We start from the raw sequence: 144,179 nt of genomic DNA on the forward strand, positions 1-144,179 counted from the left end.
GCTAATGATAGGAATTAACACCATCTCCTTGCTATACTCTATTTTTTCTAACTTGTCTCAATATGTAAACAATCATTTCATTACTTTTTTAGTGTAAAGTATGTTTTATTATATTTTTTATTTTATTTTATTTAAAAGAAAAATAATTAGGTTTTTATTATTTTTAAATAATTTCAAAACCACCTTTTTTTTTAACCATTTTCACTAAAGAGTAACTGAAAGGTTGAAACAATAACACATGTCAGAAAAAATGGAGTTATATGTATGAACGCTTCTTAACGCCTATGATAGGGCCAACGTGATTACAGAATATTTGAATTTGAAATTGCATTTCTTTTGGTCTGTACTAAATTAAACTAACATAAAGCTGTTCAAATGTTCATCATAATTCTCAGCGTGTAAATATCCCCAGTGCCGGGTATGCCACGCCGCTCTAATTTGGCTTGGCGGTCTTTAACGATTGCCCTTACATATTAATGTTGACAACAGACAGCTAAATGTTCTCTAAAAGCTTAGAGAACAACTTAGGTGGACGATGCTAATTAACAAAGTTTGGGCCTCAAACTGACCTATCTGACTTTACAAAAAATAACTGTTAAGTACCGGTTTCGGAGCGTTGCCGAATATCTGTTTGGTGTGGAGTATAAGGATTGGAGAAATTATAAATTACACCATACAGATTCTCCTGCATTTGGCGGAGTATAGCAAATTAAGCTTCATTTTCATAATTAGGGAATCGCAATCGCAGGTAGAAATTCTTACTCTTTCTAACTTGTGACGAAAACTAGGATAACCAATTATTAGATGGAAATAATTGTAGTTTAGATGGAAATAGCAGAAGCTATTCTGACGTAACTACATATAACAGAATCTAAGTACACCTGCAGTAGATTCGTTCGATTCGAAGAGTCGTTCCGTATTGGAATTACTCCTACTGGAAAATTAATAAAACATAATGGTTACGGAGTAAACGCAATCAATGTTACTTGGCTAAAGAAATACGAGGACACTAGTTGCGCGGGTTGCCATGATGTTTTGTTTTTTCTGTCTGTGTGTTTCACCGTATCAGCAACCGGTGCGTAAATCGCTTGCTACCAAGTTTGACAACACGCTAAACTCAGGTCCTGTAACAAGAGAAAGGTGTTTTTAAGTTTTATGAGTTTACTAGCTGATACCCGCGACTTCGTTCGCGTGGATTAAGGTGTTTAATTCCCGTGGGAACTCTCGTATTTCCTGGGATAAAAAGGTAGCCTATGTTCTTTTTCAAGTCAAAGGCTAAGGCATGCCAAATTTCATCCTCCATTCCGTTTTTGCGTGATTGAGTAAGAGACATCTAACTTCTACATTTGTAATATTAGTAGGATTAACTGGGTCTGCACTCGCATTAATGAAGTGTTGTTTACCCAATACAAGTTAGTGAAGGGTGTTAACGCAGTGCAAGATAGTTACGAGTTAACCTGTAAGGCGGTATCTATGGCCATTATGTTTCTACACATCGTACCAGAACGCCTAATCTTTTTGCGGTAAGACGTTGTCGGTAGCTTGGTAACTAGCCACGGCTGAAGCATCCTACCAGCAAACACAGAAATGATCCCAAATGCCCCCCCCCCCCCCCCGGGACATCCCACTTAAAACCACAGCACTTAACAATGCGCCAGTTTATGAAATATTGGCAAAAAAACGAAATGCCATTTTCTTTTCATCTTTATTTGTTTATAACTTTTGATTTTTCTAGGCGTCATTCCGGAACCAATGAGCTATCGCACATAATTTTAAGAGCAGTATTTCTATTTTGTACCGTTTTAAACTTGTCGTTAGACTAGTAAGGGCTTCACTTGAGATCAGCTTAGTGACGTTAGTTTTTTGCCGTTCGTAAAAGTCTGAATAAATTGTAAAAAAAACTATAAAACTAAAATATTTTTTTCTGTAGGACGTGGGGTTTTTGTAAGAACTCAAGGCCGTATAACAAATCTCTGGAACAGCGTTTAGTTAATATATTCACCCAACTAAAGTAGTAAAAATGTAATTTTTGTCCTATTGAGGCCTCCAAACTGCTAAATTTTGGAACATACCTCGGAGTTTCGCTATGGATCCGAGCAATATATTGTTGATTGACGATGGACCCCTGAAACAAACAATTGGACAATCCGAAAATTCACGATATCATTCATCAGATTAATTAATGACCTACTTTTCCTCCACTCCACATATACTCCACTATTTTTGTACTCTACTAGCGTCACGCCCCGGCTTCGCACGGGTGCAATTTGGGTCATATGTGATGTGGGTTAGATCGGTTAATGATTGATAATACACTTGCGTATTACATAGTAATTTTGATCTATCTCGGAATGTTTAGCTGGCGCTCGCAATGTAAAAATATGTTTGTTACGACATCACATTACTAATATTTAAATTTCTTAGCTATTCGTTTCTATAATATGCATATTAACTACATATAAACCTCCTCTGAACCAGATTGAGTTATCTATTGCTGTAAAATGCGTACAATCCCGTTGCGTATTTTAAAAGTTCAGAGATTACAAACAGAGGAACTTTGTTTGTATAATAATAATAATAATAAGCTTTATTTAAATCATACAAAGTGATTACAGATCATTAAATCAATAATGAAAATTTATAAAATTATTATGATTAGAGATAAAATAGTAACATGTACTATAATGGTCAATTGTTTTGGTTTATACTGCTAATAATTTTTATGCTATATAAATTTAAATGCTTGTAATTATTTTTATGTACAACATATATAGGAGCGCTTTTGCACTAAAATTTATCCGTATGCCGTCACATCAAAAGACATGACGCTCTCTTATGCCGTCATGGCCCCCTATACGCTACTCTATATTAACTTTTTTTGTAATTTTATTCTATAAAAGCTGTGTCCTGAGGTTTAATTCGCGAAAATTACGGTGTTATTGTTATTTTACTGGGGTGCTATCTTAGCGGGTTGTTGTATAACTGTGTTGTGTTACCGAGGTGTTGTGTTACCGGGATGTTGTGTTACCAGGGTACAGATGGTCCAACTCGTGCAGGTCTGGTCGGTCGGGGCGGTCGGGGTCCGGCGGCGGCGGTCGCACGTGGTCGTCCCCAGGCAGGCACGTCTCCACCATCGCCTCCAGGCAATTCACGAACAGTTCACTGCTCTCAGCTGTGCACTGATTCTGAAATTGTAATCATTGATTGATACCACATAGTCTAGAATAGAAAACTTCAAGGACGCGTCACGTTGGCACGGGCACATTTCGTTACATAAGCGAGAAAAAAATAAATTTACGTTAAGAAAAGGTGCAAGAGAACTATTAGTCTAGACTTGACTTGACTGACGTTGAAACGCACAAGATGACGTTCTATTTTCGAGCACACACGGACGATGCAAAAGAGATGAACAGATTGATAACTGACAGACTGTCAATACTGACAATCCATCTAATCTTCTTGGGTAAAGGTTGCGTTCAGTTCAACACGTACTTTAGTAAAGGGTCCAGCGAATCGCCATAGCCCCCCGAAGCCACAGCTCTGCATATAGTGCAGCTGTTGTTGGCTCGCGTCCTCGGACGCTATCATGTTCTGTGAACGACAATAATTTATTTTTATTTTATAGGTACTTATATTTAGGGACTACTATAATTTTATTAGACTAAGAGTTACATTATTAATTACTAGCTGTTGCCCGTGACTTCGTCTGCGTTTCATTTTGTTTTTTGATGTGACGTGTCGCTAAACCTTGAATGAGGGGTATGCTGCTGTCCGCTGAGGAGTTCTGTCCTCTATCTCCAACCACAGTTTGGGCAAAATTGAACACATAGTATAACCTCTATAGTACAAAAATATGAATTATTTAAATCGGTTATGATTTGTCGGAGTTATGGTGTAAAATCGTCAAACACTCATCTCCTCTCCCAAAGGAACCGAGCTTAATGTCGGGATAAAAAGTATCCTCTATTACTTCTAACACTTCCAAGAATATGTGTACAAAGTTTCATGAGGATCGGTTAAGTAGTTTTTGCGTGAAAGCGTAACAAACAAACTTACATTGACATTTATAATATTAGTAGGGATTATAATATTAAAATTAAACTTATTAACTATGCTCGGCCGATTTGTGGCACGAGCTCTCTGGCCTAGGTCTTACAATTAATTCCCATAGGCAGAGTGGTAAAAAAGGTATCGCATCGCGATTCAAAACTAGCCTCCAGAATTTTCTGCGCTGACTTTACTTGAATATGATGCGATACGGCGGCTTCTTGGTTAGCAGGCATACTATGGCTATCCTGTGGGTATGCCTACGTAACAAGATCCTTGTACACAAGAAAATAGAATATAATAATAGAAAATATTTTTATCTCTATATTATAAGTATTTTTGTGTATTATTCATTAAAAATAGTCATCAGTCATCTTAGTAGTACAAGCTACGCTTACTTTGGGGCTAGTGCGTATATCGTAGTATATTTATTTATTAATTACTGGCCCACTACCGGGCACGGGTCGCCTCCCACAATGAAACGGTTTAGGGCCGTAGTCCACAACGCTCAGTGCGGATTGGTAGACTTCAAATGCTTTTGAGAACATTATCGAGAACTCTCGGGCGTGTAGGTTTCGTAACGATGTCTTCCGTCACCGTTGAAGCAAGCGATATTTTAATTACTGAAAACGCACATAAATTACAAAAGTAAGAGGTTTCCTCTTACTTTTGTAATTGGCTGGCTATTCAAACTCGGCTATCCAAAAGTGAAGTCGAAATCCTAACCACTGGGGTTTCACCGCTTGACTTACTTATATAACAGTATAAACGTGTGAATAATTGTTTTGAAAACGGTGAGTGTTGAGACAGTCATAATGGCAGTCATTATTCAAAAATTGATTTAAATATATCTTTTGAATAAACTTTATAATCAAAAAAGAAAAGAAAAAATCAGCCCCAGGAGGGTATTCTCGGTTAGGGAAAAGAATTTGTCTCTCCTGGGTACCCTGGGTACAGAAGCAATCCGTAAGTGAAACATGCTAAAAACTAGGCCAAAGAGGTAAATATAAACTAAACACAAGTAAATGAGTGAATCTGAGGAGTTTACCTGAATAATACTCTGCACAGCGCTCAGTATGACTTGATCGTGGCAGTGCAGCAACACGTGATTTATTTTCATATCCAGTAGGCTGTGGCTGTAATATTTACATAATAAATGTAATATTTGCTTAATATTTACATAAATATATATTCTTTTATATTTTCGGTGATAGCGCAGTCCCAGTGACGTGCATAGAGGGTATAGACAGGGTATGCAGATGATACAAAATAAAGAAAATCTCCAGTACGAGTTATAAATACTAAAGGGTAGGCTTGTTATAAAAACTTAACTAAAATTTTTTATAACTCGTACTGGAGTTATAATATCTATTTTCGCATCTATGTAGCGATCAGGCCACCAAATTGTACTCTCTTGATATGTATTTATATCTCTGTAACTACTTTTTTTCTTTGGTGTACATTAAAAGTGTATTCATTCATTCATTCATTTATCTACATACCCAGTCTATACCCTCTTTGCACGCCATTGCGCTGTCCACATGGCAAATAAGCCCTATACATAACACCTTTTTGACCCTGTAATCAAAATCAAGAACTCTCCGTAGTAGAGTCTAACCGTTAACGTAACCCATATAACGAAGAACAAATACGTATACTCACATAACTGGGAACACTTTCGGAAACACCACTGAACCTTCAGCAAGATACTGGTAAAGTATCCTTATTTCGTCCTCATCTACAATTTAAAAAAAAATACTACTAAAATAAACATCCATACATATTATAAAACAAAGTCCCACTCCGCGTCTGTCTGGGCGTAAAAAACAAAAAAACTATAGAACGGATTTTTCTATTGTTTTTCTAATAGATAAGTAAATCAAGTGATTCTTGACGAAGGTTTTAGTCTATAATTTATTATGATTATCTGTTAATACGCTGAAATATGTTGGAATGGCTTGGAGCTTTGCTGGAGTGCGCCGCGTAAATTATCTATTATACATAAAAATAATGAAGTACATGTTTTTTTGTAGATAAACACCATTACCTACAAAAAAGTCCGCGAAGCTATACCTAGTCCGAATAATTGTTAAGACAACATCTCCTGAGGATGCTCCGGTTTTGGAGCGAAACGTGCATAGAGGGTACATTGCCGAAGATCTGTTTGGTGTGGAGTATAAAGATTGAAGAAATTATAAATTACACCATACAGATTCTCCTGCTTTTCGCGGACTAAAATGCAAATTAAGCATTAATTAATAAATATTCACGATACCCAAAAAAAGCCCCGGGAAATCAGACCGTGGTAATTCGGAATTACTGCGGACAACGTCGCGGGCAATAAGTAGTTTAAATGATGCACAAGCACTTAATTGTCTTTTTGACCTACTTCCAAAAGGTTAATAAATTCGAATTGATATTCTTTTTCAATGTTTGTTGGATATTTCATAAAATTGATTAGTTTTTTACGAACCTACTGTCCAAGCAATGTACTTTAAAGATCAACATTTTTTTTAACATGAGATTCAAGACTCTCAATGTTCAATTTATTATTGTCTTACCTGTCGTATATTTGACCAACGTAGCCAACACTGTCAACACGAGGGCCTGGGTTGTAAAGTCGACCAGAACTGATGGCTCCAAGAGAGAGTTGCATTCTGGACTGTTTGTTTCCTTGTCCGTTGAATTTTGCTAAAGCAAAAGAAAAACATTTCTGAATATCACCATCCTCATTATCATTTTCAACCCATTGCTGCCCACTAAAGGGTCTCCCTTCAGAAAGAGCAGGGTTCAGCAAGGCTAGCATGGGCAGGAGACCATTATCTCCCCGGGGAAAGGATAACAATTTATTTTCTCCCACAGGTTTATCCACTACAAGAGCATTGGCGCACAAGTGGAAATAATATCCAAATAATAAACGGGGGTAAACTTGTCCTATTCCATGTTACCGTTCTTTAGCAGGTGGACACGTTAATTATATCTTCTTTCGGGGAATATAATCGGGGGATATATTTTTTGTCACCAAACCACAATTATCTCCCCGGGGAAAGGATAAAAATTTGCCTTCTCCCACAGCTTTATTAACTCTCAGAGCACTGGCGCACACGCACAAGTGGAAATAATATCCAAATAATATATGTGTAATAATAAACGGGGGTAAACTTATCCTATTCCGTGTTCCAGTGATTTAACAAGTTGTACATGTTGGTTAATTATATCCCTTGTCAGGGGATATAATCGGGGGATATAATTTTTATGTCCCGCCCGTGCTAAGCCTGCTTCCTGTGCTAGCCCCACAGGTACACTACGCTGGCAAAGTGCGGATTCGTAGACTTCACACGCCCTTGATGACAATATCTCAGACATGCTGGTATTCCTACACCGTTAAAGCAAGTGATATTTTAATAGAGGTGCATGCCGGGGATTTAAGTAGTTCCTTCCGAAAGAAAGTCCAAAAACACTTGGCTATCATTATCATAACATTAGCGGCCCACTACAGGGTCTCTTCTCAGAATGAGTAGGGTGTAGGCCTTAGTCAACTACGCTAGCCAAATGCGGATTAACAAACTTTGAGAATGTTATGGAGAACTCTCAGGCATGCAGGTTTCCTCACGATGTTAACCGATAAAATGTTAAAATATAAATTTTGTTGTTACAATTCATCATCCTCATAATTATAAAAACCCCTAACAGGCCTACTATAAGGCGGGTCTCCTACCACAATAAGAAAGGGGTAAAGGCCGTTGTTACACTTACCTTTGTAGAATTATCAGGATAATCGACTAACTTTGAAGCTGGTCGTTCACTTTCGTCAACGCTGCCCGATGAAGCGTGGCCCTCGTCTTCTACGCTCTGAAGATAAAAAGGCCATTTACAAAAAAAAAAAAAAAAAAGAACAATTAACGGAATTAGATCGCATAAATAGAGATAGGTGGATACTAAGAGCCTTAGCCAAACACTCGACTTCATCCAAACTTATTCTGGACTGTCAAAATGCCCTACAAACCCTATCAAAATCAAACAAAGTGACCCTGAAATAAGTACGAGGTCAAAACGGAAACACAGAAAACTAACGTGGTTGGCAACATCACAGAATGTAGTAGTACCAGAACCGATCTTACCTATACCCTTCAAATAATGGGGCAATGAACCACGGTGTAATGTTTCGCAAGATTTTTTTTCTACTTTTTATTCATATGCACTTTTGTAATATTTACCAAACCAAATTTATATAACAAACATGTATGTTTGTTGTATAAATTCGACAAATCCAATCCTGCCCTTTAGTAATTAAAACCGTTTTAATAGCCTGCCTGTCTCATTGGTCTAGTGGTTAGTATGCTCAATTACGGATCACGACGTCCTGGGTTCGAATTCGGCTCGGGCAAAATTACATATGGTATTGTATATCTATATATTTAAAAGAAAGTTGTGTTAGTCACACCATTTATATCTCAAGGACGGCTGGACCAATTTCTATGATATTTGATTTTTTGGATTCCTCTTAGACCGGAATAGGATAATAAGTATTAAAATATAACATTCAACAAAAAAAAAAAGATCCGCGGTACGAAGTTCGCCGGGACAGCTAGTTTTTAGCGTCCAAACGTCACGTCTGGCTTCACGGAAGATCAGCGCTGTGTCTTAACAGGCACTGCAAACATGCTGAGTGAAGACCATTTTGGGATCACACCGTTCCTATAATTGTTGTGTAGACTATTAAGTTGTATTTTAATTCTAGTGTGTGTATATCCAAATAAAGTTTTTCTTTCTTTCTTTCTTTTCTATTCAAAGAATTTTCGGTTCGGTAAGTTTACCCGTAGTTTACCGTACCCGGATATATGTATATAGGAAGTTTGCGGTGTCAGCTCTGGTTATATTCGACGGTAAATTGGCGCAGTTCGCAGCGACCATGCTTTCCGAGACTAAGGTTCGATTTCCACAACGGAAGAGTGTTTGTGTGATGAGCATTAATGTTTTTCAATGTCTGGGTGTTTTTCTGTTTATCCCTACTAATATTATAAATGTGAATGTAAGTTTGTTTGTTACGCTTTAACGAGAAAACTACTAAACCGATCTTCATGAAACTTTTTATACATATTCTTGGAGGTATTAGAAATAATATAGTGTACTTTTTCAAAAAAAACAAAATAACGTAAGATACAAAAATGTTTGTGAAAAAATCTCATATATAATCTCATGTATAGACTATGGGGCTAGATGGCGATGTGTTACTGTCGTAGTATATTTATTATTTATTTATTTAGCACTTAACTGTGGTAAATAAAGCCCACCAACCCGCATTGGAGCAGGGAGTGGGTATATGCTCTACAACCGTCTTTCCTATGAGAGACAGGGTCTGTGGGAGTTAAAAGGCCGCGGATGATGACGGAATATTAGGCAGACCAAACAGGTAGTTACAGCTTTATTTTCACGTCACATTTATTCAGTAACTAGCTGTCGCGCGCGACTTCGTCTGCGTTTGATTTTTTTTTAATGTGGCATTAAATTTAGTTGTAGTTCTAAAAAAAATTAAAGCATTCGCCAAGCCTTAAATGAGGGGTTTGCTGCTGTCCGCTGAGGAGTTCTGTCCTCTATCTCCAACCACAGTTCGGGCAAAATTAAACACATATTATAACCTCTATATGTAGTACAAAAACAATTATTTAAATTGGTAATAATTTGTCGGAGTTATGGTCTAAAATCATCAAACACTTTCATCCCCTCTCCCAAAAGAACCGAGGATCGGTTAAGTAGTTTTTGCGTGAGAGCGTAACAAACAAACTTACATTGACATTTATAATATTAGTAGGGACGTAGGGACGTAGGGATATGTACTCCTTATTGTGTAAGTCTATTATATTGTACTCTTAACTTTTGTGATTTCCCGTCTCTCAGCTAATTTGTGATCCTTTAGTGCAGGTAGACTGGAAGTGATCACTCATATTGATAAGGTCACCTTTTGCTTGTGTTATTTTTAAGTTTTAGAATGTCAATCTTTTAGTCATAACGCAACGCAACGCAATAAAGTTATTTAATAATAATAAAAGGTAACGTTAAAAGTCTTTACTTACATCCAAAACGCTTTCCAAGTCTGAATCCCTCGCCGCGTCTCCCGCGGACCCGTGCTGAACGCTGTGTGCACGCCCTTCGATATCCTGCATTACATTTGGTACTAATTACCATTATGTATGTTTGAAACGTGACATTTACTTGTGGAAGCGTGAATCCAGAATTTACAAAGTGCTGCAGTAAATACTTACAGTGGTAACTTTAATTAGTTATGGAATATGATTACTTCGCACATGATCGATTAATTATATAACATGATTGAAAATTACTTTATGTATATTATATTCAATTTTTTTTCTTTTAAATTTGTGCCATAATACAAACTTTATATATATATATAATTAGTTTTTTTTAGACTATTATGTCGTAACGAGCACACCAATAGCCCTGCTAGACTAAAAGCCTCTCCCAATGGAATTGTTCGCCCATAATGACTAGGCAGGGCAGACGGGTTGGCCCGCTATCCGTTATACTCATAGTCGCCTCGTACAACACCCGCGGGAAGAGAAGGGGTGGTGACAACTTTACTCTAATCTGCCATAACCACACAATAAGACTTTAGTGTTAGTTTTTGAGTGAACAATGCGACATTGGCGTTAATCTGTCATTCTGTATTTATGAAAAACTTCACGGTTGTTGGCAGTATAACTTTACTCCTGTGCCACGTTTTTTTAACTTGAAATAGTCAAAGAAGAGTTGAGAGTCTAAAAAACGAGACAAATAAGACTGACATTAGTCTGTCATTCTGTGGATCAACGAATATCTTTGGTATGTGGTGAGCTGAGAAGCGAACCATAAAGAGCTATACTAAAAAGTTCTTCGTACTGTATTTTATTATTATTTTTATTTTTATTATTCATCCATGTCAAAACCTTCAACCTTTATTTAAGGTCTTTCTAAGCAAGTCTATATACACAGGGTCCCCCTAAATCCAGCGCCCCAGCTCACTGCGGCTTCGTGCTGAGTCGGAACCCTAGTTGTCCACATGCAGACTGTTCGTATTTTTGTTAGTTATATTTTTGTATACAATTGTAAGCAAGCATTTCTTTCTTTAAACTATACTCCATACAAAATTGACAAATTCACCTTTACCGCACTTTCGAATGAATAGATCAATTAACTTGACACAAAGAGCTCAGGGTCAGCTACATACAAGCAACACTAGACAAAATTTATTCTGGATACACACTTTAAAAAAGATACAAACATGGGATAACGCCAGCAAAGGGTGAAAAAACATTTTATATATTTCTTACGGTTTATTATATCGATAGCGGTAATCTTAAAAAAATACCACAGTGTTACTAAAGTGAGGGGGAAAAGCAGGTTTTTTCTTTTTAATTAACGATCAACCCATACATATCAGTGTCCATTGCTCCACCTGTCAGGGAACATGAGCGTTCCGGAAAAGGCATGCTTGCTAAGCGTCCGTTTGAGTTGTTATTAGCACTATTAAATTTAAGACATCAGTATTGTTACTATAAACGAATTAAGCTCTGATTTCCAAGGATAGCGGTTCTTTTACACAACGGTGAATTACGTGACTATTATTTTCTTAATGTTATCAAATTGGCTTGGATTCAGGGCGCGGTCATTGGCACCGTAACGTAACGATGAAAATAACTCAATTGAAAAAGAATTATTGTTGGCGTGAAATTAGAGAAATTCATTTGTTTTTCTCATGGATACGTTTTGATTGGCGTTCGTTAAAAAAATGTAGCGGACTCCGCATAACCAAACTAGATGGCGCCACAGAAATCCTGCATCGCGTTAACGAAGTGTTCACAAAAATTAACTATAAACACAGCTTCCCCCGGACCCCGGTCCCCGAGTACGATCACCCGTTCGGAGGAAAATCTTCCTATTAGTACGGTGGAGCGCATCACCATAGCTCCCGTACAAAGAAGATGACCGACGGTGCGTTAATACGGCCGTGAAACTTTCCACAATACTTTACTGTCTTCTCTTGTCCATATATTACAGCCGCTGTATGACGCCAGCGCTTTCCTAGGAAACCAGGGCTTTACCGGCTCACAACATAGCACGGGTCACAACTTGCCGTCGCCAACTAAAGACCCCTGTGTACAAACTGTAAAAACTCCAAACTAAAACTGAAAACACCGATGACTAATCCGGAAGTCACTGATATGTCTGAACAGGCACTAAATTAAGGCACAGGGTATTTTAGGTTACTTACCTTCTCAAACCAATACCACTCAGTGAAATTAAGCTAGCTTAAATTTTTTTTTGATTAATGACCATTAAATGATAACTGATTGTTTCGGACACGTTATATTGAAATGCGATTGTTGTATATAACGCTGTAAATTTATGTCGAAAAATCACATTCGATTATTCATAATCTTGATATTTTACCCTAGGCGGTCCAATGGTGTCCTTCGAAGTAGGCACTGAAAAAGATCTCTGAGTCTTAAAACGCATTCTTGCCGAGGTCTAGTATAAAGCAGTGCAAAGCGGTTTTAGACATGCACAAACCATTGATTATATGATTTTGTAGGCGAAGTGAGTACATATTCGTTTTTGATAATGTATTAATTCATTAAATTTATTGTAATCGGTTTTATTTATTATAAGATGTTGTTTATATCATGATTTATAAACCGATCGATTTGCATTTGCGTAATAAACATTACGTTATTACGTTAGGAATACGTCACAGGGGATACGAAACGAATACGTGTGGGTGTGTGAGAGAGACAAACATACGAACGCAACGTTTGCACAAGTCCATACAAGTTGCATGAAAGAACATGACAGAATGGTTAGTTACTGAAAATAGAAAGACAGTGGTTATAGATAGAAGTGATTTTTGGAAGATATTTCATTGGTTTCATATCATTTATGAAAACTTATTATATTTTTTTCTTCATTATAATCGTGCCACTAGAGGCCGCGGGTCTCCTAACAGAATGAAAAGGCCGTATTCGACCACCAAATTCAAAAATTTAAAATTTAAAAAAGAAATCAAAGCGCCGGGCAAAGTGCGGACTTCAATTGACTTTGAGAACGTTATGCAGATTTCTCCGACAGGTAAACGGGCTAGTAACAGGTTCTCGAGTCGATCGATGCTTAAGGCCGAATGTGGGAACCGGTTCTTAGCTAAGTGTCTGTTTTTTAATACGGGATTAATCAGGGGAAATTGTAGAAACAAAGAGATCTTCCATAAATCACATAGAATACAGATAAAATACCACAATATTGTTATATAGAACACTCGCTAACTATGATAATATACAAATATGTATAGCCAACCGTCACGTTGTTTCTACCATTTACGTGCTATTTCTATGAGAAAAATGGTTGGTCATAATTTTCATAGCGCGCATGTTAGCCCCAATAGACAACAGTTTAAGAATTGATTCATGATAATCAGTCTTAACAATACAAAGATTTACAGATTATTGGGGTAAGAATAAAGAGGATTCTGGGCAAAGAAAATAAGCCACGATTATATATTTACGTCTAAGCATCGAGGGAAGCTGGGAAAAATCTTTATTGTAGAGGGATAAGCTATTTCTTTGTACTTTTAATAATTATGATATTTTGTTTAAAAATGTTTCTGTAGAAGAACAATAACTCTGTTTTTACAGTAAGAATAAAATATACGTTAAGTATGAGGCAGGAATCAAAGTGTGATATATAGCTAAGAAGATAAACCATGATAATCTGTTGGAAGAGTATCCAGATTTTACAATAACACGATTAGGAATTTACTTATAAGTATGAGAACCGAATAAAATGATTCTGAGCTAAGAAAGTAAATGTCGATTATCGTTTTTAAGTGTACCACAAATACCCTGGTATTTTGGTGCATATTCCAATTCGATTTTTATTTTTTGGGCATACAAAATATAGAAAATATTATTATTAAAAAAAACGCTTGGCTATACATAAATAAATTATTATGCTTGACAATGATGAGAGTACATGATTCGAATTTACCAACACATAAGCTTTACTTTTTACTTATATACTTTTCAACATAAGGCCAATAATAACAAGCCAATTTTTGTTGCCAATTTTTCTTACGATGCGGAGGAAAGATAGGTAGAGCTAAGATAGTATCGGCTATTTTTTAAATTTCTATTTCTAAACTCGATATTTAGGTTTAGATTGTTCACAACTGTCACGATGAATATTTTGTGAACATAAGATAGTTCGGTAACCGTTTTATTGATGTGACATTTACAATAAAATCTGTTAAAGTTTGAATTATTGTTTGCCTATATTTTCTGAATTCTAAATTAAGTTTTTATCGGATATATTTTTCAAATATGTTTTTTTTTCATTCCACTACAAGTTAGCCTTTGACTGCAATCTTACCTAGTGGTAATTGATTATGCAGTCTAAGAAGGTAACGGGCTAACATGTCAGGGAGCCATACTCCTAATCTGATTCTACGCAACATCGTACCGAAACGCTAAATCGCTGTGCGGCGCCGTTTTTGTTTTACTAGTGTTAGGGCCGAAGCCTCCAACCACACAAAAATTCAATAATTTAAGTACATACATATAATATGTATCATTAAAAATGAGCAATATCTTCTTAACAAATAATTTTATATTGGTTATATATGTTTGGATATCCAATGCAAAATAATTCTTTCCAACGCATTTAATTAATGTTCGAAATCAAACTAAACACCAATCAATCGAATATTACCGACCACAAATATTACAATAAATATGACGATATTGCGAATATCGGTGTTACCTGGTGGGACATTAAGATGAGATGCGGACTGTGACTTCCGCTACTGGATTGTAGTGTGGGAGATTTACCTGCGAATTGACATCCGTTGTCTGCCATTAATTGTTTGGGAAAGCTTTAAGCCATATTGAAGCGAAACTTTTTTAGAATAGTTGTGATGTTAAACTCGATGGGCAGTGGCGTGCATAGAGGGTATGCAGATGATATAAGATGATGAAAATCTTCAGTACGAGTTTTAAGAACCTAAGGATAGGCAATTTAAGAGTTATAGAAAGCCTACCCTTGAGTATTTATAATTCGTACTGGATATTTTCTTCATTTTAAATAATCTGCATACCCTGTGCATACCCTTTATGCACACCACTGTCGATGAGGCGAAAATGCGTCACGATAAACATAGAAATACGTAAATGTATGGAAGAAAATGAGATAAAAAAAGAGAGTACATTACATATTTTGTTTCTACATGAGTTTAGTTTTTTAGTTACCCTGGAAACTTTATATAATTTTTATGCTTGGTAAAAAATAATAAATCTTAATTTATCCTTACACTTCTGATTCTCTTAATCTCTCATAGGCTTTCAGAAGTTTCACTTCTGCCATTTGTGAATTAATTGCACTGGGTTTTTCTTTTATATGACACAATTTTCAATCACGACTATATTTTCACAACAAACCGACATAATAACAAATATATTTATATATATATATATATAGCACAATTAAAGGGGAAAATATTATTTTGTCGAACGGAGTTGTTTTAAATTTTAACTTGAGTTTTTTAAAGTTACTCCAACGTTTTGAGGATTCTTAAACAGTCAAAAATTTGTTAACGGGCAGTAATTGGGCGAGAATAGTTTTCTTACCACCATGGAGCATGGAAGACAAGGCTGCTTGATCCAGGATGTCCCAGGATTTCTGTCTTCGGCCGTGACACGATGTATGGGAGGACTGTGGCTGGATAAGCATTGAGGACTGTGGAGGACAAGCAATAACGTAACCATTTTGGTGTAGCTTTCATTCGTTTGGAATTAATGAAGGAACACACTTTATTGCCCACCAAACACAAGAGTTTAGATATATAAGGAAAAAAACACAACACAGCGTATACAATTTGGCGACCTTGTCTCTTCCAGACCACCGATGGCGATTAAATCACAAGAATTTCTAAGAGTTCGTCTCATCATCAAACCATTCCCGACCTTCTACAGAGCACGGATCTCCAAGTGCGGATTGGTAAAGTTCACACGCCGTTCAGAACAGTTGTAAACTCTGAGGAACTCTCAGGTTTCCTCACGATGTTTTGCTTCACCGTAGGCAAGTGATATTCGAATTGCTAAAATTAGAAACGCACGTAACTCCGGACAGTTAGTTGTGCGTTGCGAATCGAAAGCCGAAGCCAATGTCACAGATATAATAATATGATTACAATGCAAAATCAGAAGAATAATATTATAACAGACATTTATTACAATATGACATTTTTTTTTAAATTTTACCTGATGATGTTCTATCGCGGGGCAGTAATGATCACAGTCGTCAGGCAGCCATTTCGGTAGAGAGTGCTTCACGTGGCAACGAGATCGGACCTCTTCGCTTACACATACGAGTGCTGTAAGTATGTCGCGTTAGTAAACTTTGAAATGATGAAGACATTTTATCCTTTGAGTGTTTTTATTATAAATATAAAAATTATAAATAATTAATATTTATTTAATAACTAGATATGCCCTACGGCTTCGCCCGCGTAAATTTCGGGATGCAGCGTACTGAAAAAGAAAAAAAGAAAAGAAAAGGGTTTCTTTTTTTGGATGCAGCGTACTGCTACATAGTCTACACCTATAGTCATACATAAGATTTGTGACAAACATTTTTTATGTTTCGTAAAAATAAATATATTTATACTTAATATAAAGTATCTTATGTTACTTCAGATACCTCCAAGAATACGTGTACAAAGTTTCATGATGATCGGTTAAGTAGTTTTCGCGCGAAAGCGTAACAAACAAACTTACATTTACTTAATCACGTTAATTATTATTTTTAAATATTATTTGTATTCAATTTTTATTTTGATTGCTTGAAACGCACATAACTTAGAAAAGTTCGAGGTGCGTGCCGGGATTCGAACTCGCCTCCCAGAAAGTGAATTGGAGTCCTACCCACTGGGCTATCACCCCAATAGAAAATAGAAAATATTTATTAGAAAAACTCAGTACAATAAATCTTTGGAATCCTGACCCCTAAACTAGATCAATCCTACTAGACAAATCCCGTATCTTAGGGGCCAATTGCCTTCCCAAACATTATTGATGCTGTGCGAAGTAAATATTCATAAGTGATTGTGGTATTACCAGTAAGGTAGGCAACAGTGCGCGTGGTGGGCTGGAACTTGTCCCGGTTGGGCCGCGCCGCGAGCGACAGCAGAGACGCGAGCACGCGGCACGTACGCGACACGGTTCCCGGAGCTGGGTGCCGGAAACCCTTCAACAAGTGACCAACCAGCGCGAAGTGGAAGTTTGACCGGAAACTGAATCAAGGTATACAGAATTATGGTTACACAAATAAATAACTCGCTTATGGATGAACAACAATAAGACAAAATCAACCAGTTATATAAGCCGGAGAAAACTATTATTTTAATTTAAAAACTACAACTACAATGGTGTGTGCGGACCAAGGTGAGGCTACTGCGACATTGGCATGGGGCAGTAGCAGCCAATCTATTTGAATAAATCCATGTGACGTCATCCGCTTGATAGTTAGGGATCCCATAGCATAAATAGATAAAGTATTTACAAGCATAGAGGAAATGAAAGAAAAATTAAATACAAAAAATGTCTATTTTCTACAACATTTTTAAGACCGAGTCAAGTAAAATTTCAGTTGTAGCTTTTGGTTATTGAACAAAGTTGATTTTACTTTTTTGGGTGCTCAGCTAAACCTTTTTTACCGATATCTATCGTTAACCTCCCCTTTTTTTTAAGTCGCTTTAAAATAGAATAATATTATACAAAAGCGGCCTTAGATAAAGTAAGACTCACCTCAATCCAACTGCATGATCCAGTTGTTTGAAATGCCATTCCAATGGTTCTCTAGTTTCCAACATCACTTGTTCAAATGGCTGAAAATAACAATGAATATAGTAATATTTATTTATATATTTTACAGATTTTAGTTCATATAACCCTTCCTGTTGAATAACTCTATCGATTGCCGAAAACTAAACAAGAGTGCGTTGCGTAGTTTTAAAGATCTAAGCGTACAAACAGCAAAAAATAATGTAAAGATTTACGTACGGTAAGTACGATTTGACAGCCGATTGGCGCAGTGGACAGCGACCCTGCTTTCTGAGTATTGACTCAAAAAGCAGGGTCGCTAATGGAACCCACGGCCATGAAATCGGCCATGGCCGTGGGTTCGACCCATAACACAAGCTAACGCTTACTTTGGGGCTAGACTGCGATGTGTGTACTGTCGTAGTATATTTATAATGTACTGACCTTGTCATCGAAAGCGCCCTGCGAGTCCAACGTATGCAAGTTCTGTTCCATCAAAGCGAGACCAGCCGCGTAGAGTATAGGTTCATCCAATTGCAATACAGATAATGCGACCCAGAATAAGGCTTTGTGGATTGGAGATTCCTATAAATAAAATAACTTTCTTAATAAAAAAAGTTGACATCTCTCTGTGGATTTCAACAAAACCCGGGACTCGTGGAGAAATTATGTACTTTTCACACTTGTACCGATATAAACTATTTTTTTGGAATCCTACATTACAGATTTTATTCTTTCGCCTGTTCTGCAAGTCTTTAGGAATGTACCATAAGTCGGAAAAAAATAATATGTTTAATAGTTATCCTAGTATGGTTAAACACCCTACCGAAAATACGTGCCGCTAAACGATTAAGCGTTTTGGAACGACGTCACGCAGATACCGATTAAAGAGCTCTTCCGACAAGAGGGTTTGCTCAAAATCCGAGGGATTGACCGAGCTGGGTAATGTCGCGCAGATACCGATTAAAGAGCTCTCCCGACGAGAAGGTTCGCTCAAAATCTGAGGGATTGACCGAGCTGGGTAGCCACCCGTCTACCCAGCTCGGTCAGTCCTTCGGAATTACAGTAAGTCAGGTCAGTCCCTCGAAGTCCCTGAGATAATTGTAGTAGCACATAGGACGCTACTGTCCGATCTTCGTTACTATCTTCGATACTGCATTAGTCAACTCGTACGCCTCCGCCGGGAAAATGAGTGGTAACAACTGTATTCTAATCCACTGTCTTATAAGCTATTGATGAATACAAAATACTTACAGGATACAAAAGCGGCTGCAATCTTGTCAAGCACATTATAATCGCCTCTAATAACGCCAGGTCGTTTAATGATTCCAATGCCTTTACAAGTATGCGCAGGAGTTGTTTCATGTCATCGTCTGTTACGTTTTTACCTATAGAAAATGATATACAACGTTTAAATGAAAACCGAAATATTACTACACATGCTTTAGAGGTACATTATTTACTGTCTCTGAGAAATATCTGTGAAACCGAAACTCTTATTATTTTTGAGCCATACCACTGCCATAGTTTATCCTGAAAGAAATCAGATACAGCCCTACATGCAAAATTAAATCAAGAGACTCATGTCACTTTATTAGGTACGCCTCGCCTAGCGGTATGTACTATGCGCGTTCCGATCTGTTATCTTTAATAGGGTTGTCATAAGTAAACACTCCGAATATTTTGAATTTGTTTGCATGGAAAAATAGATATACTCATTTTGATTTAATATTTTGACAGGTGATTCCTTATAAAATATACTTATGCACCCTTCAACAGTATTTCGTCATTTAGTCACACGTCATATAAGTATTGATTCAATCCCTTTGTCTTTCCCCCCTTTTAATAAAAGTGGCATTGTGATGTTGTCAGAAATGGTAGAGGCATAACCTGTTTTGATTATAGAGGTTAAGTGGGTTTCTACACATCGTTCTAGAACGAATGATGTGACGTTAGTTGAAGTGTGACCAAACACTGCGTTACTATTCTGACGTTATGTCTAGTTTATTAATAAGGACCTTTGTGTTTAAACTCATATTCATCATTTCAACCCATTACCAGGGCTACATAACTCTACAGGGCACGGGTCTCAACTACGAATGAGAAGGGCTTAGGACTTAGTGGACTTCACACACCTTTAAGCATATTAAAGACTACTCCTAGGTTTCCTCGCAACCTTTAATAGGGTTGTCATAAGTAAACACTCCGAATATTTTGAATTTGTTTGCATGGAAAAATAAATATACTCATTTTGATTTAATATTTTGACAGGTGATTCCTTATAAAATATACTTATGCACCCTTCAACAGTATTTCGTCATTTAGTCACACGTCATATAAGTATTGATTCAATCCCTTTGTCTTTCCCCCCTTTTAATAAAAGTGGCATTGTGATGTTGTCAGAAATGGTAGAGGCATAACCTGTTTTGATTATAGAGGTTAAGTGGGTTTCTACACATCGTTCTAGAACGAATGATGTGACGTTAGTTGAAGTGTGACCAAACACTGCGTTACTATTCTGACGTTATGTCTAGTTTATTAATAAGGACCTTTGTGTTTAAACTCATATTCATCATTTCAACCCATTACCAGGGCTACATAACTCTACAGGGCACGGGTCTCAACTCCGAATGAGAAGGGCTTAGGACTTAGTGGACTTCACACACCTTTAAGCATATTAAAGACTACTCCTAGGTTTCCTCGCAATATTTTTCTTCACCGTCAAAGCAAGTGATATTTTTATTGTGTAAAAAAAGCACATAACTCCGAAAAGTTGACAGTTGCATGCCGGGGATCGAACTCGAGTCTCCGAAATGGAACCAAAGCCTTAAACACTTGGCTACCACCACTGCTCAAACTTTTATTACAAAGTTGATAGATTTTATACATTTCACGGTGTGATGATTTCTTATAACTGAGCGTGTTTAATCGGAGAAACCAAGCTCTGTATGGAGGAACCTTCATGGAAAAATTGTGAACACATACTTTGGGTTTTAGCTTAGAACAAAACTTGTTATTACTTATATTTAGATAAAATAAAAAATAAAAATTAATGTTAAAGAGATTTATTACGCCTTCCTAATAAAGCAAGGTGATTAGTTGAATAAGCAATATTCCTATTTTGAAAGACGCTATCTATATAAGTGTTACTAAGGAAATGTACTTACTTATACAACCGAAAACTATGAGCGCTCTTGGTTGCAAAGCCGGATTGAAGCAGAATGCAAAGCTTTTTGCCAACGAAGTCCTGCAATAAGATTCCGAAATTAGTTAACTATTAACTTTTAGTCTCAAGACATTTTCAATATTGAAAAACTAGCTGTATTAAACATATTACAACTAGATTTTAAACACTCATAATAAAGCTAGATTGGTTTTCTTTTTTGTTGGGATTTGTAGTTCCCAGAACAACCAGTCGGATTTCAAAAATGTTTTTTGAAACTGAGAGCCCAATTTTTAAGGAAGGCAGGCGGGTGAGTGTCTTCGATGGGTCGGGGTATGTTGTGTAGGATAGCGGAAGAAAGTATAAGAAGTTGTATGCGGACACAATTGCAGGGACACGATATATTCCCAAATGAATCCTTCATAGTACTTTTCACGTTTGTTACTATTCTGATAAACGGTTTGCCAAAAATATACGATATGTTTTTATAATTTTTATAAATGCATTTCTGGAAATATTCCGAACCCATAAAAATGAGAATTATAAGTACAGATAAATAAATAGTCACCAAGTTTCCAACCAATCACAAGTGGGTACGTCACGCATACACGCTTCCATAATCTCTAGTAGTGCGTCCACGATTATCTCAAGCGACTGTAATGGCAGACGTTCACGGTCGGACTGCGATCCCGGAGCCAGTCCGATGTGGCCCCCCACTCCCGCAACACAAGGTATTCCAGCGGTCAAAGGCCCTATGCTGCCCTCAGAGCAAGTATACGAGTCAGAGTACCTAAAGGAAAAAAAACATCTTATTTGAAATTAAGGCGACATGCTCATCGTGGCATTAAAAAAACAGACACCTATTTCATTGACCATCTTCCTTCCTTCTCTTTCCTACTAGGGTACTGGTAATGTTCAGTGTGCTGGTTTGTCACTACAAAGTCATATACCCAGCGAAGAAGAAGAGTATATAAGCCTACATTCCACATAAGCATCACCATTATATAGCCAGAGCAACATTTTAAATTGGCCAACCACCAACATTTGTTAGGAGATGAGCAGACCAGGAGTTTTTCACTCTTTGTTCACGAATCAAATTTTACTGTCGCGAAATATAAATATATCTAGATAGAAAACTTTCCACAACAATCTAAAGAGTAATTATATTTTGTCTCGTTTTTGTACTTAGATCTAACGAAGAAAAAAGCTCTCCAGAATGATCTAACTGTAACTTAAACAACTGAACAATTATCACGTTATCTTTTAGACTACGTTGACATTGACGGAATTATTGCGTATCAAGCCACATTACAAAGAATCATGGAAAAAGAAAGTAGAAGAATCTGAACAGTTAAAGGCAGAGACTTTAAGATGATACCTTAATTTTATAAACGTAAGTAAAGGTGTATATAGCTTGCGCCATTAAGGAATAGATTTATAAAAGGCAGCCGTTGTCTTGCTATTTCTTTCGCACAAAATACGGGCGTTAAAAGAAATGCGAAAATTGTGCGAAAGAGAAAGCGCGACTTCGGCCTTGTTTTGTGGATCTATTCTTTAATGGCGCGGGTTAAAATAACGATCGTAATGTCAACCTGTGGACTTCCAATGACGTTCTAGGCAATGACATTTGTTCTAAATTACACTGTCCTGTGCCGTAGTAACAATACAAGGTTAAAAATCTAAAACAACTTACCAGTCAGCCGTATGGCGATTATAAGGGCTCCTGAAAGCAGTGACGGCTGCTGACTTGACCTTGGAAATTCCAAACATTTGGTAGAACTTCGGCAGAGCGAACTCGTCGAGTGACAACATTAGTAACCGTTGGGTCTCCTCTGTAAAACCTTGATACCAATGTCTATTAATAGATAACGTTTGCTAGGATTCTAGTTTTTTCATTGTGTCATGGTGCGAGTGACTGTCATGCTCTCAAATACTGAGGAAGCAAAGCAGTGTTTGAGGGAACAAGGAGCGTGCTTCGTTAGGGTAGGAAAGACATTAATGACGCCTAAACCTGGTTAGAATGTACAACCTTGGATCACGAGGGTAATGGGTTGGAATTCCGAGTTTGGCTATACATTTATAGCTTAGTTACCCAAGAAATTGGCGGTGTCAAGCCCCATGTCTCGAAGAGAACGATAAGTCGTCGATCCCGTTTATTGTCACTAACGTTTACGAACCCACATGAGCAGCGTTATAGGTCTATGCTCTAAAACGATGATAGGTCCTATTAAAGAGGAGGTCTGTGCCCAGCAATGGGATGTTTATAGGCTGCGCATAATGCCGAGTAAACTTTTATACCGCGGGAGGACAGTAGTTTTAAGCAAAAAAATGACCTTGAAAAAACCTTTGTGATAAGTAAAAATATAAATAAATTAGAGTTGAGCTTATAAAGAGCTACAGTCGCCATAAGACTGCTATAAAAGGCATTAACTAAATTCGGCAGCGGCGTTAGGTGAGCCGTAGTATAGTGGTTAAAGAGCTCAGGCCGCATATGCCAGACAATTTCATTCTGAAAATTATTATATGCATTTTAAATTAATATAATTGATAATTCCTCCAAGTATAGGTAAAATTACGTATAAAAAATGATGAAAAATTATACTTTCTCATCTATATGATGATGGTGATAATAAAAGAGAAACTTACCGGCGAATGTCGGTGAACTGCAAGTGCATAACGAATGTATGATGTTGATGACCAGACCGTGCGTAGCGGCACGCATGGACACCGTACCGGAACATACCAGGAACGTGACCGTGTGGAACAGATACGGGAGGTGGCGCGTCACGTCAAGACAGTTGTTGAACGACAACATCAACTGTCAAACAAAAATTACCATTGAAATCAAAATGAAAGACATTAGAATAAGGGCTTACAAATTAACGTGGCCCAACGTTGAAATACTTATCCAGTTTTTTGACACACTTCGACTGACATTTTAAACGACGGAGCGTGACAATATACTAATGACTTGCACGAGTGAGCATTTATATCACGAATACCTTGCTTACAAGATTTGTATCCATATCTACATTCTGGTTTGTTCCGATGATGTGCCACGTTTATTTGTAAAGCCATTATTGTCATTTGATTCTACCTGTATCATTCTGACAAAAAAATGCTTTGACAAATGTTTGTTCCACAAAACTAATTTGAACGTAATTTACAAAACATTAAATTCACCCGAAGAAATGGTTTACTGTGTCCGAAAAGGAGGTTTTATGGAGTCAAACGTAAACTTAGTCATTAATAAAAATAACGGACAAGATTTTAATAGGTTATTTAGAAAGCCAGAAGCTAAAGGTTTTCTTATTTTTTTTATTCTATCATAATTTGATAAGCAAATGTCTGTTTTTGGTTATCGTGTATTGAGTATAGAAACAGTTGAAGCTTACCAAGTATCTAGCGAGTATCGCGATGTCATCCCACATCATGTGCTGTTCCAGCATCGCTGTTGGTGAATGACACGTTTTGTCCACCACCTGCCCATTTGAAATTAAACCTTAGTAAAAGAAGCTTACAGATTTATAACTCCCATCATGATTATCCACTCATCACAGATCTACTATAAAGCACGGGTCTCCTCTCAGAATGAGAGGGGTTTAGGCCGTAGTCCACCTTTGGTAGACTTCATATATCCTTGAGAACATTATGGATAACTCCCAGGCATGTAGGTTTCCTCATGACACATTCGCTTATATTAAAAACGCACATAACTCCGGAAAGTTGAAGGTGCGAGCTGGGAATGGAACCCGATCCCTCCGAAAGGAAAGGCAAGCCATACCCACTAGGCCAGTTAAAGATTGACAACCTTGTAAGTAATGTTTTAACCATTGCTAGCCAAGAATTTTAGAAACAAAACAAAAAATACCAGTAATACAAAATAAAACAAAAATATATTAAAAATAATAATATTACGTAACTTACAGAGGCCGCTGTGACCGGTCCAAGAATATTACTAGGCAGTTTGGATAGGGCCTGCAGGAAATCAAAAGTAAAAAAAAATATAACTAAAAAATAAAAACAAAATGTAAACAAAACTCAAAAGTTCATAACAAAAATCCAAAACATTTTAAAAGTACAACACTTTTAAAATGGTATAGATTTTTGGTATAGAGCTACTTGGAAGAAGGACAGTAACATAAAATCCTGGAAAAATAACATTCCCAAGAGTGGTTTGCGGGAACAATCGTTTATTACTTATTCACCGCACGCACGGGTTGGAAGTATTGGTTTGGAGTTCAATTTAATCTTTTTTCTATTAACTTTGCAAATTAGTATATCGTGACATCTTTTTCTTACTCTGCACATCCTTCCAATAACTTTCTTCGAAACCAGCTGCACGTTAGCTGACGCGAGTGCTACAGCCGTGTCAGCCATTATTTCTATCATTGGAGACCCCAGACCTGAAAATGTAGATGAATAATATGTATCAATACGGTGTTGACATTTTTTATAGTTCGTAATTTAAGGGAGAAATCTGAACGTTGAAATATTTGACCCGGAATTCATAAGAAAGATACAGATAATATTTAGGATCAATTATATGCCATAAATTATAACTACAGTCATGATCAGGTTAACGTGCATGTATACAAACCATAAATCTATATAACTACAAAAAAAATATTTTAATATTATGAGGGTGAAAGTTTAGATGGATATTTGTTTCTTAAACACGCCATTGCAGCTGAACGGACATGGATGTTATTTAGCAGATAGATTATTGTCTGGAATAGTACATAAGCTACTTTTAGTCACGGAAAAATGAACGAATACCTTGGGATAATTTATTTACGTTTTTACTCCGAAGAAACCGCGAAAACAACTTTGTAAGATACGAATTCGGTTTATCGTAATGCCTGCTTTTTGTTTAGATATAATATACTTACCAGAATTAACACTTCTTTGAATAAAACTATCCAAAACCATGTCAATGAGTTCTGGCACCTGGCCGATGGAGCCCCAGATCTTGGCTTGAACTGATGGGTACATCTCCGTCTCCTCGATCGTGAGGGTGATCAGCTTCTCGAGGATTTGTGCAACTTGATTTTTGCGACGAGATTCTTCTGATGGTTTGCAGAATCTATAAAATTTATAAGTGTTTTTAATTATGATTGCCCGCATCCCGTAAACCACAAACATTGCGTAAACCACAATGAGTTCAGGACTTCTTCAGTAAAAGAAGGAACTCAAAACAGTGGGATACAAATGGCGGCCTTATCGCTTACTACCGGGCCGCTTTAAGATGAGAAAACCAAAAGAAACCCGAATTGGGGTGTATTTTTATTAAAAGATATAATATTAATATAGTAATATATAAATCAAATAACACTCAAAAAATAATATTAGTGATAATTGTAAAGATAATATACAACGTGTAAATGAAAACCGAAATAATACTTCACAGGCTTTAGAGCTACATTATTTACTGTTTCTGAGATTTATCTGTGAAACCGAAAACCTAATGGTTTTTGAGTAAACCACTACCGTAGTTTCTGCTAAAAGAAATCAGAGCCCTAACATCACATGAAAAATTAAAATCATGTGACTCCTGTCACTTTTTTACGCATCACGTAGCGTAGGTACTATGCGCGTTACAGTCTTTTATATTCAATAGGGTTGTCATCAGTTAACACTCAGAATGTTTTAAATTCGTTTGTATGGCAAAATAAAATTGCTTCTTTCGATTGAATATTTTTACAGGATTCCTTATGAAATTTACTTACGCATCCTTCAATATTATTTCGCAATTCTGTTACACGCTGTATAAGTACATAGCTCGTATATTAATGCTGTTTGGACACCTAATGTCAAAAAGATTTCACGTAGGGAATCCCGCTGCGGTTGTGTTAATCTTACGCACCTCACTAAATTCGCCAACCACGGAGTCATATATTCCAAGCACAAATGTTTAAGTTCTATCGTCGAACCTCTAAATCCCTGCAAAAATATTGATTTTTCGATTAAACAATTCCGTAAAACGAATCTTATTAATTAAATATTTAATAATAGCGTACCTGAATACATTCCTCTAAGAATTCGAGGGTTAAATGTGGTTCGTTGTGCGCTAGCTTTTCGCTCACAGATTTAATAAAAATAGTATTATTGGATGGTATGCATAACCCTGTGGAAAAGTGTAAAAGTTATATTTTCTATTCATTAGTATATAGCATTAGTCTAAAATTTGTTAATAGTGAAAATATTATATGTTGTTTATATAATAAGGTTGATTTAAGCTTGCAGGAGGTGGATAGTTTTAAAGAAGTTTTTGTATATTTTTACAAGGTTTACTTGCGAGTTTTGACTGTCTATTAGTAGTTCACACAATTTTATTTGATTCCTATGTGACTCTTTAACAGGTTAGCCCGCTTCGATCTTAGATTGCATCATCACTTACCACCAGTGAGATTGCGGTGCTAACCTGTAGAATAATAAAATAATAACAAATGAATGTTTATTTCTTAATATTTAGCCTTCTTTTACTCAAAACATGTCTTGATAACAATGCGAATGGCCTCAAGGTCAAAAGTATCTAAAAGTTAGACGCGACTTGAGCCGTTCTGAGTGGTCGTGTAAACTTACCGGATGTTTCAAGCAAAGTTCCCTCAATCTTCAAATGGAATGTAGCCGTTAACGCACAAAGCTGGTTGTATGCCGCAGTACGTAAAGTGGGGTCACACGAACCGAGATTCAGTAAGGCCATATTGAGAAGCGTTCCAGGTACATCTTTCGGTCTGATTTTCTGGTGGACTGTCACGGAATCCTTAAACGTTTGAAGATAAGATTATTCTTCTTATTTATGAAAGTTTGTGAGCCTGTATGGGACGAACTTCCATACGCCCGTATGGAAGTTCGTAACTCTTTCAAGCACTTTTTTCCAAAAACTACTGAACGTATTTAAATAACAATTTGAAATGGACATAGATTATACCTTTGATTGTTTTTTATCGCATAACTTCCGACCCACTGCACTCAATTGGATAATTATTTCCAATAATTCCCCAATAACCGTATAGTATCTCGCGTCGTATCTTAAGCGATTTTAATTAAAAAAATTGACTATTAATATTCGTTGCTATGCTGAAACCGTTTTGTGCTATATTTACCTTTAACCTTCAACCTCCCAAACTCCATTTTCTGACTTCAGTCGCCGTTAATAAATAATCGATTGCGTCTTTCAGCGCAATAAGGTACTTATTATAAAAAGTACAATAGGTAAGGTGAAACCGTAATAGGTCCCCAGGACGGTCATTTGCGACTGATAATGTTTTCTGCAAGAGTGTGTCTGTCTGTTTGTTTGTTTTTTGTCTGTGTTTTGCTCTACTTTCACCGATCGTTGAACGAAGTTGAACGTAAGCAAATTACTTTGCATTCCGAATAGCAGCGCAAAACACCGTTTCCGCATAGTTAGAACAAATGTTGTTTAAACGGCTTATCAGTAAAACCGATCTGGTCAAATATTTGCTTGCGTCCTGGAGATAGACTTTGCATAATATTAAAAGCAAATGAACTGTTCCTACGGGATTCTTTAAAAACCTTACAATCTAAAAACCTAACGGGGACAAAGTCGCGCGCGGCAGCTAATAGAACATAAAAAAACTTCGCGTCATAGATTTCCGCACTTTAACAGCTATGTCTTGAAAGAAATCGTTCCTTATCCATAAACATAAAAGAATTTGCGACAACTCTGTGAACTTCGTGAATTTATAAATATCTAATATCAAATCATCGCGCGTAAATATAAAAGATATGGTGTGTTGACAACGATGAACATACATTTTTAGTGCAAAAAAAAAAGAAAGAAACTCCACTCAGATTTAATAAATAGCTCAAACACTTACAGGTTGACTAAGCTCCCATCTATTCCGTATATGTATGATGGACTGAACAATGTTGTCACAGTCGTTGTGTATGAAGCTCAATGGCGTAGGCTCGTTGATAATCGACAACGAAAACTGATTGTCGTCTACTAAACAGACCTAAAACATAATCAGGTGGTTGGTATCATAAAAACAACCCAAAATAGTTATTATTGTCAGCCATACCTGCTCACAAGCCACGAGTCTGCTCTCGGAAGTCGAAGGGTTTCTTCAGGACATACCCACGTCGGCCCAGTTCCGCAGGGGTTTACGTATCTCACTAGTCTTGAATCGGGCGTAAATCATGCAATCTTTGTTTATGCGAAAGTGACGTTTGACAGCAATGATCGCGAGATTTAAGCTGTCGCCAGCTTAATGTGAGATATGTAATCACCTGCGGATTGGTAGACTTTACACGCCTTTAAAAACGTTACGGAGGACTCTCACGCATGCAGGTTTCCGCACAATGTATTCGTTTCTTCAACGTTAAAGCAAATAATATTTTGACAACATAAGTTAATATATATTTACATAATTACCTCATCAATTTCCGAAGCGTAGTAAACGTCATTCAGTAGAACTGGTAAGCCTAGAACTTTGCTTTTCTCTATAGACGTTATTTGTAGAGCCGACGGTCCGACCTATAATAGGGATTACAGAAATCAATACCACACACAATATAAAATACACATTGTAAATTTTAAAAGTCATACAAATATGTATTGTATTAAATTTTTTGGTATCCAGTATGCAATTCCAAATATCGCCAATCAAAGTGAAACAGGATAATAAAGTAACTATGAAATTACTGGGTTTACAGACACATCAATAGAGCAAAAGTTTGACCTCTTCTCCCTCTAGATATTAGAGAGTGAACTGAAATCTTATAATTAAAAATTTAAAATCCATTGCGGGTCTACCATGTATGCATCCATTGACGGCCGACTGGCACAGTGGGCAGCGACCCTGCTTTCTGAGTCCAAGGCCGTGGGTTCGATTCCCACAACTGGAAAATGTTTGTGTGATGAGCATTAAGTGTTTTTCAGTGTCTGGGTGTTTATATGTATTTTCTAAGTATTTATGTATATATAATTCATTAAAATATTCATCAGTCATCTTAGTACCCATAACACAAGCTACGCTTACTTTGGGGCTAGGTGGCGATGTGTGTATTGTCGTAGTATATTTATTTATTATTTATTTATCCAGCATTAGTATATTTCATAAGGAATCACCCTGTCAAAATATTAAATCAAAAGGAGCATATTTATTTTACCATACAAACGAATTTAAAACATTATTACGCTATTATTTAGTTTACTTATGACAACCCTATTAAAGATTAAAGATCGATACGCGCATAGTATCTACGCTACGCGACGCGTACCTAAACAAGTGACAGAAGTTGCATGATTTTAATTTTGTATGTGATGTTAAGGTTGTATCTCATTTCTATCCGTAAAAACTATAGCAGTGGTTTACTCAAAAACTATTAGGTTTTCGGTTTCACAAATAAGTCTCAGTGATAGTACATAATGTACCTCTAAAGTTTGTGAATCATTATTTCGGTTTTCATGTACACGTTGTACAAAATATGCCTTTCCTTTTTTATATAAAGATTTACCTTAATTGCGACCTTAGTATCCTTATGCGATAATTTGAGAGCGTTGTTAAACACTTTAAGGTCCTCTTCCAGGGACAGAGTCGCTCCGGGCAGCTTTTGTTGTTCCGGGTCAATAAAGTCGGAAAGCCGACAGTTGGTGTCTATGAACACAATTTTTCTATTTCCCTAAAAATAGATAAAGCATTGTTTTAAATTCTGTTTTATGTTACTAATCAAGTCTTAAAAGTACCTCCTAATCTAAAGTTCCGGAAATATTTATAGGACAATCTCAATAGTTTAATCGAATGCGATGAATTACGGTTGGTCGAGGAATCTCAGAGAGATCAGACGTGTTTCAATTAACAATGATTCATTGTAAAGTCAACATCTCAGTCAGGATGCTCCGGTTTCGGAGCGAAACGTGCGTAGAGGGTACATTGCCGAAGATCTGTTTGGTGTGGAGTATAAGGATTGAAGAAATTATAAATTACACCATACAGATTCTCCTGCTTTTCGCGGAGTATGACAAATTATGTTTTACACTTTTTTTTAGTTTTAGCACCTAATCGTATATTTTTTATTTTTTCGGCTTGAGATTCTGATCCAAAAAAAATGCTGGCCGTTTTAAAAGGAGGAAATAAAATTAATTCAGACGGAAACTAAGAATAAAATAACGTACCCGCAGCGGTGTGAGTATGGCCTCATGGAACTTGGTGTATTCGCGCACCCAGCTGTTGCAGTTGTATATGTAGCATGTGTGAACGTTGCCGTAAGCCACTTCTGGAAGCACGCTGAACCATTTCTGAAGGAAATCCGTCCTGAGGAGATATTTTAAGGTAACGAACCTCAGAATTAGGAAGATACAGAAAACGTGTACACGACTAATATTGAAGCATAAAAAACAACTCCACTTAAGAATAGTTAATCGAACAAACGGTTAGTAACTTCATACCATTTAGCAGTTGACAGTAATTCGTTATCAAACTGAAAATTAAAACGTTCATCATAAAATGGTAAAAAGTTTGTGAGCTAGCAACATTCCGAGGGTGTAAAGTGAGAAGTGCGCAAGGCGTTATCACTGTTTGGACACGATACACTGCATACAATAATGGCTGGCTTAAATAAAGTAATACCTTATTACCAAAATTGTTAAAACTTTGTATAAGGTCGCCTTTATTTAGATAAACATTTTTGGTAATATTTTCGTTAGTGTACAGTAAAGAAATAAAATGCCTCGATTTGCCCCATCTTCATTGTTATTTAAAAATATTGATCATAAGTTCTTAGTTGTTAAACATGTATTTGCACGCCGAGATGTTCGATTACGTAGAGTAGTGTTGTATTATAAATTACCACCTATTATCTATCCATATTCGAGCAAATAAAACAATTACGAGTTGTATATGAGATTGCGTAACTATTTTTAGTAACATAATTACCTATATACGTGTCTCGAGTTAACTTACCTAAAACGATTATCAGAATTCGTATGCGTGAAATCGACCACCAGCTCGAATGCTTGATGGCAAAACGGCTTTAATGTCAGGATGACATGGTATATCAGCAGATCCGCATTTACTTCACTGATCCTGAAACAAAAGTTAGTCTATTACTGTCTTTTTTTTTCTCTTAAGAGAGAGAAAGGTTTGTTCATGTTTCTTCTTAATATTTAGGATTTAGGAGTTTCCTTCTTTAAAGAATGCAACGTAAAGATCATGAGGTCCTAAGGTTAACACCTGCACCGGACAACCCACAACAAAATTAGCCTGGTGTTTTTTTTGCTATCACCATCTCACATTGTCATTAGAAAATATTTAGGAAGCAACCTGGTTAGAGCAATTGTTCACACACAAGCTTTTTTATCGTTTACGTAATCCTTTATACTGTAATAGGACTTTTCTTTAAGCTTTCACTTAATACAAACTTTGAACTTTTTTAGTGACATCCCCAAGATATCAACATTAGAGCAGTGTCGTGTACTATAGAATAGAACACTCTCTCCGAAGATACGCAGGCTCATGCCTATAAGGGTGATGATTATAAAATATTAAAGTGATGAACATCCTTAAAACCATAAAAAAATTTGGGGCGATCACATGAAAAAGTACTCACAATCTCTTTACAATTAAGTGCCCGTGTCTTTTATTTTTCCCGACGTAAAACGAAGTTTCATAACCTTTTTTTTTGCGTAGGGGACTTAAACACTTACTTGTATCTTCTTGAGATGAAATAAAACACGGGGTTGCCGATCTTGCTAGTACCGGCCTGGTAGAAGATGTTTAAACTCTTGATGCTCTTAAATTCCTCCTTCTGATGCATATTGTGTTTAACTATGAACTCTTCGAAGTTGGTTGACGACATATCGATGGAGGACCAGCGTGCGTACGACGAGAATAGTAGACTTGAGGCTCTGAGAATATAACCAATAATTTAGAAAAAAACGGTCTAATGTCAATGAGGAGAGCGGCGTCGTGCGTAGCGGCGTGATGGGAATAATTCTTAAGGTTACCTAGTAATGTTATATTTAAAGAATAATGCCAATCCGTCTGTTTTTCTATTCTTTACATACTACTTTGTTTGCAATACTATAGCAGTAGTTTTTTAATGTGCAGAAGGGTTATTCTGTATCTCAGTTGACTCCATATTTAGCCAGCCATTGTGGAAAGCTGCCATCAAATACCAAACCATTAGTTTTTGAAGCGAACTCCGTTGATAGATTTCAACATGCAAAATAGGGATCTAGCAGGTTATTTAGTGGCAACTCTTCCAAGTGGCTAGCTAAATTTGATACCAACAGATAGAAAATCGACCGAGCTACAGGTCGATTTTTTTGATCAACAAGTTAATACATACGAGTTGCCTATTGGTGTAAAAAAAACATTTGAGCATTACCGTACCAATACAAAATTAGTTATTTCTCGTGCTTCAGATTTTTAAACCCCATTCCGTTCCGTCTTTCTGTATATTAATTATGTTCTACTATCTAAATTGTTATAAATATTGAAATTGAAACACTTACGATTCCACGGGTTTATGTTCCGGCGGACCTAGGTACGCAAGAAGTGTAGCCATCTGAAATAAAATTACAAAATATATACATATTTCCTATCGCTTCAGGCCAAATTTAAAACTATGAAGGTTTCAAACGCGTCCTAGTCTATGAACATTATTATTTATTTATACTTTGAGCTATGTCGATAAGTCTAATACCGTGGCGTGTAAATAGTTCAATCTTTAAAAGTTCTTGTCCAGCAGTGGACGTTCTGTGGTTGAGATAATGATTTGACGCCCGATTGGCGCAGTGGGCAGCAACCCTGCTTTTCCGAGTCTAAAGCTATGGGTTCAATTCCCACAATTAGAAAATATTTGTGATAAACATGAATGTTTTTCAGTGAATAACAGATTACAGTAATGACAGATTACACCGTATGAATTGATCAATAGAAACTAAGCTTAGTTCTATTAAGCGTAATAACTGACGGATCAAGCAGATGTGCACCTGATGGTAAGTGGAAACGCATCACATATTAACAGAGCAACACTTCGCAGGGTGTGCGAAGGACACGTCCTGCAAAGTGTTGCCCTATGTCCATCAAACTGAGGCTTAGGTGTTAAGCATTTTATGCCTTTAATTGCACCGGCAACCACGCCCTTCAGACCAGAACACAGCAACGCTGCTTAGCGACAGAAATAACCACCAAGAAAAACTAGACTACGAAAAGCTGTACTACTGCAAAAATGGTGTGCTAAAATGTTGGTGTTAATTGTTTTGCAGGGACATACTTTGTCAAATGGTCGTCTCCCCACAGCTTTATGGTCCCGACTGCAAGACAGATAGTCGCCGATCTTCTCTTGATGGTTCCAGAGCAGTCGATGCAATGCCAGCACGTTAGCATCGCTGATGAATGACAGGTTATGAGCGGAAGTCTGATCGGCTGTTTCGCAGTCCGACGCGATTTCGATGAAGAACCTAAAAAATAGGACCTGTTTTGAAGTCACCTTGAAAATTAGTATTATCTACTATCGACTATCAACGTAGGTATGACTTTTGGTTCTTCCAGAAATGGCAGATATGTATGACAGGTTCATAGCATTCCAGTTCATAGCATTTTGGTAACCATGCTTTGGAATGGTGAGGTTACATCCTCGGCAATTAAGGTTCAGCTTTGCAAGAATCAACTTTTGTTTAGAAAGTAACACCTATTTCTTTTTCTTTTTACTAAGATTGTAACGACATTGCTAGTACACAAAAATTTCTTTAGAGACTTGATTTTTTTTAGTTATATCACGCATAAAGCTAATACTATTGTACCCTCAGTTTAAGAATTGTACGCGCGTAATCTCAGGTTAATTTTCGAGTAACGAAACACTGAAAAGGAATTGAACGTCCTTATTTAAACGCTTAGATTCATTCATTCTTCAACGTTTTGGCAAGTTAGGAAATTATAAAAAAAACAGAAGTACACAATTTCAACATCAAAAACAAAATAAATAAAGTCCGTTTTACTTAATTATAAGAGGTACGATGAAGAATCGAAGAGAGTACCACAACCCATTAAATATAAAGGGATACTCACTTCCGTCCAGCCTCAAAATGTTCTCTCAGGAAGTCATTGAACGGCAACATGTGTTGCTCCTTGGAGAACTCCACGTGGTTAGCGATGTTCTGCAGTATCTTGGACATTAGCATCAGCCCGCGTTTGATGTGAGGAGGTATAGGGCGGTTTACTATGCCCATTTCTTGGGGAGACACTGGAAGGACGTAATATATGATAATAAATGGAACGCAAGTTTGGCCTTGGTTGAAAATAAAGACAAGTTTTGAACGTCCCGTTTTTGAACGTTGCCATACCATGCCTCGAAGATCACATTAAGTGGTCGGTCCCGATTATTACGTTACGTTATTATAGCGTTATTACAGTGTTGCATTCTAAATAAGCTAGTCGTCGGGACCAAATAATGCAACCAAACACTTTTATTGACAGATCAGGCCAACTGAATTACCGTAGAATAAGTTTATATTCATTAACTACATTATCTCCATAATGTGTGGAGTCCACCAATTCGCATTTGGCCAGCGTGGTTGATTATGGCCTTAACTCTTGTGGGAGGAGACAATAGATATGAGATTACAGTTTTTAAATATGTATGTATTGTTATTATATATATTAGTTCATTTTTATATTTATTAATTTTATTATGTACTTTGATCTATTTTTGTACACAAGTTTATGTATTAGTATGTCATATAAGCAGTCTTTTCTCCTCTTTTTCCCCTAATTCAAAGGTTGCCTGGCAGAGATCGATTTCGCTACTAAGCGATAAGGCCGCCTCTTGTATTCTACTTCTCGTCGTTAATGTTGTGGTATACAATAAAGAGTTAAATGAATAAATAAATGGACGGTGTACTAATGCCATTCGACTTACCTATAGCCGGATTAATATAACGCAAGAATAAAACGGTGCCCACAGCACCAACACTTGTCTGCGGAAACTGCACAAACCTCTTGCTGAGTACCTGAAACATAGTTTTTTTTATAACGGTTTCTCTTAATCCTATTATGACGAGAGCACATGAACATAGCACCCATTATTATACTTTGATAAAAAGGGGGCTTCCACTTTAAGATATAGTGGTGTGCAAATGTGTGATAAATATATATATATTTTCTAAAGTAAGCTTACCTGATAAAGGCAATGACACATGCTACGTAGCTGCGATGGGAATTTATCTGCAGAGTTAACTATACGATCAAAAACCTCCCTAGTGAGGTCCCGTAGGTTGTTCCTGTTTATTTCTATGTCCTGGCCGGCGTCCAATCTAAAACCATTTATTCATTTAGTACAAAAATAAAAAAAAGAATACCTTTAACAAAGGCAGGACGCCTGCAATGACACATTAACTATATATTTATAACAATTCCTCATAATGGTTGCCTGGAAGAAATCACTATAAGTGATAAGGCCGCCTTTGTTACACAAATTTAATTGTACCTTTGTTTTTTTTTTTTTTTTTTTTTTTTCTTGTGTGCAATAAAGTATTTTTGATTGATTGATTGATTGAATTAAAAAAAAAAAAAAAATAGTTTATTTCGGTATGAAACAAAGTGGCATCAATATATCGCTGAAGCCTTCTTTTGAGAGTACTTTAGACTACCCCTGAGTCAGAAGACTCCGCTCTTCCATTACAATTAAAATAAACTTAACAAAATACATTAAAATGAAGGTAGGTAAACAAACAAAATAAGAGATACAATGATATACAAAAGGACAGACATGTTATAAAGAAATTTAAATGATAATAAAAAAAAAAAAAATAATAACCTATAACATAGGTTTTAATAACTTTTAAAAACCGATAACATTACGGTTTTCTCCATTATTCCTGGTTAAAATTCATTAACGGATACTATTTATTTTTAAAAGACCCTAGAATGCATGCCTCAGGAAGGAAGAGAATACATGATACATTTTGAGGATATCACAGAACTTTCCAGATCTATGCTGAGATTGTTTTAATGAGAAGTAATCCTACAAAGCCCGATGTTCCCCCAGAAAGTGGTAAATTGCCTTCGTTAACGCAAAAGGGTTCTTAGTAATGTTAAACGGAAATTTATGCTGTGGTTGTACAATCACTCACCTTGCCGGGTCAACCTCGAAGCTCAAATTGGGGTTACAGTCAGCTTGTTCCAAGAGCGCACTTATCAAGGGCTCTAACAAATTGTGTAGGTAGCCGTAGCCGTATATCTTGAAGCAGAACGCCATTATTTTACTGCCCAAGGAGTTGCCGCGAAATAGCGTCTGCATACAGTCCGATACCTATGCACGATAAATAAACATATTTTAACAGAAACATATATTACATCACGGAAGCGGTGATAGCTCAGTTCGACTTCACTTTAGGGGGCCGAATCCCAGCACGCACCTCTAACTTCTTTAAGTTACGTGCATTTTAAGCAATTAAAATATCACTTGCTTCAACAGTGAAGGAAACTTGCATGCTTGAGAGTTCTCCATACTCTTTTCAAAGTTATGTGGAGTCAACCAATACGCACTGGGCCAGCGTGGTGGACTATGGCCTAAACCGTTTCTCATTGTGGGAAGAGACCCGTGCCCTGTAGTGGGCCGGTAATATGATGATGATATCTTACAATTCAACGCTTGATTTATCATAAATATGCCAGTCCATAAATCTGATTTGTGCCACAAATGCCTGTCATTACACCGGCAACCTCGCCCTTCAGACAGAACCCTGCAATGCTGCTTGGCGACAGCAACGCTGCGTTGTGGCAGAAATAAGTACGGCGATAGGCTCTGTCACGAAAAGCCTTAATACTTATGTCTCTTATGTATAATTTGATTAAAGGTCATCGTTGGCTAGCTCGAGTGACTACATAAAACAGAAAGTTCTGATCAACTACTGGGTAATAAAGGCCCAGAAACAAAAGAACAAAGAATAGGGAGAAAATACAGAAGATAAAGTCTTCATCACAATAAATACTTACGGCACAAACTTCAACTTCTCGGTAAAAAATATTCCATAGCAGTGGAGCCAGTAAATGCTTAGCGTCAAACAGCGAGACGAGAACCCGCGCTAACTCGTCCATCTGTGCGGATCCCACCACATGAGCTAAAGCCATCGCGATGGGCAACTCACCCTGAGGACGGAATACAATCTATTAGATCAAGAACGTACATCCATCGCAAAGTATTTATTCTAACTGGTTTGTTACAGTACCACCCGACAGTTTATTTTTTCAAATCTACATTTGTTATATTACATTTTAAATGTATTTTAATTTATTATTATTTATCAATCGGTCATATTAGTTTACCTAGTATTTACATTATCATTTTTAATAGTTTTTATTATCATTTTTTTTGACCGGAGATAATAATGATAATGCTGTATATACCTATAATTGATTTTTGTAATTTTTAATTATTATACTGTTTAATGTTTGTCTTACAGATATCTTATAAATATGTATATGTATGACGTCTTGACGTTAGTCGTCAACAAGTGTCTGTAAAATATAAGAGTTCATCGCCGTGCCACGAGATTGATTTTTTATAGTAGTTTATAGCTTTGTATAAATAATAATAAATAAATATACTACGACAATACACACACCGCCATCTAGCCCCAAAGTAAGCGTAGCTTGTGTTATGGGTACTAAGATGACTGCTGAATATTTTTATGAATAATATACATAAATACTTATAATATACAGATAAACACCCAGACACTGATAAAAATTCACGTTCATCACACAAATATTTTCCAGTTGTGGGAATCGAACCCAGAAAGCTCAGACTCAGAAAGCAGGGTCGCTGCCCGCGGCGCCAGTCGGCCATCTAGGTATAGTTAGAATAGTTAAAAAAATCCAAAATGGCCCGCAGTAGTCCGCAAAATATGATTTATACGTCAAGTCAGAAAAATTCTAATGTAAATGCGATTTTTCAACTTCCATCCACAAGTTAGTGGGTATGCCACTATCTTGTTACCACTATAAATACATACTTCGAACAAAAGAGGAGAGTCACATTACTTACCTTATCAGATATCATAGTAACAAGTTGCACAAGCTGTTCAAAGCGATCGGCAAGTACAGTTTCGGCGAGGGTATCGAACTCCGTGCCCTGCTGGAGTATTTTAGTGAGCACCTCCATAAACGCGGCACGAGTTTGAAGGTCACGATGATATCCCAAATCTATTGAAAAATGGACTTGTTAGTACAAAACAATAAAACCACCAAAGTTTTCAGGACCAACCACCTTTTAATGAATTTTTCTTAGCATTATTACTGGAACTTTTAACATCAAGGACGTTTATAATGTTATGTTTTGTATCCAATAATGAGAGAGCTCTGTTTATTGTATCTCCTAATAACTATGCTAATTTGGCAAGCGCAGTATTGTTAGCTTAGCGAAGTTATTGCATTTCTGTCCAAGTTTTACTTTGTACTTTCACATTTCTTCAGGCAGGGGAGCTTCTAATCTAATTCATCATTTTATAAATTATAAATAACACAGAAATAAGAAAGTGGGCCACCTGATGGTAGTTAAGTGACTACCAAAACATCTGAGAGCCAATGTTTTGGTGTTGTTTTTAGGGAATACGATATACGGGAGCTGTTTCCAGAATTTGCAAGCATGCGTAAGAAATTAACCAGGCTATCATCGTAAGGTATCAGGGAATATGGACGGTGGTATTAATGCAAACAACTCTTCAGGAATCACATCATTATGCAGTTAATATTTTTGTCAAAGGGCTTAGACTACTGAGTAGTCTAAGCCCTTTGACAAACCTTTAACAAAAATGATAATTCTAGGTTGACTGGCTTAAAATACGACGGAACTAACGCTTAACGCTAACGTTCATAAGTTCATAGTAGTTAAATCAATATTTAATGTTTGTATTCCAGTAAAAGGAAATCAATAATGCTCCATTAGTTCACCCTGGGAATAAAGTTCTTACCCAAACAAACCCCGATTATTCCTACTAAATCAGAGTTGACGAAGTTTTAATAACACCCAATCGAGAACATCCCGAATCAAGTCACAAGAAATAACAGAAAACGACCGAACGAACGATGAATAAACGACTAAGAAATATGTACATACATAATAAAATGGTTCACATAACTTACCAATGCTGTGCATCAACCCCGAATCGATATTAGCTGAGAGCAAATTGGACATGGCTTGTATGGTTGCGTTTCTTAGCGCCTCTAGACGGCCGGGACCTTCACTTAGCTCCACTTCGTTACAGTCGTTGAGGAGATTCATGAACAGGGAGAAATATCTGGGAAACATCCAAATATTTCATAACCCAAAAACTGAAACACTTAATCAAATTCTATTAATAACCTGTCGATGATAAACACAATATTTTTTTTATAGTTATAATTTTTTGACCAATCAGATAGGCGAAGGGAAAATCATCGTCTTTCAACATTATCTAGTTACATAAAGTTTAATTTAATATCACTTATAAATATATATGCGTGTATACATATCGTGAATACAGTTGTCAGTTCTCACGCAAACATTCATAGTTTTTTGAAAAACTAAAATGTGGGCAAAAGCTAATTTTTGAGTATCGGTTTTATGTGACGGTGTGCGCGCGCGCATCGTCAAATTTACTCTCATAATTTTTCCCAAACGCGCCAAAAAAGTTCAAAAAGCGGACTAAGTCTACGCGGGCAACAGTATCTCTGGCGTAGATAACGACTAGTTATATAGACCAGAGAGACATGACGAAACTCACTTCAGAAACAGTTGACTCTTGGCCTCCATTAGATCCCCTCTGTCAGATTCCTCCGGTTGCAATGGCAGGCCTCTGAGTAGAGCGGCTACAGCCTCCATACACGCCTGATCCAGCTCCCTGGATACAATATAATGTCTGATCACAATATTGTGAATTGCTACCAGCTAGTAATAGTAAAACGAAAGGTTCGCTTGGAGACTTAAAAAGAGGTAAAAGAGAGGGCCAAGGATGGAGAAGGTTGGAAAACGCTACACCGACGAGAGCTTAGCTATAGTTTAAGAAGTGATCTTTTAAATTTGAATTGAAAATCTATATTGGTCAAAGGCGGGCTTTAGAAAAGCTCAAAATTCGTTATAGGTATGAGACGCCGAGGTATTCAACCTCGTACCTTCAAGTAAGAAATGCACACAATTGCGTTGGTTTTAAAAATAAGTTAAAAGTATTATCGAGAGGTGTTTTTACTACTTTAAGGATTTTTGTAGATTTTTAAAATAACATATAATTAAAAATATTACACGATAACATATAATTAAAAATATTTTTGGGATACCATAATAATTATATACAGTAGGTATAATTACAGCAATACTATAAGAAAAATATAAGTAATTTAAATATCTATTATAAATTGAATATATTAATGTACATGTAAAAATACCAAAAACGAACTATGATAAGATTAAATACACGTAATCCTACGATTAAATTATTACGATTTATTATTATCACTTCAACGTAAAACGCGTCCTACCTAGTGATTGAAGACGCATCAGCCCGTAGTGGCGGCGCGATTTGATGCGATGTACCCAACACCCAGTCTGTCACGTACTCCACTAGTTTGTTGCGGAATTTCATTTCCTAATAAAAGAAAAAAGCAATAAAAAATATAACTCACGCTGTTCCAGCGAATATTAAGATTTATGATAGTTAAATAGGTTGTGTTTACTTAAATATGGCTTTGTAGGGGGATGTTCGTATAAATTATCTATGACATAAATATTATATAACTGGTTTTTCTTTTTGTACTAACATCTTTTTAATCTTAGAAATTATACATCTAAATACACATAACGGCCGAATTTTCTTTTCGTTACTACTTGGATCTTTGAGTACTCGGTAATTTCCGTATTAAATTCTCAGTGTATTTTCGCAAATACAAACGCATTATGATGATATTTAATATAGAGCTGTTGCAACGTTATCTATTTACTGATGTTTTTTTGAATACATTTTTAAAAATTAGTATTTAAGGATTTTTTTTTTATAAGTTGGTTATAAAACAAAGATTACCAGGAGACATAATTAAACTAGTACAATAAAGAAGATAATTGTTGGTTATACAAATACCTGTCTGAAAGCTAGGTCATCGCGTTTCCTCATCATAGCATCGATAACTTGACACAGTTTCGTTTTTATTTGAACCGAGAGCACGGTCATGTCCAAATGGCGGACATACCTAAAACAGATTATCATATTTTAAACACTAATATAAACACGCTGATGATGGCCGGGATTAAGTGAGGCTTTTTATCGATAAAGATATAGATAGAAAAATCCTCATTTAGTATTAAGGATTACGTAAATGGTAAAAAAGGTGAGTATGGTAACTTGGAGTGAATAAAAAGCCTATTAATGTCCTATTTATTTATTTATTTATTTATTTCCTTCCTGTCCTACTGCTGGACACAGGGCTCTATAGTAAAATAATGGTCTTTAAAGATTAAAATTACATGTTATCTATAGTAATAATTTAAATATGAAAGTCTGTCTGCTGTTGTGATTTGTTCGTTGAAAAGGCACGGGTGAGACAACTCTGCAACTTCCAACTTTGGATTGTTAGTGGGAATTTGTTGGCATAAAACCATAAATGGACAGGCGCGTACGAGCGATTCGCAGGGTGCCACTGGACGCAATCGGCAGAAGAACGGTGGAAAATTTGGAAGTTCCTATAACTGGACCCAGCAGTGGACGCTAATCGGTTGATGAGGAGAGTCTAATAAAACCTATTTAAATATTTTAGAATTACGACACTATAGCTATTTTTAAATAATTAAATACGTTAAAGAGATTAATATCAAATATATAACTAAACTGAAAACTAACATAACCGAATATTACTCGTTTTATATTTATTTCAGTTCGGATTTATTGTTACTTCAAACACAAGTATATTAGTCAATTTACGTCTTTGTTCATTTCTAGATAGAAATCTAGAAATCTAACAACTGTGTGAGATATTTTTCCAGACTAAGTTGAAACCTGGAAGCCTTTTATTGAATTTGGTCACTAGTAGGATGGAGTAGCGAGAAACGACAATAGGAAAGTTTGTCGTGCAACTAAATGTTTAAGTGCGGAAAACCGCCTGGATATAAATTATAAACACAAGAATAAGAACTTCTAGAGCCTACCTTACGATAGCCAACATCAAGCCCTCAATGGACGTAGTACTCAGGTGTTCGCACGGCTGATCGTTGCTCTTGTTATCCAATATACTTTTCATAATGAAAATGGTATGTTCCACGAATTGGGTGTTAATGTCTGTTAACATCACCTGTGGATTAAGAAAGACATTTAGTTTAATACTCATTTTATAAGAAACATTACAAAAAATTTGGTTTGTAATGACCACGCTTGCAAACGTAGAGTTGTTTTCGAGTAATGAATCGCTGGAGCGTCACAGTAAAATATAACTTATCAACATTTCAATTAAGCTCAAAATTGTCAAGAGTTCTACAGCCAGTGCTTTTGGCAAGACACAGTACAAAATTTGTGATTCTAGCACGCTTAGCAGTAAGTCCATTGTTGCACGGTATGTTATATATTATTGATTTTGTTACACGTTACAATTCTACATAGTTTCCCACACACACACGTTTTGTGTGTGTGAGTAGGCGGGGCTGGGCTAAGCCATCTAGTGTAAATTAGTTCCCTGACGCAGTCTCTACATGCCAGACCAATTTCTTCGCACAAGCTTTGAAGGGCCGGGTTCCACAAAGTGTTTTGGCCGAGAATAGATACTATCAAAAGCTTATAACAGTCCAATACTGGACTAAAGGCATCTCTCAACGGAAGGATTTGCCCATAATCACCACGCTGAGCAGACGAGTTGGTGAAGATGGTAGTAGTAGCACAAAGGACGCTGCTGCCGATGTCAATTATATTCCCTGAGTCGCCTCGTACGATACCCGCGTGAAGAGTATGGTGGCGACAACTGTATCTGCTCTCACGAAACGGAGAGTGGATAAAAATGCTGTTAAGAATTATAAACTGAAAGTTTTTATGGCTGTATGGATTTATGGATTTTTATTATTCTTACCAAATTGATTTTGATAAAACTTTACGCTCATAATAGAGCTTACAGTCAGAAAAAATGCCATCTGAGAGCAATCTTGGCGTGCGTATATGCGTGAGTGATTATATCTCTTTAACAGTTCTATAAAACACTGCTTAATCTCACGAGAAACCAGAAATTCTACGCAGACCAGGGCGCGGGCATCATAATAGCACAACAAAAATATAAAGTCACGAGAAGCATAACTTCCTCGATAATAAACGTATACAATTTTTTTTTCTTTCACATTCCCTTTAATACCTGTTGCTGCTGATCGAAAAACTTGTCAACAATAGCCTTTATTTGGTCGAAGAGTATTGGATAGAGAGCTGGTGACATTTCGTTTCCCACTAACTCCTTCAGGTTTTTCTGTATCTGAGCACCGAAACGTTCATTGCTGCAGAGGAGTAATCTGAGCAGTTGGCCGATGAATCTAAAAACACATTAAATTATACGAAATAAGTAAGTGTAAATTTTTTATGTATGTTAGGCTTAATCCTTATTGATATTTTAAATGCGAAAGTTTGTTAGTTTGTTTGTCCTTACTTTACGCCCTAAGTACCAAATAAACTTGGTTTTTAGCATAGAGTTAGTTGAAAGGTAGGAGAGTAACATAGGCCTATTTTTACCCAAGGAAAAATACGATATGAAATCATTTTTATAAATATATATATATCTCTATATATATTTGTGTAAATAAAATTTTTACTACATTTTTATTTATTGAGGTGCGGGTTTGGGACAGAAACGTGCGTAGAGCCTATTTCGGAAGCTTTGTATCGTGTTGCTTATTTGAAATAAAATATATGAATACTTACTGAGTTACAGGGCAATATTGGACATCTTGAGTACTATTCGCCAGGACGTTATATTTTTTCACATCTAATACAAAAACGTTGGAAATTAACTAAAATCACATAATAAATGATATATAATATCACATTTTTTTTTTTAGGTTTAATTGTCAAAATATTTTAATGTAATTTATTTACGCGATTATACTAGAGATAGATTTTTTATCATCTTACAACAGAGACTCAGGTAGTCTGTCCAATATATATTATTCATTGGTAAAAAACAAAATTAGAAAATTTAATTAATGCGCAGCCAACTTTGTTTTTAACTGAGTCAGAGCAAAATAGAGTTTTGCTTACGCACATTTGAACTCTAGCGGTAATTTTATTTCCTCTACAATATAATTCTTACCGTTGGTAAGTATTTGTGTCCACATCGGTGTAGGTTTTCTCTGAAGGCACACCCCTCCAAGGGCGCAGAGAAACGATGTAATGTTTGCCCATTCTTGGATTTGCATCTGGAATTTTGGAAAATGTTTCACCCCTGTTTTATATTCCTTCAACTTCCTCAAAATCAGTCAAGATTTGGAGGTCAAGTGAATCTAATATATGTAAAGTGAAGTATTACTGGTAAGTTAAAGTATGTTAGACTTCAATAATATTATAAATTCGAAAATAAACATGCAAAAAAACACAAACAAACAATGTTTGCGTTTTCTGCATGCTCTAGCTAAGCAATCCACAGACTTGATTTTTGGCATTGAGTTGAGCAACATGGGCTGCTTTTAATTCCAAGAACAGTCTCCACGAGACTTAAAAAACAGTAATAGTCTAAACGCAGGCAACTTATTTAAATATATTATATTTTATTACCTCAAAGTCCAGCTCGGTACTGGTGTGATGTGATACCCGTCGTTTAGCAGCGGTGCGGTGTAAAGGCTCTGGGGGTTCGTCAGGGCCGCCCAAACCTTTGGGATACTTCTGCAGTAGTTTGCATATGGAGTCCCTATTCGAATTGGATTAGTAGTATTATACTCTTCAGTTTTGGTAGATTAAAACCAGGGTTATTTTAATAACCCTGTTTAAATATTTTTAGTAGTAGTAGAGCTTATTGTGACAGGGTTCGTTCGGGGAAGTACGCCATGTTTATTTCTGCCTAGTAGCAGTGAAGTGTTACGATTTGAAGGTCTAAATTAGTGACATCTGCATATCGTCTGCGAAAGGTGCGGAAGTCATTTGTAGGATTGAGTATACGCTTTTATGATATGATTCCTAACGTAATTTTGGACCTACCAATGCATAAGTTTAAAGAATGTGTTAAAACAAATTTATTACACCGAGGTTATTATACAATTGATGAATTTCTTAATGACAAGGTTGCTTGGAAGCCATCGGCTCCGCTTTCATCTCTCACAAGATAGAAATATGAATTTTAAAATGTAAAATGTAAATTGTTGATATTGGACAAGAGCCACTGCTGAGTTTCTTGCCGGCTTCTTCTCGGTAGAATCTGCCTTCCGAACCGGTGGCAAAGTCACTACACACAGACTTGACGTGTCAAAAGTGCTTATATTGGCCTACTTGAAATAAATGAATTTTGAATTCTAAAGGGTGTGGTTTTGCTGGTGAAATTACAGACACAAGACACACCTACGCCTCAGCTTGATGGTTACAAGACGCCACTTTGTAGAACAGGTTCCTTGCATGCCTTGCGAATCGTTGCTCTGTTGAAAGATCAGGGTTTTCTTCTTGCCAACAGATGGGCCACCTGGTTAGCCCGTCGATTATGACTACATAAAACCATGCGTTCCATCGTTATCGTAACAAGTCTATAACAGTCCACTGCTGGACTAACGGCCTGTCCGAACGGGAGAGTTTGCCCTAAAGTGGTCATTGGCAAACTCTCTCGCCACACTGGGCAGACAGGTTGATGATCGCAGTAGATGCTAGTAGTACCACAGAAACACGTTCTTTGTTATGTTCCTAGTCGCCTGGTACAGGGTGGTGATACAGTATACTGATGCCTTCACCACACGGCACTAGATTATTGTCAAATGTTAGTAACAATACCTGCCACGAGGCATGGTGATGGATATTCATATTTCCTAATACTGGGCTAGTACTGTTTTCCGGAAAAACCCACTGATCATTTTTTTCTAGCTCAATCCAGCTTTGAGATCTTTAGTTGAACACTTTATCCATTACAGCAAGCGGTTAAACACGCGAGGTATATCTCGACTTACCAACATCGAAAAGTTTCTTCCCAAACCGGTTGCACGCCGTTCACACAGTGTTCAATCTTTCTTAGCAAAGCCATTATACGTTTTTGGAGTCCAGCTGAACCTACAGATAAGATAAACTTTAAAACCTCCTTCACACTACGTCGTTAACTTGCTTATACTTTGGTTTATGTAGGTAAATTTGGTTCTTCTATGGATATCCAATAAGTATCTGAAACTTTACGCCTGCATCTATCCAATGTTCTATGAGTTTCCTCGTTATTCCATCTCTTAGACTCCTAACAAAAGCGGCCCGAATCGCGTTAAGCGACTTTAAATTAATTGACGAGGTCCAAATTTCTGCGACTTACATATTTACTAGTAAGACACACTCATTAATTTTAGTCGTTCCTGTGTTACATTTTAAACATTACAAAAGCTTGACTTATGTTCGAAGTAGTAAGTTACAGTCTACCAACAAATATAAGATAATATAATAAATATCCACTCATTATGATATAATTGCTATAATAAGTAATAATAACTCATTTGAGACTTTCACTTTGGGGTATTATCGAATTGAAGAATTGAACACTACTTGTGTTTTCCTGCTCAACTGTTCTCGGGATATAATATGTTCCATATGTCACATATAATATACGAATGGCTTTATTGTATACTTACTGTGAATATTTTTGTAGAAACAGCCCTTCCCTACATCCTGATTGGCTGCTTGTAAATATAAGTTGAAAAAAGTTAAAAGATGAAAAGCAGAACATTATTGTTATAGGATTAAATAAAAGGGCATTCCAACTACCATTTTTTAATGAATTTTCTACCAATTTTGGAAAACTAAAACTTTTGCAAGTGTTTTTCCGTTGAGAATTGAGAATTTCTGGTCTCGGAAGATCATCATCAGATACTCAAAAATTTTGATCCATGTAAAAAAAACTTTCAAATAAACAATTTTCATTTGATCGGTTTTAAATTTATGAATGTCTTTGAATGAATGAAAGCTGGGCTCAGGCATCCTCATAATTGAGACGGATATAATCCTTCAATGCACATCATTATCTTCTATACGTTCTAATATCGCACAGCTGGGCACAGAACTAAGATATTGAGTCTGAACTACGCACTCCAATACGGTTTGTCGGGACTTTTAATAATTGTCTAATGTTAAAGTCTATTGCGGCGTCTAAATGATAATATAAATACGGGACCGACATCTTAACGTGTTCCTGGAGTGTGATATCTTGCGTCATTTCAGATACCCCAGGGTTTCGTCTAACTCAAGGCTGGTTCTCTATCTCTATCGTGAAAATAAAAATTCAATATCTAATTTGATAACCGACCCAGAATCAAACGCAGGCATGATACGTGAACGAGGTCGGTTACCACAAGAGTAAAAAGACTGGTAGCTTAGCTACCAAAGGTTCAGCAAAGGTGCTTATCTCCATAATATACCGCTTGGTGTTGCAACTGCTGCATATTGAGTACAAGTCGTCTAGGTCATTCACCATAAAAATCAATCAACAGCCTTTATTATTTGAAGAATTTGCCCATAATTGCCCACGCTGGGCAGACGAGTTGGTGATCGCAGTAGATAGTTGTAGAACCAAAGAGGACGTTGCTACCCATACTCCGTTATATTCCCTTATAAGCCTCGCGCGACAACCGTGGAAAGTATTTGCCCTCAGCACAGTGTCATTCCACACGACACCACAAGGCCATTCTTAGCTGTTGCTGTTAATGTGGCTTCATCTTACATCCTAAATGAGAAAATTTCAGACTCACCAGTTGTTAGCACGGTTGAAGTATGCGCGATCTCCTGAAAGACCGCGTAGTTTGGCAGCAAGCAGTGTGCAGAGAGATCATCGGAGCCGCAGCGTATGTCAGCCTCTTGGCAGAGCAGTGCGAAACAAGACATCGCGACCAACACAGCTTCAGTATCTATCGACCAGAGACACATGAAGAACACCACCTAAGAAATAATGTTGTGTTTAGATATGATGTGGGCTGGACTGTATTTGTGATAGTAAATAAATTAACAGTGATCGCTAGATATGGATATTTATTTGTGAAATAGATTGTATGTGCACTGAGGCCGTGGTTCCGCGCTATTTATGTTACTCTAGCGATAAACTATTTGCGCAAAGCCCGCTGCGAGCGCGGCGTACAGAAATGAATATCGAACAATAACTCACACGTTAAAAGCCGTAACAAGATAGCCAGAGATTCGCTCGTGCTTGTGCGGCTAACAAACTCGAGTTTATTTAGTTCATACAAAAGCACACTATACTATACTATGGTATGGTCCTTTACCGTAAATTGTGTCGGGTTCTGGGACTCACGTCACTCAAAATCATTGAGCATTTTGTAAAATCGTCGATTAAATATTATTTATCCATGTAAAATTTAGTATGTAGTAGGTATATTATTAAATGATGTAAATACATATATGTGATATATAGTTATCTTATAGTAAGTAGTTTATGTATAGTTAATTGCCGCACCATCCCGTTCCGACAGATTTCCCCTCGCCTAAGGTTGTTTGGGAGAGATCATTTTAGCGATACGACCGCCTTTGCACGCAAATTGTTTATTTTAAGTTTTTTTTACTGTTTTTCATAAATGTGTGCAAAGCACACACATTTATGTTACACGGGGTAACGTTTCATTTTCATCGTTTCGCTTATAACAATGAAAAAGAATGTCCAAATAGATCAATATCCGATTAATTAAGAACTATTTAGATACAAAAGTAAAATGAATTAAGCTGAAGCCATACTGTTGATTTGAAAGGAACACAAATTTTTGCATATAATAAATTAAGAGACGACAGTGGTGGGCTAGAAAATGAAATAACGCATATACTATAAAAATAGTAGCCTTCAAATATTGAAGTTGGTGCAACTGAGATTCAACACTCCAGAAAAACTCATGAACCTCTTGAACCACTCTGAAACCTATTTAAGAAATCAAATTTTTAATTGGACAGCCTCACCTCAAGTTTTATGTGCGCTTGTTTGCAAATAGGTATCTGCGAGCCGACGTTAGCGTATTCTTTGTGCTTTGCAAGATATTCGTTCCTGCACGTTAACACGTCCCTTAACCATCTCAATACTTCCCGATAGTTGTTTATTTGACGCTGTATAAGTTTCTGGCTGATGTTGTATAGGACCTGAGAACTGGAAATGGGAAAACGATTTTTGCACGCTATTTATCACATACATAACCTTTCACCTTACTAAGTCAGAATGGGCGCCATCGCTGCTAAAACCAATAAGGAAAAGTAGTTTTGAATTTACAATGAATAATCATAGAATTGCATACATTTTAAGTTTCACGAAAAGTTCTAATTTTTTTATTAGAATCTGGAAGGTATTTTGAATTTAGAACGCTGTGGATTGACTTAATAAGAATATTAAAGATATACTCTCTCCACTCGTGATTCGTGATCTTCGCTTGCTCGGCATTAAAACTCGGTATTCGAAAAAACAACGTACTTTGCTCTTTTGTTGAACCAATAACTACTAATAAACTCCGATACTGAGGTAAGTGAGTGCTTGCGTGAATACAGAAAAGAAGACAAAAACCGATTCAGGAGTATCGGTACTCCTCTTACTTGTACTTTTTAGTAAGTTCCTTAGCCCTTGTCAAAAAAAGCAAAAAAAACGTTTAGATAATTATTCTGAGAATAATAGCAGGCAGAAGATTTCTTGGCTGAAGAATTTCGACTTCTCAATAGGATTTACGCCAATAGTATTTCTAGTGGTCTAGAATATGCCTTAATAATTTAGAATCTCCGATAAAAAAGAGTTGAAAGAATAACACTTTCTTGTCATTTAAATCACCTTATTTATTACTTTAACACCAAACATTACATCGTTTATTTGCTCATTTCTTATTCCAAGAAACTCAAGATGGTTCGTTCATTGACGTCAGACTTCCGAATGCCCTCATTACAAGAATACCGACCCATTTATTTACTTTTTTAATCCCTCTGTTAACGAACGTAAAATTCTAAATCACTGTTGCTTTTATGACATAAATAGTCTAATTATTGTTAATATAATCGACGCTTTAATCGTTTATACAAACATATATTTAGATTGAGTGCCGTATCCCAGGATATTGAAATGTGTGCGAATATATTCTATTTTGGCAAACGTCATTTGCGTTTAATAGATAGCGTAAAGATTTTTATTTACTTTACTTTATACCTTACCTTATATCCCAGAATGTATTCAAAGGCGCTTCTGGGTTCCACATATGGACCCTATCAGGTCTGTGCAATGCCAGTAATGCATCCATAGCTTCTTGTGATATTTCTCCCATTCCTGTGTGGTGTACCAATGATACTAGGCCGTTTATCAGTTCTGTTGTGGACGATTGGATTTCAAGCCCAGAACGTCCTGGATTCTATGAGCAGAAATCTTTATTCAAACTAGGAATAATTATTGTTGGACCATCGTGGAGGAAAATATGAACAATACGCTCATACGAGCGAAAATATATACCAAGAAAGTTTAGCTTCTATGACGCTTACGAGTTACATGTAATTTTAATAAAACTTTGAATTCAATAAGAATTATGCTTTTAGCGCGAAGATAGTCGCTAAATTATCGTTGTTCAAATAGAAACGGAAGTTTAATTAAAACATGTGTAGTAATAATACACAGCGAAATTACAGAATCTTAGAAAGGATACATTTGAGACATTGTAAACGGTCACATAGCCATATAAAAAATGATAAAGTACTCATTTTAAATTAATAGATGTTTGTATGACAGACGAAGTCAAGGCCAGAACGTCCTTGATTCTATGAGCAGAAATCTTTATTCAAACAAGGAATAATTATTGTCGGACCATCGTGGGGAAAATATATATACAATACATTCAAAAAAGCGAAAATATATACCGAGGAAGTTTAGCTTCTTTGACGCGTACAAGTTACATATAATTCAAATTTTAATAAAAACTTTTAAATCAATAAGACTTATGTTTTTAGCTCGAAGTTTATGAATGGTCGCTTAGTTATCGTTGTTCGAATAGAAACGGAAGTTTAATTAAAACATGTGAAGTAATAATACACAGCGAAAATACAGAATCCTAGAAGGGAAACATTTGAGACATTGTAAACGGTCACATAGCCATATATAAAGAATGATTAGATATAAGATGTAATTCACAGATGTATATATATATATATATCTATATAACCACATTCGCCTGTCATGGGTTCCTTAATTTTTTTCCAATATATATCTTTTTTGTTTCTTTAAAAACAGAGCAAAACTTTTCAGGGCATGCAACACTTCCTGCAATGTTCCGCCGTCCATCAACTTAAGGGGTAGGTGTTAAGCCTGTAATGATACCGGCAACCGTTCCAAAACAACATTGCAACAATGCTTGATGGCAGAAATAACTATGGTAGTAGTACTTCTCAGGACGAGCTCTGACACAAGAAGTCCCACTACTAACTACTTACTAGTTACTAGTTCTTAGAAATCATTAATGAATTTGGGTAAATGTATAGAGAAAATAACTTACACTCAACATCAACATGGGATCTGCGTGTATCAACTTCACAAGCAGCATAAGTAGGTGTCGATACGCTGGCATTTCTTCAGATTTATTGAATTTCGACTGAACCTCCTTGGATTTGAGCGATAGCGATATCATACGTAGGGGTGTGTGAACAATATAGCCCTGCAAATTAAAATGGCATACGATAAGTATGACCTAAATCTTGCCCAAAATTACGTTATCAAACTAATATTCTAATGCCCGTTTTCACTAAAGACGAACAAAGCAATGCCTTCGTGATTAGCACCTAATCTAAGCAGATTCATATACCTCTCACCAATCGTTTTTCACTAGACAAGTCATATAAACTAACTTGTTTATATGACTCTTACCACGTTGTCGTATTTTGTAGTTTTTTTGTCTAAGCCTCTCCTAAATAATTAGGCATCATATTTTAGCGTTTCCTAGGTTTAGTTAATTCCTAGGTTAAGTTACTCGTGTTAAAATTTCTAAAGTTGTTTAGCTATTTGGCTCTTTGGGTGGTGGGATGTTTAATGGCCTTCCAAAATTAAGGCCTTAACATAACATGGAATTCCGCAAAGTACTTACTTGAGTTGCTTTATTCAAGGTGTCCGTGAACATAGCTCTGAGTTCAGCTGCTCTGGGATAAAGAAGCTCTATTTGTGGCCACCATTGTAATCGGGGCTGTTTTATTATCCTAAAAGAAGATACACGTAAAAACTACTTACAATTCAAAAACAAAATTAGGGTTGAATGTTATTTATTTTTTTAAATATATGTTTACAGAACGACAAAAATAAATTTATTACAAAAATCAACAATTTCTTTGTTTTTTAATAATCGCTTTATTCGTCCGTTGATGTCCATCTGATAAAATCAATCAACGTGTAAACAAATTACGAAATACTGTTGAAGGTCGCATATGGATATTTAATAAGGAATCACCATGTAAAAATATTAAATCGAGAGAAGGCATATTATTTTTGCATAAAAACTGATTTAAAAGTGTGTACTTATGACAACCCTATTGCAGATAAAAGACCGACACGTGCATAGTACCGACGCGTACCTAATAAAGTGACAGGATTCACAAGATTTTACTTTTGCATGTGATGTTAGGGCTGTATCGGATTTCTTTCAGCAATGGGAATGGTTTACACAAAGACTATTAGCGTTTCGATTTCACAGATAAGTCTCAGAGACAGTAAATAATGTTTCTATAAAGTTTCTAAAGTATTATTTCGGTTTTCATTTACACGATGTATAACCACGAGATTTCTAGTAAACCGTAATACGAAAGCTAGTGCAAAAATTCAAATTCAAAATTCTTTTTTTTTTCGGGCCTAATTAATAAGCACTTTTGAAACGTCAAGTCAGTCAGTTTGTAGTGACTCTACCACCGGTTCGGAAGGCAGATTCCACTGAGAAGAGCCGGCAAGAAACTCAGCAGATTGCTCTTTTCCAACATCATTTTAAAGTTTAACAATATAAATTTAATTTTCATAAACGTATACATACCTGAGTAAAGAATTAACGATGATATAGTGGTAGGAGATGTGCGTATTGAGATTCAGGCAGGTTTTCAACGCGTCGTTTGAATGAGGCATTATGCGGAAGAGCGATACGAAACAGTCGCTCAGGAGGTCAAGTTCCGAATAGCCGGGGGTCAGGGCACCCCGGGCGTATGGTTTGTTCGGGTTGAACAACAGACCCTGGGAAATGGACCTTCATTTTAAGAGTTGCTATACATAAGAAGCGATGAGGTTAGGACTTCGCTTCGCTATCGGGGGCCGAGTTCGAACTCCAGCTCACACCTTTTCTTTGTAAGCAATTGAATATCAATTGCTTCAACGGTGAAGGAAACCGGCATGCCTATGAGTTCTCCACAATGTTCTCAAAGGTGTGTGGAGTCCACCAATCCAGGGCCAGCTAAGTAGACTGCAGCCTAAAACCCTTCTCATTAATTGAGAAAAAATTGACAATATTTGCTTCAGCTAAGAGAGAAAATAAAGTTGTTACAAAAAAGATTTTTTTTTATTTATTGTGCTTCGAGGCTTAAAAACCTTACTTAAACAGGTTATAGTCCCTTAATACCTTAAGATCGTTGATGACACATTTGACGAGCACGAAAGTCACATTGCCGGAGTCTGCAATGTTGAGGTAAGTGGACGCTTTGCAGAGCTTTACACATGTCACTATAGCTGCTTCAGTCATTTGCTTCGAGTTGTTGTGGGGACCTGAAAAGGGTTATAAGTATAAATGAGATTAGGAACTTTAAACATAAATGCTTATAAATTTAAAAAGCATATAAAAATTTTCGGAAACGACAGGATTTGAACCAAGCAATGCCTCTCTGGCTATCGCGGCCTGAGCGCTTTCTCCAATTAAGCTACGCCTCTCCTACCGTCGATGCCGAAATTAGTATATGCCTTTTCACATCAGTCTTATAGCGACTGTAGCGTCATCTAGTAGGAAACGTTGCAGTTTCGATCTACATTTTCAAAGGTCCATGTTACAATGAGACACGTTTGAAACAAGAGATGACACATTGCTTTATTTTATAAAATTCCTGTCGGTTCCGAAAATTTTTATATGCTTTTTAAATTTATAAAATTGATAATTCCTCCAAGTGTAGGTAAAACCACTAATCAAAATTACAAAAATTATAAATGCTTATAATATACATATAAACACCCAGACACTAAAATACATCCGTGTTAACCACACAAACATTTTCCGGTTGTGGGAATCGAACCCACAGCTTTGAACTCAGCAAGCAGGGTAGCTGCCCACTGCGCCAGTTGGCCGTCTGATCTGATGAGGAATGTAAATTCCATCGTATGTGTTACTTACTCAAACCACGTTTGACCGAATCGATGAAATGTTTTTTCTTAGTATGCCGCGGACTGCAAGGAGCTCCGGTATCCGCGTTCACTATTTCTTCTAAAACTTTCTGTTAACAACATAAAGACAGGCTTAAAATACTCCGTCGCATAATACGTTTCTTTTTCTTTTTTTTTATAGTCTGACCATGCCAATGGACGCTGAGTACGCCTTTCCAAAAGGCGAAATTGCACTTTTGCTGTCCTTGCTGAAGAATTGTGGAATGGGCTTCCAATGAGCATACAGCAACCAAAATCCACTTAAGGCCCACTACATTCATATTGAAGACGACTTTTAATATTATATATTAATTTTTATTTAATTATTTATTGTATATAATATTATATATTAGTTAACTTGTATATTTATTAATCATATTATGTATTATGCAAAACAGTTTGCGGCGACCTTAATTTAAAACTTACTACTAATTCACAGTCTTGAAATTACACTTATATCATATTAAAATGAAATAAATAAATTTCATTCGTGAGGTACGAAATACTGTATTACTGAAAGATAATTCAGCACTTCGTGACTGTTACTTATTGTTGTTAAACTAAATTAAATATCTAAAATATATATTTGATTTTTTTTTTTTTTTTACGCGCCAGCGCTTGACGTCAATCATGCCTGTTAGAAAGCAATGGTGGGGTCCAGGTTGGAGCACGCTTGCCTAGAAAAAGCCTAGTCCACTCACATACATTGATTGACTATCATTTGAGGGAATTTTAAGTATTTTCGAGTACTTACGGGGTTTAAAACAAGCAACATAATCTGCAGGGGCCACATAGCGACCCGTGATTTTTTGTTATCAGAAAAGCTGTCCTGTAGAATATCAAACAAAGTGTCGCAACATTTGCTAAGTTCGTCATTAGGCCGACTTTGTACTTCTGCGAATTCCTGTAAAGACAACAGATTTGTATAAAATAAATGTAAAAAAAACATTGTGACTTAAAATGTATTCATAACTCATTCACTTATATTGTATCTATCATCATCGTATCAACCCATTACCGACCACTACAGATAACAGTTCACCTCCCACAATGAGGAGGGGTTAAGGCCGTAGTCCACCACGCTCGCCCGGGGTCAATTGATGGACTCCTCAGGTTCCTCCATGCAGGTTTCCTCACATTGTTTTTCCTCACCGGTGAAGCGAGTGATTTTAATTGCTTACAACGCACATAACTTTGAAAAGTTAGAGGTGCGCGCTGTGATGCGAACTCAGCCCCACGAAAGTGAAGTCGAAGTCCTACCCATTGGGCTATTACTGCTTCCTATTGACACACACTGATTCACATTGTATCTATACTAATAATAAATTGAATGCAATTTGACATTAAACTACCGTCTTGGAGATGTCTCTTACAACGTTCAATGACTGTATTAAACGTAAGCTTATAGAAAAGTCCTATTGTAGTATAAAGGATTATTTGTCTAATCAGTTTGTGATGAAGTTAACAAAGACCACTATCAAAGACCTTAGTTTGGAACCCTCGGTGCATTCGTTTTAAATTTATGAATGTAGTTTTCACCATCATCGCACTACCATATACCATTTTTCATCTATGAGCCTACTTGAATAAAGATTTTTCTATTGGATAGAAGCAGGCGTTACTTTGCGAAATTCCATGATATATTATGAAAATTAAGCTTAATTTGCTACAAACAGATCTTTGGCAATGTACCCTCTACGCACGTTTCGCTCCAAAACCGGAGCATCCTGACTGAGATGTTGACTTTACAATGAATAATTGTTAATTGAAACACGTCTGATCTCTCTGAGATTACTCGACCAACTGTAATTCTTCGCATTCGATTAAACTATTGAGATTGTCCTATAAATATTTCCGGAACTTTAGGTTAGGAGGTACTTTTAAGACATATTTTTTTTTATTATTAATTTTCTGTAACCCATTAGTAACATACAACAGAATTTAAAATCATACTTTTTCGGAGTGAAACGTGCGTAAAGGGAAACTTTACGCACGTTTCACTCCGAAAACGGAGCATCCTCAGGAGATTTTGACATTACAATTAATGATAAATTACTCAATACCGATTGTCCTGCTTTTTGCGGAGTACAGAAAATTAAGCTTGATTTTTATAAAGATATCTTTTACTTTGACTTTGATTACAAATTCAGAAGAGTTTTATCAGTCAACAAAGTCTTGGGGGATGAAGAATGACACCCTAAAAGTTGAATAAGTAAATAAATATACTACAACAATACACAGATCGCTATCTAGCCCCAAAGTAAGCGTAGCTTTTGTTATGGGTACTAAGATAACTGTAAAATATTTTTATGAATACAATACACATAAATACTTATAATATACATATAAACACCCAGGCACTGAAAAACATTCATGTTCGAACCCACGGCCTTGGACGCGGAAAGCAGGGTCACTGCCCACGTCACCAACCGGCAGCCGTGAAATATTAGTGAAATATTACCTGGGGATATGTGTCCATCCAATTCCATACAGCTTTCTCTAGGGACACCACAAGCACTATATGCGCAGATTTCCTTAACAACTTAAACTTTTGTATAGACTCTGAAAATTCGTGATCAGAATATACTGTCAATATTGTTTCGTTACTTACGTAAAGTAATAAAAACAACTTAAAACAAATTAAAAAAATATATTATTTTTAGAACAAGGAAAAGTTAATTATCATCTATAGTTTGTTTTATTTGTTTTAATTGGTTTACATATAAGGGGATCTTTAGAAAAACTCTCCAAATTATTCCAAAAAAACATGTAATATATATTTCAATTCTTTGCACTTATTATTGCATGCATTTAGGCTTTGAATCAATTTGTAAGCTAGATTTAAGGAGAGCAGCATTGTGATGACATTTTTTTGACTACGTAACCTGAATTTTTATTACCTGTGAGCAATCGCACAAGCCTCAATATGTCAACATTAACATGTTGTATTAACTCTATATCTGTATAATCGGGGTTTTCTTCTGAGCTAGATGCGAGTTCCTGTAACAAGATTAAGCTTTATTTAATATATTTGCTAGCGATAAATAATATACTTACTTAAACAAAATAAAAAATAAGTTCCTGTTATTTTTGAAAAATACTTCTTTTAACTTTAACTTTAACGTTAGAAAATAGAAATCTTTAGTGCAACAAACCACAAGTGGAAAGGCGGCCTTTTCACTAAAAGTGATCTACTGTTGAAAGTTTATTAAGGGTCCATAAATTACGTTTTTTTAAATTTAATTTTTTGGATCATATTGATAGAACCATGTTTATGTAGGTTACAACAAACACGTAAATGAAGTCACACCTTTATTAATTGTATGTAATAATGGAGTATGGATACATATTACATACCTGTAAACGGGCACTTATTCTGTTGAAAACTGCATTGAAAAAGTTGAGACTGAGGGCAAACAATACTTTACTAGCCAACTGTCGCAGCAGGGTGTTGTTTAAGTTAGTTTCATTGCGGAGATCTGTAAAAATAATTTCACTGAAGCCATTCAAGCATTTAGTATGAAAGAAGAAAAGAATATTTTACATATCCTTACAATTTTATAAGTTTTGTACTTTGAACTAAATATATGCAAATGTGTATCTCAAATCATAATTATTTCAATATTTTTTTAATTTATAATTTAAAAATATATAATATTTCGAGTCTGAAATTACGTCACTTGGATATCTGGTAAGGATTAATTATGCATATATAATATAATGTATATTTTATTAATTTTTTTAGTTGCATAACTGCAACATAGATATAACATTAGCGGTTCTGTTCACTGAAAGTACTGTTGGTATTGGTAAATTATTTGTTTTTGGCCAAACTTTTTTCTTAAATTCTAGAATCGTCTGATGTTAATTGCGTGATAAATTAATATTCTCTCCACTTTCTATTCCTAATATACTATGTTCATATTACGTCTATAGAAAACTGGATATTATGTTAGTTAGTTACCAATGTAACTGCCAGTAAATTAATTGTTGTTTAATTTACTTTACGATCGATGAATTTCTTAACTCACAAGATCGAAAAATTGAAAGATCGTAAACTGTAAAATGATTTTGAAGAAAAACAATCTGCTCAGTTTCTTGCCAGCTCTTCTCGCTGGAATCTGCCTTCTGAACTGGTGGTAGTGTCACCAAGTCTAACAGGCTGACTTGACGTTTTAAAAGTGCTTATATACTGTGCCTACTTGAAATAAATGAATTTTGTTAATTAACAATTATAATTTCTTTAATTTAATTTATAATAACGAAAAAACATGTAAAAAATATCTTATATTTTAATGTATGTATTCAAAAGCATAGCATACCAATAAACTGGCACACTTCTCTCAACAATATCTTCACATTCATTGCTTCATCATATTTTGCAGTGTCTTTGGGCTGGGAGCTTAAACATATCTCTAATGTGTCTAGCACTATCACTAAACTGTCATGGTACCCCTTTTCTGGCTCAGCCTGCGGACGGCTTATGTAAACCACTGGTGGTTGATACTGAAAATAAAAACCATCACCATAATCATGATGAGCCCAGTACCAGCTCACTACAGAGCACTGGTCACCTCCCAGGATGAGAGGGGCTTAGGCCACCAATCACAGACAAGTCCTTTTTATATTTTTTTATTCCACTGCAATCTAACCTGGTGGTAATTAATGAGTCTTAGATGTGTGTGTGAGTGCAGTCTAAGATGGTAGTGGGCTAACCAGTTAGGGAGTATGGTATTCATACCCCTAATAGAATTCTACTTTACATTCCACCGGAACACTAAATCGCTAATAATAGCTGCATGTCTTTGTTGTACACAACAAACAACTAGACACGGCCAAAGCCTCCCACCAGATCATATTTCCAAATTGCCCCTGCCAGGAATCGAACCTGGTACCTCTACCGGTAAGTGCTCACCAAAGGGAGGTCAAAAAAGAAGTGCGGATTGGTGGACTTTGTCGTTTAAGAATATTAAGGAGAAATCTCAGGCATGCGGGTTTCCTCACAATATTTTTTTTCCAATTGATATTTAAGACTAACTTAGAAGTTAGAGCATGTGCCGCATGTCAAACTCAAAAGTGAAGCTGAAGTACGAACCACTAGGCTATCTTCACTATGTAAAAGAAATGATTTTAATCTATGTAATAATATTGCTATATAATATTAAAAATGTAGCTGATATAATGTGTTGCCTTGACTGTCTGGGTATTCAGTTTATTTGACCAGTTACCTAACTAAAAATCTATTGAGCCAAGCTCGCATAATCACCTCAATTATATTATCACCTGTTATTATAATATAATTATCTAAATCTATCAGAAATCAGGAGTTGTATTGAAAACTTACCAATTCATTAACCCTTTGCAGGATTTTCGTGAGGCCTGCAATAACAAGCGAGAAGCGATGTCGACTAATCTGTACTAAACATGCTTTGCACTGTTCCTCATTTATGCGAGAATGGAGATTCTGCGCTCCTGTTTTATATGGCAACTGTAAAAGAAAGGTGCATGTTACAATATGAATTGAAGAGTGATTGACGTTGTATGAAAAAAGGATGACCTTATACGGCATAAAAACATTTGATTCGTTATTATATAGAAATTATAGACAGATATGTCAAACAATATTTGATGCATAAAAGTCTATTGAAAAAATCATGTAAAAATATGATTATCTTATAATACATATATTTTGTATTATTATTTTCCTAATTTATACAAATGTTGTGTTTATTAGCAAATAAAACCACACAACACTGCCAATCTCGCGAGATTTTGAAATTGGCAAGATTTGCATTCCCATTTACCTGCACTTGAGAACATAATAGTGAACTCTCAGGCATGCAAGTCACATGTTTTTCTTCACCATTGAAGCAAGTGATATTTAAATACTTAAATTAAAAAAACATATAACTCATAAGTTAAAGTTGCATACGGGGGAGCAAACTCAGCCTCCTAAAATATGAAGTAGAAGGCCACTATGACCTCTTGCAATATGTTAAATCTGTACATTAAGTATTGACCAATATTTCTGCATCTGTATTCATCTTACTTTTGAATACTTTATATTAATTTGTTTATACTAACTCCTCAATCAATATTTAAGAACTTTAAATTAATTGTCAATTAAATCAATATTTAAGAACTTTAAATTAAATGTAACATAAAGTCAGTCAGGATCAAATAAAATAAAACATAAAACCTTTAAAGGCTTTATTATAATATATATAGCCTTACTATAAAAAGGTATGTTTAAGTTTTCACATGTTGATAAAAAAAACATCATTTAAATATAAATAATAATTTAATTTAAATGATCATTTAATATAAATGATAAAGGTTATTTATATTTTGCCACTTTGATACCCAATATATAAAAATGTAACTTTAAAAAATAAAATAATATTATTACATGTTTTTCTTACTTCTATATCAATATCGCAGTTGTAAACTTTATTGCAAAACTTTAAGATATACTTCTACGCAACCAAACGCCCAGTGGATAAGAGCCAAGAAGTGCCGGTATTATAAACATTTTAAGTTACGATTTATTAAAATAACGATGAACACAAAATATCGTTTGGGTGGGGTCTCTATTATATGATAAAAAATATAACAGAGGTACTTACTTGCTCCTCAAACCGTGCTATAAGCGTGGTAGCCCATTCTCCAGGTTTCTGGGTACCCATTTTTAATGTATTTTATGTATTTTGTAAATAAATAAACAATACAAGTATTCTGTTTAACATCTTCAATTTTCGGTCACAGATTAATTATTGATTTTCGGTCACTTAACATTTTAGTATTTAGGGTTGTACCTTTTTTTTTTTTTATATATTAGGAGGGGAAAATCCTCATGGACATCCCTATGGATAGTGCCGGACTCCTACCGACTAAAAACCCCTCCTGCCTTCTAAACGTTAGTGTACCTGCCATTTGGCCTACCACTAACGTCGTTGTCCTACCTTCCTTCTCTTTCGTCACTTTCCTTGACTTTTATTATCTCTTCCATGTATTTTTTTATAGATTCCCATTTCTCTGATGCCTCTAGCATTATGGAGGTTAGGTTTTCTGTCTTTATTTCACTTCCTATTTCCTTCTTCACATTCTCCCTTTCTTCTTCAAATCGTGGGCAGTGAAACAGGGTATGTTCTGCATCATCACATGGGTGTTCACAATACATGCAATCACTACTCACTCTTTTCTTTATGCGTGCTATGTATTGCATAAAAACCCCATGGCCTGTAAAGCACTGTGTCATCCTAAACGTTATATTTCCATGTTTCCTATGTACCCATCCCTTTATATCCCCAATTAGTCTATGCGTCCATCGGCCTTTGGTAGACTGGTTCCATTCTTGTTGCCATATCTCCAAGGTCCTTTCTCTGGCCGCATATCTTTTCTCCGGTAGGTTTAAGCAATATGTACCTGATCTCTCCTGTGCCAAGATGTGGGCTGGGATGAGGTTTGCCAGTACAAGGGCAGCGTCGGTGGATGTTGTTTTATATGCAGAGCAAGTTCTAAGTGCCATCGTTCTCTGGGCGCTTAGAACCGTCTTTCTGTGTACTTCCTTGTCCATGGCTGTTACCCAGATTGGTGCCGCATACATAACTACAGCCTGCATTGCTAGTGCCAAAGTCCTTCTTTTTCCTGAGCTTGGTCCACGTGTATTGGGTAGAATTGTGCAGAGTGCTTTAACAGTCTTTTGAGCCTTTTCACAAGCTATCCTTACGTGTTTGCCAAAATTCAGGTTGCAATCCAGGGTCACTCCCAGGTAGGTTACAGATGGGGCAGGAGTGACCTGTATACTTCCGCATCTGAAGGAGTTTTCTGCCCTTAGCCTCCTATTAAATATTATGGCCACAGTTTTCTGTGGAGCAATTTCTAAGCGATTGTGCGTCATCCATAGCATTATATTATGCAGGGTTTCATCTCCTTTCCTCATTAAGTCAGCCGCACTATTAGCTGTCACTGACACCGCTAAGTCGTCTGCATAGCATATCAGGTTGACCCCTTCCGGCACTTCTACTGACATAATGTCATCATATAGAATGTTCCACAGGGTTGGCCCAAGAACGGATCCTTGAGGAACACCCCCTCCGATCTGTACTTTGACTCCCTTCTTTAATATAATAGCTCTGTGCTCTAAATAATCAACTATACTGTTTATTATGTACTTGTTCACTTTCCTAATTCTAAGTTTAGCTATTATTCTCAGCCATGATGCCGTATTGAACGCATTACGTACGTCAACAAGTATTAATCCGTTCCATTTGTTTCTTGTTTTTGCCTGTCTTGCCAAGTTTACGACTTGCATTATTGCGTCTGTGGTTGTTCTTCCCTTTCTAAAGCCATACTGATTCTTATGGAGTCCCCCATTTTTGTCAAGCTCTTGTATCAGTCTAGTATTCAAGAGTCTTTCATAAACTTTGGCTAATACATTTATCAGGCAGATTGGTCTATATTTACTGGCTTCGCTTGGTGACTTTCTTGGTTTGTCGATAAGGATGAGTTTAGCGAGCTTCCAGGTCTCTGGGAACCTTCCGACCTCTAGAAGCCCGTTAAATAGCTGGACAAAGTAAGTAGGATATTTTGTTATGACTTGTTTAATTACTTCAGGTGGTAATGAGTCAGGGCCCGGAGCTTTTCCTATCTTAATTCTATACGCAGCTTTCGTGACATCCTCCTCAGAGAACCTTAGATTATCCAAATCCTCATCCTCTACGGATTCCTCTCTTTTTAACACATCACATCTGGACACTATAAACATCTCACTGAAAATTTTGCATTTTTCTTCAAGAGACAGATTGGTTTTGGGGTTAGGGAGCTGGAGTGTATTTTTAACGATCTCGAAGCCCCTCCAAAAATATCTACCTCTAGTTCATCGCACAAATTAATCCACTTTTTTGCCTTTTCAGAAATAATTGTGAGCTTCAGTTCATTTTTACAGATCTTATATTCGTGTTTTAGACCTTCTCTCTTCTCTTTATCCTTACATTTCTGGAACTTTCTTCTTCTCACTCTGGTATTCTTTATTTTTTCTTGTATGTCTAGTGTCCACCAGTAGGGTAACTTGTAGTTGTCGTCACATCTTATTTTCGGTGTGCTTTTATCGTAAGCTGTTTTCAGTGCGTTATCGCATTCTTCAGAGTTTATGTCTTTTCCTTTTACCATTTCTTCAAAGTTTAGGTTAAACGTCTCTATATTAGTTTTTCCAAGTGTATATCTGGGCATATCGTTGACATTCTCCTCCACTATGCCAGTAATAATTGCTCTGTGATCACTCATAGAAACAGAATCCTCTAAGACTGTCCATGTCGTGTTCTTTGCTAACACCTTGTCATTTACCAAAGTCATGTCAATGTATGATGTTCCATTTGGGCGTATACAGGTTGGCACTTCTGCGTCATTTAGAATATTAAGTTCTATAGAATGAGCCCATTCTAGTAGATCAATTCCTCTTCTATTTGTCAGGTTACCTCCCCAGCATGGATGCTTCGCATTAAAGTCTCCAGTTACGATGATATTGCTTGAAGGGTTTGCTAATATCTTTATGTCATGCTGAATATTACCAAGATGATTAAGGAACCCTTCGGGAGAACATTTGTTCGGGCTTATGTACACGCTATATAGTGAAACACCTTTAGTCTCAACGCAGATCCAGCAGCCCACTGTGCGATATTTTGTTACGTCGTATCTCTGACTGTAGTTAATTATCATGGCTCCTAGGTCCTCACTCAAAATTCAAAAATTCAAATTCAAAATTCAAATTCAAAATTCATTTATTTCAAGTAGGCCTAATACAAGCACTTTTGAAACGTCAAGTCTGTCCGTGTGTAGTGACTCTACCACCGGTTCGGAAGGCAGATTCTACCGAGAAGAAGCCGGCAAGAAACTCAGCAGTTGCTCTTTTCCAACATCAAAAATTTACATTTTATATTTTAACATTCATTTTTCTATCTTGTGAGAGATGAAAGCGGAGCCGGATGCTTCCAAGCAACCTTGTCATTAAGAAACTCATCAATTGTATAATAACCTCGCTGTAATAAATGTGTTTTAACACATTCTTTAAACTTATGGATTGGTAGGTCCAAAATTACCTTAGGAATCATATTATAAAAGCGTATACTCAATCCCACAAATGACTTCTGCACCTTTCGCAGACGATATGCAGATGTCACTAATTTATGACCATTTCTTGTAAGTCGACTGTTTATATCCACTTTTTGTTTATAAAGACTAATATGTTGTCTTACAAATACTATATTGTTATAAATGTATTGTGAGGCTACCGTAAGTATACCAATTTCTTTAAATTTTTCACGGAGGGATTCACGTGATTTAAGTTTATATATTGACCGTACAGCTCTTTTCTGCAATATGAATATAGTTTCAATATCAGCAGCTTTGCCCCATAATAAGATCCCGTAAGACATCACACTATGAAAGTACGCGAAGTAAACAAGTCTTGCTGTTTCTACGTCAGTAATCTGTCTAATTTTCCTGACGGCGTAGGCAGCCGAGCTTAGTTTACCTGCTAGTGTATCTATATGGGTACCCCACTGAAGCTTACAATCCAAGGTCATGCCCAGAAAAACTGTGGAATCTTCCATTTTTAGTGATTCTCCATTTATTATTATATTTTTATTAACTTTCTTTACATTTGGTAAAATAAATTCCACACACTTAGTTTTTTTTGCATTTAAAAGTAAATTATTGACAGTAAACCAGTGCGACACATGCGACATAGCACGGCTTACATCGTCAGAGTTGTCTCTACCTCTATCAGTTTTAAAAATTAGAGATGTATCATCAGCAAACAGTACAATGTCACAGGTTTCACTGACATGGTGTGGTAGATCATTTATATACACCAAAAATAGAAAGGGACCCAAGATTGAACCCTGTGGGACACCCATTGACGTAGCCGACCCCTGCGACTTAATGTCTTTTATGCAAACCCTTTGGGTTCTGTCACTGAGATAAGAGGCAACCAAATTTAGTGCAACGTTTTTGATACCATAATGGGCTAGTTTAAGAAGCAAGGTTTTATGATCGACACAATCGAATGCTTTGGATAGATCACAAAAAACACCAATGGCATTCTGCGAACGTTCCCAGGCATCGTACACATGTTTTAAAAGTTTAGCGCCTGCATCCGTGGTGCTACGACCTTTAGTAAAACCGTACTGCTCCGGATGTAGTAAGTTATTTACATTGAAGTGATTCAAAAGTTGATTTAATATAATTTTTTCAAAGACCTTACTAAGAGCTGGTAAGATTGAAATGGGTCTGTAATTGTTAATGTCGTTTTTATTGCCAGATTTAAATAGAGGTATAAGTTTACTATGTTTCATTAAATTTGGAAAAGTACCTCTATCAACACATTCATTAAAAAGTATGGCTAAGTAAGGGGCAATAACGTCTATAATGTTAGATATTACCATTACAGACATACCCCATAAATCACCGGTTTTTTTCTGTTTCAACAACTTAAAATTCTTTATTATATCATATGCAGATATATGTTTAAAATTAAATAAAACGTTGCACTCATTAACGTTGTTCCTCAATAAACTCTGAGCTGCAGTAGGTGAAGAATTAAGTGAATCAGTCAACAAAATAGGAACACTCTGAAAAAAGTTTTCAAAGGTACTTGCAACCTCACTGTCAGCGGTAACTTTATTATCATTAATAATTAATTCAAAGTTTACGTTGCGAGATTTAGCTTTCCCAGTTTCATTATTAACAATTTTCCAGGTTGTTTGTACTTTGTTATCCGATTTTATGATTTGATCCTTAAAGTATAGCGACTTAGCATGAAAGCAAACGTTCTTAAACGTTTTAGAGTACATTTTTACGTGTTGTAGGAAAGCTGGAGTATGGTTATATTGTTTTTCACCATAGAGCTCATACAAATTATCTCTACTTTTGTATATGCCAATAGTTGCCCAATCGCTAAACTTTATTTTTTTATTGAAATCTATATGTTTGAAATTGAATATTTTGTTAAATTCATTTTCTATAATATTAAAGAGCGTACCATAAATGCTGTCAGGATGACCGTTCTTAAAGACAAGGGCAGGAATTTTGGATGATATTTCACCTTTGAATCGCGTCAATTTGCTCTTAGTTATCGGCCTACACTTGACGATATGTTTATCTTTGTTTATATTATTCAAAACAGTAATTTGTTGGCCACAATGATCTGATCTTAAGTTGGTTATTATCGATTTACCTAAGATATCACAGTTGTGAAAAATATTATCTAAACACGATGCTGAGGTTGCTGTGATTCTAGTAGGTTCACTAAAAGCATAATTTAAATTAAAACATTTAAATAAGTTTAGCAACCTAGTCGTAGTTGCATTACTAAGTAAAATATCAACATTAAAATCCCCGCATACTATTGCTTTTTTTGTGGATACAGACAATCGCTTAAGCACACTAACGTACATATGTTTATTGTTACTTTTACATTTCGTTAAATTAGGTTCGCTAAGAGCTATAAAGTCACATTTCTTTTCAGACGCTACTACCATGGCCATGTCGTGGGCACTGATACTTCTATTCGCATTCACCTGAAGGACTGTGAATGCTGATATCTAGTTGACACCGAATCCCGTCGTCTTCTGTTCGTCCTAGCCAGGGCTTGGTGGAAGAACTTGCATCTTCCGCTACCTGATGAATGACCTTCTGTGTTACAGAGTGGGCAGAAGGCTTCGTTGGTGCAGTTCCTGGCTAAATGGCCTTCTTGAGCACAACAGTGACATTTTAGACTTCTATCCTCCCCAGTGCATTTTGCTGCTATATGGTCATATGACCAGCATCTGTAACATTTAAGAACGTCTATTCTTTGATAGACTTGGCATATACTTAATCCTATCCTAAGTCTGTTAATTTTTAGTATGCCTTCTCCGTCTGTTTTATCCAGGACTATTGTTGCTATTTGATTTCCATTCTTCATCGGTCTTAAGGATCTGACTTCTAGAATGTCTGGTGATTGAACTATATTTGTATCTAGTACTGCTGTTCTTACTTCTTCTATGTCTGCGATACTATCAATGTCTTTAATATGTAGAGTGCATTTAGTTTTTCTGATTAACGTTTTATTTTTTTTATTTTGTACTATATCTTTGATAATTTTAGTTACTCCTTCGGCATTTTCTTTAACCTTTACTAAAATGTCACCTTTTTTTTGTTTCTTGAACACCTTTAATTTGTTCTAAAGCGTCTCTTCCCTTTAAGCCGTTCTTTAACTTCTTTAATACATATGCATATGAATCTGTATCTCCTTTAATAACTATTATTTCATCTGTTTTTTTATTTGTATTCTTTTTTTCTTGTAATTTATTCTTCTTTGCTTTCAGGAATACTGATATGTCCGTATTATGGAAGATTGTTTCAAGCATTTTCCTCATGACGTCGGTTGATACGCCCTGTGGATTGACAATGGATATTTCTTTCATATTAAATTTCTCTGCCAATCGTTTTATTTCTTCACACAACTTAAAGACGTCGTGTTGGCTCCTACCATCCTGCTTGGTCGGATCATAGAAAGCAACAACGACCTTGTTAGTCCTCATTTTACGATCTTCGCTCGTCAGAAGGGTTACCGACTGTTCCATTATGTTGTAGCTCCCACCGTCACAGATGATTCTTTCTCCTTCTAAGATTTCTGGATATCTATTGAGAACTCTTTTTCCACTCCTTGACTGAGATTTTGTCTGCTCTTCACAAAAATATACAACGTTGTTGCAAACATTTTGGAAGATGTCTCCGTGGACGATCTTTACATTTCTAAAACTATCTAAGGTCCATTCCAAATGAAGTTTTGTCAGCAGGTTGTCGTAGTCCTTAATATCCTGATGGTTTAAATTTAACTTCTTGGAAATTAAATTGCATTCTACGTAGGAATCCCCACGCTCATTACTTAGTTGCTCAAATCTGTTTTCATAATCTTGTCTAATATACTCTATCTGTTCTGATAGTTCTGAGACGCGTTGTTCCTGTGTTTCTTTATACGTATTGAATTCCTGTTGGAGTTCGTAGAACTTAACCGTATCATATTTGTATTTTATAACCGTCTGCCTAACTAGGCTTGTCAAATCCAATGCAAATGTTTTTACTTCGTGATGCACTTTTTTATTACCTTTTGTGAAATTTACTAGTTCTTCAACTTTAGCCTTAATTTTCATTAGTTCTTCGGACGGTTCTATTTCACTTGGCTGTACCATAATTGGACTGGATACTTTCTTCCGTTTTTTTGGCCGTCTTTCTCCTTCTTTGGATGGTGTATCATCTTCGCAGTTGTCAGTTTCACCAGTATCTGCAGAAGCATCACTCCCAGTATTCATGCTTTCCTGTTCTTTCGTAAGTCCTGGTGGCGTTCTCTGTATAGTTCTTCCTCTCGCAAATGGATCTCCAACCTCTTCAAACTTCTCTGTTTTTCCTCCTACCATCAAATTTGGTGAGCGAACTTTGCCCCCCCCAGAATACGTGGGGCAGACTGACGTTTTGTCAGTGAGGGACTCTCCTCGTTGCATTTGGAACCCTCCTGGGGTAGTCTAAACTGTTTTTTTAAATCCGCCATCAAGTTTTTTTCCCCCAATATCCCCCCCAATGTTTGCAGAACGCCTGCCGGGTTGACAGAGTGGACCCCGTCCTACCCGCCAGCCGCTGTTCTCGGCTGACCTTTTTGGCTCCACGTAGACCTCATCAGCTCAGCCCAGTACTGAAGGTGCTGCGTACATACCACCTTCAGGAGCTTTTAACGGCTCTCCAGCCGGTTGCTCTTTGGTTCACGCCAGGTATTTCATTTCCCTGGTACCACCCATATCTGGGAGGTATTCCCCAATCCACCACCCGGGGACGCGCCCGATGGGGGACTAGCTACCCCTCACGGGATGGGGGACTAGCTACCCCCTTAGGGTTGTACCTGTGCCCCGTAGATACTGACCTCTATTATATTGTAGAAGAATAGTGTAATGGTGTACTATAGAAGTATAATAAAGGTCAGTGCCTTTAGACCAGTGTTTGAATTAGTGTATCTGAAAATTAAACAGATATTATTTGAACAAAACCCTATTTGTTTTGTAATCATCTAATAAATGCGTTTATGAGACCCCTTAATAAATACATTTTTAATTTACATACTTAAAAAAATAATATTACTTATTACATTTATTAAAGAGACAACAGATGTCTCTTTAAAAAATTGATTATGGTTCCTTTATCATTTCAACACATTCATCATATCAGGTCTTATGGTTTCTTACTTGTCGTTATTTATTTTAAGTAAAAGGGCCAGTATATCAAATATAGTTTGAGTTCAAAAAATTATACAAGGCTTAAGAAGTGGATAGTATTGAAAATACGCAGTATTGATACTAATGTTGATTTTTATAATCGTTAATATCAACATTTCTAAAAGACATTATTTCAATGTATGTAGAATATTCCATTGGCCAATCCAGATAATTTCTTCTTTTGATTTATGGTTTTTCGTAACCAGATTTGACAATATGTCAGACTTTGACAAATGACATTTAAATGACTTTGACAGTGACATACAATCATGTTTTGTGTTTTGTGATTTGAGATTTTGTGTTTGTTCAAGTGTCGCTGAAATATTTTAACACCAATAATAAGTATTTCAATAAAAGTTCGTCATCAAATTGCATTTAATATCACCTATATTCAACATGATGGTACGTTACATATTAAGTTATATTTACGGCGTTGTACTAAGGATTTTTTTAACAAACCGAAGGGGCGTATTCAACTTCCCATTAGAATGTAATAAGCAGACTTTTATTAAATTCCGTTCTTTTTACTCTTGTTTAGATACATTGGTTCTATGTTACTGTATTATTGAATTTATATATGATTTATATGGGGTTTATTGATAAATTGAAACTCATGACGTGTACCTAATTTTTTTACAAAAAGAATAATTGTAACTCTGATAAAAACAAAGCTTGATAAGCACCCAATTATTTGGTTATGATTCATTATGAGGTGAAAGAATAATTTTGTTTTTATTTGGGTCCGAAGAGCCTGAGTCTATTAGGCCCATAATAATTCACTAATTTTGAGCAAATACCTTACAGTTTCTCAAGTATCGGCTAATATACTCTGATACTTGAGAATCTGTTGGTAACTCAGTGTCAGTTTATTAGAATGGTGTGCCAATAAAAAATCCTTGCATACATAAATAATTTAAGTTTTTGCATAAACCAAACTGGTTTAAATGCAGCTGGCCAGTCTAGCACCTTGCAGGCTTGCCAGGACCTATATCAACAACAATTTTCGACAGTATCTTTGATAGCGTTTGTCATTTTAGAAAAAGTACAAGGATTCTTAAAATTTTTAAAAAGGCTTACCCACCTGCCATTTTCTTTCTTCTAGACACAAAAATATGTATGAATGACTGACAAAAAATGTATGAAACAAAATCTTGAGTATAACATTAATCTTCCATCATCACATAATGGATAAAATAGCAATTAATGGATGTTCCATTTATGGACATACTTAGGCATTTATGGACGTACTGTTTAGGGATTTCAAAATTCAACAGTAGTGTTGATTGCATGCTAGTTGGGGTCTACCAATGTATTTGTTCACAAGTGCAAGTGTTGCCATTCCAGCACCTTGAAACCCCAACATCCATCAATTCTCTAAGCTATGTGACCAACCTATTACTGCTTTAGCTTTGCAACTTGTTGAGCTATGATGCTCATAATATTTAGGCAATAATAAACTTTCTTTCATTAATGTTTTGTGTTGTTGATCAACCACTGAGACACTTGCAATAGTAGAATAGGGCCCCAAGTTTATTTAAATTTGTGTTTTTTCAGTTTAACAATTTCTAAGAAACCGTAACCTTGCTTGTGTTAACTGATTACTATCTTATACTAACCAATTTCAAATTAATACCAGTTTTAAAGCCATGATAGAATGTTATAATTTTTTTTTGTTTTTTATATTAGGATTGCGTGGAAGAAAGCAACAATGACCCCCTGTCAGTACCACCTTTGTCGTCACCATCAAGCGGTGATATTAAAGTGGATAAGAAGAAACCCAGTGAAAATGTGTCCCTTGTTGACAACAGCTTACTGGTTTGTATTGTCTTGCATTTAGAAAGTGAGATAAAAACTGACTCTCACAACATATTATAAAACAAAGTCCTCCGCCGCTTGTGTCTTACTGCACACCTTAACTAAGGCTAGTTTCGTTAACCGATAATATTAGTTTAGACCCTCATACTTTGATGATTCTACCAACTTGTCTTGGTACAAACTTATTTAAATTTTTCTTCGTGTCCTAAACCATGCATTCAATTATTATTCGGTAAAAGGCAATTTTTATCTAAATAAGATTCCTTTAATAAATACTACTTAAATTACTTAAAATTTTAATTTCCAACTAAAAATGCATTTTTGTGGTGTATTTATAATAGATAGGTCTTAGTAGATGTTATTGAGATCAACTAAAGATCAATTATTTAGTTGTAGAAGAAACTATTATACTCTGTAAAGTAAAAGTATGAGGGGACTTCTGAAAAATTTGCTTTATGTAGCTTAATGAACTCATCAATATTATGATGATGTTCATGACTAGATATTAAACTTACAAATCAAATATAATTTGTAGGAATGACATGTGAAAGAGGTATCAAATTGAGTACTTACATATATTTTGACTAATAACCCGTCAAAATATATGTAAGTACTCAATTTGATACCTCTTTCACAGGTAGACATATCAGATGCCCTGAGCGAGAAAGAGAAGGTCAAGTTCACAGTTCACACAAAGACAACACTGCAAGAGTTTCAGAAATCTGAGTTCTTTGTTGTGCGCCAGCATGAGGAGTTTGTATGGCTGCATGACAGATATGAAGAGAATGAAGAGTATGCAGGATACATTGTGAGTAACGAATAAAGCATTGATAGCCTAATGGTCAAGAAACCTATAGTCAGAAGAATTTTATTATTTCCGATGTTAAGTTTTCAAACATAATTTTCAATCAAGTTAAGTCTACCGCAGGAAATTTTCCTGCGGTAGACTTAACTTGATTGAAAATTTTTAATGAGCTTTTACTATAGCAGTACAAATTGACGACCTCTGTGGCGCACCGGTGAGCGCTGTGAGTTTAAGTGGGAGGTCGCGGGTTCCATTCCCGGTAAGGCCAATTTGGGAATTTCTAAATTTTCTCTGGTCTAGTCTGGTCTGGTGGGAATCTTTGGCCGTGGCTATTTACCATCTTAACGACAAAGACGTGCCGCTAGGCGTGTTCCGGTGCGATATCGCGTGAAAACAGTTTAGGGGTATACCATATTCCCTAACAGTTTAGCCTGCTACCATCTTAGACTGCATCAGCACTTACCACCAGGTGAGATTACAGTCAAGGGCTTACTTATAGTGAAATAAAAAAAAAACTAGCATATTACCTTTGATTCCTTATTCTATAACTTTCAAATTCATCATCTCTCTAATAAGAAAAATTTGACATTGACTTACTTCGTCGATGTTTAGCTTATTGCAGCTTGCAGTAAGTTAAGTAAAACTACTGAGTAATTTTGCTTACGGGAATTTTTGTATTCCACAGCTATCACATAAGGGCTAGAACTTCAATCTGTGTTTATGCGCCACCAGGGGGCACAGGGGAAGTTAATATGCGTATGTAGCTGATAACTACCTCAAATATTATAACAAATAAAAAATATGTTAAATATTTTTAGCCTCAGGGATCGAAGACATAGTCGGACCTCGACTTTAAAGTTTGACCTCGACTTAGGGTGACGTTGGACAATGTGGGATCATAGACAATTGTTTAAACCGAACGTGACCGTAGATAAGACCCCACGTTCTGATGACTTCGGAAATCAAGTACCTCGTCTTCCCAGACGAATATGCTATGGAGAGAGTGTACATTATGGGTCCTACTTGGCATGTATTGAGGGTGACGTGTGACAATGTGGGATCATAGACAATTGTTTAAACCGAACGTGACCGTAGATAAGACCCCACGTCCTGATGACTTCGGAAATCAAGTACCTCGTCTTCACAGATGAAGATGCTGTGGAGAGAGTGTACATTATGCGTCCTACTTGGCAGGCATTGATCGTATCCTTTAACTGCTATTTATTATTTATTGATATAGATACCACCGGCGCCGCCTCGGCCGGATTTTGACGCATCTCGGGAAAAGTTACAAAGGCTCGGGGAAGGGGAGGGAGCACTTACGCGTGAGGAGTTCCTTAAGATGAAGGAGGAGCTTGAAGAGTAAGTTTGTGTTTAACATACCCGCTTTTTTAGGTGATCGAGCCCGGAAGGGACAATTTCAGGGGGACCATAATAGGCTCTCGAGTTTTAATTTCTATAGAATATGCTGCTATAATAACAAATAATAAAAACAGACGGTTTTTTCGTTGTTTTTTTAGTGGATCTTAGTTATTGGCAAACAGTTTGAGAGAGCATTCTATTGCACATTTTGTGTAACATTTTAATTAAGTACCATGGAAACTTAATTATATCTTATACAATAAAGCTGAAGACTTTTTTTCGTTTGTTTGCTTGAACGCAGTAATCTCAGGATCATGGTCACATTTAAAAAATATTTCAGTGTCGGATAGCCCATTTATCGAGGAAGGCTATAGGCTACATATCATCACGCTAAGACCAATAGGAGCATGGCATTAATTAAGAATGTTTTAAAATCGGGTTTTTTTATTCCTTTTGAGAGCTTCCGCTACCGCTGTCGAGGGACCGCTAGTGTAATATATTAATAAATATTTTATAAGCTTGGTAAAGAACTAATAAACCTAACATTTATCCTATCTCCCGTAGGCTACTTTTCAGAAGTATCACTTCTACTGTATGTGAAATAATTGCACAGGTTTTTTTTGCTTGTATAGGGAATATCTTGCAACATTCAAGAAGACAGTTGCAATGCACGAGGTGTTCTTGCAGCGTTTGGCCGCGCACCCCGTGTTCAGGAGCGACGCGCACTTGCGAGTGTTTCTGGAGTACGAGCAGGATTTGTGCGCGAAGCCCAGGGGCAAGATGGACCTTATTGGAGGATTGGTAAGTTGAAGGATGGATCGTTCGAATAGGAGGATATGCGTTTTAAAGGAATGAATACAGAGTGGTTGTTATGACTGGAAGGAGAAGACATGTTGTGGCATCGAAAACGACATCATTCTCAACCTTATTGAGCCAGATAAGTTTGATTATGTAATAGATGAAACCATAATAAATAATTAATTTTAACAAAGAATTAAGAAATATTATACTACCACAACAATGGGATCTGCTGGGTGATTACAAAAAAGAATGCAAAAATGACGTTTGCCAGCAAAGATTGCAAGATTTACGCCTGTCGTAAGATACGTAATCACCGTGCTGCTCTTAGACTGAGCTTGGTTTTCTCGACACATTTTAACAACTGGGAAGCCCTGGCTATGTACTATATAAGCGGATGCTATCCTTCATCGTTGAAACGAGTGATATTTAATTAGTTAGAACGCGCATAACTCCGAAAAGTTTGAGGTACGTGTCGAGGATCAAATTAGGCGTCCCCGAAAAGGAAGTCGATGCCTTACCCGCTGGGCTATCACCGCTAATTAATAAAGTTAACGATATGTATTCTTTCTTGTTGACAACCCTATTGAAGATAAAATACCGACACGGGCATAGTAACTACGCTACGCGACGGCTATCTAATAAAGTGACAGGACTCGCATGATTTTAATTTTGCATGTGATGCTAGGCCTGTATCTGTATTATTTCAGTAAAAACTATGGCAGTTTACTCAAAAACTATTAGGTTTTCGGTTTCACAGATTAGTCTCAGAGACAGTACATAATGTACCTCTAAAGCCTATGAATTATTATTTCGGTTTTCATTTACACGTTGTATAAATGTTTAAAATTATAAACAAGATAATAATTTGCCAGATGCGTTCGATGACAACAACAACGGATGAGATCTACCTCGGTGCTACGGTGCGTGATGTCAACGATTTCTTCGAGCAGGAGACTGCCTTCCTTCAGGAGTACTACTCGCATCTCAAGGAAGCCGTTACTAAAGTTGACCGGATGACTTCCAAGCATAAGGGTTAGAACTCGTTACAACTTCCCTTCTTAACGCATCTAGTCTATCATAATCATGGGCGTGTTCACACTAGCGCCAAAATGGCCATGTCCCGGGGGCCTTTGAGGGGTGGCGCCACTGCCAACCGCCGTGTCCAACAGAATCAGTAGTTCAAGCGTGATCTTATTGCAGTTATAATATGTCTTTTATTAAGTTTAAGTTCATTCATTGATAATAATGAATGAATTAAAATAACAAACTACTGGTTTTGATATGTTTTTTTGAAGTTAAACTTCTTTTGGCGCGTCAGGGATAAATTAATGAGAGTAAAATTTTACGATGCGCGCGCACACCGTCACAAAAAACCGACACCCTGAAGTTAGCTAATCAACATTTTAGTTTAAAAATAAAAAGGTATGACAGTGTACACTTTCAATTGTCGAAAATCGGTGATTTAAGTGTACAAAAATCGAAAATTTTAATTTTAAGTGAAACTTGGTGGTCCGATAATGAGATAACTAGATAATGTTTTATAATAAATGTATTAAATACCTTTTTTCTATGAGTTAGTAGTAGTGTCGTTTTCTCCATAAACGTAGAATAATAAAAGAAAAAAAAATTGAAAAGCTTCTTATCTTGTTACGACAAAGAAGTATAACTTCTAACGCGTTTTTACGTTTACAGACGTTTTTTTTTTGTTTCTTTCCATCTATTTATATAGAGGCCCACCTTACCGGCCAAGTCTTAAAATACACTACTTAATTAAATGAATACAGCATTTTTTGTCGTTTGAGAGGTTTTGGCCTTAGAGGTTACCTTACCGTTAAGGGTTGTAGCTACCCTACCGACAAAGACGAAGTTTAGCGAATTAGCGTAGGGGTAAAGGTTTAATATAACTGCCATAACCCTAACAGGTTAGCCCGCTACTATCTTAGAATGCATTACAAGGTATCACCAGGTGATATTGCAGCCAAGGGAAAACTTGTAGTGGATAAAATAAAAGTAAGCACTAGAACTCACACAAAACATTTTAGGGATTGTCATAGATTTAATATTGTAATTTTTCTGCTTCTCTATTATGGTCCATGCATCTGTGTGCATCTTTTGTGTAGATGTATTTAAAAATGTTTCGTAATATATATCTTATAATTAATTCAATTTCCACAGAGGTAGCAGACTCTCACATAAAACTATCGTCCTGCATCACACAACTGGCGACCCGGGAACAGCCCGCAACCGAAAGGTTCCTCACCAGGGCTTCGGAGACTTTCGACAAGTGCAGGGTGAGTTTATTTACCCATCATTTACTTTGAGAGCAGGTTTCATACTGAATTTAGTTAGTGCTGACTTAAAACTTAGAATAAAGTTAACAGAGAAAGGGGTCAGCCAAGGTGATCCTTCGTCACCCAAGCTATTCATAGCTATTCCAAAATATATATTGGACAAATATAGATCTTCTTCCTATAAGCAGAAAGCGAGTGTGTACTCGCACTTAAGATCTTCCTTTGTATGTTGGTATCAGATCTAAGAATTATTATACATGTGTGCATTTTGGATATATTTCTGTATTAAGTATTATGTCTTATCATCAAAAATAAGCGCATGCATACACTTCAGTAATGCAGTGTTTCTCACATTTTAACTGACAGCATATTTCAAATTTCATTAACATTCCTACGTAATGTAACTTTATTTTAACATCTACAGCTTTTGCGCTTTTACGAGACTTACCTACGAGTCTGAGAGATTCAAAAACATTTACTGAAACCCTGGTTTCGGGTTTCGTCACTTACGCCCTTGTATTTGGATATTTTAAATCTATAAACATTTTGTTGTTGCAGAAAATCGAAGGTCGCATGGCATCGGACCAGGACCTGAAGCTAGCTGACACTCTACGCTACTATATGCGGGATACCCACGCCGCTAAAGCCGTTCTAGTCAGACGTCTTAGGTATGGCCCTATCATAATTATTATTAACTTAGTTTGTTTTTTAGTTTAGTGTTATTTTCCTATTTATACCTTTACACTGACGGCCCAAGAAGCGTTTGGAACACCTTTTCATATCTATGTATTATTATAGTACGTAGCATGCTGCAAAAATATGTATATACTTATACATATTATGTATATTATGTGTGTAGTATTAGAATTAATGAGTAAATAGTTTATTATAATTTTTTTTAGATTTATACATATATATTTTAAATAATATATACACATATATATATATATATATATATATATATATATATTTGACTTTGATATATTTGACCGATTTGAATGAATTATTTGGTATGCGTTTGGGTGGCACCCTGGATGGTTTAGATTCACAAATTAGCCCGACAGATGGCGCTGGGGTCCGCTAGTATATATATATATATATATATATAAACCATCCAGGGTGCCACCCAAACGCATACCAAAAAATTCATTCAAATCGGTCCAGCCGTTTAGGAGGAGTTCAGTGACATACACACGCACACAAGAAATATATATATAAAGATATATATATATATATATATTTATTTGAAACTTAAATTGCTGCACCAACCCGTTCCTTCGTCTTTCCTAATGTCAAAGGTTGTCTTGAAGAGATCGCTTTAGTGATAAGACCGCCTTTGCACACTCTATTTTCTTTTCTAAGTTTCTTCTGTATAAACAAACAAACAATACTGTTTTACTTTAGTTATATGTATTATGTTCAGTTACGATTTTGCAGTAGCTTTTACCTTTTAGAGATCAATACATTTGATAAGTAATTAAATTTTTTGTATTAGTATTAGTGTAAGTTTATTCATTTATGCGGTGCGGCAATAAAAATTTAAACCGAAATAAAAATATTGCAAACTACATAACTATATAACTACATGTTAAAAATTTACATGTGATATTTTCTTTTTGGCTCAGACTTTAAACGTTTCACTTCGAGCTAATGCCTACTCTTCTATATTCTCTTTCTATAGTTTTTATTCTATTCCATTTACAGGTGCTTAGCGGCGTACGAAGCGGCCAATAGAAATCTTGAACGTGCGCGTGCAAAGAACAAAGACGTTCACGCAGTGAGTTCACATAAAGTTTAACCGAGTTAAACATTTATATATATACACATTCACACACGCTGCAATATAAAATATCGTTTTTATACACGTTTTCTCACAGAACACACATGAAACACTTTGTTACAGTACATACATGTGCATGTAAGTTCCATATGTCTTTTGCATTTGACTTTGTAATGCCCGTTTTCACTAACTTTAGATAAGAAAACGCCGAAATAAGTAACATCTATTCAAAGAAGATTCCTAGGCATACATTTACCTTTCACCGAGCGATTTTCACTAGGCAACTCATAAAATAACCTAATTTGTCTATGGTGTATTTGTATATTGTTTGTATTATCATATTTTTTTATTTTTCGTATGGTTTAAGGTTATTAAAAAACCGAATTTAAATTTTTATCAGCTGTCAAGTTTAGGATTCCGATAAACTTTACGAGCCGCCCAATAGGTGTCGTTGAAAACGGGCTTTAATCCAGCACAAAAGTGCGTCTTAGGGTAAGCTAAGACAGAACTCACTCCATTGTAAATGGCCGTATTGCCATATCTTTAAGGACGAAATTCATCTAACTATCTAATATAGGTTATGATAAGACGTTCCTATTTTCAATGGAGTCAGTTAATTACTCTGGCTGTACCGTTCCGTATGCACAACACACCACAAAGAGAATATTATAAAAAAAGCTTTTATTGCTAATTTTATTCTTGAATATTAAAATCTAAAGTGCGGATATCCAATTCACTTGAGTAAGCTGACAGGTACTAATTCTTTCAAAATAATTTTGCCACTTTTATTGATGTGAAACATCTGTAGGCAGAGGGTTAACCTGATTTTTGGCGTGGCGACTCAGGCCGTGGCGACGCATCGCCGCGGTATATCATTGAATTTTTTTATGTCTTATCTAACAATAAAAACAAAAATATTAATTTTGTAATAATGACTGATTAACAAAAAGGAGTGGTTATCCATTTGGTTGTATTTTTTTTTCATTATGCAATATCTGCAATAACTTGCAGAAAACAATTTGACGGCTCACACGTTTTTTGTAACAGTGATTTTCTTCAGCCGTAATTTAGAACAAAGGGAACGTAAAAAGTAGTAGTTTTTTTTAGACTGAGCTTGTCGCAATTAACAGTCATGCCATCCTGTGCATTTTGCTGGATGAGTTACTTGCATTATCTGCGAAGTGTTGCTCGGTTTACTTTAAAAAAAAAAAAAAGCTCGATTTACTGTTGATGGTTTTTAACTTAAGATCAGGTGGTCTGTTATGTCAGTTAATTATAACTATAAAAGAAATAAATAAAAACATGGGGAGAATTTCATAGCCAATAAAAAAAAAGTGTTCGCGATTATTCACATTTCGAGTATGTCATGACAAAAATAGCCCTAAAACTATTGTAGTTATCGGCCGACGGCCGAGTGGCGCAGTGGGAAGGGTCGCTACCTTCTGAGTCCAAGGCCGTGGGTTCGATTCCCGCAACTGGTTTTTTTTTGTGTTACGAACATGAATGTTCTTCAGTGCCCAGACACTGTTTATCTGTATATTATAAGTATTTGTATATATCATTCATAAAAATACTCAGTACCCATAACACAAGCTAGGCTTACTTTGGGGCTAGCTGGCGATGTGTGCATTATCGTAGTATATTTATTTATTTATGGATTAATAAAAAACTCAATCACTGTTAACGCCTGATTACTCCAGCGAATTATTAATCGCACTTTAGTTTCATTTATTATTCATTAACTCACGACATGTAACATAATTAAACCAAATAATATTTCTTTTTGTGCACACTCAGCCGTTGGAGGTTCAAGAGGTAAACGCACGCTTTTAGTCTACTTCATATAAGGTTTATTCATAAATATATGTGTATATATATAACCTATCAAACTACCAATATAAATTCGAAAGTTTGGATGTTTGTTTGTTACTCAATCATGCCAGAAATGCAAATCATAACAGATCCGAATGAAGTTCGGCACAGGTATAGATTGTATTAGTCTGGAATTTACCATAATGCTTTTTATTCCGGAAAATTCACGGTTCCCATGGGATATATTTGTCATTGTTTTTTTATTCAAATGTCCGCAGGATTTAAAAACAAATTATCGGTGTTTATTCCGATGTTATTGAGTTTAAAAGTAGTGCCATTCCTTTTACTATGTTCTTTGTGGAGTAGGATAGCATTATTTTTAGATATTTGAATTAAGTTTAGTTTACAGATGTAAATACAACGGAATCGGCACCAATAAGAGTCTATATAATAATTATTTTACTGAACTAGCAAAAGATATTTAATTTTAAATACATTCGATTTGTCAATATATTATCATAACCATAATATAAGCAGTTATGACTATTATAGTGTTTTTAATATTCGTATTTGTAACATAAAACATAGAAATAGAAATAGAAATAGAAAATATTTATTACAAAAACTCAGTACAATAAATCTTTGTAATCCTGACCCCTAAACTAGGAAATCCCGTATCTTAGGGGCCAGTGCCTTCCCAAACATTGATTCAATCATTGAGATAATATATAGTGAACTTTAACAAAGGAAACTTTTAAAAGTATGTTGAGTTCTCTAACGGTTAAGTGAGAATAGCATGCTGACTGGAACGCGTGTATATGTGTGTGTGTGTGTGTGGTTATGTCTATGCGTGTGTGTGTTTATGTTTGTGTGTGTATGGGTCTGTGCGCCCATCTGTACGTGAATGTTGTGAGTGTATGTTCCTGTGTCCGTGTGGATAGTTGTAGCATATTCATATCATCAATAGAACACACTATTTTATATTCCAATGGTACACTAGAGGTACACTAGACTGGTCGTTGATCGTAGTGGATGGTATTCCGTCATATTTCCTTGGTCGTATATATTTCATAGACTGTGCTCAAGAACTGTTTGATCTAGTCGCCCCTCACCTTTTAACCATCGAAATGCGAGCCACCGTAGGGATCTGCATCCCTACGTGGTTGATATACCGCGGGCTCGTACGAAGCGCTTTGCATCCTCGTTTCTGATTCGCATTCGAGGCGCTGGAATGCCCTTCCAGCTTCCATTTTCTCCAGTACCTTTAAATCAAGAGTGAATAGGCATCTTCTAGGCAAGCGCGCTCCGCCTTAGGCTGCATCATTACTTACCATCAGGAGTAATTGCAGTCAAGCGCTTGTCTATAAACATAAAAAAGTCGCCTCGTACGAAACCCGCGGGAATGGGTTCATGATGACGATATAACAAGCAGCAAATATTAATGTCATTAGGCGGAACAAGCGCAAGCCGACGCCTGCGCCCGTTTTGAGCAACTCTCCGCGCGGGCTCGCGAAGAGCTACTGGACTTCCGTACGAGACGTGTGGCCGCTTTCAAAAAGAGGTTAGTTAACACTTGAAAATCCATACCAAAATGTAATGCATCGCTGGCACGTTGAGTTCCTTTTTATTTCAGGTACCACAGACATGCTACAAATTCGTTTCCCACAACCGGAAAATGCTTGTGTGATGAACATGAATGTTTTTCAGTGTCTGGGTTAATAAAAATATTCATCGGTCATCTTAGAACCCAACTAACTAACTCAATTGTTTGTAGAGTAAATTAAGATTTTACAAATTAATGTTGGAACAACTGGAAAAGTATTCGATGGATCAGGAGAATTTTACACAGGGCGCACGTTGCAGGGCGCGTTGCTTGCCTTTTTATAAGCGATGGTTTGGCCACTTACCTTTAGGTGGACCGTGTGCTAGGCCCGTCAATTATTACTATAAAAATGTATCTTTGTCCACAGTTTGGTAGACCTGGCGGACCTTGAAATCAAACACGCTCGCGCCCAGCAAGAACTCTTCAGAAAGTCCTTGCAGGTGTTGAGGGAATGTCAGTAAAATATTACAGGTACTGTGTACTGTGTATCGGATTTGTACGTTCCTAATCGAAGGTCGGTTTCGTCTATAGATACTCGTGTAGGGACAAAGTAAAATGGAATTTAAGGTGCTTGTTTTAAAGCTTAAATTCGTCCAATCTCTTCTACAGCAGGCGTTCTAGGCGAAATAAAAAATAGGATTACAGAATTTTCAACTCTAAATTCAGTGACATTAGGTCCGTTTTGCTTTGACGTTACAGTGTTTCGATATTCGAAAATGAGTCCACGATTGCGAGCGTGCAAATCTTATACTCAGCGAACTGGTCGCATATTGCAAGCACTAAAAAATATTGACGTCATAAAGAAGACGCCCAGGCTCTCTTTCTCGAGTAAATTAGTTTGGCTTTAAATAATGATTAAAGTATTTAAATGACGTGTTGCCTGCGGTGTAACTTACGCTGCGGAGCTTGCTGTAATATACGATCAGTGGTACTAAATCTAAATGGTGTATGAAGGTGTATCCACTCCTCTCCTGCGTCGCGGTGTCGTGTGGAGGCGTGCGAGAATAAACCAATCACGACTCAAATCTGTGGTTTTGATATCTTATCTGCGTACTAAATGCATTATGTGACGTTAGTTTGGGGTGTATTTTTTTTAAATATCTTATTGCTATTCGAATCTTTCGTTGGAATAAGGAGCTAACTAGTTAATAGCGATTTATCGTTTCGGTACAATGCTCCTAATATGTAAACAACGTAGAATGTGCAAAAATAAATAAATTAAGCTGAAAGAAAGCACCCTAAGTAACATATAGCTAGCTAAAAAAGTCTCCGTTGTCTATGTGAAAGATAACAAAATTCTATTGGTGCGAGTTCTGCCGGTCCTATTAACATAACCAATTACCAATTAAAGTTGACGACCGATTAGCGCAGTTTGCAGCGACCCTGCTTTCTGAGTTCAAGGCCGTGGGTTCGATTCCCACAACTGGAAAATGTTTGTGTGATGAGCATGAATATTTTTAGTGTCTGGGTGTTCATATGTATATTATAAGTATTTATGTATATTATTCATAAAAATATTCATCAGTCATCTCAGTAACCATAACACAAGCTAGGCTATATTATTGGGGCTAGAATGCGATGTGTTGTATAGTATATAAGTATACAATTACATAAAATTGCTATCAACGTACGATAATTAACGCAATGTAATGCAAGTTAGGTGCTTACGCTGATTTGTCTATTCCCGCACGTTTTCGCTCTACTCTTAGTTCATTTGCTCAAATAGTTTGCAGTAAAAGAATGCCACAGTTAGTAATTTTTTTATATTAGTTACAATAATGAAATGAAATAAACTCGTTAAATACAGAACACTGCGGGTGTACAGTACATGCCGAGTCTATGAAGTAGCCAAAGCGCTCAAACTATTTGAGCGAAAGAAAAGTAATTTAAACAAATCATAAAGGTGAACGTTCCCAAAATGCTTAGTCAAGAATAACAAGTATCGTATCTGGAACTGGAGCCCGAGCGATTTCTATCTTCTAGGTTTATTATTTTCTTATAGTTTTTCCCCGAAATTTTGATTGGTTTTTCTGGATGAAGAGTAATCTAAATAATAAATCTCTCCAACTTTCTCAGCGGAATTAATTGCGATTGTTTGATGCCTAATTACGTTGCTGCATAAAACAAGGACCAGCAAACAAATGAGATCTCTTTCGCATATTTAATATTATTAAAAGGTCATATGAAAAATTTAAAGGATTATATTAATATTACCCCAGGTAAACTTGAGTGGGACGTTCATCTTTATGAACTTTATTAACTATATAAAACTTAAGACTAAACTTTAAATTCCATTAGTCTTCATTTAGTTTAATGTACTGTATAATTTAGTGTTATCGATTTATGTATTTGAAAAATAAATAAATAAGAAAACTGATCAATTCAAGTGATAGTTAAGAAAATAAAATGAGGGGTGGCTTCTTTTTTTGCATAAATTTTATATTAACTTAATTTAAAAAAAAAAAAAAAAAAGTGAATTACAGCTAGGATAATAAAATGGAAGCGAAATTGATAACTATTTAAAATTACGTTTTATATATTTCGTTAGGTACTTTCTCGGTGCGATTATTTATATAGTTTTTGAATTTTAATTTTGAACATTTTCGCTGCTGAGGCATTCTCGATTACAATACTTATGCCCGTTTTCACTAACGACGGAAAATGCAATGCCTTATGTATAATAATAATAAATATTATTATTTATTTGGTAACTATGACCCATTTACACTATTATATAACAGAATAATTAAAAACAGTTATAATCAAAAAACTTACATGAGATATATAATAGATATAAAAAATAATTACAAATAAGAATTTCTGCCTCCAGGCAGGAGTTTAATATATAGAGTGGCCGGTCAGTTGTCGTCATAAAAAGGTCCGGTATGTTGTGGGTTACCCGAATCACCCACGTATGTTCCGGAATTTTTTATAGTTTTGGAGTTATGATATTTTTTTCAATTTTTTGAGGAATTTCGACATGACCATCTTAAAAAATCGTTTCGCACCACCGAAACTGTGTCGTAACTTTAGATGACGCCTTACTATTTAGTCATCATCTAAGTTAAGATTTGGTGGAATGCCGTTCTCTAGGCGTCACCTAAATGATTAGGCATCCGATTTAGCCGTTACATAGGTTTAGTAGATACGGGCATTAGTGTATTGAGTGTGGCTCTTGTAGCGATAGTTTATTAATTTAAAGTAAGGCGAAATAAACGCGTTCAACTTGCATACATATTTGCAATAAATTATAAAACGCGCTGGCAGTCTAGTGCGCCAATTGTCGTTTATTTGGCCTTGCCTTTAATCCGAACATTTAAATAATATCAGAAGTCCTGCGTTTAACACGTTTTAGGTTACACGTTTGGTTTGAGCACACCTTCAGACCAAACGTGTAACCTAATAGTAATAAGGATTGCGTGTCCAAAGAGAAAAACGGGACCCTATTACTAATACTCCGCTGAATGATGAACTTCTTTCTGTTGACACTATAACAACAAATAAAATAAATATTTTATTTGACTATCATACCATTGTATGGGAGCCTCTTCAAATACTATTTTTATAAATGTCGGAAACCTTTGCGCCCAAAAACAGTGAAAACGCTCTGCGCATGTCTCACATTACATCCGGAATGTTGCTAGCTTACAAACTTTTCCCATTTTATGGTTTAGAACATGGAGGTAAAATAATTACTATCAACTGCTAAATGAAATGAATTTACGAACCACCTGTTCGAGAAACACCACTAAAGTAGAGTGGTTTTTGTATACTTCAATGTTAGTCATTAACACGGTTTCTGAGCTCACAAACTTTTCCCGTTTCATGGTAAACGTTTAGACCATTATAGGTAAAATAATTACTGTCAACAGGAATTAAGTTAATAACCAACTGCTCGAGAAACACTTCTAAAGTGGAGTGGTTTTTCATGCTTCAATTTCAGTAAGGAACTCGTTTTCTGTATGTTCTTAATTCTGTGGATAAACTCAAATCTATTTTTGAATGAACATAAATTATAGGTAATCAAAATTGTGCAACTTCTCTACTGACTGCTGTTCTTTAAATGTGTTGGGTTATTTTTTAATTATTAAATAAAGTATACCTAAGGAGTAATGTCCATTTTTTTGTTATAAATATTTACTTGTTTTTGGCTATGCATATAAAATGTTTTGCATGAAAGTTGTATTGTTTCTTTTTTTAATTGTGAAAATGTATAAAATATACGAATTATATTATTGTAATGTTTTTGTTTTATTCATCTAAAATAACCTAACTTTACCTATGTCCTAACTTATGACGAAAAGTTATGCTTGATAATTATATGTTCCAATCAAACCTTATATAATACTGTTTAACTGCTTCTGTGAAAATAAAATGATGTAATTAATGCATATACATAAAAATATTCATCAAGGATCTTAGTATCTACCCACAACACAAGCTACGTGAGAAACGATCAAGAAACGACTATGAAATCTTAGAATTCGTTCAATTGCCTAGTTGTTTATATTGTGGGTGACCCGTTTTTTTTCTAAAATAGCACTACCCATTTAGATTTGCTTGCTAGGTTAGCTTAGAGACTATAAATCTTAGTGCCTACAAATCCCGTGCCTAAAGTGCCTAATGAGACATTAAAAATATTGAATAATGATTTGTAGTCCGTTTATTTTTAAATAATTGGTAGTAGGCAGGATGCGTTTTAATTAACTATAAATAATTAATTAAATGAAGACAAGTGAACGCGACGGCTATAAGGACGCGTTTCCATGGAAACCTGATTCACAACAAAGTTGGCTTCATAACAAATCTTTCTTCACTAAGGCTATTCCAAAAATGATAGTCTGCCCTGATTTAACAATATGATTTAAAGTACAAGCGTAGTTACCTGAAATTTTTATGATCATTTCCGACAGGTAAGTTCCAATTATTTTTTGATTATTATTAATATAAAAAGTAAGTAAAATAATTGTAATGCTCGAATGCTATTCTTATTGCCCAGTATCTAATTACTAGCATTCGCTACTGGATTTGAGGATGCCTATTTAAATGAGGCGATTGTATCTTAATCACAATTTTTAAATAATTTAATAAACTTTCAAATAAGCGTGAGAATTACGACGCAAGTATAGCGCGAGCAGATTTCACTGTAGTACATACTAAACAAAACATCTTTATGCACTTGTAAACAGATAGTTAAATACTAGGAACCTTAATTTTTGATTACCTTACGTACATACCTTGCACGTGAAATGAGTTTAAAAATAGGCAAAAATACAGATGTGTGCATAGATTTCTAGAGCAATCAATTAGGCAAGCAGAAATATATTATAGACATGGTAATTTAATATATTTCATATTCTTTTAAAAAAATAAGTACCTATTCCCAAATATGTTTTATAAATAAAAATATCTTTATATTCCAGTTTTCAACCATGAGTCCCTAAGTATATAATGTTTAATCAATATGATCCCAGCAACACTGTATTTGGTCCTGATGGCGTTTCCAGTAGTTTGGGGAAAGTGGGTAGAAGGCAGAGTCGATTCAAAAGAGGTAGGTGCTATTTATGTTTAAAATCATAAAGAAAGTTGGTTTATGTATTAAGTCTTGCTAATAATTGCTTAAATAGGTAACTTTTTCTAATTTAGTGATATTAGTGAATTTATACCTGTTTCCTCATACAGCATACTTCCGGTTTGTAGGCAGTCTCTTCCTACAAACCGGTCGTTTTCATACATATTTTTTTTATACTTGATAGACTTGCGCTTGACAATTATCATGCCTGATGTAAGGCAATGATGCGGTCTAAGTTCGGGCGCGCTAGAAAATGCCTATTCACTCTTGCCTTGAAAGCATTCAAGTTGTATGTATCAGGAAACACCGAAGCCGGAAGAGCGTTCCAAACTTTAGCACTCCGTATCAGAAACGTAGTCTCGCTATGCACATACACTATGTATGTGTATAGGATTACATATGGTAAATAGTTCGAATGCAGAGGTTGTATACTTACCGCCTAAAAATGTTGTATGGAGAAAGCCAGTCTCCACCAGTCAGCATCTGTATTTTTTTTTAATAATAATTGATTGACCAAGACCTGATGGTAAGTGGAAAACCATCGCTTATAACCAGAACAACACTACGCAGGGCATGCAAGGAACACATCCTGCAAAGTGTTACCCTGTGTCTATTAACCTGAGGTGAAGGTGTAAAGTCTCATGTGCCTTTAATTACACCGGCAACGCTCTTCACACGCTCTAAAGGGCACAGCACAACAACAATGCTGCTTAGCGGCAGTAATAATCATGGTGTTAGTACTTCCCCGGATGATTTCAAAGCACAAATCACAAATAGCTGCACTACTGCGTACTAAAAAGCTGTAACAATAGCAACAGGGGCTTATAGACTAAATTTCGGTCGTAGTTTTATTTATTTACCTAATATAGGAGCTGAATTAACAATGAGTTTAATAAAACTGTCAAATTTTAGAATTGGGCGTTCCTATCTCGGTTCTGCTTCCTGTCTCTAGAAGGGCAGTTTGAATATTTGATAGAGTTCGAAAGGGACATGGGTACACCCAACTTATTATTATATTATGACGAAGATAGCCAGTGGCCGTCTGTTTACCACAGTAGTAAGGTATGTTGTACTTTTATCTTTAGAATTACTTGACAACAAATTCAATACTATACAATTTTGGACTCGTCCCGGGAACGTCTCGATCCGAAGTCAAATGTGCTAATCACTAGACAGACAAGAATGTTAACTTACACGTACTTTTTTGACGACCTCTTGGACGCAGCGCACAGCGCTGTTCGATCCTGGCAGGAGCAATGTGGGAATTTTTAATTTCTGAATTTTCTCTGGGCTTATTAACACTCTATCGACAAAGGGGTGACATCAAGAGATTTAGCGTTCTGCTATGATGTCGCGTAGAAACTGATTAGGGGTTTAATATAACAGGTTAGCCCGCTACCATCTCAAGACTGAATCACCACTTACCAGGTGAGACTGCAGTCGAGGGCTAACTGGTAGTGAAATAAAAAAAAAAACTAAATTGAATTAATTACAAAACATGAACTATGACAAAATTTATAACTTGTTCTTACCCACATATTGTACTTAAACCTCACCAGTAAATAAAATACTTATTTATTATTGCTTCCCTTCTGATATCTTTCAATTTACAGTAGGTATCTATAAATTACTGTTTTTAGACTTGCAAGGAACGTGAGGCGGTGTTAAATAAAGGTGGTCAGAATCAAATTATAAAATTATCACACTGGTATCCAGAGACAGAAAATTCGGGTTGCATCCTTACGCAGGCTAATAAAGAATATCCCGCAACAAAGAGGTAAAAGAGTATTTTTATAGCATAGCATTCATAAATTGTCTTACTCCTAGTATTGTGTTTGAATGCTTTTAGTATTTAGCAAGTAGTTCAACTTAATAAGATCGAAACTTACATACGATGCAAGATCTGATGCAAAATAAACAATAATGTGTGAACATTATTTCTTAACACCAGATAAATGAAACCTTAATAGATTCCAGACCATTTTTTTATTTTATTTACAGTTTATTTTTATTCCGTTAACTTAATAATGTCGAAACTTACATACGATGCAAGATCTGGTGCCAAATAAGTAATGTTTACAAATCTTAATATATCCTAGACCATATATTTTTTAATTTACAGTTCCACTACACCAAGTCCAAAAACCACACGTAAAAGTACCGTGTCAACGACAAAATTAAAGAACAACAGTTCAAATATAACAAAATTCGAGTTACCATCAGATCCAACCTATTACGACCAGTTCTTGAAAACTACCACCCCAAAACCTAGAGCCACTATAGTTGATACAAATTCTACCACGTGGTACGAATTATTGCCTACGGATGATTTTGTTACCACTACACCGTTGCCGGAAGATGAACTGTGGGAAAGCATTGGTCCGGAAAAAAACGGCAGCCTATTTGAAAATCTCAAGGATGTTGAAATATTATTCGATAATCATAATAGCAGCGGAGTAAGTTATTTTTACCTTAACTGAATTTTTATATTTCTTAAACGAGTCTGTATTTAGTAAGAATTTAAATGTTCAGTAGTCTAAAAGGAAGAAGTAATCGCCGATTAACGCTGTTTGCTTTATATATTTAAGACTGTTGATTGTTTACAGCATAAAATAAAGCGTTCAACATTCGAGCTCTACGAACGCTATAGACGTCGACGTCTCTACTCAGAATCGAATCAGAATGGGCCCAGCAATTCAAACGATAAGACGGAGAGATTCATTGTATCATGTCATAATTCAAGGAGATTCCGTTCTGCAAGGGAGAGATGGTGGTTTTTAGCTATCAGCAACTGTGATAGTCCTAAGGTAAGTTTGAATTATATGCAGGTAAGTTTTTTTTATATTCCTATATTTGTATTATTGGTATCGTACTTATAAGTATTTGTATGCATTGAATACTGTAAGTGAAATGTATTTACTTGATTTACAGGGTCTAGATATTCGATACAAATTCTTGATGACCAATGGACCATCTGGCGATTTTTGGCACGAACATTTCTCTGCAGATGAATTTTGTAAGTACTTAAATTCGGAAATCATATTTGCTTTTATTATCCAGAATGAAGTTTCATCTTAGGACCGGTGTAAAAAATATATTTTAGATTCACTACAGTGGTTTGGCCAAACATTCACTATATCCGCCCAATATTTAACGTTACTAGCGCGTCTTGTATAAATGGAATTATTATTCCAGATGTGCTTCCAATCCTGTTGGCATACACTTTCGCTTACGTCATAGTAATGGTTGCAGTGGTTATGTGTAGCGTGGAATTAAAAGCTCGACATCTTTTGCACTCTACGTACAAACTATTCTTAATGTCAATAGTGGCGCAGCACTTCGGTGTAATGTTGCAAAGTTTAGCTGGCATCAAATACGCTTATAACGGATTTGGGAGTTATACTGCCAAGACTATAGGTAAGTTAAAATAAATTATTGAACTTACGTTTAGTGTTAAAACTGTTGTGTTTTAGTAAGTATTCCAAATGTCATTGGGTAGACAAAATCAAGTCAACGAAAAATTGGTACGTACACAAAGAAAATTAACTTTACAATCTAATTTAAATTATAATAAGAATTGTAGTTGTTTGGTAAGTAAAAGCTTACTTGGGTTTGAGTTTCATTAATAAGTTAATATTATTTTCAGGTCAGTTTTTATGCGGCATCTCCGAAACTTTGTTTCTGTTACTTCTTATTTTATTGGCTAAAGGATATACCATAACTCGTGGACGATTGAAGGTTGGATTTACAGTTAAATTGACAGTCTTCATGTGCTGCTACATAGTCACCTACATCGTGCTCTTCGTTTATCAGGCTAGGGTATGTTCTGTTAGCGTCTAAGGTAAGGTTAGTTTAGTTTGACGGCCGAGTGGCGCAGTGGGCAGCGACCCTGCTTTCTGAGTCCAAGGTCGTGGGTTCGATTCCCACAACTGGAAAAATGTTTGTGTGATAAACATGCATGTTTTTCAGTGTCTGGGTGTTTATCTGTATATTATAACTATTTATGTGTATTTATTTATTAATAAAAAAATATTCATCAGCTATCTCAGTACCCATAACACAAGCTACGCTTACTTTGGGGCTAGATGGCGATGTGTGTATTGTCGTAGTATATTTATTTATTTATTAGTTAATAAATTGCAACTAAGTATGTCACTTGGCTTCATATAATTTTAAGTGATGTCGTCTACTATCAAAATTAGATCCATTTAATTCTGTATTAATGGTGAGATTTTATTCTGTTTTAGAACCATAATGTTTCTTAATTGGATTATGTTACATTTAATTACAAAAACTAATCTCATTTTATAAATACAATTGAAATAATATCTTGATATAAAATACACACATTTATTTCAGTGCGGATTTTTTAATATCTCATACATGAACCAAATTTGTGAACATTTATTTTTATGTTTTACTTAACGATACAGAACGGTTAAAAAGATCTAAGATGTCTCCGTAAAGATAATTATGGATACTACAATTATTAGCTCTCGGCTGTTAACTTGCGATCAAAGTTCTCGCACTCGGTCCTATCGTCGCAGCGGTAATTCCATAAAATAAAGGATAATAATAACTTAAAAAATTAAAATTGAAAAACACATTACATACCTATGCATACCACAGATTATGACGTATTGACCGCCAGTCGAGATCTACCCGACCCTGAGGCATGGAATAGTCCTCTCATTAGGGACTGAGGAATTCTGGATCCCTTGAGCTCGTAGACTTGGTACACTTTCACTATTGTAAATCATTCGAGCTGCTCGAAGGCTTTTATTACTAAATAAATACACTATTTTGTAATATTCGCGATTCGAAAATTCAACATCGTGCCGTTCGGTTTTGCGCTTCGCGACGCACGTGCGCACGGCAATCCGTGACAGGCGCGGAAGTCGGTGGCGTCGCGTGTCTTGTATTTTCGCTCCTCTACACCCACCCCGACACACCACTAGCGGCGAACGCGTCGCACGATCTCTGATTATAATTTATTTAGGTAGATACCTATTACGAGTAGCCATTATTTTATTCTCGGATATGGTAAAAAAATATGGAAAATTTAGTGGAAATATGTATCAAAACCGAACCCCCAAAAAAAAAAACCGCAGTACTTTAAAAAAAATCCTGTATTATTATATATTATTGCATATTAGGCAAATCATTTTATTATAGAAGGAAGGTAATACGTCGGTTAAACATGACAGGGGATGTTTTGTTACGGTATATATATATATATACTCAAAAATATTTCACCACAAATATATAAAGCTGACGCCATAATTCTTTAGATACTTAGTCATATTAAAACTACTTATATATATATATATATTAATTAACTTACTGTAAATCAAAACCTTGGAACGTCATCTGTTTTTTCAGGCTTTTGATCCTGGCGAAGTCCTATATCTATACGAGAGTCCAGCAGGATACGGGCTCATTGTTTTGAGAGTAGCTGCTTGGTGTGCATTTGCGTATGCTACCTTTTTCACAGTAAAGAAGTATCCAGAAAAGGTACCCAGTTAACTATGCATTTCAACCGAGATTTAACTTTACCCAACATTTATTATAATTTTGATTTCTTCAATACTTTATTTTTATTTACATGACAGCCTATTGGCGCTGCGACCCTGCTTTCTGAGTCCAAGTCTGTGGGGCTCGATTCCCACAACTGGAAAATATTTGTGAGATGAACATGAATGTTTTTCAGTTTCTGGGTGTGGATCTGTTTATAATAAGTATTTATTTATACTATTCATAAAAAAATCAGTCATCTTTGTACACATAAAACAAGCTACGCTTATTTTGGGGCTAGATGTATGTTTTGTTTGTGTTCAGCAACATGCCCAAACGTAGACGCTAAGATATTGCTTAAGAGTTTTTACATGAAAATCTAGGACTTGTCAATATTTTTATCCAACTAAAAAGAAGATAAATATAGGAGCAGAGTAAGACTAACTCTTGACTAATTAAAATATGTTTTTCAGAACATGTTCTACTGCCCATTTTTCATATGCGGTACGCTGTGGTTCTATGCGGGGCCACTTTTCATATTGACAGCAAATTCGTATATAGGTAAGTTAACTAAGTATATATAAATATATAATATGCTTTTTATATATGTAACGTTCTTCTTTCGTCATAAATTTAGTTTTCAGTTATCGAATTTAGCTTTAACCATCATAGCACAGGAAAGATTAAATGTTCCACAAATGACCCACCCACAAACGCATCATATCGAAATGCCTTGTTAAAAAATTTAAACTAATAATTTTGCTGTAGAAATTGGTTATTCTTAGTCTTATTTACATGACTGCCCAAAAACGGAGTTATTGCTTTCAGGGGTCACATAGTTGTTATGAAAGTTTCTTTATTGCGCCATGTTTGAGGTATCGTTTGAATATGTGCTTCGGTTTGAATCCATACATAATCCCAGTTATACTGGCTAACGTTTTTTCATAACGTTGATTTCTGATGACGTAGACATGGTCAGAAATCCACGTTATGAAAAAAATTAAGCCATAATGTGAATTGAGATGTGTATTTTCTAAACAAGGACAGCTCAAAAGATGGAATCGAAACGGGATGGGATATAGGATGTTCCTATGATAAAAAGTCAATATGGCGGCTTTAAGACACCATTTTCAAATGTGACAAACTGTTTTAGGTAGTATTTTTTACAGAACATTGAACATACATAAACCGTTTACACGACTAATATTGAAGCATCGAAACCACTCCACTTTAGTAATTTTCACCGAACTTTTACGTTTACCATAAAATTGGGAAAATAGGAAAGTTTGTGTGCCCGCTACCGAGCCGCGGGTTTGGAGTGAGACTTGCGCGGGGCGTTTTCTCTGTTTTTGGACACAATGCACTGTGTGCAATAATGGCTGAATAAGGACTCTGTATGTTCTCGATTCTGTGGTATTTTTTTTATTTTATTGAATAATATGATATAGGTGAAACTTATTTGTTTGTTGGTGCAGAAAAATGTTTTTTTTTTTAGATAAATGGGTCCGCGAGAGTGTTGTTACTGCCGTGCTGCTTTTTATTACATTCTGCGGTCACATTATGTTCTTGGTAAATATTGTATAGTAAGCAATTACGATTTATTTTAACAAAAAAAAAAAATTCATTAACAAAAACTAAAGTAAACATTTAATAATTATAAAGTTTATGAAATGATTATGCAAATGGACAGTCTAGACTAATTCTCGGCTAATTGTATTTTCTTTCATAAATCTATACAAATCGTCTAGTACGGAGTAAATTAGTTATTTCTGCAACTATTCCATTTTCCTTACAGCTGTTAACACTGCCAGTTTTTGCAAACAAGAATTTTCCGTATCACGTCAGGACAACTCAGATTGGAGTTATGGAGGTAAGTATCGTTATTAAAGACTAATAAGTATTTTGTAGGTATTGGAATTAGTATTATTAACAAAGTGCAGCGCTGCAGTGGTCTCATATGTCCCAGAGTTCTCGGATTCGATACCCGGCGGGGCAGCTTTTCTGTTCCGGTCTGATGGGAGTTCGCGGCAATCACTCTGCCGAAGCTTTTGCTCTGTTCACGTGTCGCCAAGCTATTTAGCGTTGCGGTACGATGTCGCGTAGAAGCCTATAAGGAAAATGGGTTTAAATTACTGCCACACCCCTACCGGTTAGCCCGCTACTATCTTAGACTGCATCATAACTTTCCGCTACGGGAGTTTCCAGTCAAAGGCTAACTTATAGTGGTAATATAAAAAAAAGAGTTTAAAGGTAAAGTTCTGAACCCTCGTTTTTCCTTCCGGCTGCAAAACGACAGAACTTTTTATAGGACTAATATATATTTTTTTAATTTACTAGGTGACTCGGAGTTCCAATTTGGATAGATTCGGCCCTAACGCCTATCATCCAAGCGATGGAGCTGCCCAGACGGTTATTATACCACTGACGAGGTATTAATTTTATTTCTCTGCATGTCGTAGGTATAAGCGCCACGAAAATAAAAGAAAGATAAGTACTATATACAACGTGTAAATGAAAATCGAAATACTTCACAGAACCGAAAACCTATTTAATAGTTTTTGAGTGGGTATTTACTGAAAGAAATCAGATACGGGCTGTATCTAACATCACATACTTACAGAATTAAAATAATGTGACTCCTGACACTTTATTAAGTACGTGTCGCGTAGCGTATGTGCGTACGTACGTGCGCGTGTCGCTCTTTTCTCTTCAATAGGGTTACATAAGTAAACACTTAGAATGTTTTGAATTAGCTTGTATGAAAAATTAATATGCTTCTTTTGATTTAATATTTTTACATAGCGATAAGAGTGAAGAAGGATAGACCGTGTCGGGTCAACCGAGCGTTGACCGTAGCACGGTCTACTTATGTTAAATATATTTTGTACTATAGTCTATAGCGCACCCGATTTGTATAGCGTGAATGTGTCCATACGAGGAAGTTTGCTATGGAAAACTATAGCTATAACCGCATCACCGCAGGCCGCGGCTAGTAACAAATAAGTGTACGTTTTTAATATTCCAGGAGAACGGAAGAGCTTATAGGGAACATGTACAACCAATACATGGCAACAGCGCCCCCGCTGTCATTGGACAACGAAACACCGAAACTGAACGGCACAGCCCATAGGATAGACTCTATACATTCCAAAAACGGCCTTTTGCCACAAAGCAGTACCGAAACAAACAACTCCGATGATATAAATCCGTCGATAAAGGAAGAAAAAGAAGTTTTTACCATCGAAAAGCAAATGGCAAAGATAGAAAATGACGCAAAAGACTCAGTGTTGCCACTTAATGAGGATCCAACTATGGGGAGTTTGGAAAGTGATAGACTAGATTTACCCCAAGTTTTGAGGTCGAGACGGAATATTCTTGAACCTATTAACAGGGATGTCCCGGTGTGGTCGTTAGCTAAAGGGCCCTGTGTTGTTGCTATGCAGTTGAAGAAGTCCAAAAGTATAGGTGATGAAGGTACGATATTTCTATTTACAACGTGGTTTAAATTTACAGCTTGCAGATTAAAAATTATTAGGTTAGGTTAGGTTTTCGTTTAATATATTTTCAGTACCATTCCGGAATTAAGATATTGGTGATCCCTTTACATCGGAGAGAACTGTAAGCCATAAGTCCCGTTTGTGGTCACGAATATGTATATAAAAGTATTAAATTAATAAAGCTCAATAATAAATGTAATCCAGAATATTCATATGGACAGGGAAGTCTTCAGATCGTAGATTCAATGTAATAATAATAAATATACTACAAAAAATACACACATCGCCATCTAGTCCCAAAGTAAGCGTAGCTTGTAGCAATGTAGTAATGCTACATTGAATCTACGAACTGAAGATTTTGGATTAGATTGATTTAATTTCGGACTTAGATAAAAAGCGGTTATAGCCGCTTTCGGGGGCGAGTTCGATCCCCGGCACGCCCCTTTAGCTTTTCGGAGTTGTGTGCGGTTTTGATTGAATCAATTAAAATGTAACTTGGTTTAACGGTGAAGGAAAACATCGTGAGGAAGCCAGCATGCGTGAGAGTTATCCGTAACGTTCTTAAAGGCGTGTGAAGTCTACCAATTTGCACTTTCAACACGAAAGCGGGTAGTCAATTTCTGCCCGTGACATCCAACTTGATATCTCGTACCTACGCAGTTCTGTCGTTGAACTAAATTTAAGAAATCTGCACTTAGCCTGCGTCATAAACTGTGGCCTGAACCCACGACAGGCCCCTCTACAGGGTCGGGTCTTTTCGCTCAATGAGAAGGGTTTAGGCCGTATCTGCGTCCACCACGCATTACAGAGATATTATACAGATCTCACATATTATAGAGATCTCTCAGGCATGGATGTTTCTTGCGATATTTTCCTTCACAGATAAAGCAAGTGCTTAAAACGCTATGTGAAAGTACATAAGAAAAGTTAGGGATTCGAATTTCGAATTCGAAAGTGCAGCCGCAGACCCGCTGATATTTTTTATCTCCTTTACTAATTCGGTTAGTAAACTACGAGGAATTTACCTAACTTTTTCTCCCTTACTAGATTCTTCCGAAACTCCACCAACATTGCATTCAAACGGCAAAAAAGCGCCAGTCCGCCAACAGACCACCGCTGGAGAGATGAGCACCATTCATGAAGGCAGGGAGAAGACCTATGTGAGAACACCCACCGACATATTCACTGTTCCCACCAGGGGTTGACTGTTAATAAGAATATATTAACATGTGTCGTCGAACAGCAAATGGCAACGATAGAAAATGATGCAAAAGACCTGCGCCGACAGCTATGGAGTGTTTGGAAAGTGATGAAGTACATTTATTCCTAGTTTCGCAGCCCCTTTAATCCATCCGGTCTCAAGCATATTAAAAATAATATTAAAATTAAAACTCGAATTTTTCGTTTCGAAATTCGGATTCGTTTATCGGATTTTTTTTCAGCTGATTATAATACACGATAAATAGGGCACTATCACAGTTAGGGCCCTAAATCAGGGAAATCCTAATAAGAGAATGATTGAGCTCAACCGTCCTAAATTCTAAACAATTACTGTTGTGTAATCGCAGTTTTACTGGCATTGGTGCTATTTTGGTTGTAGATGAATCTCTGACGACCGAAATTAAGAAACAATCTAATCATAATCTACAGAAGGCGGATTGAATTTAGTAGTGCTATCCTTATCTACATGGAAGAGTATTAAAGGGTTAGCACTACTCAATTCTCAAAAGTCTGTCAATGTCGGCGAGTTTTGCATTCGATTGATTATTTATTTCGGGCGTATACTAATCTAAATATGCAGGTTTAGAATAGTGCTATCCTGTTTTTTATGGACCATTTTGAAAGTGATAGACGGGTGATGGGTCCTATGTGAGGACCATTCCCTGTTCCCCATAACACATTAGTAAAGAGATGTGTGCAGTCGAAGGAGCACCCATTGTTTTAATATTTGAAAACTATCACGTTTGCGAGGTGTACATTTTCGCACTAAGTTGTCGCTAGGATGCTATGTTAAGTGTTGCCCTTTTCTTTACGGAACATTGTACAAATATGGCACTATCTGTAAAACTATTTATTCGTATACAATCGAATTAGAACCTGTATTTACTGGTTTTTGATGATATTAGTTAGTATAAGTGACACAATTTTCGAGTGATATTTTCTAGTCAAGAGTAAATAAATATGATTAACAATATCTGGTGTTTTTTTTAATGCTACTCATTAGTCAAGGTTTACACGGATCCAGTTTGGATATATATATACGTGTTTTATGAAACTTAATACGTTTATTCAATTAAGTTTTGTTAACGCTATAATGCTTACGGCTCACGTTTCAAATTAATCAAATTCAAGGGGAGCTACACAGGCTAGCTCGCCACCATCTTGGACTCCACCACCATTACATTTATACCACACGCACGGCTACCACGGGTAGGAGACAATTATCTCCCCGGGGAAAGGATAAAAATATTCTCCCACAGCTTTATCAACTCTCGGAGCATTTGCGCACAATTGGAAATAATATCCATACTATATATGTGTATTAATAAACTGGGATAAACATCTCCTATTCCATGTTCCCGTGCTTTAGCAGGTGGACACGTTAATTATATCCCTTGTCCGGGGATAGAAATTTTTTTTTCTCCCGCCTGTGCTAGCCCTGCGGGCGAGATTGCTACACGTCCTACTTGTTAACAGTTAACGTTAACAGAAATGGTATTAAAAAAATGCGCGGCAGTTTTTGGGAACTGCCGATTAGTCTGAATTGAATAAATCTAAATATTTTTTTTAACATTTATAACATTTACAATAGATATACATATAGCGCATATGGGGAAGAGTGCGATGCCTATGACGCGAGTTTAACCCTTTTTTTCCCAAATAGTACTCATATATACCTATACAGTACCGATACATATAGCTCATGGAAAGCGTTCGGTGACGACGCATGTTTCACGCTTTTTGTTCACCCAAATAGTACACATACATACACAGTGAAAGGACATATATCTTATAGAAAGCATTCGGTGATGATGAAGCGAGCTTCACGCTTTTTGTTCCCCCAAAAATGGCTCAACAAGTTAGCGCCTAAAGACTTTTTTTCATTACATAAAACGTCTGCCTCAGACAGAACGCTAAGTTGGGACCCGTTATTATCTCATGTTCAAAGTCTACCAACCTTTCCGAGTAATGGACATGTTGTAAGCAAGCTGATGATTAGAATGGAGAGATTTCAAATAAAACATAATAAGTATTTTTTTTCTTTTATTTAATGTAATTGTCTGGTATTTATTGAACATGAAAGACTTAAGAGAAGATCTAAGTCATCCAGTCTGCGTCCACGGTGTCATGCACTTGAGAATGCGTTCGACCTATCAAACGAACACAGTTTTAAACAAGGACCTGTCATTGGTCGAACGATTTCTTAGGTCGGACCGGACGCCTTAGCTTTGGCTGCGCTTAACCAAATTTTAGACATTACAATTATGCCAGTTTTAACTCGCGATGGCGACCTAATTTGAGAAGATTCCTAGGCATCCATCAACCGTTCTCATAATAAGTCATCACATAAAAGTTGGTGTCAAAAAGTTTATTTTTCTATACACGTCGCCTAAATAATAAGGCATTTGATTTAGGCGATGCCTATAGCAATACGTGCCAATGACGTGGCACATTAGTCTATAATGCGTAACTTTAGGTGCCACTTTCACGAGCGAGTTTATCACGACGATTCCGCCTTCACAACCGATTTCCATCTTAGAAATAAGAACGTAAAACTGTCAATGTTCACATCAATCTGTTAAAAGTGATCCCAGTGTAATCAAGCTAACAAACGCATTCGTGTAAATATGTCCTTTCATATGGAAGACCAAACGTCATGATATACCGAAGGAACTGAGGCAAGAACTCCATATAGGCAGAATCATGATCATCATAACATTGCACCCCGTTGGTAACAACACGATTCATATGTTTGACACGCACTTATGTCAAATATAATATTAGAACAGCTAAGTTCGAAATCCGGCACAAACCTCTTTTCTGAGTTATGTGCGTTTTTAAACCCTGACGCAAAACGACGGGTGTTTGGTTTTTTTTTAAGATGGCTACAACCACAAAATGGCGAATTACATTTTATTTATACAACTCCCTCAATACGAGTATCAAATGGTAGAAAACTAGACACTGACAAATTCATAAATCCAAGATGGCCGCCACCACAAAATGGCGCAATACGTTTTATTTTTACAACTCCCTTATAGGTATCGAACGAAAGGGCTCGATTTACTAAAATAATGTACAATATATTGTATATTGGAGATTTTTAAAATTTTTAACTTATTAATTAAGAAATCAAATCTTCCAAGCTTTATTACTAAAGTTATCCATAATGTTCTCTAGGGCGTGTGAAATCTACCAATTCGCATTTGGTCAGCGTGGCGGACTACAGCCATTCTGAAAGATCAGTGCCCTGTAGTGGACTGGTCACGGATTGATGAATGAATGAATGAATACACTTTTATTGTACACAAAACAAAAAAAGTAGTTACAGGAATATAAACACATAGCAAGAGAGTACAATTTGATGATGATGATGCTAGAATATAAAATGATGGAGTTGTAGCAAAGTTTGTGCTCATAGAGCCTAATAATAAACCGGACATATTACTGGAAAAGCTATGTAGTTTTGTAATACTTCTAGCAGCTACTTCTACTGACAGCATCTTTCAAACGACAAAGCGTGACAAAACACTGCATAACTATTCCGACGATATGCCGTTTATGAATACGGCCCATAATATTCTAGGGATGGGTGATGATAGAACAAAGTTAAAACCCGCTTGAGGTGATATTTCAGTGATACAAACAATCGCATTGAAACAGTACATTATACAGTGAAATTTTATTTCGAATAAGTCTTAATGATTAATTATTAGTCACTATAGTAGGTATCCTATTGTCTTATAATGTAAAAATATTTTCATTACTTTACAGTGTAAAGTAGGTTTTAAAACTCAAAATTCATTTATTTCAAGTAGGCTTACCACCGGTTCAGAAGGCAGCTCCTACCGAGAAAAGCTGGGAAGAAACTCAGCAGGTTGCTCTTTTTAAACATAATTTTACAGTTTACAATTTTCATTTTTTTTTTTATTTGTGAGAAATGAGAGCGGAGCCTGTTTTCAAGCAGCCTTGTCGTTAAGAAATTCATCAATTGTATGGTAACCACGATTTATTTAATTTGTTTTAACACATTGTTTAAACTTATGCATTGGTAGGTCCAAACTCACCTTAGGAATCATATTATTAAAACATATACTCAATCCCACAAATAATTTCTGCACCTTTCGCAAACGATATGCAGATGTCACTCCATTTCAACTTCATCTTCTTCAACTTCAGTCCATTTCGAGTAAGGCTTGTTTATATCCACAATCCATAATGTTTTAACTCACTAATACTATATAATTATAAATATATTGTGAAGCTACCGTAAGTATAATGAATGAATGAATGAATGAATAAATGAATGAATGGATGAATGGATGAATACACTTTTATTGTACACCACAGAGAAAATTTACAGAGATACAAATACAACAGCACAATAAGGTAGAACGTACAATTTGGCGGCCTTATCGCTAAATAGCGATCTCTTCCAGGCAACCAAAGGCATACAAGAAAATGTTATAAGAAATAAGTAGGTGGAAATGTTATAAGAAATAGTAGTATACCTATTTCTTTAAAATTTTCACTGAGGGATTCACGTTGTGGTTTAAGTTTATATATTGACCGAAAAGCTCTTTTCTGCAATATGAATATAGTTTCAATATATAATTTTAGTTTCAATAATAAGATGTAATTAAGTAAGTCAAAAAAAACAAGTGCGATAAAAAAGTAATGTTTACATTAAAAGACAAATAAGAAAAGAATAGACTAGGTATTATGCATATATGCTTGTTAAGCAAGGCCAATTATACACGATACATTATTAATATTATAAACACGAACGTGAGTTTGTTAGTTTGTCCTTCGATCAAGCTAAAGATTTCACTTGATTTTTTGTATAGATATAATTTACGGGATATGTGGATAATGTTTTCATAAGTCTTGGCATGTTATTTAGTCATACTTGCTCTCCGGTAAAAAGTGGTAGCTGATATCCTGGGTCAACATATAGGATACTTTTTATCCCGATAAACAATAAGTTTCCTCCGGGAAATGGGATGAAATTTTTTATCAATTTTACTACATAGCTCCGTTAAATTTGAGCCGATTTTAGTAATTCTTTGTTTATCTGCAAGTATGTACTATCAAGCATGTACTGTCTAATTTTAATGAAGATTTGATATATATTGTCGGCGATAAAGGACATAACTCTTCACATATAGAATGTGATGAGATTAAAATGGGCCCGCAGTGATTGTAAGTTCATCTGTTTGCTTTCAATATATCTTCCTAAGTTCTCTATATAGCTTCTCTATCTTGTGTCTGTAATGAAGTAATGAATATTTTACTATGGTTTTCTGTGAATTGGCTGAAATATAACGATGTTTTCTAAAGATGTCAAACCGACTTGGAGCTTTATTGGCGTACGCCGCGAAAATGATAAATGCCGCGAATAATATAGTTTGGAATTAAAACTAGACCTGGCGGCGCTGCAATTAGTTTCTAGGTTTTATTTAGATATTAAAACCTGTAATAACCAGTTTGATGCAGAGGAAGTTGCGCGGGTCAGCTATTTAATAAATAAAAATATGTACACTCGTTCTTCGTATATATCTCTTGTTTCGTTTTTCTAAAAATCCCGTCGTAACTGTTCGTTTTCCTAGGATGAAAAGTACTCTTTGTTACTCTACGTCCTTTCAACTAACTCTATACCAAAAATCAAATTGATTGGTTGCTTAGTTGGGGCGTAAACTAAGGATAAACAACCAAACAAACAAACGCACTTTCGCATTCATAATATTAAGAATAGATAGTTAGGTTTTTAGGTTGTACTGCGATAAAAAGTAGTTAATCAGATATTAACTACTTTTTATCCTTTTAACTAACTCTACGCCAAAAGTCATAGTTATTAGTTACTTAGGGTGTGAAGGAAATCAGAACAAATAAATAAACAATTACACACTCTTTCATTATATCAGTTAGGATTGGTAAGGAAGTAGGCATATAGTTCACAATAATAGAATTATGCCCGTTTTCACTAAACCTATGGAACGCCTAATACCTAGTCATTATGCTTAAGTGCTTCCTAGAGAAAAAAAACGTTTCACCAACTCTTATGTGATAACTAACGCCGTTGTGCACCGGCTAAAGTCACGATACCAATTCGGCGGATCGTAAAGTTTGGGGACTCGTAAAGTGACACTTTAGGTATAATAAAAAATCGTGTGTCTACTTCACTCATTAGAAGTTATACTTCTTTACCGTAAAAAGATAAAAATCTTTTCAAAATTTTCATCTTTCGTCTTATTATAAAACGACACGTACAATAGAAAAAGGTATTTAATCCATTCAAAGTTTTATTATAACGCATTATCTAGTTATCTCATTAACGGACAGCCAAGTTTCACTCAACATTAAAATTTGAGATTTTTGTACAATTGAATCTATGAAATCACCAGAACGCGCCCGCAGACTTTGACAATTGAAATTGTACACTGTCAAAACTTTTTTTTTGAAAAACTGAAATGTTGACTATAGTTAACGTCAAAGTATCGGGTTTCTGTGACGCTGTGCGCGCGCATCGTAAAAATTTGCATGCATTCATAGACAACATAAACAACTTAAAGCTTTAATATTGCTTAGTGACGATCGAATGGTGAAACGTAACTTTATGCCTAGAAATTAACTTAAGACTAGACGTTACTTACGATGGCATTGCCTTATTCAACGTTAGTGAAAACGGGCATTATTTCTTTATCTTTTGTCATTGGCTTTGCTTTAATAGTCAGCTTGCGCAACTGTTTAAACGCTCGAACATCCAGATGATTCGTTTAAGGCGGATATAAATAATTAATCTAATCCAAAATCTTGAAATGACAGATTGAATTGAGTAGTGCTATCCTTTTCTTACTCTTCTCTGTAGATAAGGATACAAGTGATCTCATGATTTTGGATTACATTTTTAATAACTTCGGGCGTTAGATAAAATCAGTGAGCGTTGGTTTGACGCTTCAGCTACTAATATGTAGCTCAAGCGACAGTAGCCAATGTGCGGTCAGTCTTAGTTTTCCCACTTCTTAAACTCGAGTCCATCTGGAGGTTTCACTTCGACCTTATCCTGAGCTACCTGATTCCAGTTCGTGCTTAGGACAGTACCTCCTGACTCCACCTGTAACGTTAATGTTTTTCGTGAATTTAAAATTCTTAATATAAAATAATAATTATGTACTTTGAGAATTTCATAATTTCTAAACTTTCTCTATTCTGGTCGCGTGGCGTTAATTCTAACCATGTGCAGGCCTTTAATAAGTGGAACAGGGGGATTTTACTGAAGATATTGGGCTTAGAAATAAACTTTGCCTATGCTTATACAAAATTCAATTAAATGCAATTAAAAATACAAGTCTAAAATAAATAAATAAGAAACTAAATGGATATGGAAGGTAAATTAATACTTCACAAGATTTAGAAGAGAATAGTTTTTGTGTAAACAACTATCATAGTTTTTACTGAAAGAAATCAGCCCTAACATCACATGCAAAAGTAAAATCATGCAACTCATGTCACTTTATTGGATACGCTTGGCATAGCGTAGGTACTATGCTCGTGTCGGTCTTTTGTCTTCTATATTAATAGTATTCCATTAAAAAGTGCTCTTTGCCAGTTGGTCTGCATGCACCTATTTGGCATGTAGACAATAATTATGAAATGAATACTCTACCGTACCGGTGATAGCCTAGTGGTTAGGATTAGGCTTCACGTTCGGGGGGCCGAGTTCGAACCAGCACGCACTTTCAGAGTTATGTGCTCTTTAAGCAATTAAATATCACTTGCTTTAACGGTGTAGGAAAACAACGCGAGAAAACCTACATGCCTGAGATTTATCCGTAATGTTCTCAAAGGCATGTGAAGTCCAACAATCTGCACTCGGTCAGCGTGGTGGGCAACGGCCTAAGCCATTCTGATTGTGGAAGGAAATCCGTACTCAGTAATGGGCTGGTGATATGATTATTATGATGAATACTTACAAAGCTTTTATTCATAGCGCGACGAACCTCGTCGGACCCTTCGCCGTATATCTTTTGGAAAAGCTCGTTCAATGCTGCATCGCCTTGGGGTTTCTCTTCTGCTTCCTACAAGCAATGTATATGGCATTCAATCGTAACATTCAAACGTTGAATTCTTTTGAGTTCAAGTATTTTGGTGATATATTTGTTAACAAACTGATTAATACATTACTATTGCTATTATAAAGATGTAGACGTTATAAATAAAAAATGCATTAACCAGTGTGGGATACACTTAAATTCTTACACTTAAGTCAGATTCTAATATATTTTTTTTATATTTCACAGCATAATGTTTTGTGCAATTTTTTCGAATTTTCGAAAGACTGTATAATTTTTTTTAATATCCAACTTTGGCAATTGTAAACGAAAAATACATGTAAGTTTTTTTTTAACAGTAAAAATTGATGGACCAAGCTGATGGTCGCTGGTGGTCAAACTGATGGTAAGTGAAAAATCATCACCTATAAACAAAGCAACAATTCGCAGGGTATGTTAGGAAAATGTCCTGCAACGTGTCGCCCCGTGTCCATCAACCTAAGGCGTAGGTATTGGCCTCATGTACCTCATGTGCCGTGTAATTACAGCAGCACCTTCAGACCGGAACACAGCATTGTAACAATGCTGATTAGCGGCAGAAATAAGCATGGTTTATTTATTAATTTATCGAGTCTACCAGCAATTTCACAAAAATAAAAATAATATTACTTATCATATATACATTACAAAGAGTAACGTACGAGCTGTGGAATTGTGGAATGCGCTTCCATTGAGCATACGACGATCCAAATCACTAGCGATATTTAAAAGAGCAGTTAAGGCCCATTATATTGTTAACGACTTTTAATAGTATGTATATACTTACTCATTTATTGTATGTTAAAGTATTTAATTATGTAAGTGTTGTTATTATATATATTAGTTTATTTTTATATTTATTTATTTATTATATTATTTACTTTTTATCTATTTGTGCACACTAGTTTATGTATTAGCATGTAGTTATTTGCATGTATGTATTTTAATATTTGTACCACCAGCAGTCTATTCTCCTCTTCTTTTTTTTCCTAATTCTAAGGTTGCCTGGCAGAGATCGCTATTAAGCGATAAGGCCGCCTTTTGTATTACTACTTCTTTCGCTGTTTCTGTTTTTGTTATATTTTAAATGTTGTGGTATACAAATAAAGAGTTTAATAATAAAAAGAGTATGCAAACCATTTAAAGGTTAACACTACATGCTAATTTCGCTTATGAACTAATAATTCTTTGGTAGTACATGGTGGTAGTACTTCCCCGGATGAGCTGTCACAAAATGCTCTACTACTTCTTAAAACTCCATCTCCTACGGGATCAAATAGGAGAGTAAGTTTACTATTAATATGTTACCACGAGTTGGATGTGGAAAATCTTATTTGCATTTGATAGCAAAATTCTTAAGTCTAAATGCTATATAACACTACTAGGCTCCTGAGAAGCAGAAATAATAAAATAATAGCTGCGCAACGGAGTGGGTCAGGCTACATTCTATCTACAGTACATGAAAGTTTGTAGGAAAGCTACTACTTGTTGATGATAATTTATCTATGCATTGCAGTGATTGAATGGTGTCTATTAAGGAATACCATTCTCTATCATTGTACATAAGATTTATTTCAATTGAAAGTCGAAAACAACATATACCGGCAACATCAAAGTTTATCAAATTCAATTTTGAGTAGGCCTAGTTTAAGTCAGTCTGTTTGTTGTGACTCTCCAACCAGTATAATATTGATTAATCTCATTTCATACATACCATTTCATTGATGTCCTTTTCAATCTTATCCCAGTCTTTCCTAAATAGTTTTGGACGTTGCTGTGGCCCAGAAGCATCTATGACAGCTGCAATAAAATAATATTAGTTAAACAATAAGCATTCAATTTCCTAGTCATTGATTTTTGTGTATGTAAATCAGTTTGGAATAAAATAATACCAACAGAAAAAAAAACATTTAGCAATGTTTTTTAGTTCTTTTAAAGTGTGTTATTTGAGTTGATCAGACGTTTACTATATTTATATTCTATTTGTACATATCATTGTCCTATAAATTTTCAAATTCAGAATTGGATGAACTCTCTTGACCAAATCTTGGGTGTTTTGTTTTAAAAAATTAAAATGTTAGTGTATCTAAACTCACCCTGTGGTATAGCTTTAATTTTCTCCTCTTTTCCCTCTCCCTCTAACACAGTCCACATCAGTCCCTCCTTCTTTCTTAACTTGACTTCTATTTTTGATGGGGTTACAACATAAGTACACATTGAGGGGACGATTTCATGGGCCAATTCTAATTCAAGACTGTATTCTGAGTCAGAGTTTGGTATTTCACTTGAGACTGAAAGCTGGATAGTGAAATAGTATTATGATTATTTAGATGACCCAGTAACTAATTACAATGTTAAGAATACCATCCATTTGTAATTCAAAGCCATGATTATTTAGATGACCCAGTAACTAATTACAATGTTAAGAATACCATCCATTTGTAATTCAAAGCCCATACAAAATTATAAATTTTGATTTTCTCAATTTTTCTGTAGTTTCTTTGGAGATTTTCTAATTAAATTTTCTTAAACACCCATAGTGAGGCAAATGGAAATAAATTATTCAGATTAGTTAATTAAATTGTGATTTCTTGCTTAAAGCAATATTTTCTATGCCTTGCAGAGCACACATAGCCATTTGTTCCTGCATTCAATCTTCTGTATAATCATTTTAATTTTAATGACAGCCGATTGGCGCAGTGGGCAGCAACCCTGCTTTCTGCCCTAGTCCAAGGCTGTGGGTTCGATTCCCACAACTGGAAAATGCTTGTGTGATGAACATGAATGTTTTTCAGTGTCTGGGTGTTTATATGTATATTTTAAGTAATTATGTGTATTATATTCATAAAAATATTCATCAGCTATCTTAGTAACCATACCACAAGCTACGCTTACTTACTTACGCTAGATGGCAATGTGTGTACTGTTGTAGTATATTTATTTATTTATTTAATTATGTCTCAGTATTGGGCACAGGCCTCATTTTTCAGAGGGATATAGAGCTTTTTATTTGCATGCTGCAATATGTTGGTCGAAAATATTGCAGGACCATATCCAACAGCTGTACATCAGACCATTATTGAATGGGCTCAATTTGGGCTAAAACATCAAAAGAACCCAAGGCCGCTAGTAAATAGCTAAGTCAGAAATTCAAAATTAAAAGTAAACTTACATTACGTTCACCATACTGAATTTTAACTTTGTCACTTGGAGCTTTCTTGATTAGAATTGTCACTACCACAAGGGCATCTGTTTGGTACCAGTCATGTTTAATTTTAGGATTCATTGCCTGAAACATTTTTAAGTTATAACTGTGGTGCCAAATGAATAGGTAACTGAAACTGTCAATAGGTACTTGAACTACAATACTTTTAAGAGCCAAAAAAAAAAACAAATATTGATCAGGATCTATAATCTATAATATTTATAACTAGTTTGCATAGATATTATGTAGCATTTGGATACCTTTTCCAGTAAAAAAAAAAAATAAAAAATCACCACACACTTTTTTTAAGACATTGGCTTTAGTACCTACATCCTCCATTACATCAGAAAATTGTTAAATTCAAAAATCTACAACGCGTTTGACAGAGATACCAACTATGTTTTTGTTCTTTATTACATTATAGTTGCATACAATCATAAAGGATCCATGAATGAATATGAATTATTGCATTATTTGCGAACACACTTACAATATGAAGTTGTTAATATTTACTGATAGCTGTGATTTAGAGATGTTGTCAAGATTAGCCGTTGTTTGCATAAGATCAGCTTTACCACGACTTTATACAAAAATAGATTCATTATTTGAATTTCGAACTGAACGTATTGTGCTGACGAAAATAAACTCTGACTACAATATACTACATATAAATGAGGAATAAAAAATTTGGATATACCCGGTAAAAAAGAAAGCAGTACGAGTCATTGCAGTTTGTTTTCTGCACATAAAATGTTAATTCAAATTATCATAATAATTGTTCCAAGTGAAAAATGTAGAATTTTCTTTTACTATTTTTTACCTGTAGCACCGGGCCATCCCCAGAGGCGCTCATTGTTGTAAAATCTAATTAATGTAATCTTTATGCAACCCCTTTTTCCAGATATATTAAAAAATTCAATTCTTGGGATTGATAACAACCAAACCAACAACCTATCTACAAGCTGAGCGACTTTTCTAGATCAAAGATTTGTTAATGTCACCTGTGAATGTTATTTTCTACCACAGACTACCGACTTATATTGTACTACTCTAGACCGGTCAAACTCAAATGGCTTCAAAACGCAAATAGTTCAAATTGCACTGAATCAAGAATTAAGATCGAAAGCAAAATATGTGGAAAATACTGTTCATATTTGGTTTTCAAGGGAGTTTTGAAATGAAAATATTTGCTATTAAATGGTATTTTTTATTGGAATAAATTAAGTGTGTAACAATAAAAAAATAGCGAGATCTTTTTAAAACATTATCGAAATGGGTTATCGGTGATCCTAGAGCGGGCAGTTACCTTGGCCAAATAATTACTCGTAGTTTGGTCATCCAAAGGGGCAAAGCTGCCAGCATCTTAGGGACAGTGCCTCGCTGCGGTGGTTTCGAAGACGTTTTAGATTTTATTTAGTTTTGCGTAGTTTATTTAAGGTTATATTCATAAAACAAATGTGAAAGTTATAAACTATATTTAAATAAAGATAAAATATAAATAGAGTACCGAAACTCGACTCGACATCGTCAGCTTCGTGTAGGGAGGCGACGAAAATCTATCACATAGTATTAAATATAATAATAGGCAACCGGACACTAATTTTAAACAATCTTACATATATAAATAGAATGTTCGTAACACGAAACGATTGACCAATTAATATTTTAGTGAAATACTAATTTTAATATTAAATCAACAAATAAAATTCAAAAGTAATCGAACTGTCTGCTGACTGAACTGCGCGTGACGTCATCTGTATATATTGTTACCTTGATAACCTGAGATACCTATAAATTATTAACAACAGCGTTACTTTTGTAACATTGTACGTTACTCTCGACACTTTTATGATACCTACATGTTAAACGACTTAGGATGTTACTTTAAGGGTTCGATAAATATTCAAATACTTTCCCGCAAAAGGGAATAAGGGTTTTCCTACAATGTTTCGTTAATGCTTAAGTGAGAGGTTCGCTGCTTTTCGCTGTTTCTAACTTCTCCCAGTTATCTATTTGCAAAAATGTTTAATGTACAGTAGCGACTAGTCTATGATTTTATTATATCTATACATATAGATATAGGATTTTCTATTTTGCAACATTACAGTTTTCTTCATATGATTTTGATAGTCACATTAATGAAGGCTGACAGCTGCCACTTTCTTCTTATATTTACAAACATTAGGTAGGTAGGAAACTTAGAACCTTACCTACAAAGGAACAGCTAAATGAATAAATGCCGAATCGAAATCTATTACGAGATTTTTTTCGGATATAAAAGGTAGATTTCTCATAATAAGTCACCTTGCTGTTATTTATAAACTAAAAAATGCGGGTAAGCAAAGTATTGTGTATAACCGAGATTGTGGTGTACTTACCTAATTAATCTACTATTTGTTATACAAGATAAGATTGGTGCATTATTTGCTGAATGTTAATATGCTAAGAGTGTTTTCTTTTAATTAACATCATAATACTAAGTCTCAAGTTTCAAATAAATTGTGAGTAGCCAAACACTAAGCGGGTTTTTTATCGTTTATAAATGAATATTAAAGTATTTACATATAATCGTAGGAAAAGGTAAGTATTGTAATATATAATTTAACGTAAGGAATTAAAGAAAACTGTTTGGAATTTAAAATTTGTATAGAAATCATAAATAAAATATAATAAATAAAGAGAATATTGATATCTGTAATAAAATAATTAAGTTTTTGAAAAACTTTGAATTACTTTATAGGTTGGTTAGAATTTTCTTCTTATCCCTAAGTTCTTACGGGTAAGGGAATTCATAATATCCATTAGCCAGAGCAAAGCCTGGCCAAGTTCAGCTTGTAGATTATAGAATAGGTTTTTCAAAACTGTTTTCAAGTGCTATTATCAATGATAAAGCATTAGTATCATATTGATGCTTTAAAATTGTACTGTTTTCTACTTCAGCAATTGCATGGATCAACCTTGCTTAAAGCATTGTCATTGTTGATGTTTCATTTCAGAATTGTAATACAAATTTTTGGGATGTCATGTCATAGGTATAAACTGTAATTTCAATATAATGTTACTGAATGCATAAGTCAATTTTCTTACCAGCATTTTCATTCCTTTTGAATCAAATTATGTTTTCAAAAATATAAATAAATGAAATTCTCTTTATATACCTTTCTTTTGTACAGAGTTGCACAATCTCACTGGTAAAAAGAATATATAGTTCAGTTATAAAAAGACAATTAAGCACAATGACTAAAAGGATAGCTGTGGGTCAGATGACCTCAGTTGCTGACAAGGCAGCCAATCTGAGTGTTGTGAGTCAGTTAGTTAGAGACGCTGCTAAAGAGGATGTAAAGGTTTGTGAACTCATAGTATTATCATAAAAAATAAACAGTCTGTGATGATTTTTTGTGGACAGTTAACTGACTTCCATGTATTGTCTAGAAAGATCTTTTCCAGAACTTCATCAAGATTTATTAATAGTACCATCTGTTTTGGGTATAGTAGTTACATTAAATCAGAACCCTTGTTGAGGCTTTCAGATAAAGAGTTCAGAAATTACTAAAAATTTTGAAGAATACAAGTTTTATTCCAGATGATATTTTTTCCTGAAGCCTGCGACTTCATATGTGATAACAAACAGGACACATTAAAGTCTGCTGAATCAATTTCAAATGGCAAAACAGTGCAGTTATATAAACAATTGGCAGTGCAATATAATATATGGATGTCCATGGGTGGATTACATGAAAAGGTTGGTTACGCCAAAAAGCGAGTTGATTTGTTGTTTAGTTAGGGTGTGAAGAAGGACAAACACACACTTTCACATTTATTTTAAACAAACACACAAACACACTTTGGAATACAAAATATATTTAAACAAATAAACATTTATGCATATCTCACACTTTTATACCAGATAATCTCTGACTTGCTTGCAGTACTTAGTTATTTTTTGTTCTTTGTATCTTAAATGTTCATTAATACAATGTTTTTTTTTTTAAATCTAAATATATAAAAATGAAATGTTCGTTAGTCTCACTAAAACTCGCTAATATAGGTCTTGAAATATTCGTGGAAATCCAGGGAAGGTTTAAACGGTGAGAAAAATACTCAAAACGACACCAATATTCCGTATGTTTTTCGACCAATTCCTCTTACGCAGCTGGACCGATTTTGATGAAATTTTGTGTGTATTTCAATAGGTACCTGGATGAATTGAAAATTAAATTGGACCCGGTGGCGCTGCACTACCGGGCAAGACGACTTCTGCCGGTTTCGGTAGTTTTAAATTAATATTTCGTAAAACCTTTCTAGAACGAATCAGATCCGAAGAAGCTGTTCAACACGCACATAATAATAAACAACAAAGGGGAGATAGTCCAAACTTACAGAAAACTGCACCTGTTTGATGTAGAGATACCAGAGAAGAATATCAGGTTGAAGGAGAGTGACTTTTGCACTCCCGGAGGACACGTGGTCGCGCCCGTAGACACTCCAGTTGGGAAGATGGGTAGGTATGGCTTATTTGATATTTCCTACAGAAACAAAAAGGTTGTCAAAAGAAAAGGTGAAGAGAAGTTTTTACGCAGAATTGCGACAGACTGGATAACTAAGTGTAGGGATCGGGATCTTTGGAAAAACTTGGGGGAGGCCTACTACTACTACGGACTTCTACCTTAAACTAGACCTATTAGACACTAAAAGACATCACAAAATTAACTTTATATATTTTTTATCAAATAAATTCAAATTAGTAAAAATGTTATAAAAGAAAAAACGTGTGAGCCGTCACGGGGCGCCTGGCAGATGTGAAACAAATTGTTTTCTGTAAGTTATTGCAGATATTGCATAATGAAAAGATAAGGCATTACAAATTTGTTCAATATGTTCCATTGTCCAAATGGATAACCACTCCTTTTTGTAAGTCGGTTAACAATTACTGTTTTATTACAAAATTAATATTCATTTTTATTGTTACATACGAACACACAAAAATTCAATCATATATAGCGTGGCGATGCGTCGCCACGGCCTGTGTCGCCACGCCAAAAATCATGTTTATCCTCCTCCGATGTTTCACATCAAAAATGTTATAATGTAATGCTAGTAGAATAAAGGCTTTTTATTTTATTCACAGTACAAACAAGAGATTCAGACTTGATCTAGTGGTAAATGCCGATATCGTTTTTGTAGACTGTCTTTTGTCTAGTGAGGGGTTTCAGCCGTGTTTAGTTACCACCCTACCGACTAAGATGTGTCGCTAAGCGATTTAGCGTTCCGCTACGATAAAACCGATAAGGTTATCCATTTTACACAATTATGTGATGTGTGACAATAAAGACGATTTTTCTTTGTTTCTTTTGTTATGGGTTTAATATAACTAACTGCCATACCCCTAACACGTAAGCCTGTTACCGTCTTAGGCTGCATCATCACTTAGCTGGTGAGATTGCAGTCATGGGATAACTTGTAGTGTAATAAAAAAAAGTATTTCGTACTGAGCCCAGTATAGAGTGGTGCGGGGTAAGAACACTTTCCATTCTTTGCTCCGCATCTTCCCACTCTTATTATGCTCTGTGTAGACGGCTTTTTCAGACCTCTTTATGTTTTTCTCTGCATCTTACTTTTTTTCTGTGATATTCAGTTCCTTTACTTTTGCTTGTATTAGTACTTCTAAACTTTTGGACAGTCCTATAAAACATGGATCGGACGCTGTAGGAGTTCCTAGGAGATTTTAGCATTATCGTTTTCGAATATCGATACAATGTACAGTCAGAGAAAAAAAGAACATAATTCGAATTTAACTCAAGCTTTGGTTCGTCGAAACGTCTCCAGTCGGCGGGCCACCGGAAAATCCTTGATGCAAAAACTACGACGTTTTTATTTTGTGTCCCCAGGTCTATCTATTTGTTATGACATGCGCTTCCCAGAACTGAGTACAGCGTTGAGCTTCATGCGTTCCGAAATACTGACCTTCCCGTCAGCTTTCACATACGCTACGGGTTTGGCGCACTGGCATATTATATTGAGGTAAATGTATTAGCTTATAGCCTTTGCCAACAGGCAATCCGAAACGCGTGACATAATAAATTAATAATTGAAGTACATAATTTTAATTCAATATTATTGTAAAACCATACCTAACCTAACGAATCAATATATTAATGTATATTAAATTTAAAAGTATTAAAATGTTTATTAGCATGTATGAAATGACGTTGTGGAATTAAAGGCTATTTTTATTTTTATTTATTTTAAATGTATTAGCTTATTATGCATTTTACTATAATATTAATGCACTAGGGCAGTAATCAGTAGTTAATGTGACAAAATAAATTACTGCGAGGAGCTTTTCTCTCTTTTCTGGCCGCCGCTTCCGGATCGTAAGGCATAGTATGGTAGGCTTATAATGACTGCTGTACTTATATCCTTCGTACCTCTGAAAGACTTCGCATTATTTAGCTTATTCAATTTTGCATCAGGGCTCGTGCAATAGAAAACCAATGCTATGTGATAGCGGCGGCTCAAACCGGAAACCACAATGCTAAAAGGCGCTCCTACGGACATGCGCTTTGTGTAGACCCCTGGGGCGAAGTCCTGGCCGACTGCGGGGAGTCCGGCCCTTGCTACAAAATCGCGGAGATCAATAGCGACAAACTAGCCGAAGTAAGGAGAAATATGCCAGTGTTTCAACATAGAAGGTGAGATTGCAAACTAATAAGCTTTCATAATTTTTTCTTCAGTTGCATATAGCCTAACAACCGGCAAAGGTAGCCCAACAACCCTTATTACGAAAGCGTGGTGGGTATTTGCTCTAAAAACCTTTCCCACAAGAGAGGTGTGAGTGAGCCCAGCAGTAGAACTTTAATAAACTGATTACGATACCCTTAACTACTGCGAGGCATCGGCCGTCTGCGTAGTTTACTCCGCTCTTATGGGTCGTAATGAACCACAAAGTTTTTTTAAGAATTAGGCTATAAAATGCAAATAAGACTTAGTATAAATATAGGTTCATAATATGTTTCGATACTAATTTAAAGGATAGGTAATTTGTAAGGAAACAAATTACATGTTTCGTCTTCGAAAAGTTAAATTAATTCAGTTTCCATCGCAAGTATCAATCGTTTAATAAATCTGTTTCAGACCAGACGTTTATTCACTCTACACACTTAGTGTGCGTAATCAAATCCTTCAAGAACATTCTGGGAAAGTACCGGATCTCCGTGAGGCCCAGCTCACGAATCAAACTCCAACACCTCCGGGTGAAATGAACGTTTTTGGACACGTACGAGTGCCAGAGTCTTGCGTTTTCTTTAAGTCACTATTAAGTTATGCGTTTGTTAATCTGAGGTGAGTTAATGTTAATTTATTTCATTGATATTCCCTATTATTCAAAAAATAGTAGATTGTACAACAAGTGCATAAAACAAGCTATTACATCTGAGATAGCTAGTTTTATTAGATAGTTAAAAATATTTTTATCTTTTCATGCTTTTAAAATTCTTGTCTAACCTTGGGATGTCAGCTGATTAAAGCTGCTTTTTATTATCTAGTGCATCAAAAGTTGTGTGGAATATCTATAGTGCCAGTAACATTTTACAAAGAGGAAAGATAACGTTCTATGTTTTTAAAATGCTTGCTGTGTCTAAAACTGGGCCATAAAAACAAAAAAGATCGAGTTTTTGACCTAATTTACACTCTACTCATCATACATCTACATTCGCAATTATTGTATGCCCATGTGCGAAATACCTTAAGCATCGGATTTTATCGAATCGACGTAGTTTTTTCCCCCCGATATTACTCCATATATAATAAATCAAAATCAAATCTCACCCTTCATTTGTTAAGTAAGTTCGACCGATTTGAATTTTTATTAAAATTTATTACTAGTGTAGTTTCTCATATACCTGTTATTTACTAATTGTAAAATATCTTTAACAGATGCGTAATACCAGGACACGTACTAGTAGCTCCATTACGTCTGGTCGAGAGAAATAAAGATTTAACCCAAGAAGAGGCGGACGACTTCTATAAAACCATAATACTTATTCAAAATGTAAGTTATAAAACTTTCTATATAGGGATGTAATTTTTTTACTAAATCATTAATAGATAAACTTTTCATGGAAAATATTAATATTAGAATTTTTTTCATCTAACTAGCTCGAAAAGGCTTTATTAATTTGTATAAACTTGAGCTCAACATTTCATTTTTAATTAATGTTCATTAGTTTTTGCGTGAAAGAGTAACAATCGATCCATCCATACAAACTTGGACACCTTCGCTCGCGATTCAATACAAACACTCAAGGTATATAATAACTTTTCAGCGTTGTATAACAATTAACTCGAAAAAATAGTATAATGGCAAGAACAAAATTCTTGCCATTAGACATTTTTTTCCCTGTGAATAAAAAATAAAAATGCACAAGGGCATAAAAAAGTTATACTTTGCTTAAACTTTTATTTCAATTCTTTCGTGTTTATTTCTTATTATCTTCTTTCTTTCCATAGCTAATGGAAACAGTGCATAAGACACACTCCTGCACAGTTACAATTCAAGATGGCCCCGATGCCGGACAAACTGTTAAGGTACTGTAAATGTATTAACTTATGTATTTTAAATTTTTTTAATATAGATATAGATAAGTAAAAGTAATTCACTGTAGCGGCTAGCAAAAGAGGGATTCAGCCAGAATTTCGATTTATCTCGAAGAAGCTTGTCAAGATCATTATCTCACATTTCAAAGCATGTCTGATAAAAAATATATAAATTACCAAGTGCTGTACATTACTTTTTAATATATAAAAATCATTTAACGATAATATTATGTCTATGTAATAAATAGTATTATGTTAATAAAAGTAATTTTTCAGCATTTACACTGTCATATAATGCCGAGAAAAAAGGGGGACTTCATTGAGAACGATCTGATATATTTAGAATTGGCCAAGCACGATCAGTAAGTAAAACAAGCAATCCATCTATAAGTAAGAAATTCTACAACATACATATGCATCGAATTTTCGTTATCAAAGACAAATATTTCTTTATTCAAATTGGCACATAGATGGCAACTTTTGATGCGTACATTACATGTAAAATATGACATACAAGTGAGTTAATGGCGATAACTAAGTAAACTCGTTAACTTAAAATTAAAGCTACGAGGGTTCCAAACTAGCCCTGGTCTAAAAAGAAGCCCACAACAAACTTAGCCGTTTTTTTTTGTTATCATGATCTCACAGTGTCATTTAAAACAATTTAAGAGGCAACTAGGGCAGAACAATAATTTACACCCAAGCATTTTTATCGTTGATCGTTTTATCGTCTTCAGACTATAAGACTATTTAATCTATTTAGACTATTTAATATATCTTCAGACTATTTAATACACACTGAACTTTTTAAGAGACATCTCCAAGATATCAACGGATTACAACGTAAAATTGTAAACAATTGTTTAAATGAATGATCGAAATGAATTACTTATTTTATATATTGCACTGCCAATAAAATTTACAGTAAATATCGAAGAGTTTTTATATATATTTAATTTAATCTTTTTTCTGGCATACATAGTTGTATTTTTCCAAAAAAATCTATTATGCTCCCACAATTGTATTTAAAAAAAAACTTTCAACATGATTTAAAGCTTCGGCCAGATACCGATACCACATAATTTAATTTACTAGATAGTATTAGAATAGTGTTTGTATCCTCATTGGTACTTCTTCCTTTGTAATAAATAGCTGCTTGATCCGCAGAGGCTGATGGTGAAACTATAGAAATTCCTTATAACATTTATTTTATAGTCTTTATTTTTCTTTGTATTCAGTTTTTATACTTTGTTTTAGAACTTTGTGTTATTTAACTGGATTGTTTTGTTTTTCTTTCTACAGGTTAAAGTCCGGGCACCCATCGAAACCGGCAAGATCTCTAGATGAAATGGAAAAAGAGGCTGCTACGCTTAGGGAAGAGTTGAATAAAATGATACAAAATAGCTAGCGAATAATCTTATTAAATAAATACTCTATCATTGTATATTTGTATAGGCATCACATAGACTTTCATTATGACGGTATATGTATGTATATGACCGCTCTCCAATACATTTAATCAAGGTCTCACCGCGTTGCATCGTCCGCCTTTTGCCCGCCTAAAATTAGTTTGGTGGTTACAGAGATTAGTGCATTCTAGTAAATCCATTTTCATCATTTATTTTATCATTTTAGTTGACAGCCTAAACTCTAATTTTCATCGATGGGTATAGCTTAAAAAATATGGGGTGTGAAACCCTATTTAATAGGGGGGGAATTTTAAGAGTTACATAAATGTAATTTATCGAGGAAATGTATCGAGATACTATTTTCTGAATAACAATATTAGTGCAAGCGGGGGAATCGCTTTCGGGGGACCGACATCTTTAGTTAAACTTGGCTGTTTATAGATTGCGAATGGACGATGTAACTTTGAAGTGACGTTGCTGTACAATACAAATATTTTTAATGTTTGTTTGCTCTATTGAAAAACGATTTTATCATTAACTAATTATTTGTAAAACCTACTTCATCAGCATCATATCAACCCATTACCGGCCCATTACAGGTAAAATGCGGATTGGTGGAGAAATCATTATGGACAACTACTATCAGGCATGCAGGTTTCCTCACGATGTTTTCCTGCGACGTTAAAGCAAGTGATATTTGATTGCATTGAACGCACATGATCTGGTAAAGTTAGAGTTGTGTGCCACGGAATTCGGCTCCTCGGAAGTGAAGATGAAGTCCTAACCACTAGCCTCCTAATCACCGATTTTTCACTGGTACTAATATTATTATTTAGAAAATTTGTACTTATATTCCTTATTATATGGAACTGTTATATATTAACCATCATACAATCGACATAGTTATGAAACCTATGATGTAATAAATAAACGAAGATTTAAAGATTAATAATGTTGTATGATTTTGAATTTAAAATGAGTTATCTAAAAAGTTCTCCCATTTCAATCACAAATCTCTTAAAAAATAGTAAATAGATAGGCTGTGTTTAATTTATAAATAATAAGTTTTTCTTTTATTTGGGATAAGCATTATATTATAATGATAGGACTTTTTGTAATGGTTAAATCCTACCTAATTAATTTCTTACGTTCTTAAATCAATAAACTTGATTTTTGGTATAGTATTGTTGAAAGGACGGAAAGTAACATAGGCTTCTTCATATCCCAGGAAAACAAACGGTTCCCACGGGATTTATATCCGTAATAAACGTGGAAGAAGTTCTTCTGCGGGCAACGAGTTAAAAATAATACGTGCATGCGAGTGCGGCCGCGGGCAGGAGCTTGTTAGTAATGTTCAAAATACGGTAAAGTATACAATTCTTTTAATCTACAATTCTTTAATGTGATTCGTTTAGTTTATGTTGTATATATATTAGTATCCTAGCCGTTTCCAGCCCGCTTCGCTGGGCGAATTGAAAAAGGAAATAAATTACATTTTATGTTTCATTTTTATTTATTTTTTTCATATTTTTATTATTCTCCTTTTTTTTATTTTTGTATGAACATAAATAGGCCCCGCGGATAGAACTGTAAGCATCGATATTGTTTAGACTTACTCAAATTCCAAATTCCATCGATTTAGCCTGTATCTTTCATCCAGGTGATTTTTCTCACTAATATTCATTGTATCTTTCAATGTGCAATCATTATAACATTTCCGTGCCTTTCTTCCAAAAATTAATAATAATTGACATGAAGAAAAAAATTTGAAATGAGCATTGAAAGTTTAAGTTAAAGTCATTGCAAGTCTCATATGTGAAGTTGAAATCTGTCTAGGTTCAAGTGCGCCGAATTTTCTGTTAACTAAATTTTTTTTATAAATAATTAGTTTTTCTTTTATTTGGGATAAGCATTATATTATAATAAAAGGACTTTTTGTAATGGTTAAATCCTACCTAATTAATTTCTTACGTTCTTAAATCAATAAACTTGATTTTTGGTATAGTATCGTTGAAAGGACGGAAAGTAACATAGGATTCTTCATATCCCAGGAAAACAAACGGTTCCCACGGGATTTATATCCGTAATAAACGTGGAAGAAGTTCTGCGGGCAACGAGTTAAAAATAATACGTGCATGCGAATGCGGCCGCGGGCAGGAGCTTGTTAGTAATGTTCAAAATACGGTAAAGTGTACAATTATTTTAATCTACAATTCTTTAATGTGATTCGTTTAGTTTATGTTGTATATATATTAGTATATTAATATCATAATGTTTTGGTTTAGTTTATTTACTTATTCGCATGTATGTTTATATTATACCATCTACTTGTTTGTCTATTTTTCAATCTATCTATATAAAATAAAGTTGTGTTAGTTACACCATTTATAACTCACGAACGGCTGGACCAATTTTTATGATATATGATTTTTGGATTCCTATTAGACCGGAATAGGATACTGGATTTTTTTTTTGATGAATGTTATATTTTAATACTTATTGTATTAAAATATAACATCAAAAAAAAAATGATTCGCGGTACGAAGTTCGCCGGGACAGCTGGTATATCTATAACCTAAAGGTTGTCTGGAAGAGTTCGCTCTGAAGCATTTAGACCGCTTTTTTGTGCAAATCTTGATTTAAGTTTAATATTTCTTAGTATTAATTATAAGTTTCTGTGGTGTACAGTAAAAAATTTACATACAAAAAAACATACATAAAGACATAAAGCGACATTCCATTCATATAGCTTGTCATTCTAATTATGTTTACACTTTCGTACCTCGTGGGATTACCTGAAGTCCTACCTGGTTTCCTAATTACCAAGTTATTACGGAATTGGTAATTAATAAATCACAATAATTACGAGAGCAACAGATGAAATTGGTATGTAAATAACAAATTAATAAAACATATTTTCTTAATGATGTCTAATTCATTAATTATGTTACCCCTTCCAATAAAAATTAAATTGGATAAATATAAAAACAATCTTGATTCTAAATCAGTTGCATATTAGAAATCGCACCCGATTGTTCTTATTAAGTTAACTATATATTTAATAAAATGGATTTTAATCTATCTAGTATCTGCGATATGTTAGGTGATCGTATTGAAGAGTATAAGACGACTTCTAAGAAGCGCCGAATAGAGAAGGGTAAGCTGATTTTAGTTTTATTATACGTCATAGAAAAATATTTTTTACGTACCATTGTTAGTATGGTGTCTATAATATGTTAATAATATTTATTTTTTCTTCCAGGGAATAGTGCACCGAAAGCCAAGAACGCAAAGCTCACTCGTCAATATCAAACTGAGAGCTCTATTAAGAAACAAAACGGTAAGATAATTTAAATTACTCGTATATAAAGTAAACTGCCGTGCAGGCATGACAAAAAGCCATTAACCCAAAAAAGAAGAAGAAGAAAAAGAATTATATAAAAATTGGCATAAATTATGTTAAATTAAAAAATCCATAACCCTAAGCCACGATTTTATAGTTACTTAATACTATCAAGGTCAAATAACTATGATTTCTTTTTAGTTTTTGAATGTGGATATGTGTTGAGTACACAAATCCACATATGACGTCATCATCATCATCATGTCAACCAATCCACACCATTTCTGGACAAAGGTATTATGTAGTCTTTTGTCTTTTTAAAATTCGTTTTCATTGTTCACAGGTATACATATGTACGCGTCAACTCCAGTACAAACACCAACGACCGTAACTAAACAGCTTTCCATGTTACCAGCTATGCTTTCTTGCATCAATAAGTTATCACCCCGAATGTTAAACATCAATGCGAGGAAGTTAGTCTTTGATGATACAGATGAGTCTGCCGATATGAATGAAAGATCTAAAATGGAGGAATCGCCAGCTAGTTTTTCTTCAATCTCAAAAATAAATTTACCAGAAACACTTGAAAAACGTCGTCTGCAAAAGGCACACGTGAAGGCGAGAAGACTCTTTGCTGATGAAGACGACCAAGATAATGGTGAATGTATGTCCAAAGATTTAAACAGTAATGAAGAACACAATACTGTCAAATGTTTGTCCAACGATTGTAATGAAAAAAACTTGAACCAATGTTTGTCACCACTGCGTACGCCTAAAAGGCTCAGTAAATCAAGGAAGACGATGAATGCAAGGAATTTAACTTTTGACGATGAAAATGAAGATACAAGTGCGGTTAAAAACTTATCAAGCGAGCGGCCTAGTGATGGAAAGTTGGGCCAAATGAACTCGCCAATAGAGTTGTACAGAAGATTTTTAAAGGACCAAGATCTGATCGATTTGTCGACTTGTCCCGAAGCTACGTTGATTCCAGAGGAAAGTACAGACTATTCTCCGATGATGGTATTAAGTGTTGGGATATTCATTCGTCCCATAAGAGATGATCGTGAGGGCAAATGAATTTGTTTTATGGTTAGAAGTTGCGAAATGCTATGCTATCAAGTGTTATTAAGGTTTAATGATGTTATTCTAGCGAGTGCTTATTTGTAAGGATTTTAATTTATTCTAAGCAAGATTTTATTTATTTTTATTATCTAAGTTTAATCGAAATGCTCCTTAATTTATTGTTATTTATAATTACTACTGTTGCAATAAATGTTATTAAAATTATACTCATATTTTTATTTAAAATCTAACTATAATTATTAAAATATATCTTGTTTGCTAGGAAGACGCTACTGTAATCAAAGTTACGATGGTTTGGTGAGTTTTTTTTATCTTACTTGTTTGTCTCTATTTATATTTCATAGAGCCCGGCAAACCTTATTGGAATAGCGGTGTCGGTCTATGGCCTATGAGAGGAGATCAGTGCCTAGGACTCTTTATTATTTTTATTATTAATTAGAACGGCCAGAATGCAATTACACAAATAAAAAAAGCAACAAAAAAAAGGAAAAACATGAACGTGATTCATCTCCCACCCAAGTATAATGATAGTCTTCGCCTACGACTACGACTTTGAGAACATAACTGAGAACTCATAAACATAGATCTACTTGAAGCGCGCATAACTTTGATTCTAAGATTAATTTATGGGTAGTTTTGTTAGTAAATTTACCGCTAGATACTTATTTTGTTCAGAAGTAATAGGACTTTGTCAGACGGACAGACTGACAAAAGGCAATTACAGTTAAGTATATTCCGAGATGTTATTTCGCTTGGTCAATATAAGCATGCATCCCACTTTACTTAGATATCTCAGAGCGAAGTTTCGTTTTACATTTGGAGTGGCAATAAAAGTTTTCGATCTGAACATCTGAAAGACGATTTCAATCTTCAACTTAGCCGCCGACTCAAGTCTTATTGTATTCGATTACTTGACCCTTTTTTCTTAGTGTCCTTTTGTTAGAGCGTTCGAATTGAATAAATTTTGCGGATGCCCTCGACTTTTTCTGAGAATATATCTCCGTGATTGTTACAGTATTGTAATTTTGATTCTTACTCTGCATGGCGGTGTTCGTCGGGTTGATGCTTACGTCATAGCCATAACCCAAAAGATAGATGAGATTTTATCAATCACAAATCCTAGCACGGTGTCGCTGATACAGCATTACATAGTTATTTTATAATACAACATAGCGATTTGCAATTTTTGACGCATTCTAAGTCGTTGAGTTCATTATAAATTAAAAGAGATTGCCTTAAACCTGGCCTGGTTTTAGGCAATGTTTAATATATGTTTAATAATGCGTCTTAACGATTTCTTTAAAAAAAAGTTGTCTTATAAATTATAATTTTACATATATATATGTAGTTATTTCAATTTCACCCAAAATTTAAGAAAAACAGTAGCTTTCTTGTTTCAAAATAAGCGTTTGTCTTTTTTTTATAACGCCATAGTTGCCGAATAATGCAAGTCTACTTATCACAAAGGTACATTATTTGGTGAGGTGGCGAATGCAAAAAGGCCAGTGGGCCGAACTTGCTTAAGGTTTAAATACTGCGCCGAGAGGGACATGGCCGAATTCAACATCGACCGTAGACATTGGGAGAGTTTTGCGGACGGAAGAGATGAATGGCGTAAGAGCATTAATGAGGGATATCGTATTTGTGACGAAGCTTGGCATGGAGTTCTTGCCCAAAAATGAAGGCATACCAGACGGGATCTTCAGATTGCGCCGAAGGGTTCGACTGCCATATTTGCGGGGTGTAAATGTCGCTCGCGCATGGGCTTATTTAGCCATACAAAGAAGTGTCGCTTAGACAGTATTTGAACTGTCTCTCAAGACGTACAGGCCATTGATATTGACTTATCACAAATTTCATGTTTAAAGCGTAATTATAAAGTAATTGGTAATAAATGGTAACTACATTTGGCAAATACTATATCTTTGATAAAATTCTAACTAATATATAAAAGTAATATTAATAACTCTGTCTGTTTGGCATTCGGAAATTATAAATGAACAACATTAGTATAAATAATGATTTAAAATCTGTAATACGTTATACAGTTTAACAGTTTGCTATCTCTGTGGTCGCTTGTGTAGGTACATTTTTGCAGTTAGGTGTTTACTACTTTTGGAATTGCAAGGAGCCATTAAACATCAGAGGCCCTTCGCGACCTCGAAGTTTCTGTTTGTAAACTTCCCCACGCTTACTTATTTTTTATAATCAACGTCCCGGCCTTGGCAGTGGATGAATGCGAAACGACTTTAGGGTACTGGAATGGAGACCCCACACCAGAAAATGCAGCGAGCGTTTGGGTATATCAGACGGTTCCAAGCGTATCAAAGGAGCGAGGAGCCTTTTAACACCAGAGGGTTTATTTGCGACCTCGAAGTTTCTGTTGCAAGCTACCCCAAATAATTACTTATGTTTTATAAGGAAGATCCGAGTCATGGAAGTTAAGGTGAATGCGAACTGCCTTCGGGTGATTGAATGAAGGCCCGGCCCCGAACCAGAAAATGCAGCCTTGAGGGATATCAGATGGTACTAAGTGAATCGCAAGGAGACATTTGGCACGAGAAGCCGTACTCGGTTTCTGCTGGAAACTTCCCCACACAATTACTTAAGTTTTATAAGGAAGGTTTGTAGGTGAATTTGGACGAACAAAACGCGACTCTATTTTAACAAAATGTTACAAAGTTACCCTGAAGTAATTTAGTTTGGCGTGGGTCGAATTCCTCCCCTTACTGGATTATCACTGTTCGTGTTTTGAAACAAGTTAGATAATGGAGTATGAAAGGTGAAAATGTTCCTCCAAATCGAATTTCTATTTAGCATTGAAAGTTTTATTGAATCCAGGCGGCTCTTGTCTGCAATTCTTATCTTTGCAAATTTTATAAGCTAGATTTTGCCCAGAATTTCGTTCTGGAATTATGTTGTCTTTGTTGTTTTCTGACTAAGCAAAAAAGTTCGTGATCGCTGAACAAATATGCTTGATATGTTTAAAAATGCAGTTGAAGCTTAATATCTTGCGCAATAAGACGACTGGTTTTTATTTTTATTCCATCTATTCATTAATATAGCTTATCATAATACATATTAGTTAATATTTTTATGTATGTATATATTTTATTTGTGTATATTTTGTTGATGTATTCGTATGTAGTTATTTGAATGTATTATGTAGTTTTATAATAATTTTACACCACCTTATTGTTTTCGCTCTTGTTGTCCTAATCCTAAGGTTGCCTGGCAGAGATCGCTTTTAAGCGATAAGGCCGCCTTTTGTATTCTACTCCAGTTTTTGTGTTTCTCTCTATTCGTCCTTTATTTTTCAAACTGTGTAGTGGTGTACAAAGAGTTTAAATAATATATGAATAAACAAATATCACACTAGCCTTACTGCAATAAGGGCAACGGATATTATTATAGTTATAACAACCGTTAAAAACCCCCATTCTGCCAACTCCGTCGCAAAAGGTCAGAAAAAGTTGCGGAATTGGGGTTTCCAATGTGAAGGCACTCGAGGGTCAAAAACAATGGATATTTTGTAATAAAAACTTTTGGATTAAGGTCACAAATTTACATTCAATATAGATTTTATAGTAAACTACTCGTGCCCGCGTATATACTTCATGTACTATAACAGATTTTATACGATTATAGACGCATATAGAGTAAGGTAAGTAGTGGGTAGGACTTCCATTTCACGTTCGGGAGGGCGAGTATGATTCCCACCACGCAACTCTTACTTTTCTAAGTTATCTGCGTTTCAAGCAATTAAATTATCACTGTGAAGGAAAAAATCGTGAGGAAACGTGCATATCTGAGAGATCTCCATAACGTTCTCAAAGGTGTGTGAAGTGCGCCAATTCGCATTGGGCCAGCGTGGTGGACTACGGTCCTTGTAGTCGGTTGGTAATGGGTTGATATGATGATGATGATGATGATTAGTAGTAGTAGTAGAGAGTTAAGAGACGTGAATTAGCTTTAGACGATGTAAACAACTATCTCGCTAAAGTAGTACAATGGTTTGAAGCTAATAATTTGGTTTTAAATGAAAATAAAACTAAGTGCATAAAATTCACATTACCAAATGTTAAACATGTAAAAACCACTATACTACTTAATAATGAGGAATTGAATCCGGTGGATACAACAGTATTTCTAGGAATAACGTTAGATGCTAAACTTCAATGGGGTAATGCTGCTGATATTGGCACTATTTTCGTGCTGCAGAAGAAGGCTGTTCGTGCGATCTATAAAATGGGTCCGAGAGAGTCATTGAAAGATAAATTTAAAGATGTTAAAATAATGACACTCTATAGCCAATACATATTTGAAAATTTAATGTATGTTCACAAAATTATATCAAAATTTAAAAGAAAATGTGACTGCAATAATTTGAACGTTAGAAGCAAAAATAAACTTGCAGTGCAGTACACTAGACTACACAAAATAAGCAATTCATTTAAAGGAAATTGTATACAATTTTACAATAAATTACCGGTTGATATCTTGGGGATGTCACTAAAGAAGTTCAAAGTTTGTATTAAGCGAAAGCTTATAGAAAAGTCCTATTATAGTATAAAGGATTACGTAAACGATAAAAAAGCTTGGGTGTAAACAATTGCTCTAACCAGGTTGCTTCTTAAATATTTTCTAATGACAGTGTGAGATGGTGATAACAAAAAGAACACCCGGCTAAGTTTGTTGTGGGCTTCTTCTTAGACCAGGGCGCGATTGGAACCCTCGTAGCTTTAGTTTTAAGTTTACGATTGTAGTTATCGCCATCACTACTCACTGCTATGTACACATTTTGTATATAATAACGCATCAAAAGTGCCATCTATGTGCCTATTTGAATAAAGAAATATTTGACTTTGACTTTGACTTTTTAGAGCTTTTTGTTCCAGAGCTCGTCGAGGAAACTAGTACCGCCATGCTTATTTCTGCCGCCAAGCAGCATTACATATCATTGCTGTGATTTGATACGAACGGCATGGTCGCCGGCGTGATTATAGGCATATTATGGGAATGATCAGTGTAGTAAATTTTGCTATTTGGTTTGGTTTTTCTATTTCTGTATCTTTTTGGGCGTTCTTTTATTTTTATTTTATATATTTTTATTTTCATTTTAATATTATTAAGAAAATTATGTTTTCTATCGTAGTAAGTGACTTAGGTCTTTTTATGGGAATAAATGTCCTTAACCTATTATGTATTTTTCTTGTAGGTATATATGATTTTTGGTTGTTTAATATTTAACTTGTTTAATTTTAGGTTTATGTATTTATATCATAATATCATACATATATATATGTTGTACTAAAAGCTACCAAGCATCAATAGCATTTTTTATTTTTTATTTCTTTACAAGTTAGCCCTTGACTGCAATGTCAACTTATGGTAAGTAATGATTCAGTCTTAAATAGTAATTGGTTAATCTGTTAGGGGTATGGCAGTTACATTAAACCAAATCGGTTTCCACGCTACATCGTACCAGAACGCTTAATCACTAGCGGACCGTCTTAGTCGGTAGGGACCAAGACCAGAACTGAGGTAATTCTGAAATTACAGATTCCCAACTTGCCCCTGCTGGGACACGAACCCGGAACCTCCTTTAAATTTAAATAACTGCTGGGCCAGAGAAGTCGCTTCGAAGAGATAGCTATAAAGCGATAATTGTAACTAAACCAACTGGGTCCCTATCAAAGATCTCTCCGTAAGGCTTCATAATTTCTTAAATAATACTGGCACCATATTAACTCAAGACTTTGCATACAATTCTACAATAAACTACCAATTGTCATCTTGGAGATGTCTCTTAAAAAGTTCAAAGTTTGTATTAAACGTAAGCTTATAGAAAAGTCCTATTATAGTATAAAGGACTACGTAAACGATAAAAAAGCTTGGGTGTAAATTATTGCTCTAACCAGGTTGCTCTTCTAATAATTTAAAATGACATTGTGAGATGGTGATAACAAAAAAAAAAAAAAACACCCGGCTAAGTTTGTTGTGGGCTTCTTATTAGACCAGGACGCGTTTGGAACACTCGTAGCTTTAGTTTTAAGTTTACGAATGTGGTTATCGCCATCATCTCACTACCGTGTGGTTCTTATGTACGCATCAAAAGTGCCACCTGTGGGCCTACTTGAATAAAGATATTTTTGACTTTGACTTTGACTTTGACTTTGACTTTGACTTTGACTTTTAGAGCGTCAGAAGCAACGAGTCCACAATACCAGATTTCCCTGAATGGCATAAAAATATGATCTAGATAGCCACTAGATCCCATTATCAACATCATATGTCCCTCACCTCATCATTCAATACATCATAGGCAGCATATTCAACTTCATCTTTTTACTTCAAGCATTCATATCTCCGTTAAACGGCATGGTGGATTCATTAGTTGCGAGCCCCAACACACGCTGCGCAACGGTGGACTGCTACCCGATCTTATTATTATTTATTATTAAAAAATATACATTTTTATGTTATCATAATAATATCTGTTACGGCGTAACAAAAACCCAATCGGGTTTATCCGTACACCGGTATTCATCGTTCAGCGCTAAGGAATTATAAGTAGGTAAAGTATTTTAAAGCTACATACAAAATATGACGGGTAGTTCTAAAAAAATAAAAAATAATGATCGCGTTTCAACCAGTTCCACATATCGCACTTTATCGTTTGAGTAAAGTTTACACAGGATGTTCCAGGTATTTATTATTAAATTTATTAGTTTGAAAGAAAAATTTCTTAAGTTACTCCTTTATGTTTTATCGCTTGTTTCCTGCTTTAGTTTATAAGGCAAGCTGTTCAGCAAAGTCGGCACTAGACAATCCAGGGTCTGCGTTCCGTACAGATTGTTACTTTGGAGAATAATGAGTTGGGCGTTTGACATACTGCGCGTATTATTGGTAGTTTAATCTGTTTTTGGAGATTTTTATTGAAAAAGTTCTCCATTAATAAAGTATATTTAATTTTATCGTGTATTGGCATGATTTTACAGTAAGAGAATAATTCTTGGTAATTACCTATAAAATTGTTTTTGACTTTGTATGGTACAACGGTTTTTAGCAAGCGCATTTGGAGCTGGTAAATGGTATCTAAATGCGATTTACATGTTTTCCTATAATTACTAAGACCATAGGCAATAGTTGATTCGGCAAGAGCTTTATAAGCGATAAGCGTATATGATAAGGAATCTCGGACTAGAAACAAGTCGATTGACGAAATAAAAGTATGAGGTCCGATCTTCTCTCGATATTACGTTCTGTAAAAATATTTTTTTATTTAGCGAGTAGGCTAGATTTGTTACATAAGGCCGCCAATTTGTACTTTTAGCTTCTGGATTCAATTTAAATCAAATTTGGTTTCATGACTCTTTTGAGTGTTAAAACGTTTCTAGCATGTTTCTTAACGTCACAGTTAATTTCTTGTTAATTTAACATCAGTTAGCTTGCTAAGGTTAAATAAACACTATCATTCTCGTATGCTCCGGCTACACGGTGCACGGTGTGGATACAATATCCTAAAACAATATGAGTTCATCTTAACAGAACCGACGGAAAGGAAAATATACATTGCGGGGGAATTCTTATTCAATTTCGCGCTTAAAATTTTATACGGACAATTCCTTATTTTTAATTATTCCTAAGCGTAATTTTTTCTTCTTTCTTTTTTTTCTTGCTTATATCCTACTTTATGTGGTAAAGTGGCATTCGGCTACAACAAAGCATTCGGGTACGATAAAGCATTCGCGAACGATATTCGGGTCCGCGTGAAAAAATGATTAGGAGTATGGGGCTTATTAAAACTGCCACAATCAAGTCAAGTCACCAAGTGAAATAAAAAATACATAAAAACCTTCTTAAGACTGCCGAGTGGTTCAGTTGGCAGTGACCCTTTCATTGTCCAAAGCTGTGGATTTGATTCCCACATAAATGTTTTTCAGTGTTTATTTGTATACTAGCTGACCCGCGCAACTTCGTCTGCATCAAATCATTATCTGTTTTAACATCTTAAAAAAACGAATTACCTAACTGTTTATTAAGCGCACCTACAGTTTATTTCCAAACTATTTAATACGCGGCCGGGCGGCCCTATGCATTTTTCTTGCTTCTATACCTGTATGAAAAAGAGGAATTTGCAGGTACATAATCAATTCATACTCGTATTATGAAACTATTTATTTGGATAAGGATTATATTCATGATAGGAATGCCACCATCATTAGATTGTACCCGTGTTTTGATTGACAAATTATAACAAAAAGCGGTTATTGTGACCTAACAGTTAGACATATAGCCTTCCAGACTTTTTTGTAGGTAATAATTATGACTTTAAACATGTAGCACATTATTTCTGTGTACATATTATCAATCATTTTCGCGGCGTACGCCAGTAAAGCTCCGAGTCAGTATGACATCTTTAACAAACATCGTTATATTTCAGCCAATTTACAGAAAACCATACCACCGTTGCGCTGCGTGTGTTGGGGCTCGCAACTACCATTATTTTAATACGAGATAATGGTACGAGTACCATAAAGACTTCTTCCTGTAAGTGATACATTGTGAATCCACTATGCCGTTTAACGGAGTTGAATTGCTTTGATGTATTGATTGATGAGGTGAAGGAGACATGATGTTGATAATGGGATCTAGTGGTTATCTAGATCCTATTTTTAAGCCATTTAAGGAAATCGAGTCTTGTGAAGTGAACTCGTTGCTTCTAACACTCTAAAAGTCTTTAGTTATTATGGGACTTAGCCTCTGCATGATCATGTGCCAGTATTATTAAAGAAATAATGAAACCTTACGGAGAGATCTTTAATAGGACCCAGTTGGTTCAGTTACAATAGCACCAATGAAGAAACATCGGGGCTTTATTCCTTTTGAGAGCTTCCGCTGCCTGTGCTGCTTTAACGGTGAAAGTGTCGATAAAATCATGTATTACAAAGTTGTTCCCCTTCAAAAGTTCAAAAAAAAAGTCCGCGAAGCATATGTCTATCTTTTAAGATTGAATTATACGCGGACGAAGTCGCGAGGGACCGCAAGTTATTCATAAAAAATATTCATCAGTTATCTTAGTACACATAACAGAAGCTACGAATACTTTGGGGCTGATGGCGAATGGCGATGTGTATGTGTATTGTCGTTATATACCTATTGATTATTAATTTATAACTAGCTGTTGCTCGCGACTTCGTCTGCGTTTGATTTTGTTTTTTGATGTGGCATTAAATTTAGTTGTAGATCTAAACATTTTAAAGTATACAGTATCGCTAAGCCTTAAATGAGGGGTTTGCTGCTGTCCGTTAAGGAGTTCTGGCCTCTATCTCCAACCAGTTTGGGCAAAATTAAAAACATATTATATAGTACAAAAATAATTATTTAAATCACTTATAATTTGTCGGAGTTGTGGTGTAAAATCGTCAATCACTTTCATCCCCTCTCCCAAAGGAATCGAGCTTAATGTCGGGATAAAAAGTATACTTTATTACTTCTAACACTTCCAAGAATATGGGTACAAAGTTTCATGAGGATCGGTTTAGTAGCTTTTGCGTGAAAGCGTAACAAATAAACTTACATTGACATTTATAATATTAGTAGGGATAGGGATAGGGAAGTAGGGATTTACTATTATCATCTATCTGTAGAATTGCACGCTTGGAGTTCCTGCCTCAAGTAGGTAAATTTTTCAAGGCTAAAAGGTATTCTTATCTACCTCTCCGGCTTTGCATTTTCATGCAAGAATTACAATCCGCTGCTCCATTTTTGTGTGAAGGAAGTATCGACCAACAAACAGACATAATTTCGCATTGGTAATATTAATACTTAGGGTTTTAAATAGTGAATTTTACTCCTTAGGGAATCAAAACAAAGATTTAGAGCATAGACCCACCCCGCTGCTCCAATGCGGGTTGTTGGGCTTTAACGACTATATTCACAAGTGATAGTAACCGCGACCAAGGGTTAACGTTCTCTGCGAGGTCTATCACCGCCAATATCCTAACTACGGACTCGTACTGAGAATTAATTACCAGAAAAATACAATTTCTAATATTTTCTGCCCCGAAATGGGAAAAGAACCCAGGGCCTGGTAATCCGTAGTTTTACAAGCTTACCACTAGACCAACGAGGTAGTAATCGCGCGAAAAGTCACGCGACGCGATTTGTCCCGTAACAAGTGTCATACAATTCTATAGCATTGTTGAGAATCGGGGTTTGGTAATAGATAGGTAGGTACACAATGTTCACGGTCACGTATATCGGAGCCTTGAATGCTAAGAATACTTCAATTTTATCGACAATTCAATTATCATTTTTCATTTTTGTCCAACCATAATGAAATGACATCCAATAAATTTTGTATGTTGTATTCTACTTCTTTCTTCATGTTTCTTGTTTTTATTTGTATATTTTAATGATGTGGTATACAAATAAAGAATTAAATAATAATAAGTTAATAAGAATATGTTCGCGAAGCACAGGCGAGTGTAATATATAACGAACAGGTCCTACAAAGTTACAAACACAAAAGAGGTAGAGGTTTGAAACATCTAGGTCAAAGTCCATATCTAGCCTTTCACCGAAGTATTAGTACGTAACGACCAAAAAGAAAAAAAAAACTAGTTTTCTTTATTATTTTTTTTAGTTTTCGTTCAACGTCGGCGTCGTCGTTCGTCTTTCGTTCCGGACTGGAATCGTTGACTGCATTAGTTTTTACGCCGAAAGCTTTCTATCATATGTTTTAATGCGAAAGAGTCTTCTTTCACGCAGCAATTTTCAAAATAAAGCAATAGACCAACACATACAAATTTAAACGTTGCAGATATAATTTGGAAAAGAGAAGATGTTATACTAGTGTGAAACGGAGAACGATAGAAACATATTGTGGAGACGATGTGCAGTAAAATAAAACCTATCTCGGTTGTAAATTTATTAAACACACATTTATTTCTCACTTTTTGAGCCCTGACGACTCCCAAGTACAGTCAATCGAGTCAATGGCGTCTGAATTCCCGCCACCGGCCAAAATGGTTTCTGTTTTTCACGCCGGCTAAATCCGGCTCCCTAATTGGTTAAATGTTAAAAGCATTTTTATAATACCCTCATAACCCTCAACTAATTAATAGACAATCCTTTTTTCAAGCAAACCTAACAATATTGAATCTAGTGTACGGAGATATAGCATCGGCAGGTTTGACGTAGTGTCTCTTACGACCTGTCTTTGTCAACTGACAACGGAAGGTTCGAAATAACACAACATTTTGAGATATATCTGCACTAGTATACAGTCTGTTACATTACTAAAAGTAATGTTTTTATTGTAACTATAAATAAGTTGAGTAAATTGTGTATTTATAACTTAGGAGATGATCGGGCAGCCTTTTATCCGCCTCTTTTACTCGCCCTCTCTCATCAACCAGTTCTAAAAACTAAGAGATAATAAAAAAAAAATCGAAGGTACATAGTAAGACAAATATTTCCTTCATTTTTGTACTTATGTCACGAAATAAAGGACAAATACGCCTGTTTTTAAAATTAGAAGCAGCTACTCCGGTAAAGCAGATGGTTTGTATATTTCACTTTGAATCCGTCGATACTATATCCTACCCTATAATTAGGATACATTTTTAATTGCACAACGTCCATAATTCTACGGCGTATCCTGCGAAGCCTGCAGTGGCAGTTGGCTATCGTTCGTCGTAGGGCGAACACTACGCGCGCGCTACGAAATCGAACGTACCTAACAATACGAATTTGTATGGAACAAGTTTTCGTGTCCCGAAAGTGATTCTGTGCTATTAACTTTGCCTGTGTGTGTTGTGTGTTTATTTCAGAAATTACAGTGCTTGTGATTGGTGAATTTTTGGCGGAGTTTCTAAGGAGAAAGAGGTATGAGTTTCTTTATAACTTATATTAAGTGCATGTAAATCGTATGACGTTTGTTTTGTTATTCAATGAATCTATACGATAGTAACATATTAAATCAATTAATCTAATAATCTACGGCTTCTTTAAGATTTATTTTATTATGAAGAACTGAATTTTTGTATTTTTTAGATATGTAAATTTCTTGTATGAACGAGAATTTTTCATTATTTATTTTTTATCCCTACATTATAAACTCGTTCGCATAGATTTATGTTTATGCAACAATATAGTAGCAATCCATGAAAGATCATCACGTCATAAACTGTTGAACAGATTGCAGCAAAACTCTTGCAATTCGTAAGCATATTGGCATACTTTATACTGACAGTTTTATCCAAAATAGGTTACTAAGAACCCAAGTTTTTCATTTTAATCCTTGTGCAAGTTTGTCCTCGTCTGCAATCACACCCGGTGCTGATGATGCAGTCTCAGATTTTATAGGGCTTAACTATTAGGGACATAGCAGTTATATAAAAGCCATATTTACTAACTTAATTCGCATATTATAATTTTTTTTTATTCCGGTTACAATGGTAGCAATTCTGTTGTACACAAGCACAACTGTCTAAATTTAATTAAATTAACAGGTCTACAACTAGGACTATCTTTTCTCAAATTGCTGAGTGTAGAAAAGGATATATGCAGTCTTGAACCTATCCAATTATTTATTACACTATTATCAGGTTATAATCATCCGTCCATCAATTATTTATTCACTTATCTCCGTTAACTATAGCGGTGCTTCTGATTGAATCATCAGCCCTACTCCATGTTACTATGTTATAACTCTTGCCCGCGACTTCATCCTTTTTGTTTATATTTTTAAAGCAAATTTCAAGGTGTATTCTTGAAAAAATTAAATTATAGGTTGTGTTTTTTTAAAATAACTTTTTTAATTAAGCGTAGCTCTAAATGTAACTGTTTTGTTTAGGCTTAAAATTTTGAACTCGAGATTCTACTTTAAATATCCGATTGGAATGAATTCAAAAGTATTTTACTGCTATATAAACACCGAAGAAGCGATGATAGCGTATAAGGTAGGAGCTCGATCTCACTTTCGGGGGGGGCAAGTTCGAATCCTAGCACACACCTCTAACTTTTCTAAGTTATGTGCGTTTTAAGTAATTCAAATATCACTAGCTTCAACGGTGAAATAAAACATAGTGACGAAACATGCATGCCTGAGAGTTCTACATAATGTTCTCAAAGATGTTTGGAGTCCACCAAGCCACACTAACCCAGCGTGGACTACGGCCTTAACCCCTTCTCATTGTGGGAGGAGACTCGTGCTCTGTAGTATGCCGGTAATGGGTTTATATCATGATGATGAGTACCCTCGATGACTATTTATTTGTATAAGAATTGATACTGCGATACTTATGTGTTTTATTCATTAAGAACACAAACCATATGACATATGACATTGACATATGACGATCTTCTAGCTTCGTTATCAGAACCTGGACACTAACTAATAGTACCTATATAACTAATAGTACCTATATGTAAAGATAAATCTAAAGAGCTCAACTTACAGTTATAACACAAGTAGACCTGCGAAATAGTATCTAGTATATTATTGCACTACTATAGTCACAAATAACTGTTGAACTGTTAGTAGCATACGTGCCGTGTTGTGATGGCAGTTCAGAATACAGTTGTCACCACCTCCCCTCTTCCCGCAGGTGTTTTAGGAGGCGACTAGAGGAATACAACGTGTAACGGGCACCTACCATCGCAGTAGACGGTAGTAGTAGCAGGGACGATCACCAAACCGTCTGCTCAGCGTTGTGATAATGGCCATTACCTTTCGCTGGGAGAGCGCTTCATATTGGACTGTTACAGGCTATTGAGAGTAACATAGGTGTGACAAATTTTAGCTCAATCAAGCGCCAGAAAGCGCTTCAAAAATTGAGTTTGTTTTTTTCATACTATACTATACTCTGCGTGATCAAATCAGAAATTAGGAGATCCGTAGAAGAACCAGAGTTACCGACATAGCTCAACGGATCGCAAAGCTGAAGTGGCAATGGGTGGGGTACATAGCTCGGAGAACGGATGGACGTTGGAGTCCTAAGCTGCTGGAATGGCGGCCCCGCATTGGTAAGCACAGCGTAGGTCGACCGCCAACGAGGTGGACAGACGACAACAAGCGCGTCGCGAGAAGCCGCTGGTCACAAGCGGCACAAAACCGTGGAATTTGGAACTCCCTTCAAAGGCCTATGTCGCAGTGGACGTCTATCGGTTGATATGTTGATGATGATACTATAGGGTTAAAATAAAAATAGAATACCACTTACACCATATACAAATCAACGGACTGTCGTATGTTAGGGCGCCTTTGTTAATCCCTAAAGTCAACTTCTCTAACAAAGGTGAGTTTGGCCATTACGGTCGCCAAAGGGTATGTTTACTCGTGTTTCCTCCCGGGGGTATAGGTATGATTATAACGTTATGAATATCCGGTCCTCATAAAGGTCTGTCTGTTTAAACCACGGTGTAAACAGTTGAATGATATGTCAAAGAGAATAACTTTACATTTAAAGTTATGATAACGAGTTGCCGTGGCCTTTTTTGGTTACCATCAACTTTTGATGGCCTATTGGGGAAGTGGGCAGCGACCCTGCTTTTAGAATCCAAGTCCCACAACCGGAAAATGACCCAGACACTGAAAAACATTTATGTGATGAACATAAATGTTTTTCAGTGTCTGGGTGCTTACCTGTACAGTATAAGTGTTTATCTATATTGTTCATTGAAATATTCATCAGCTATCTTAGTATCCATAACACAAGCTACGCTTACTTTGGTGCTAGATGGCAATGTGTGTATTGTCGTAGTATATTTATATTTAACTGTCGCAAACAGCAGTTGCTGTGTCTAGTAACGACAACAAGGTACATAATAGACATTCGCTGGTAGCTTCTTTTGGACACTGGTAACTGAAGAGTAGACTCTAGATCAGTAAAGAATAACATTAAAAGTTGCAATAAGATGTGCAAACATGGACATTCTTTGTTACCGAAAACTGTCACAGGAAACTACTGTTGCTGTGTGTGGTAACCACAACTAGACAATAATCGGTTGCTATTTGTGGACATTGGTAGCACTAGGAGAATAGAGAACAACTTAGCATTGAAAGTTGTGTTACCGGGCTGTGCAAGCATTTGTTACCCTGAACTATCACAGGAAACTGCGGTTGCTGTATCTAGTAACGGCAATAACACAGTCGCTGGTAGCCACCTCTTGCCACTGGTAATATTGGAACCGAGGCTTTAGTTCATACGATAATAGATTAACATTGAAACAAGTACAATATAGTTTACGTTTTGATGTTTGCTATAGAAGACCTATGTTTAATAATGGTCGAGTACAGGCGGTTTTGAGGGTAGGTATCTTTTTCTTGGTTTCAAAATTATCATGAATCGTAAAAATGTTAAGGTTATGTTTAACGAACTCTGCAAAAAAACGTCAAAATTTGACATCTTTTTAGAAGTTGGACAGGTTTAATTTACTTGTAAGTTAAGTTTATCGACTTTGTAAGTTACACTAGGGACTTGCGTGCGGGCGACATTGGCAACTGACCGGCGCGGCGCGGCTCAGCAACTTAGTAATTACATTATGTATGGATATATAATTTTTTCATAGCTCATTTCCGTCACACCCCTTTACTCACAACTCGCATACAGTATTACAAAGTTTACACCGCTACTCATTCCACTGATGTTTTTCATTTGAAAATTAAAAGTATGCTTCTATTTTTAAAAAATGTTCCAATATGTTAGAAAACCTTATATATATTAACTTAAACTTTAAGTAACCTCATTCATAGGCTGCCTTACATCGACATAAGTAATGGTAATACTAGAAATATGTAAATATATCTACACTGTACACATAACACAACTTCAAATATATTCGATAAAATCAGGAGTTATTATGTGGAATTCCATGATATATATATGCATATTGCATATAATGAACATTAAGCTCTATACTCCGCAAATACCAGTAAAATGTGTTCGGTGCAACAGATCAACAAAAATGTTCCTATTTTCACCTTGAGACTTGAGAGTACATTCTGGAAGAACTATTTGTTCATTTTTACTTCAAATTTTATCATTTAAAGACAGGTAGAAATCGTTTATATTATCAAAATTAAGCTTAATTTGCTATACTCCGCGAAAAGCAGGAGAATCTGTGTGGTGTAATTTATAATTTCTTCAATCCTTATACCCCACACCAAACAGATCTTCGGCAATATACCCTCTACGCACGTTTCGCTCCGAAACCGGAGCATCATCAGGAGATGTTGACTTTACAATGAATAATTGTTAAGTCTTAACAGTAGAGGGTATATTGCCGAAGATCTGTTTGGTGTGGGGTATAAGGATTGAAGAAATTATAAATTACACCACACATATTCTCCTGCTTTTCGCGGAGTATAGCAAATTAAGCTTAATTTTGATAATATATCATGGATTTCCGTAAAGTAACGGCTGCTTCTATCCAATAGAAATCGTTTAGGTTAGGACGATTTTAGACACTACGAGTAGTTTGTTTATCATGTTTAAACAATTTATAGTTAAAAATTCACATTTTAAAGAATGCGTTTATTCTGAACCTGCTATCGGTCTTGTTAAAGTCTGCCATGAACAAAAAGTGAAATGATCTTTTCCTGTCGATACTCGAAAACAATATTGGTACTCTGTGAAGAACTGCTAATTTGCAAAGCACTAGAATGCTCACCGAACGACCGGAATTTTTGAATGAATAGTTGAAATTTCGCCAGTCGGTTCTAGCTCTTTTTTATTTCAAACTTTTCGGCTGTATTATAAACATCCTATCTAAAAAACAATGCTACTGATTTTGTTGTTCTTCCCGTTCTTAAACCCGATAAGGACTATCGAAGTTTGTGGATTAGATTGAATGAAAAATGTGTTTGCGAATTGCGGTGCTTAACCATAATTATTTTGATTTTTCTGATGATATAAATCTTGATTCAATAGGTCGTTGTAATTCAAAAGTCCCAAAAGTTAGGCCAGAAATGCGTTTGTAAGAAAGCAGGTAAGAAGTACGTTGGTTTGCTATGAATCTGAAATCCTCTACTTTAAAACAGAGTAAATGATGCGCGACAAATGACCAAAAAAAAATTTTGGAGTAGGCCCGGGGCCAAAAGGGTTTATAGCGCCGCGCGAAAGATTGATTGTTTTAGCACTCCAGGATAATAGAGTAGAATGGGGTTTCCAAAAACTACTTTTATTAACAAACTTCCATTCATCATAAGTAACATCCTGTACAGAAATCTTGAAATTTTGTACAGTTAAAAAAAAAATCTTGTTAGGTCTCTTTGCAAACAAATAATGATGGTTTGTATACAAACAAGTTTTCATAAAATAACCTGTTATAAACCTTGAGGGTATATTGCCGAAGATCTGATGGTGTGGAGTATAAGGATTGAAGAAACCACGCAGATTCTCCTGCTTTTCGCGGAGTATAGCAAATTAAGCTTAATTTTGATAATATTTGATAATATGTTATAAACCTTTGTAAATCCCTTGTATTTCAGACATTTCAATGGTGAAATTATGACAACAAAGACCAGTTTCCATAAATTACTCCTTGTAGATTTACGTAGAGGGTTCGTAGAACCCGTTCGTAGCAATATTTGGTATGCAGACCAAACAATCCCAAGGATGTAAGAACTCGAGACAGACCAGGATAAATTGTCCCATCTATTATAATGGTTTAACCGATTTTTCACAACATACATTACAATGGAAAAAAACAGTTTAAAAACTACTGTTTTATTAAAAATTTAAAAAATAATACATTCTACTTCGTCAATAGCCTATATCATATAGCCATCAGCCTATAGCCATCTCCCGATGGGAGAGGCCTTTAGTCCTCTGCTCGATTCTCTCGTCGGGGGATCGAACCTGGATCCTCCCACTTATATCCACAGCGCCCACCGCTGCACCAATGTCGTTGAAGGCATTCATAGGCTGAGAGTGAGGGTTTCTAGTTTTTACTTAGCCCATTACTACAATAGTAGCCGTAGCGGGCTGACATATAAGGGCAGTTGTATTTAAGTGAAGAAGATAAGTGGCAGTTACATTTAATCCATCCCCTAATCAGTACCTTGGAATCGTACCGGAACGCTAAATAGATTGGCAGCACGTATTTGTAGGGTAGAAACTAGCCACGGCCTCGATTAAGCAAGCCTCCCATAATTCCAGACGAGAAAAAAATCGGAAATTATAAATTCCGAAATGGCTCCCAAGTTTATTGAACCTGGGACTTTCCATTTATAACACCTAACCTACCGACAGCGCTTCACGAAGGTTGACAAAGGTGCAATGAGTTATACTAGTGTTTTATACTACAGCAATTATCTTCTTATTAGCAATTATTTTTATGCGTTCTAAAATATACGAATTATAAAAACAAACGATTCATAAATTACCTTTTGTAAACCTCCGTAATGCGGTAGATCCCTGTATACAAAACATTTGTAATTGGAATGGTGAAGTTAGGACAAAAGTTACAAGAGGTTGAGAATAAATTACTCCTTGTAGAACTCCATTGAGCCACCGAACCCTCTGCATACCAACATTCCAAATGTTACCGTAGAAGTTGCGAATCAAAGCAGGCTGGCAATATTATAAATTAACTTCCGTAGACATTTCATAGATACCTTGCATATTAATAATAACAAAGTATTTTTAGTATCAATTTGTTGTTTATTGAGTTAATAGCATTCGAACGTTTAATTCAAAATTCAAATTCAAAATTTCTTTATTCATGTAGGCCTATCACAGGCACTTATACATATATGTTTACATAATAGCAAGGGTATCGTGATAACTTCGGTTGACAACTTAAACCTAAAGCTACGAAGGTTCCAAACGCGCCCTGGTCTAAGAAGAGCCCACAACAAACTTAGCCAGGTAAATTCATTTTTGTTATCACCATCTCACAGTAAATTTAAATTAAGCTATGAAACTAGTGCAATTCACACCCAAGCTTTTTTATCGTTTAAGTAATCCTTAATATTATAATAGGAATTTATGTGACTTGACTTCGGTTTATAACTTAATATTATGTTCGCGCCAATTTCATATGTAAGGATCTATTATAACAGTAGCTCCGCGTGTTGTAACTTGCGTTTGATTTCTACAACTTGAAAATGTTTGTGTGATGAACATGAACGTTTTTAGTGTCTGGGTATCTACCGGTGTATAAGTATTTAAAAAATCATAGAAATATTCATTAGTTATTTTAGCATCATCCATTTATTTGAATGGAAAAATAAAGCATAATATACTAACTGTAGCTTCACAAAATATTTGTAATAAAAAAAAAGTAGATATGAACAGTCGACTTACAAGAAATGGTCATAAGTTAGTGTCTTCTGCATATCGTCTGCGAAAGGTACAGAAGTCATTTGAGGGATTGAGTATACGCTTTTATAATATGATTCCTAATGTAATTTTGGACCTACCAATGCATAAGTTTAAAGAATACGTTAAAACACATTTATTAAAGTGAGG

General features: G+C 35.6%; 6 protein-coding genes across 10 annotated transcripts; 4 read left to right on the forward strand and 2 right to left on the reverse strand.

Annotated features, from left to right (window-relative positions):
• Window positions 1-975: 975 nt before the first annotated feature.
• On the reverse strand, window positions 976-62,391 carry LOC120628062 (neurofibromin). Its single transcript, XM_039896262.1, has 66 exons — window positions 62,216-62,391; window positions 60,934-61,077; window positions 59,912-60,095; window positions 58,947-59,068; window positions 58,490-58,589; window positions 58,051-58,151; window positions 56,344-56,493; window positions 55,561-55,660; window positions 54,802-54,944; window positions 54,226-54,419; window positions 53,296-53,404; window positions 52,711-52,869; window positions 51,386-51,579; window positions 50,162-50,345; window positions 48,952-49,138; window positions 47,839-47,886; window positions 47,179-47,278; window positions 45,809-45,941; window positions 45,348-45,453; window positions 44,960-45,023; window positions 44,403-44,574; window positions 43,219-43,361; window positions 42,158-42,266; window positions 41,562-41,668; window positions 40,811-40,927; window positions 40,191-40,345; window positions 39,094-39,251; window positions 38,043-38,195; window positions 37,178-37,356; window positions 36,223-36,358; window positions 35,965-36,055; window positions 35,115-35,289; window positions 34,321-34,507; window positions 33,557-33,609; window positions 32,747-32,947; window positions 32,004-32,126; window positions 31,217-31,355; window positions 30,559-30,723; window positions 29,474-29,575; window positions 28,917-29,054; window positions 27,658-27,838; window positions 27,093-27,199; window positions 26,939-27,015; window positions 25,965-26,158; window positions 25,375-25,478; window positions 25,000-25,050; window positions 24,468-24,554; window positions 23,719-23,890; window positions 22,766-22,913; window positions 21,641-21,862; window positions 21,077-21,156; window positions 19,164-19,297; window positions 18,354-18,494; window positions 17,895-17,974; window positions 17,205-17,380; window positions 16,350-16,462; window positions 15,717-15,825; window positions 14,854-14,921; window positions 10,122-10,205; window positions 7,804-7,899; window positions 6,609-6,738; window positions 5,710-5,785; window positions 5,096-5,183; window positions 3,493-3,591; window positions 3,029-3,185; window positions 976-1,124 (listed from the first exon to the last, which is right to left on the reverse strand). Exons 1-66 carry the CDS (start codon window positions 62,273-62,275, stop codon window positions 1,066-1,068), a joined length of 8,418 nt encoding a protein of 2,805 aa, XP_039752196.1. The 5' UTR covers window positions 62,276-62,391; the 3' UTR covers window positions 976-1,065.
• An 8,764-nt stretch (window positions 62,392-71,155) lies between these two features.
• Window positions 71,156-84,506, forward strand: LOC120628000 (sorting nexin-32). The gene is made up of 11 exons (XM_039896163.1): window positions 71,156-71,296; window positions 72,581-72,709; window positions 73,347-73,517; window positions 74,755-74,876; window positions 75,509-75,677; window positions 76,550-76,709; window positions 77,853-77,968; window positions 78,527-78,636; window positions 79,673-79,745; window positions 83,012-83,121; window positions 83,531-84,506. Exons 1-11 carry the CDS (start codon window positions 71,291-71,293, stop codon window positions 83,622-83,624), a joined length of 1,260 nt encoding a protein of 419 aa, XP_039752097.1. The 5' UTR covers window positions 71,156-71,290; the 3' UTR covers window positions 83,625-84,506.
• A 4,120-nt stretch (window positions 84,507-88,626) lies between these two features.
• Window positions 88,627-98,971, forward strand: LOC120627999 (transmembrane protein 145-like). Its single transcript, XM_039896162.1, has 15 exons — window positions 88,627-88,714; window positions 89,648-89,797; window positions 90,376-90,512; window positions 90,858-91,191; window positions 91,342-91,542; window positions 91,667-91,751; window positions 91,931-92,152; window positions 92,382-92,554; window positions 94,118-94,249; window positions 94,723-94,810; window positions 95,745-95,818; window positions 96,045-96,119; window positions 96,587-96,678; window positions 97,275-97,723; window positions 98,794-98,971. The coding sequence occupies exons 1-15, from the start codon at window positions 88,628-88,630 to the stop codon at window positions 98,949-98,951; spliced, it is 2,457 nt and encodes an 818-aa protein (XP_039752096.1). The 5' UTR covers window position 88,627; the 3' UTR covers window positions 98,952-98,971.
• A 6,405-nt stretch (window positions 98,972-105,376) lies between these two features.
• On the reverse strand, window positions 105,377-111,264 carry LOC120628238 (protein SGT1 homolog). 2 transcript variants are annotated; one of them, XM_039896512.1, is made up of 6 exons: window positions 111,083-111,264; window positions 110,230-110,346; window positions 109,154-109,355; window positions 108,772-108,857; window positions 106,941-107,045; window positions 105,377-106,081 (listed from the first exon to the last, which is right to left on the reverse strand). In XM_039896512.1, exons 1-6 carry the CDS (start codon window positions 111,113-111,115, stop codon window positions 105,974-105,976), a joined length of 651 nt encoding a protein of 216 aa, XP_039752446.1. In that variant the 5' UTR covers window positions 111,116-111,264; the 3' UTR covers window positions 105,377-105,973. The 2 variants fall into 2 exon arrangements, with proteins under 2 accessions (XP_039752446.1, XP_039752447.1); XM_039896513.1 differs by lacking the exon at window positions 111,083-111,264 and adding an exon at window positions 110,960-110,979.
• A 1,149-nt stretch (window positions 111,265-112,413) lies between these two features.
• Window positions 112,414-121,215, forward strand: LOC120628288 (nitrilase and fragile histidine triad fusion protein NitFhit). Of its 4 annotated transcripts, none has more exons than XM_039896587.1 (11): window positions 112,414-112,597; window positions 113,436-113,606; window positions 113,846-114,004; window positions 114,568-114,763; window positions 116,151-116,283; window positions 116,736-116,954; window positions 117,397-117,603; window positions 118,198-118,312; window positions 118,771-118,848; window positions 119,134-119,219; window positions 120,160-121,215. In XM_039896587.1, exons 1-11 carry the CDS (start codon window positions 112,592-112,594, stop codon window positions 120,263-120,265), a joined length of 1,476 nt encoding a protein of 491 aa, XP_039752521.1. In that variant the 5' UTR covers window positions 112,414-112,591; the 3' UTR covers window positions 120,266-121,215. The 4 variants fall into 4 exon arrangements, with proteins under 4 accessions (XP_039752521.1, XP_039752524.1, XP_039752522.1 ...); XM_039896590.1 differs by having other exon boundaries at window positions 112,414-112,543; XM_039896588.1 differs by lacking the exon at window positions 112,414-112,597 and adding an exon at window positions 112,608-112,842.
• Window positions 121,216-123,362: 2,147 nt separating this feature from the next.
• LOC120627947 lies at window positions 123,363-124,774 on the forward strand. Its single transcript, XM_039896076.1, has 3 exons — window positions 123,363-123,423; window positions 123,529-123,606; window positions 123,953-124,774. Exons 1-3 carry the CDS (start codon window positions 123,363-123,365, stop codon window positions 124,684-124,686), a joined length of 873 nt encoding a protein of 290 aa, XP_039752010.1. The 3' UTR covers window positions 124,687-124,774.
• The last annotated feature ends 19,405 nt before the right edge of the window (window positions 124,775-144,179 follow it).

Source organism: Pararge aegeria, chromosome 12 (assembly GCF_905163445.1).
Source record: "Pararge aegeria chromosome 12, ilParAegt1.1, whole genome shotgun sequence".
Classification (NCBI taxonomy): domain Eukaryota; kingdom Metazoa; phylum Arthropoda; class Insecta; order Lepidoptera; family Nymphalidae; genus Pararge; species Pararge aegeria.

Excerpts from the sequence above, each read along its gene's own strand:
- LOC120628062 (XM_039896262.1), bottom strand. The coding sequence starts at position 62,275 with ATGGGTACCCAGAAACCTGGAGAATGGGCTACCACGCTTATAGCACGG. Across the intron at positions 52,870-53,295 it reads CCTTGAATAAAGCAACTCAA|GGCTATATTGTTCACACACC; the intron begins GTAAGTACTTTG and ends TTTAATTTGCAG. Across the intron at positions 25,051-25,374 it reads TTATTGGAAGGATGTGCAGA|GCCCTATCCAAACTGCCTAG; the intron begins GTAAGAAAAAGA and ends GATTTCCTGCAG.
- LOC120628288 (XM_039896587.1), top strand. Across the intron at positions 114,005-114,567 it reads TGGGTGGATTACATGAAAAG|AACGAATCAGATCCGAAGAA; the intron begins GTTGGTTACGCC and ends AAACCTTTCTAG. Across the intron at positions 118,849-119,133 it reads ATGCCGGACAAACTGTTAAG|CATTTACACTGTCATATAAT; the intron begins GTACTGTAAATG and ends GTAATTTTTCAG.
- LOC120627999 (XM_039896162.1), top strand. The coding sequence starts at position 88,628 with ATGATCCCAGCAACACTGTATTTGGTCCTGATGGCGTTTCCAGTAGTT. Across the intron at positions 91,752-91,930 it reads TTTCTCTGCAGATGAATTTT|ATGTGCTTCCAATCCTGTTG; the intron begins GTAAGTACTTAA and ends TTATTATTCCAG. Across the intron at positions 96,120-96,586 it reads CTCAGATTGGAGTTATGGAG|GTGACTCGGAGTTCCAATTT; the intron begins GTAAGTATCGTT and ends TTAATTTACTAG.
- LOC120627947 (XM_039896076.1), top strand. The coding sequence starts at position 123,363 with ATGTTAGGTGATCGTATTGAAGAGTATAAGACGACTTCTAAGAAGCGC. Across the intron at positions 123,424-123,528 it reads GAAGCGCCGAATAGAGAAGG|GGAATAGTGCACCGAAAGCC; the intron begins GTAAGCTGATTT and ends TTTTTCTTCCAG. Across the intron at positions 123,607-123,952 it reads CTCTATTAAGAAACAAAACG|GTATACATATGTACGCGTCA; the intron begins GTAAGATAATTT and ends CATTGTTCACAG.
- LOC120628238 (XM_039896512.1), bottom strand. The coding sequence starts at position 111,115 with ATGAGCGCCTCTGGGGATGGCCCGGTGCTACAG. Across the intron at positions 109,356-110,229 it reads TTCAGTATGGTGAACGTAAT|CTTTCAGTCTCAAGTGAAAT; the intron begins GTAAGTTTACTT and ends TTCACTATCCAG. Across the intron at positions 108,858-109,153 it reads AATTAAAGCTATACCACAGG|CTGTCATAGATGCTTCTGGG; the intron begins GTGAGTTTAGAT and ends ATTTTATTGCAG.
- LOC120628000 (XM_039896163.1), top strand. Across the intron at positions 73,518-74,754 it reads AAGAGTATGCAGGATACATT|ATACCACCGGCGCCGCCTCG; the intron begins GTGAGTAACGAA and ends TTATTGATATAG. Across the intron at positions 74,877-75,508 it reads ATGAAGGAGGAGCTTGAAGA|GGAATATCTTGCAACATTCA; the intron begins GTAAGTTTGTGT and ends TTGCTTGTATAG.